Below are 144179 nucleotides of genomic sequence, written 5' to 3'. Positions count from 1 at the left end.
CGTCGGCAGGCAGGGAGGGGTCCTGCGTTGTTGGCGTCGAGGATGGGCGTCCATGACGCGGTCGGACGCGGCGTCTTGCGCGGGCCCCAGTCCGTCCACGCATCCTCGTCGTAATGCAGCGCGACCACCATGAGCCGCGAGGACGTGCCACCACTTGCGCATCGCATACTTTCTCGACGGCACGGGCGGCGTGGTCGTGGGACTAACGCCGAGCGGGCATAGCGCTGGCGTAGGTGCATCTGACTGACAGATAAGCAACGCAACAGGCGACTGAGGCCCCATTCGCATGTCCTTAAACCCAGTTTGATCCGCTTCTTTTTTTATCCGGAACAGCGTTTTTCTCTCACAAATTCCTCCAGATTCATCCAAAACCATCCAGATTCCTCCAAACTCCTCCGAACGAACGGGTCTGAAAAGAAGTATTTCTGTTATTTTTATTATCCACCCGGTACCCGGAGACTGAAGCTGAGGTCAATCCGCCCGTATTTTACTCACTGCCGAGATCATGTCAACGCCCCGCCCGCGCTTTATGTGCTTCTCCTCATCTCATCACACCTTATAAATACGCTCACGTCGCTCCTGTCGTCGTGTGCTCCATCGCAAACGGCCAAAAACCACCAGCATAACCAAACCGCCTCAGCCGACCGAGATCGACGGCCGCCCAGCCCAGCAGCTCCTATCCGGACGGACGGTCGGTCGGTCGGTCGACGACGATGAGCCGCGCGGCGAGCGGCGCTGGGACCGGGAGAGGTGCGGAGCGGCACTGGTGCCGGTACAGGGGCGTGCGGCGGCGGGCGTGGGGCAAGTGGGTGTCGGAGATCCGGGTGCCCGGCACGCGGGAGCGCCTGTGGCTGGGCTCCTACGCCGCGCCGGAGGCCGCCGCCGTCGCGCACGACGCCGCCGCGTGCCTCCTCCGCGGCGGCCGGCCGGGGCAAGGCCGCCTCAACTTCCCCGACCGCGCCGCCTGCTACTACGCCGCCTACGGCGGGCAGGCGCGCGCGCCGCCGCTGTCGCCGCGCTCCGTGCAGCGCGTCGCGTCCGACGCAGGCATGGCCGCCGACGCGCAGATCGTCGACGCGCGGGCGGCGGCTCTCGCCGCGCAGCCGACGCCCGTCCAGCCGGCCGCGTTCGCTTTTGGCATTGGCGGCGTCGCGCAGGGGGGCGGTGGCGCGACGGTGCAAGGCGCAGCAGCGTGCGCGCCGCTGCCGCCGCCGCCGCCGTATAGCGACGGTGCTAGCAGCAGCACCAGTAGTGCGTATCGGTCCACGCCGAGCAGTCAGCAGCCTATTGTTTATGGGGATATTAGCGTTGACGACAGAGAGATCTTGATTTGATTATTAGGCAGTATATATAAATCAAGATTACTACAACATGTACCATTTTCGGTGGGATTTTATAAAAACAAATGGAAGCAAGATTCCTGTTATACTATTTAAAAGTTGCAAACACCAAATACAAACAAAGGCTACTGTAACAGAAGGTTCTGGATAGATGACGTCTTGCATGTTGACTCCTTGACTTGAAGAGGAAGAGGGACGTGGTCTCTGGCGCTTGGAGTTGGAGGCTGATGACTGCTTACGTTTCGGTGCGCCGTCCATGCGCACGTGCGGGACTAGGTGGGGTCCACTCCACAGCGCCTGGATCACTCACTTCTGTAGTGTGTAGTAGCAGGCGTCAAACTTGATCGGCGGCGCCGGCGTGCGTGCCGCCTCCGCTCACCTCGGTCGCTCTTACCATGTTCAGATGGCTATGGCTCGGTCGATGCTGAGTCATCTCATCTCATCTGTAATGCCCGAGTTCGTTCATGAATCAGAAGGCAGAAGGAGGCTTTCTTTGAGTAGTAGTAGTGGGCTCTCTCGGACCGTCCAAAAAGGCTGCGCAATGGTTCTGAGCTCGGTGGAGTGGAATGTTCGATTCGACAGGCAGAACCCATGGGTCCGGTCCGCGTGCTCCAGGAGAAACCGGCTACCACACACAGACACAGGACTCAGGAGACGCAACAGCATCCAACATCCCAACACTGCCTTGGACAAATGGACAATACAGCTCTGGATTTCGGAGACGCATTCCTTGACGCACGAATTATGGAATGCAGGGAACGCGCTGTTTAATTTAATCCATCTATCTATCTGAAAGTGCTCAGGTGGAAATGCTAGCATTTCACATTCGGCAATTGCTGACATCCACAAGCAGCCAACCATTGCATAACAGTTGCCACGTCAAACTGGAGTAACATGCGAATCAGCCTATTCCAATTACGAGTATGTACCGACGGACGTGAATCTTGTTCGCCGTCGCCGGCGGTCAGCCGCTCAGCTCGACAATTTTGGTTGTCGCTCCTATACTTTGTTATTTTTTATTCTGATGGCTCGGTCGCCGCTCGTCGTCAGGAATGGGCCAGTGGCAAGTCCGTGAATCAGATGCGGAAGGTTTTTGGGACGACTAGGTTCGGATCATCACTTCAGTTGTGCCAAAAGGTAGCGCAATGCCTTTTGAGCTCGGTGGAATCTCTGGTCCTGCACTCATCTCCTGTTCTACTACTAGTAATAGCTAGCCGCCAGAAGACGCCTCTTCTTCCGTTTGACGGAGTAGAAGAATCAAGAATGTTCCAGAATCCATGGGTTCGGCGGCCTTGACCTGTTTCACTTTCGTCTTTGTTTAGTTCCATCAACTTTACACCTCCAAATTTTGCACAGTGCAAGATCCTTCATCACATCACATCAAATCTTTGAACACATACACAGAGTATTAAATATAGGTAAAAAAAATTAATTACATAATTTGGTTGTACTTTGGGAGACGAACGTTTGAAGCCTAATTAGTCAACGGTTGGATAATTATTACCAAATACAAACGAAATGCTACAGTGCCGCTACAGTGCTGCGTGCTTTTTGGATGTCAAAGTTCTGGCAACTAAACACACCCGGAGGCAGGACCGCAGGAGCTAGCAACTTTCAAGTTTCAGCGGGTGGGTACCGCCAGTCGGCAGTCGCAGTAGATTCATCATTCAACAGCATCCAAGATTGCTTTCGAGTTTGGAGGCACCTATGCCTACCCACGCGCGCTCGATCGTTTCTATGGTTTATAAACCGGTTGATGCTGTTTTATTATGAGAAAAAACACTGTAACATAGCCGATAGTTGTACGCTCCTCAACTCTGCAGATTCCGTTCAAAACTTCATGCAAAAAAGAAAAGAGTGAATTCGCATGCTGCATGAACATACCCAACGAGTAATGATAAGTTTAGTGAGAAATGGATACATGCTATAACACGTATAGTATTATTGAAAAGACTAATATGTTCACGCCAGTAAAGCCGGGGAACATATTATATAGAGAAGAATAGTATAGAATACATGTTTACTAATATGGCCTTGATGCAAAGTATTATGAAATGCAGCGAATGCACTTTGCATAGTTCAATAGAGAAACCCTTGTCATGTGTGATTCATCAAAAGCGCTATCTTCATATTCAGCAATTGCTGAAATCCATAGGCAGGCAGGCAGCCATTATATAGAGCCTACTACTCAACGCATAACAGTTGCTACATGAAGCTAGGGGTAACAAGCGAGTCACCCTATTCCAATTATGTACAGACCTGACTCGACCACAACAAATTATTACATCTCAAATGAGCAAATACCTACGAGCTGTCCTGCTTCGGTTTCTCGCGGAGCTCAGAGTACTGGCCTCCCATCAGCTGCAGTATCTCGGTCCAGAGGCAAGAAGGATCGCCTGTCAAGGCGTCGCTGATAAGCTCCGTGCTGCAAGACGCGACATCCCAGTATCCCGCCCTGATCTCACCCAACAGCTGCTCATAGTCCCAGGCAGCGTGCCCAACGTAGAACCTCAGGTCCTGGGTCCTGATCACGCCGTTTTTCATCAGAACGGCGGCCTTCTCAAGGTCAGTACGGAAGCCGTAGCAGATGCCTGGTACGACTTCTTCAAACCCCTTGAGATGTGAGCTGTCGTCGGTCCTCACCAGGAACATGCTCATGTCAACAGGGCCTCCGAAGAAGAGGGGGGAATCACCGAAAGGGGTTGCCTGGTCTTGGAACGTTGGATTGACGTGCTTCATCTTTGTGTAAAGTGGACGATTCAGGATAACTCCGAACGGGCCATCAAATGTACCCCTTGAACCAAGTCTAAGGATGAAGATGACGGTTCTTTCAAAGATGCTATCATCATCAAGCGCCTCGGTAGCAACTAAAACACATCCTGCCTCTGGCATTGTAATAGCATGAGCCCACTTGTGAGGGAGCTGTAATGGATCTCCTGAGGATGCCTTTGACTCTGTGGGAGTACTTGGATCCACTAATAGCTCCTGATTCAGAGACAGAAGCAGATATGAAAACCCAGAAGGTATAGGGCTGTCTGACCAGTTGTGATAATTGGCTTGCTGCAAAGAATGGAAATTCTCTACAACAACAATTTTATTAGACAATGAAAACTAACCAACAACAACTTACAAATAAATGTAATGAGATGCAAAACAATGGCTTATGTGATACAGCCTTGATATAATGATATAGCAGCAATTTTTTTCAAGAATGGGAAATCCACTGTTAGTGTTCCATTTTTCCCCACAGAGATTATTCAGAATAAATGGCGGGCCTGGTGCAAGCGGTAGAGTCTTACCGCCTGTGACCGGAAGGTCCCGGGTTCGAGTCGCGGTCTTCTCGCATTGTACAGGCGAGGGTAAGACTTGCCACTAACACCCTTCCCCAGACCCCGCACAGAGCGGGAGCTCTCTACACTGGGCACGCCCCCTTTTTTTAGAGATTATTTAGAATGTTTCATTTGATCGCCATTCTATGGCGCAGAATTGAAAATCCTAATTCTAGGACACCCTGCCGAATCTTCTTTTTTTTCTTTTCAAAATAAGTTTGTGTTTTGCATTAATAAGAAGAGCAAAAATTGCAAGACCCTTTATATTGCCGGTCTGAGACAGGCCTCAGATGGCATGGGGGCACTAGAGTTTAAGCTTACACAAAAATGATAGCTGCGTCCAACTACCGTTTCCTACTACATGAAAAGCAAATAACCTGTTGAAACTTGAAGTTATATCCCTGTGCAATGTACCAATGCAAGCCATAAAGATGTTATGCACTTATAGCTTAAACAGACAGTGGACCATAGTAGCATAGTAGTTGTGAACCCAAGTAGGAGTAATAAAACAATGGGTTAATTGGATTCATGCCATTATAATTTTCGATGTTTGGAGAAACGCCATTACTATTCGCCTATTTTGAAGCATGTCATTACAATTCTTCGTTTCCCACAAAAATGCCACTGAATACGTATGGACACAGCCTGGACCCAGCTGCAGGCGTATACGAAGACGTATACTTCATCTCCCCTGTCACTGACACGCGGGCCCCACATGTCGTCTTCTTCTTCCTCTCCTCATCTCTCTCTCTGGCTCGCTCTCTCCATCCCGATGCGGCCACGGCGGGCACTACCGGCGGCGGCGGCGGCGGGCTTGCGGGCGAGCCGACGAGCCGCTGTCGTGAGCCCGCACGCCGCGGGCGAGCAGCCGGCGACGGGAGCACCACAACCGAGCAGCAGGACGCAGCCAGTGCGGAGCTCGCCTCCCGGGCGGCGCACCAAGGACGCGGCCAGCGCAGAGCTCACGGCCTAACCGACGTGCTGCTGCTCGCCCGCGGCGTGCTACTGCTGCTCGCGGGCTGTCTTCCTCTCTGTTCTCTCTCGTGCACACTCTGCACATGGCTTGCTCGCCGGCGTGGGTTCGGATTTGAGCTAGGGGCCACGGGATATGCTGGGGAGACATGCAAACGGAGAAGGAGCTCACCACGACGCCGATGGTGGGCTTCTTGTCGTCGAATGCTGACCGGAGAGGGAGGGAGCCGAGGCGAGGCAGACGACAACTCTGGCGAGCTCGCGGCGAAGGTGTTGCTAGCGTGGGTTGATGCGAAGGAGCGGTTTCACAGACTCGTAGTGCCTCTGCGAACTCGACGGAGGAGGAAATGAGGTCAGAGGCGGTCGGAGCGCGGAGAACAGCGAGCTCAAACCGAGCTCGGCAATGGCGGTTGTGCCGGCGGAAATGGGTGCTGGAGAGTGGGGAAGGGCTCAGGTAGTGGTGGAGCGGTGGAGGCGTGTGCTCGCGGTGCCGAGGCCCAGCTTATATAGGGCAGAGAGGGAGCGAAGAGTAGCCGGTCGCGAGCTCAGAGGCATGCCGCCCATGGCAGCTACGATTGGCGCGCCCGAGGTGTGCAGATGGCGCTGCGACTGCTGCGAGGGTAGAGTGTGGGACGCGGAAGGAAGGGAGGGGGCCTGGTCCTCGCGGCGAGCGAGCTTGGTCGCGGCAGGAGCGGGAGGAGATGGGTTGCTGCTCGCGGGCTGTCGGCGTGCTGCTGCTGCTCGCCGTCGCCGTGGCCATGGCCGCGTCGGGATGGAGAGAGGAGGAGAGGAGGAAGAAGAAGATGACATATGAGGCCCGCGTGTCAGTGACAGGGGTGATGAAGTATACGTCTTCGTATACGCTGCAGCTGGGCCCAGGCTGTGTCCATACATATTCAATGGCATTTTTGTGGGAAACGAAGAATTGTAATGACATGCTTCAAAATAGACGAATAGTAATGGCGTTTCTCCAAACATCGAAAATTATAATGGCATGAATCCAATTAACCCTAAAACAATTGGTGGAACTAGTAATGCTCAGAACAGCATGTTGTTACCAGTTTAGGCAGAATTGCAAGAAGTGAAATGGCAAATACCTCGATGAACAAAAAATATTTGCATCTCTTGACATCTATTTAACAATAGGGAAAATCTTCACTACAGATTGTAACTAAGAACAGGCCAGGCTCACCTGTTCCCGGCGCACAAGGTTTGCCCTGACATCTCGCCAGTAGTTGCTGCTAGAAACATTAATCGGCTTGCTTGTTTTCGTCTCGTCACGGGGTTGGTTCAACCCTGCAGAGGTATCCCCTGTTGGGGTAGATGCATCATCATGCCCTGCATGAACAAAAACCATCAATTGAGCAGAACCAAGGCCATGCTCTTCAGTGTAGGTTTGTGGAAGGGTACACCAAAGCACTTCTAATGTGGCCATCACGCTGGATTGATCACATGTTTTGTAGTACATACTTAAATCATATAAGTCTAATGCAGTTTGTATACCAAAATTAACAAAAAGTAAACACACAGTATATCACAATTCACAATCAACCAAATCCTATCAACAAAGCGCGGAGCAAGATCAACATCTGATTATCTGGGTCTCGCCAGTCTCACGAAAAGCACGGCGCCCCAACTCCAAATCGCATCCTATCACGAACTGGATCCACGAAAAGGCTGCGCCCTGGGATACTGCACATGCGATGCGAATCGCCCAAACATCCTACAGCCCACCCTAGGCCCAGCGATTCAAAGGCATCAGATACACGCGAGAAGGGCCTAACCGGAAGACGACGCCTTGCTATCGGCTTCCTCGCCGCTGCTGGCCTCGCCACCGCCGGGGCCGTCCTTCCTAGTGCCCCCCGACGCGCGCACCGCCACCAGGGGCGCCCACCCGGGACTTCGCCTCCAGAACCTCCGCCCGGCCGCCGCCGTCGACGGCGACGCGAGGGAGGGCGGCGCGGGGTGCCGCGGCGTGAGGCAGGGTCCGCCGGCCTTGGCGTTGTTGAGGGCCCACATGTCGGTGAACGAGGCCTCGGCCGCTCCGGGGTGTCGGGTCGCCGGGACGGAGTGGAAAAGGGGAGTGTGCAGTTGGAATTGGAATTGGAACCGCTCGAGGCGAGTCTGTCCGCGAGTGATGGATGGATTGTATGGCTGGGTCGTCGCGAGTTGCGATGAAGGCGGATTCGGCGAGTGTGGAAAGCGCTTTTCTTGTCCTCGAAAATACCTCTAGACAAAATACAACAGTGACGTGGGACAGGTACATCAGCTGTTCTCCGTGAGATTTTTGTTGGAGTTTTATTCTCGTTATATAGTTCAGGTGTCATGAAGGTAAATATGATCGCAAACCTTAATATGGGTCGCGTCATCGAGGAGCGCGCGACCCATCGTCCTCCTCGCGCTCGCCTTCTCCATGCGTGCTTCTCCTTCCTCCGTCGCCTCTCTTCCTCCCGCTTGCGCTCGCCTCAGAGAGGGAGAAGAAGCCGCGCTAGTGTTCCAGTGAGGAGGAGGTCGCCGGAGACGGAGAAGAAGCCAACTCCATCGGACTTAGAAGGAAGGGGCCCCGAGGAGGCAGGGCCGACCAAATGGTGGGGAAGAAATCCAGGCAGTTCAGGGCCCCAGTGGCGGCGAAGGCAGCTGGGCCAGGTAGGGGTGCGGGTGCCATGGGCGGACCTCGGAGCTCGGCATTGCCGGCAAGCATGGCCATGGAGGAGCTCCGCGCGAGAGGGGGGAGGGGAAGAAGGCGGCCACCGTATTAGAGCTCCGGCGAACCCTAGCGCCCGCGACGAGGCGGTGGTCGACCGCGGGGGCGAGGAGGAGCAGAAACGGTGGTGGGGACGGGGTCGAGGACGAGGTCCGGTGGTGGAGGGCGTGGGGACGTGGCGACGGAGGAGGGGCATAACGGGATGTTGAAGATGGGTCACGCGCTAGGACGAGGTCCTGTGGTGGAGGGCGCGAGGAGGTGGCGGCGGAGGTGGGGCGCGGCGGCAGGTCGAGGCCCATCGCACGATAATGGCCTCCAAATAGGATCCTGGTCCATCAGTACTCTTTTCGTTCCAAACTATAAGACGTTTTTTTTCTATGAATTAAAATATACAATATGTCTAACTATTCATGATCACTTGATCCTACCTGTCACTAATCTTCCCCTGCCTACTATTGTCTCTGATCTTTGGCTTCTCGGCTCTCGGTCCTGGAACTTAGATCTTAATAATAATATTTTTGATCATCATGCTGTTCAGGCCATGACAAACATCTATCTTGTCCATAACAACCAGCACGACATTCCGAGATGGACTCCATCAAACAACGGTCTGTGTTCTACCAAAAATGTTTACGGGTACCTCAACAGCCAACAGTTAATTCAACTCCCACGACAAGGATCGCGAAGCATACAGCCCCAAGCTAACCAAATTTTGCAGAGAGCTTGTGAAAGGTCATAATAGCTAGAGAGGAAATGAATAGCCTATTAAAAAATCTACAACAACACTAAGTTAAGCGGTTAGATAAATATGAGACGAAGCAAGTTTTGCGCTAGTCTACTAAAAATACAACCCACCTACCACAATTCTAGTTGCTATACTCTCTAAGCACACAAAAGGGCTAAGTCACAAGCTCTAAATTAGTGAGCTCTTAAAAACTAACTAAAGAGCCTCACTAACCAAACTAAACAAGCAAAAAAGCTAGCTCTCAAAACTAACTACACTAAAGAGTTTAGCTACACTAAGTAAGTAATACAAGGGAGGTAGAGATTATATACCGCCGTGGCAAGTGATCAATCAAGAATACCAATGAGTACCAAGGAGACAATGATGACACAATCAATTTTTTCTTCGAGGTTCACTTGCTTGCCGACAACTTAGTTCCCGTTGTGGCGATTCACTCACTTGAAGATTCATGCGCTAATAGGCATCACACGCCTAACCCGCAATCGAGTGCCCCACAACCAACACAAGATGAGGATCCACAAGCCACGCGCAATCCATTAGAGTTGCCTTTGGCGCTCCGATGGGGAAGATACAAGAACCCCTCACAATCACAACGATTGAAGCCGAAGACAATCACCTTCCTCCGCTCGACGATCCACCAATCATCGAGCCATCTAGGTGTCGGCAAACACCAAGAGTAACAAGATCTCCACCAGACCAAACCGCCCAACTAATGCCACAAGATGCTAGACCACTAAATCATGCACTAGAGGCTCTCCAATCTCACTCAAGATGATGAAATCAAGTGTGCAAGTGCGTGGAGTGGTGTGCTCATATCTCAAAGGGTGTATGCAGGTGTGGAAAGTGCCAAGAGAGTGGCCAAGGCTGGCCACACCATCTATTTATAAGTCCACAAGCAAATAGAGCTGTTACCCCTTTGGAGCTGTCTCTGCGGGGTCACCGGACACGGCGGTGGTGGCACAGCCCTGATCGACACGTCCTGTGTAGCGGCAAAGAGCTAATGCACAAGGCGTTGTCTGCCAAGAAGAAGAAGAGGTCGGCGACACTGCCCCCCATGAAAGCAGGATTAACATCAGAGAGTCCCTGCCCTGCCAGCACCAAAAGTATATCCACAAGTTGGAGAGCGAAGACGACGATCCAGAGGATAGGGAGACATTATCCTCGAGGGCTGCCCGCCAAGGGTTTGCGGCCCCTTTCTACCGGCAGAAGAAGGTCCTAGCTCGGCGATAGACGCCGGGCAGATAGGAAGTCCTAGTCGGAAGGCAGGAAGTCCTGCCACCTAGGCAGGAGTTGAAGTCCTCGAGCCTGAGTGAGAGGTTCAGGACAAAGGCGGCGCAGCCATCGGCGCATCGACTATAGAGGTAAGCCCGGTGCCACAGGGCTTTCAAAGACCAAGCGGGCTACGCAAGATCAAGTGCACCATTCGACGATCTAGCAAGTAAGTTGTTGGCTGCTGTACTTATTGAGCTGTTCTAAAAGATGCCTCAAAATATTGTAACAAACTTTGATTATGGAGCAACAAACCGTCGACCGACCCCTTATAGCTGGTCACGGCTGGAGAAGGATCTCATGGCGTGACGCTGCCTGTCGCCCCCGTGAATGTCGAAAGTACAAGCAGAGTAGGGGCGACCGCGACGTACAGGGCAAACAGAGCTCACACAGGCGACAGTGCTAGGTGTCAGCGGGTGGCAGAGCCGGTTGGTGAACCTAGAGCGGACGCGGGATAGGTGTCGAGCCCCCCCCCCCAACATCTCCGCCGATGATGGAACACAAGGGGCGAGAACCTAGTCCCCGAGCTTCGTCTTTGGGGATGGGTGCGGGCCCTGGAGCCGAGCAGGAGCCGCTTGCTCCAGAGCCCCTCATGGAGATGGCTTTGGGCGCAGCGCGGCACCACCAGGAAAGAGTTGCGAGAGGAGCTGCATGACCATGGTTGGAGCTACTGAGGTTGAAGATATCCCGTGGCAACTGTTGTATCCTTGGGACACCCCCGCACGTGTGTCACAGACCTAGTTGCACCGGGGCAACCGTGTCGATGTGGTGGAGGAGGTGGATGTTGACCCACAGATAGAGTCACTGAAGAAACATCTTGCGGTGGTGAACGGTGAGTTGCAGGTGAGTCGATTTGATGGCGATGTTTCACATATCTTCCCAGTGAAGTTGTGACAATCGTTTGCCAGGAAATACTAAAAATTGTGGAGCATCGGCGACGACGGCTCGAGGAGGTCGAGCCCACTTTCAAAGAAAACAAGCGACTGCTTGTGGAGGTGAAGGCGTGTGAGGATGAAATAATTGGTCTCAACGAAGAGCGAAGCAGGCTGGAAGCACGGGTGTACCAAGTGCAGCTGGAGAAGAAGGATCTAGCCATTGAGTGCGACATAGCCCGAGAGGAGGTTGCCACCACCTAGGTACAGCTCGGCGAGATTGGTACTCAACTTGCCACCGTTGCAATGGAGAAGAATGGTAAGACCATATACCCGTCAGCAAATCTGTGATACGTCTGTTTGTTCGTACCTTCGTTATGATGACATCATTGTTGCTATTGCAGATCTAGCGACGCGGTTGTTCCTAGCTAAGGAGGCCATGTAGCGCATGGAGAAGGAGAGGGATGATGCATGAGAAGCGCACATAAAAACCATTGATGAGCTTGCGCGTAAGTGATCTTTGCAAAAACAGTTGTTTTTGATCGTGTGAGCCTCGTCATCATTGTTGACATTTCTTAGCATCACTCTTTACTAAGTTGTCATCCCTAGCATGATGCCAGAAATGCATGGTTGGTTATTATTAATGACACTTGTAAACTCAGAGAAAATTATATATGTTAAAGTAAAGTATCCACAAGTACACAGATAATATACCATTGTAGCATTTCACCTGGGAGTATATCAAGTATCGTTATTTATATTCTATCCACTAGGAGGAACTATGGGATTGTTGGCATAGAGATATTGACAAATATGTATACTTATGATAAAACCACTCTCATGCTATGGCAGGGGTAAGTCAAATGATAAATAAATGATAAATGTGAAGCATTGATAATAATTCCAGAGATAAAAATAGAGACTCATAAAATGTAGTATGGCTAGGCAGGAGATTCGGTAAGAGCAAAAGATTCCTAAGTCATTCCTTATTTACTAAGTCTTTTGTACACCCAAGTATATACACTCTCATATATAGCATAATTAACTTTGTATCTATGCATAAGGAACATTACTAAGGAAGATCAAGAACATAGCTTGTCTCCCGTCACAACCGTGTTCTACTTGCTCTACAAATGGAGAGTGGACTACAAAAGACTCAATGGGAGTGCCACATCCTCAATCTACCACATGATCCAGAGTGCAGAATGCATCCGTAGGTAAACAATATCTAAGCTCCATGCTTACATAATGTCGACCACTTAACCCATGCGCATCTTGGGCTAAGCGCTTTGCGAACATATGCATAAACTCATCATCAATCACATCTATATCAAGCATATAACTAGAGCAAACTTGGAACATAATAAATAGCAACATAATATTGAAGTAGCATAAAGTCATAAATAAAGAGATACAATGGATATACCAGTCTCCAGACGGTAGATCCGGAGTCCTGAGCAATAGCCCACACTCTACTTGAACCTTGCTAGCTAGCCTATACTAGAACTTTGAAGAATTAGAGCTCTATTCTCTTCTCTCTAGAAACCCTAATTTCTGGCCTAATCTTGACTTATGGCAGCCTGCGCTAGAGGGGGGCAGAGGCTGGTTATATAGGCCGGAGCATCAATCCTGAGTCCTCGGATCAAACTGACTTGAATAAATGACATAGATGCAATCTAGGAGGCAGTGGAGAACCGACGTAGCGACAGGGGCTGACATGTGGGCCCTGAGAGGCCAGGCGGCCTACAGGTGGGGCCAGGCAGCCACTCGGGCTCCGTCTCAGTGTGGAGTCCTCTTGAGTCTTCTAGAACCTTCTGGTGTCTGTTTTGCTGCGGATAAGCGCAATTCATTCCGACATGTAGGTACACCTTGACGGCTTTATGAATAAATCTTGTAGAAAATATAGATTCACCAAAACTCATGAAATTTGTTAATTTAAACCCCTAGACCTTTGTTGGTGATCATATTTATACCCTTATAAATGTTTTATTGATGGTTTATAGTGGTTGTTAACTACTATCAACAAGCTCCACCAAGCTTAACCTTTGCTAGACCCTTAGCAAAACTAAACTCAGCAAATGGATGAGGAGTTGCATCAATGTTTTCACTTCTCAAAAGTACACATGCGCTCAACAAAGAATTCTCCTCTAGATTAAAATGCACTGATCTGACTTTCAAACTTACCCATATTACCTTCAACCATGGGGCTTTCAATCAAGTCAAGCACTATGTCTCAAGTTCTTGTCTCAAGTTCTTTGTTCAACCATTATTCTAGAGTTTTTGCAAGTTTTTAAATAAAACTCAGAGACTCCATTGTATGACACTCTCAAGTCTCTTATATATATGTGGTATTTATGAATCCTTACCAAGGCAAAAGTGATGTTATGCCTTTTGTTCTCCTACAACTAAGGCTTATTTGGAGATCATAGGAGTGGTAATTGTATGAGAGAGCATATTTGCGACACATATATTGTAAAGTCAAACAATGGATCCAAAGAGAATTGAGTCATATAATCAAATTAAGATGTATATGTGTGTGGAATATGGTGGATATAAATATGGTGGCTAGCCTAATTCTACTATGCTCCTTGAAAATATATCTCTCCTTTAAAACTTGGAAACATTTGCTAGAGAGCTGGGGCTATCTTATTCATTTCTTTCTCTCTTTTTCAGATGGGCATCTGAGTACCCATTGTTTTAAATATCTCGAACACTTTTGTGTCCATTTTTTCTCAACTTATTTTTTTCTTTTCTTTTATGAATAACTTTTGCATAGCCTCATGCCTCTTTTCTGCAACAAAACTTTTGAAAGATAGCAACAAAAACTTAGAGTATTATTTGGTGGAAAACTTATCAAGCATGTTTTTAGCGTTTTCTCCTAGTGTAGGAGTAAAACATTTTTAGATGGATCTAGATGAAATGCTTGTTTTTGCGCCTACCCCGGTGTAGGAGTAGTGCATATGTAGGTGGTGTGTACGTGATCTTGATTTTAAGAGCATGACAAAACTCTCATAAGGCATCAACAAAGCTTGACCAAACTCAATGCAATGCAAACAACATATATGAGAGGAAGTTTTCCTAGTCTAAATATCATATTTGGCTCTGGTAGGAAGTCAAGCTTTGTCATACAGGATCTCATCATGTTACATTTTTATGTTTTTCAAAAGATAAATCTTCAAAATTCAAGTGTCACTTGGAACAAGATAAATAGCAGCTCAAACCTTCTCATATCATATCCATCAATTATCTAGACTTAAATCAAGCATATGCTACCCATGAGTTTCAAGTTCATAGCAAATTCTCATGTCAAATCAATTTTATCTAAAACTCGCAAGAATTCAAGGCTGAAAATTAGGTACTTGTAAGGAATTATAACAAAGCAACTATTCATCATTTCCATCATGTGAGATCATCTTCAAGTTTTCTTTCATTTCTTTTTTTAACTCTTAAAAACAAGAAAGGAAACTAAAACACATCTTAAACAAACTTAATTAAACTTAAATTATATACGCACTCTTTTTTTTTCATTTTTTAGATCACACTATAATATATATATATATACACTAAATTTTTATTTTGTTTTTGGTTATGTATTTTTTAACTCGAAAAATAAACTAAAGAAAATAATAAAATGCTAGGAAGATAAAACTTACCTTCGGTAAACGGGGGCCCCTCCCCCAAGCTGGGTGTTGGTACGGTCTCTCAAAAAGACGGGTCGATGTAGAGACCTTGAAACAAGTATCGCCAATTCTCGTTTTTTCCGCTCCTGGTGCTGCTGAATGGCGGCGATGCGTTCTCCTACCTTCGCTTGTCACTGGGTGTGTTGGTGAAGTTGGTTCTGGATGTTATGCTGGTTCTCTTCGATGGTGGTGAGCATGTTGCTGAGGCGGGGGCGCTCCATCTGCTACTCATGATATACCACGGGCTGGTCATGTTAGCCATAGGCAGAGAAGGACATATGTCTTCCCTTATGGCCACTCGAGACTTCTTCATATTGCTGCTGCTGATAGTAGTTGAAGTTGTCATCCTGCCATTGTGCACTTGAGCCCTCCTGCTAAGAGCTCTCAGCGTGCTGAGGAGCGGGTTGCTCCCAACTAGCATGCTCGGGCTAGTGCATGTGGGAAGATTCCCACCTAGCATGCTCGGGCTAGTACATGCGGGAAGAACCTGGCTGGTCCCAGCCTACATAACTGGTGAAGGCAGGTCCTTCGGGAATTGGATCGTCACCACAGTATTGGGGCTACGAGTTGCGCATGAGCCTCATAGAAGCGCTTCGGCGAGGCACTGCTTCCTTTTTCTGTGGCTTGCAGTAGGGCTGGATCGTAAGCGGGAGTGAGGACGAACCTCTGGGTGTTCAGCTTCTTGTAGATGTCCTTCTCCGTATCGTCCCAGAGCTTGAGATGCTTCTCTTGCAAGAGAACGTTTCTTTCCACGAGGCTGAACGGGACGATGCTCCAGTAGTGGGAGATGGAGGATCGACCTCCATGTCGGTGCTTGTCCAGGACGACGAACTTCTTGTTGAGTGGAACGACACTGCACGCTTGAGCTTTCCGACGATCTTACTCATTTTTCCTGCAAAATAGACAAAAGACAACACAACTTGTGGAACAGGATTAGGAAAATAAAAATGTTAGCGGTTAGCCGTCCAAAAGTCAGTCGTCTAGAGGGTTAGTCATCCGAGATTGCCTAAAGAATTTTTCTAATCAATATTCTGGCATGACTTCCCCCCTAATTCTTTTTAATTTTCTCCCTTGATTTGGACAGCACTACCACTCTTAAGCCCTCTCTTTCTTGCTCAAATTTTAGCAGCACCTCTCTCTCTCTCTTACTCAAGATTTTAGGGACACTTTCACTCTCAACTTTCTCACCCTTTTCTCTCACTCCAAAACTACTTCTACCAAGAGAATTTTAAACTACGAGATTTGGAATTGGAAATTCGAACTTGGGAAGCTGTATTGCAGTGTGAGTGAGTGAGTTGAGCAGCCAGGAGGGGGTATTTATGGGGGAGAGCAGCAGGTTGGCCGGCCAAGTGGTGGGACCGGCCGGCCCCACACCATGGCCATTTGTCCTCTCCTTCCTTCTGATGACCTCTTGCTTCGTGGTTAAGCAAAATATCTACTCCTTTGGTGCTCTTTCGGTGGAGATACGACCAGGATGGCTGGTGGAGAGATGATGGAGGTGAAAGTGGTGGTTGAGTGGAGATAGAAGTGATGGGTAGTGGTTATGGAGGTGATGGTGGTGGTTCCCCAAGTGTTTCTGGGTCCTGGTGCCTGTATTTCTACCATATATTCAGATATATATATATGCAATAAAAAATATTTTACGCAGCTATGAAATATAAGAAGATGAATGATGGTATTTTTAAATTTTTATGCCTCCATAGTAAATATTTCTTATGGGGTTTTTACGCTCCGTAAAAAATTATTTACATGGAGCTTGATTTTTTATAATGCCATGATGATTTTTTTTATTTTTATGATGCAGGTGTTGAAAAGTAAATATGCCAAAGTAAAATATAATGCAAAAAATAATATAGATAACTACCAAGTTACCTCCCGGCGAGGGTTTGGCATTTTAAGTCCACCGAACCAAACTTCTCCATTAACGTTTATTCTTTGGGTGCGTCCTTTGGTCCTAGAGATGGAGACCTTGACGGATGAACTTGTTTCTTACACCATTCCAAATTAGAGCATTGTTCTAGTCTTGGCTTGAAGGCGAATCGCTCTTCCTTGCCATTGATATGGAATTTGATTTCTCCAACTCCAACATCAATGTGCACATTTGTAGTACTCAGGAAGGGTCTCCCAAGTATGAGGAGTGTCTTCATGTCCTCCTACATGTCAAGTACTACAAAATCCATAGGAACAAAGAAGTCTCATATCTTTACCGGAATATTCTCGACGATTCCTATAGGGTAGCAGACCGATTGGTCGGCTAGTTGCAAACACATCGACATTGGTGTAAGTGTTGAGTAGTTGAGCTTATCGAAGACCTTCTTAGGCATGACACTAATGCTTGCTCCAAGATCGCATAACGTGTTCTCAAAGTTCTGGCTTCTGATTGAACAATCGATAGTGGGACACCCCGGATCCTTCTTTTTGACAGGTGATGTGTTTAGGATGGCCGCACTACACTCCATCAACTTGATTACTTTAGTGGTGGGCAGTGGTCTTTTGTTATTGAGAATGTCTCGGAGATACTTTGCATAGGTGGGAACCTGTATGGCATCTAGTAGAGGAATATTGATATATAACTTTTGAATTACCTCTACAAACTCACCAAACTGCTCATCCATTTTGGCTTTTCGATTTCTGCGTGGAAACGGTAGGAATGTAGTGTCATAAAAATCTTGTTGTAATTCTCGCTCTTGTGGCATAACTTCTTCAACTTCATTGTTTCTCTTCTCCTCTTCCTGCATTACCACTTGTGTCTTACATGTCCTTGTCAGATACGGTGGATCACGAGTAGACTTGCCACCTCTTGTGGTTATAGCATTGACCTTTTCAAGGTTAGTAGCAAAAGGTAGAGCAACGGCCAACTATGCTAATTGACAATCTATCTTTTTATTATAGCTAAGTTAGCCTTTTATGGTAGAAGAAAAACTATCCATTTTAGTATTTATGTTTTCTAGGATCTTATCATTAAAAGCAAGCTTTTTAGAAATATTCTCATTAATCCTAACTTGTTCTAAGATTAAGTCCCTTAAGGATGGTTGCTTGGGATTAAAAGAACTATAATTGTTATCTGGGTACTTACCTTGGTAAGTTGACCATTGTTGATTCCATCCTTGTCTCTGTTGTTGTGGACCTAAATTGTTGCCAATGATGTTGACATCCTCTTGATATTCAGGGAATTCAACCTCCAAATATTCTCCACATGTGTTTTGAGCATTGAAAGAATCTTGAATGGCCTAACGATCTCTCTTGTAATTGGCTCGCTGTTCAAGCCAATTCAATAGTATGTCCATCTTGGTTAACAATGCACACACCTCTTCTGGTACTTCTTCACTCTTATTGCATGATTGGATGTAGCATGATGACCAGCCTTCATTAGAGGCTATCTTTTCCATAAGAGTTTCAGCTTTTCCAAGGGTGAGTGACATAAATGATCCTCCAGCAGTGGCGTTGAGTTATTCATGAGCTTTCTAAGTTAATCCATGGTAGAAACTTGACAAGAGCAACCAATCTTCCATTCCATGATGAGGACAATCTAAAACATATTTTTGGAAACGTTCCCATGCTTCTAGAATGGTCTCTCCCTTCTGCTATTGGAAGTTGGAAATCTTTCCTCTTAAGGCATTGGTCTTGCCTACTGGGAAAAACTTTTCTAGGAAGGCCTTTGAACACTTTGCCAATGTATTGATGTTATCTTTATTAGTGTAGAACCATTGCTTCGCCTTTCCCACTAGTGAGAATGGAAACAAGCTAAGTAGTATGATGTCTTGAGCAACGTCCTTAATGATGACTGTGCTACTGATCTCTAGAAAATTCTAAAGATGAGCACTAGCATCTTCATGTGACTTTCCACTGAATGGGGTAGCTTGCACCATGTTGATGAGGCTTGGCTTGAGCTCGAACTCAAGGTTGTTGGTTTTAAGTGTTGGTCCTGTGCGAATGTTCTCGGTGCTCGGAGCCGAGAACTCACGCAGAGTTTTGTCAGCCATAGCTTAGAAACTGGTGTTGAGCTTCCTCTTGATTGGGTTGATTCTGATTGGTAGTTGTTGGTGAATCACAACCAATTTGGCAATACCCTATACAAAATACGAACAACAACAAACAAGGGTGAGCCTGCTAAAGCAGAGGTGTTATGATTTTATCAATAAGTATTTATTTGATTAAGTCTCTATAGCCGTGTGCCCCTCCCTGGCAACGTCGCCAGAAATGCTTATTGACATTTCTTAGCATCACTCTTTACTAAGTTGTCATCCCTAGCATGATGCCAGAAATGCGTGGTTGGTAATTATTAATGACACTTGTAAACTCAGAGAAAATTATATATGTTAAAGTAAAGTATCCGCAAGCGCACAAATAATATACTATTGTAGCATTTCACCCGGGAGTATACCGAGTATTGTTATTTATATTCTATCCATCGGGAGGAGCTATGGGATTGTTGACATAGAGATATTGACAAATATGTATACTTATGATAGAACCACTCTCATGCTATGGCATGGGTAAGTCCATTGATAAATAAATGATAAATGTGAAGCATTGATAATAATTCTAGAGATAAAAATAGAGACTCATAAAATGTAGTATGGGTAGGCAGGAGATTCGGTAAGATCAAAAGATTCCTAAGTCATTTCTTATTTACTAAGTCTTTTGTACACCCAAGTATATACACTCTCATCTATAGCATAATTAACTCTGTATCTATGCATGAGGAACATTACTAAGGAAGATCAAGAACAAAGCTTGTCTCCCTTCACAACCATGTTCTACTTGCTCTACAAATGGAGAGTGGACTACAAAGGACTCAACGGGAGTGTCACATCCGTGATCTACCACATGACCAGAGTGCAGAATGCATCCGTAGGTAAATAATATCTAAGCTCCATGCTTACACAATGTCGACCACTTAACCCATGCGCATCTTGGGCTAAGTGCTTTGCGAACATATGCACAAACTCATCATCAATCACAACTATATCAAGCATATAACTAGAGCAAACTTGGAACATAATAAATAACAACATAATATTGAAGTAGCATAAAGTCATAAATAAAGAGATACAATGGCTATACCAGTCTCCAGAAGGCAGATCCAGTATCTTGAGCAATAGCCCACACTCTACTTGAACCTTGCTAGCTAGCCTATACTAGAACTTTGAAGAATTGGAGCTCTATTCTCTTCTCTCTAGAAACCCTAATTTCTGATCTAATCTTGACTTATGGCAGCGTGCTCTGGAGGGGGGGTAGGGGTTGGTTATATAGGATAGAGTGTCAATCCTGAGCTCTTGGATCAAATCGACTTGAGTAAACGGCATAGATGCAATCTAGGAGGCAGTGGAGAACCGACATAGCAAAGGAGGCCAACATGTGGGCCCTAGATGTCCGAGTAGCCTACAGGTGGCAGCCACTCGGGCTCTGTCTCGGTGTGGAGTCCTCTCGAGTCTTCTAGAATCTTCTCGTGTCTGTTTTGCTGTGGATAAGCGCAATTAATTCTGACATGTAGGTCCACCTTGATGGTTTTTAGAATAAACCTTGTAGAAAATATAGATTCACCAAAATTTATGGAATTTATTAGTTTAAACCCCTAGACCTTTGTTGGTGATCATATTTATACCCTTATACATGTTTTATTGACAGTTTATAGTGGTTGTTAACTACCATCAACAGTCATGTTGGTGTTTCACTATGGTCTGTGCGAACTCACAGACATTGTACCGGTCTTACGAGCTAGAACTAAAGGCTATGCGTGCCAAAATGAATGCCATTATCGCAGGGATAGCACTAGTCCTTGGTTTTATTGATGGAAAAATGGTGCCGCCCCTGGATGGAGATCTTGATGAAAATCTGCTCCCGCTAGATCCTTTTGTGGAAAGGTGCAGGGTGGCCTGGGCGAATTTTAGGGTGCGTGTACTGTAGTTGGGCATGCCTTATTAGTTGTTCGGTCCTTGTACCCGGCGGTGGATCTAAAGATCATAAACGGTGGGTTCGCTGAAGGAACAGAGGACAAGGTGGCTGACCAGCTCGCGGAGGAGGCGACAGAGTCGACCTTAAAGCTCATCAAAGACCAGAATATTTTTGGTGACATAGGGCAAGAAAACCAGAACACTTAGGTGATGAATGTATCATAAAAACTTTTAAGTTCTAGCTAGATGGAGTTGCAAGCATAAACATGGTGTTTATTTTGGAGTTTGCTTAGTTCATCCTTATGTATGATTTAATTGATTTCCAGTTAGTTTTGTACCATGCGACCAGCCCTAGCTAGCCCTCAAGCTCTATAGCGTAGAGTGGCTGGCACCCGTGTACGTGTAAGAGAAGAAAGCGTCACCAAGGAGCCGCTGCTGACTATCCATAGCGTAGAGCATGGTTCATGCATGCGTAGGAAGAAGTCAAGATCAGGGCCGCTTCTGGATGACATGGGTAAAAACATGGCTGGTCGGCATGCGGAGTGAAGTGTGTGTTGATGATGATACGCGTGGAGAATTGGCGAATAGCGCATTATGGAGACGTTAAAATATGGAGAGTAGTCAGTGAGTTAAAATTTGGTGTATGCATGGTGACAAAAATTGGAGAAAAATATGGAGAAAACATCCAGAGAAATATTGGAGACAACGTAATGGCAAAAATAATGGAGAACACAATTGGAGAAATCGGCGCAAGCTTTATTGAATCAACAAATATGGAGAAATACATATGTTTATTTTGGGAGCGATTCAGGGATAGAAACGCTTAAGGAGATCGATGTGCCACGAATTGGGGATGTCCACCCCTTTGGAGTCACATAACCGATAGGATCCAGGTCGGGTGACCTCTTTGATGATGAAGGGACCTTCCCAATGCGACAAAAGTTTGTGTAGTCCTTCGATCTTCTACTTCCTTCGGAGTACAAGATCACCAACTGCAAATTCTCGCTCCTAGATGTTACGGTTGTAATACCTCCATAGGCCTTCTAGATACTTGGCTGTGGGCACGCATGTAACTAAGCGTTCTTCCTCAAGGCGATCACCATCGACAAATTCTCAACTCTTGGTGCCCGAAAAGTGATGTCGGTTGGCAAGACGGCCTCCGAGCTGTATACCAGGTAATATGGAGAAACACCTGTGTTGTGACTAGTCTAGGTCCAGAGTCCCTAGACTACCGCTGGCAATTCCTTGAGCCATTTGCCCTAGATGCTTCTCATCTTTCTGATACAATCTCTTTTTAAGGGCATCCAAGATCATGCTGTTTGCCCGTTCAACCTAGCCATTGGCTCTAGGGTGGGCGACTAAAACATACTTCACAGAGATGCACCGATCCTCATAGAAATCCCAAAAATCATTGCTAGTAAAAGTGGAGCCCAGGTTGGTGATGATGCTATTCGGTAGACCAAAACAGTGAACAATCTCCTAGATCAGATCGACTGCCTTTTTCGCAGTTGTTGTGATGAGTGGTTTATACTCAATCCACTTGGAGAATTTGTCGATGGTGACATATACATATCTAAAACCTCTTAGAGCTGGTTTGAAGGGGCTGTTGATGGTTGTTAATGTCAATCATAAACCATTAATATATCCCACATATACACTTAATTCCATCACCAAACATAGGTATAGGATTTTAAACTAATGAATTCCATAAGTTTTGGTGAATATGTGGATGTAGGAAGATTTATCCAGAAAACACCTCCCGAGACCACTGTCATACACTCCAAACAAGCAAACCGACATCAGCAAGTGATTCAACTCACGAAACATGCGAAAGTCGACTCAAGATGGAGCCTAGGACCCACCACCCGAAGGGGAGGCCCACCTGCCATAGTAGTAGGCCGCTCAGCCTAGTGGTGAGGCTGGCCGGCCCATTACGGAGGCCCCTCACCCTCCACCGCCTCGTATGCCTCCCTAAGATCTGGACCCTTGATTTAAGGCGGTTTTAGGTCAGTTTATCCAATGGTGGCCGAGAGAGTTGACGCGGATCGATGACATGGTGGTTCCTTGCCCCCTACTCCACCTCTACCTATATAAGGACGCCTAGACCCCCTCCAGGAGGCACATATCTACACACCCTATGCTCTAGAGCTTCATTATTTCATACCCTAATTGTAGTAGTGTCCCTCTAGATCATTCTCATTTAGTTGAACTATAGAAAATAGGGAGAGGGGAGAGGAGAGAGATCTGAGGAGAAGCCGGATTTGTCAGATTATTCTTGACTTTGTACCTCTACAGATCTGATTCATCCCTGAGTTACATCCACGTTCTTCTATTGGTATTTTTAAGTTCTCTAGTTAATTGAATTCAATCTTTACTATATTTTATTTATGGGAACTCCACTTGCATTGAGTGCTCTAATTATAAATTGTGATTAGAATAGTAAACCCTAGTGTAGACATGGTGTCTAGGCTAGAGTTTACCTGAGTTTGCGCCCAATCCTATGGTTAGTTGTGGTAGCCCTAGAGGTGACAACTCAGTCAGGCCATTGTAATCCATCATGTTAGGATTGGTGGTTCATAAAGCTTTTTGGCAGCCTTCCCCCGACTATGTTTTTCTCACATCCTTCGAGAGTCGGAAAGGTACTTTTGCTCCAAAGTACGTAAAGTATAGTAAGCTTGATCTTTAGTTGTCTAGTTTAAGCCTAGAAAACCCCTCTCTACCTACAAAAACTTTTTTCTATCTTTATCATTAGATGACCTTGATTCTTACTAGAACACTTCGCGTTTCTCGTGGAAATCGATACTCTGTAATACTCCTGGGTGAAAGCTACATCGGTATCCATGCACTTGCGGATTTTTCTATGTGCGTTAACAAATACCAACAAGCTTTCTAGCACCATTGTCTGGGAATGGTAGTTGTGCTAGTTAGAACCAAATTCGTCCATATATCCCTTTACCTTTTTCAACCACCCCTATCACATGGATTCCACACCTATCATTCAACTTTTGGCTCCGAAGGGTGAATTATTGGAGCCTTCACCATCTTTGCACCCCATTCTTACTGATGGCTATGAGCTTTGTCCTACTTTCATAGCCATGGTTCAAGAGAAATCCTTCTCAGGCATAGAAGACAAAAATCCTTACACCCACCTTTGTGAATTTGAGCAATTGTGTTCTTGCTTAACTATTGCTAGCATGACACAAGAGACCATTAAATGGAAATTGTTTCTGTTCTCCCTTATGGGTAGAGCAAAATGATGGTATGCTCATACCGTAGGAGTAGTAAATGGAAATTGGGATGAACTTTGAGACAAATTTTGTCTTGCTTTCTTCCCTTTGTCTCGAACTGCCGCTCTATGAATAGAAGTTCTTACCTTTGAATAGAAGGAGAAGGAAACATTAGGAGCAGCTTGGGCTAGGTTCATAAGTCTTATTAAGTCTGGTCCAAACCTTTCCTTGCCTGACCATGTCCTTTTACATCACTTCCATCTTGGTCTTAGCAAGGAGGCTGCCCTCCACCTCAACATATCTTTAGGAGGTTCGTTCTCACACAAAACCATTAGTGAAGGGAAAGCCATTCTAGAGAAAATCATTGAAAACACCCCCTACACTGGTGTTTTTGATGAGTTTCCCGAAGAAGAAGTCAAGCCAAGCTTCGACCAACAAAACGAGGCACACGCAACCGAATCCGAAATTCCTTTGAATTCTTCTCATGATTTGGTTACCAAAGAACCTCCCATTGAGGGATCACAACACACCTTAGAGGATGATGAACCTCATCCTTCTATGTTCCCCTTTGTAATCGAGGAAGATCTCTTTGAAGATTTTGGAAATGCCTCGAATTTACCAGTTCAAGTGAAGCATCTAGTGCACTCTGCACCATTTAAGGATGACAATGGTCAACACAATGATTCCTTCTTAATGGAACACATCAAAGGACTTTCGGCCATCATGAGCCATGAGTGGTTGGCAGAAATGGAGTTATCCATGGAGGTAGCCTGAATCATTGCCCCCTCAGATGTTCTGACTTGCATCCTAAAGAAAACAACCATATAGGCTCACTATAGTCCTACTGTTGGGATGAATATCATTTCAAAGGCTTTGGCTGAAAAACTTTGCCCCAATGAGTCTTTGATCCCATCTCATAGGCTTTTGAGAATTCCTTTAGGAGTTACTCTTAAAAGTTATGGGGTCATAAGATCTATTCCCTTGCACATAAGAGGCTCTGAGTACCGTCTAGATTTTCACATCTATGACATCTCAAACATGTCCCTCTTGATTGGTGTACCCTTAGGGACACTCTTTCAAGAGAGACCAAAACAGGGTCTCTTGAATTTAAAGCTAGGAAAGTCCCCTATCATCGTCTCGCTTGCGCACTCAAACAATGCCATAGTAGAACCCAAGCCTGAACAAGACCCTATTGAGGACGTCCTAATATCATCTCTAGAAGACATGGCCCAACTAGCTCTCGATGATGAACACTTCATTCAATAAGAGGAAGAGCTGGCAGATCCTGTTGAGCTAGACCAAATGGAGGTGCCATCACAACCTTCAATTGAGTTAAAACCTCTTCCTTCTAGCTTGAAATATGTCTTTCTCAACAACAATCAAGAAACTCCTATCATCACAAGCGACAAACTTTCCCAAGAAGAAACCTGTAAACTTGTCACTGTTCTAGAAAGACATAGATCGGCCATAGGCTACTCACTTCAAGACCTCAAGGGGATTAGTCCCGCTCTCTTCACCCATCGTATCCCTATTAATCCTGATTCTTCACCATTGAGGGAACCACAACAATGGAAGCTTAACAACGCTATGCGAGAAGTTGTTAAGAAAGATGTCCTTAAGGTTTTGCACACTAGGATTATTTATCTCATGCCTCATAGTGAGTGGGTTAGCCCTGTCCAAGTTGTGCCAAAGAAAGGAGGAATGGCGGTTGTCAGGAATGAGAAGAATGAACTCATTCCTCAACGTACTGTCACCGGGTAGCGGATGTGCATTGACTACCAAAAACTTAACAAGGCCACTAAGAAGGATCACTTCCCATTGCCATTCATTGATGAAATGTTAGAATGCCTCACGAACCATTCCTTCTTTTGTTTCCTTGATGGATATTCCAGATATCACCAAATCCCAATCCACCCTGATGACCAAAGTAAGACCACTTTCACATACCCATATGGAACTTATGCATACTGACGAATGTCGTTTGGATTATGCAATGCTCCAGCTTTCTTCCAACAGTGCATGATGTCCATTTTCTCTGATATGATTGATAAAATCATGGAGGTGTTCATGGATGACTTTACCGTCTATGGCAAAACCTTCATTGATTGTCTTAAGAATTTAGACAAAGTCTTACAATAGTGTGAAGAAAAGAACTTGGTCCTAAACTAGGAGAAATGCCATTTTATGGTCCAGGAAGGAATAGTGCTAGGACACAAGGTGTCTGAATGTGGGATAGAAGTGGATAGAGCCAAAATTGAAGTCATTGAACAACTTCCACCTCCCATGAATGTGAAAGGCATTCGTAGCTTTCTAGACCATGCAGGGTTCTATAGACGTTTCATCAAAAACTTTTCTCAAATCGCTAGACCCCTAACTAGCCTCCTAGCTAAAGATGCACCTTTCGATTTCAACAATGAATGCCATGAAGATTTTCAAATCCTCAAGAAGGCACTCATTTAAGCTCCAATCATCCAACCACCTAATTGGAAGCTACCCTTTGAGATCATGTGTGATGCTAGCGACTTTGTTGTAGGAGCCGTTCTTGGCCAAATCAAGGATAAAAAGCACTATGCTATATCCTATGCTAGCAAAACCTTGTCTAGGCCACAACTCGATTATGCTACCAATGAAAAAGAGTTGTTGGTTGTTGTCTTTGCAATAGACAAGTTTAGATCTTACTTAGTGGGGGCAAAGGTAATTATTTATACAGACCATTCTGCTCTTAAATACCTCCTCACTAAGAAAGATGTTAAGCCTCGGTTGATTTGATGGATTCTCCTACTCCAAGAATTTGACATAGAAATAAGAGATAAGAAAGGAGTAGAGAACTAGGTAGCCGATCACTTGTCTAGGCTTCAATATAAGGAAACACATGAGTCACCTATTAATGACTATTTGAGGGACAACACACTCCTCAAGGTAACATACTCTGATCCATGGTATGCAAATATTGTGAACTATATGCTTGCAGGTTATGTTGCACTAGGGGAAGACAAGAGGAAGCTAAAGCATGAAAGCCGTTTCTACTTGTGGGATGATCCATATCTTTTTTGGGTCTATGCTAATGGACTGCTATGGAGATGTGTCCCTATGGCTAAAGCCAGAAAAATCATAGAGAGATGTCATGCATCATCCTATGGAGGACATCAGGGAGCATACCGTACAAATGCTAAGATCTAGCAAAGCGGATTCTTTTGACTGGCGATGTATCAATATCCAAAGGAGTTTGTTAGAAGATGCGCCAAATGCCAAAAACATGGAAACATCAATGCTCAGGATGCAAAGCCACTCATGAACAACCTCCAAGTAGAGTTGTTTGATGTCTGGGGAATCAACTACATGGGACCATTCCCAAAGTCTAGAGATGCCGAATACATCTTGGTGGTAGTGGACTATGTGTCTAAATGGGTAGAAGCATTACCATGTCGAGCTACTGATTCCAAGCATGCCAAGAAGATGTTCCATAAAGTGATATTCCCATGATTTGGAACACCTCGATTGGTCATTAGTGATGGAGGGCCGCATTTCATCGACAAGACCTTTCGACGGTTCCTGTCAGAATATGGAGTCAAACATAACATTGCAACTCCATACCATCCCCAAATGAGCGATCAAGCTGAAACATCAAATAAGCAAATCAAGAACGCTCTACAGAAGACTGTGGATGAGATGGGGAAGAAGTGGAAGTACAAGCTCCATGATGCACTTTGGGCGTATTGAATGACATATAAGACACCCATAGGTATGTCACCTTATCAGCTTGTATATGGAAAAACATGCCATTTGCCTATTGAATTGGAATTTAGGGTCCATTGGGCAATCAAGAAGTGGAACATGGATCTTCATCTAGCTGGCAAGAATCATCAAATGCAAATATCAGAGCTGGCAGAATGGAGAGAGAAGGCTTATCATAGCTCCAAGACTTACAAAGAGAGAACTAAAAGATGGCATGATAAGAGAATCAAGCACAAGGAGTTCAAGCCTGGAGATAAGGTTCTACTATTCAATTCAAGAGTAAAGCTCTTCGGTCATGGAAAACTTTGAAGCAAATGGGAAGGGCCATCCAAGGTTATTAAAGCCTCATCACATGGTGCCGTTACACTCCAAGATGATATAGGTAACACCTTGAAGGTAAATGGTCAACGTTTGAAAGTTTTTCTTGAACCTAAAAAATTAGAAGAAATTGACTTGATTGATTTTTTGTAACTTAATGATCCAATCTAGAAAGTTCAATCTTGTTCTTATTTCCTTCTAGATCTTAGGCTAATTCAATAGTTCAATAAAATTTTGACTCACTGGTGTCTCTCACCAGAATAGTCCCTTGTGTTTTCACCAATTTCTGTCTATGAATAAAAGCCAGGTATAGTTTGAAGAAGTGTGGGGGTATCCAACACTCTCATTTTAACAAAAGTGTCGAAGCACATCATGAACTGGTGAAAGAGCCTGCACACAACTTCTGGAATTTGGTTTGATCCTCTCTCGATTGTTCATATGCTTCATGTTTTTGTGCTTGTTTAAACATGCTAATTAAAAAGAACAAAGTTTCACACTTAAAGTTTAAATTTTGAAAGTAGATATGAATATAGCTCTTTAAGATTGGCATGTATAATGTTTATTCCTTACATATACTTGTTGCTTGTGGGAATCATATCACATAGGAAAATCATATTGACTAAGTTGTTGTGGAGTGTGATATAGTTCTAGCTTAGAAATCCTATCGGTTCTAGTCAAAGTACTTGGAGAATTTGTTTTTGATAAAAATATTATAAAACCATAGTGTCACATACTCCTTAATGATGATAAATTCCTACCAGAGCCATATACATACTTTTAGGATACAAACCTTCCACATAAGCTGCTTGCTTTGTGTTGAGTTTTGTCAAGTCTTGTTGACCTTTGTTGAGAGATTTATCATGCTCCCAAGATCAAGATCACATACACACCACATATATGTGCTGCTTCTACACTAGAAGTATGCAAAAACATGCTTTTCATCCACCAAATAAATGCTCCAAGTTCTTGTGAATATCTCTCTTGAAAAGTTTTGTTGCAGAAAAGAGACATGGGGCTATGCAAAAGAAAAGGTGGAAAAAGAAAGAAAGAAAGAAAAAAGCTAAAAAATGGGCACAAAGATGTCCGGAGTATTGAAAACAATGGGTACAAAGATGAGCGCCATTAAAAAAAAGATAGCCCCTGCTCTTGAAAATATTTCCAAGTTTCAAGAGAGAGATATGTTTTCAAGGAGCAAAGTAGAATTAGGTTAGCTACCAAATATTCCACACACATGCACATCTTGATGTAAGAGTATGACATTTCTCTCCTTGGATCTGGGATTTGACTTTACAATATATGCAAGGTAAGTATGCTACATATTTTATCCCTACCTAAGCTCCACATAAGCTTTTTAGAAGTAGGAAGGAAAAGAAGGCATTGCTGTGATGTGCCTTGGTGAGGAATCATACACCATTTTGCGATTCGAGAGTACCATTTGAGGAGTATAAAGTGAACTATGCTTTTCTTGTGAAAACTTTAAAAACTCCAAGTTACTGAGATGAGAATTTGGGAAGATGACTTTGCTTCGAGAGCTGTTCCACTTTTCAACCGCTCAAGGAGATATGTTAGCCACTCCACAAATCCTGCAGGTACAAGGAATGTTTTGGAATAATCCATATGCTAGTTCTAATCTTGAATAGTTATGTTTATGCTTACTATACTAATCTTTACTCGAGGACGAGCAAATAACAAGTGTGGGGGAACTTGTTGATGGTTGTTAATGTCAATCATAAACCATTAATATATCCCACATATACACTTAATTCCATCACCAAACATAGGTATAGGGTTTTAAACTAATGAATTCCACAAGTTTTGGTGAATATGTGGATGTAGGAAGATTTATCCAGAAAACAACTCCCGGGACCAATGTCATCACTCCAAACAAGCAAACCGACATCAACAAGTGATTCAACTCGTGAAATGTGCAAAAGTTGACTCAAGACAGAGCCTAGGACCCACCACCCAAAGGGAGGCTCACCTACCATAGTAGCAGGCCAACCGGCCCAGTAGTGAGGCCAGTCAGCCCATTATGGAGGCCCCTCACCCTTTACCACCTCGTACGCCTTCCTAAGATCTGGACCCTTGATTTAAGGCAGTTTTAGGTCAGTTTATCTAATGGTGGCCAAGAGAGTTTACGCGGATCGATGATGTGGCAGTTCCTTGCCCCCTACTCCACCTTTATTCCTTGCCCCCTACTCCACCTCGGCCAATATAAGGACACCTAGACCCCCTCTAGGAGGCACACATCTACACACCCTATGCTCTAGAGCTTCATTATTTCATACCCTAATTGTAGTAGTGTCCCTCTTGATGATTCTCATTTAGTTGAATTATAGAAAATAGGGAGAGAGGAGAGGAGAGAGATCTAAGGAGAAGCCAGATTTATCGGATTCTTCTTGACTTTGTACCTCTACAGATCTAATTCATCTCTGAGTTACATCTAGGTTCTTCTATTGGTATTTTAAGTTCTCTAGTTAATTGAATTCAATCTTTACTATATTTTATTTACGGCAACTCCGCTTGCATTGAGTGCTCTAATTATAAATTGTGACTAGAGTGGTAAACCCTAGTGTAGACGTGGTGTCTAGGCTAGAGTATACCTGAGTTTGCATCCAATCCTACGGTTAGTTGTGCTAGTCCCAGAGGTGACAGCTCTGTCAGGCCATTGTAATCCATCATGTTAGGATTGGTGTTTCAAAGAGCTTTTTGGCAGCCTTCCCTCGACTACCTTTTTCTCACCTTCTTCAAGAGTCAAAAAAGTATTGTTGCTCCAAAGTACGTAAAGTATAGTAAGATTGATCTTTAGTTGTTTAGTTTAAGCCTGGAAAACCCCTCTCTATCCACAAAAATACTTTTCTATTCTTATCTTTAGACGACCTTGATTCTTACTAGAACACTTCGTGTTTCTCATGGAAATTGATACTCTGGAATACTCTCGGGTGAAAGCTACATCGGTATCCGTGCACTTGCGGATTTTTCTATGTGCGTTAACAAATACTAACAGGGGCCAATCATATCCAGTCCCCAATTTGCAAAAGGCCAAGATACAGGGATTGTCTAAAGCGCTTGTGCTGGCACATGTATCTGCTTGGCAAAAAAATGGCAGCCCTCACAATGGCAAACGAGTGCCTCAGCATCTGCTATTGCAGATGGGCCAGTAAAATCCAGCTTGGAAAGCTTTGTCGACCAGGTTCCTAGACACGACATGGTTACCACATGAACCGGCATGAATCTCGAGCAGTAATTTTTCTCCTTCCTCTTGGGTAATGCACTTCTACAATAGTTCTTCTCTGGCATTCTTCACATTAACTTGCCATCAACTAGCACATAGTGCTTACTATGATGAATGAGTCATTCCATCTCTGCCTTGTCACTTGGGACCTCAGCTGAGAAGAGATATTTGATGAAAGGCTCTCTCCAATCAGAAGTTGGAGTAGGTATGATCATAACTAATTGCTCAGTGGGTGGTGTCTTAGCGACTGACTGCTCTTCTTGGGTGGATGGGGTCATGAGGTCTTGAACAAATACTCCTGCTAGAACTTTGGCCCTAGATGACCCTAGCTTGGATAGGCGATCGGCTACCTAATTAGCGTCGTGGGGAACGTGATGGTAATCAATGCCATAGAACTTCCCTTCAAGTTTTCTGATCTATGCGTAGTAAGCATCCATCTTCTCATTGGTGTAGGACTAGTCCTTATTGAGCTGGTTGATGACTAGGGAGGAAGCGTCGTATACCATGAGGTGCTTGACGCTGAGCTCCATGGCGATGCGGAGGCCATGGAGACATGCCTCATATTCAGCAGCATTGTTGGAGGCTGGAAAATGAATCCGGAGTACATATTAGAGCTCGTCCTTAGAGGGAGTAATGAACAGTACACCTGCCCTGGCAAATTCAATTTTGAGAGCACCATCGAAGTACATCTTCCAATGCTCAAGGCAAGCAGCTGGGATAGGCTCTTGGATCTCAGTCCATTCAGTGATGAAATCAGCCAAAACTTGCTACTTGACAGTCGGTCGGCTCCTGAACTCAATGGAGTACGTGCCAAGCTCAACCGCCCACTTGATAATGCGGCCGTTGGCTTCATTGTTGTGGAGGATATCACTGAGTGGGAATTCAGAGACCATGGCAATCTTGTAGAACTCAAAGTAATGGCGAAGCTTGTGGGATGTAATCAGGACCACACACAATAGCTTCTAAACCAGAGGATACCGAGTCTTGGACTCGTTCAAGACCTCGCTGATGAAGTAGACTGGTCGCTGGACCTTGTACGCATTCCCAGCCTCCTCTCGCTCAACTACAATAGCCGTGCTAACAACCCGGGGAGTCACGGCGATGTAGATCAATAAAATCTCACCAAATTGCGGTGCAGTCATAATTGGAGGTGAAGTCAAGAACTGTTTGAGCTTGGTGAAAGATTCATCAGCTTCCTCCATCCACTCAAAATGTTCGCTAGCCTTAAGCAGCTTGAAGAAGGGGAGACCTTTCTTCCAAGACATGATATGAGGCAGCTAAGAGCCACCATGCATCACGTAAGCTTCTGGACATCTTTTACACAAGTTGCCCGCTTCATACGGGTGATGGCCAAGACTTTTTTGGTGTTTGCCTCAATGCTTCTAGCACTGATGATGTAGCCCAGGAGGATGCCAGATGGAACACCGAATATACACTTGTTGGGATTCAGCTTCCATCGGAACTCCTTGAGAGCCTTGAATGTTTGCTTGAGGTCGACGATAAGCTTGTTGGTGGTCTTGGACATAACAACCACATCGTTGATGTAGGCCTCGATGTTGTGCCCTATCTGATCTTTAAGGCAACGCTGAATAGCTCTTTGATACGTCGCACTAGCATTTTTTAGTTTGAAGGACATGGTGGGGTAATAGTAGGTGCTGAACGGTGTGATGAAGGACGTTTTGATCTGGTCCTCCTCTTTCAAGGAGATTTGGTGATAACTAGAATAACTATCTAAAAAAGAAAGTAATTCGCAACCGGTAGTAGAATCAATGACCTCATCGATGCAAGGAAGACCAAAGGGGTCTTTAGGGTAGTGTTTGTTGACATTGGTGTAATCAATGCACATTCTCCATTCTTTATTCTTCTTTTGAATGAGCACTGGGTTAGCCAGTCATTCGGGATGATACACTTCTTTAATAAATCTAGCTACTAGAAGCTGGTATAATTCTACCCTAATAGCCTCCTTCTTGTCTAGCATGAATCATCGAAGCTTCTGCTGGATCAGCTTGGCGGTTGGTGAGACATGTAAGGAGTGCTCGATCAGCTCCCTTGGTACCCCAAGCATGTCTGTATGTTTCCATGCAAACACATCTACATTGGTACATAGGAAACTGACAAGCGTACCTTCCTATTTGGGGTCTAGGTGGGGCCTAATCTTCATGGTCTTGGATAGGTCGGCGAGGCCAAGGCTCACCTCCTTGGTTTCCTTGACCTTGGTAGCTTCACAAGGTGCCGCCATCGTTGAGATCTCCTACTCTTCTAGGGACACCTTCTTTGACTTGGCGAGGCAGGCATCCATGTGAAAGGAGAGGTCGACTGCCTCAGTGTGTGTGAGACTCTCCTTCTCATAGGCGTAGGCAATGATGAGGTTAGCCTGCAAGGTAAGGACTCCTCCAGGGGCCAGCATCTTGAGCACCATGTAAGGATAGTGTGGTATGGCCATGAACTTGGTCAATGCCGGACGACCGAGGATGGCATGGTAGGTAGTGTCAAAATTGTCCACCAGAAAGCTGATATACTTGATGCGAAACATCTCAACGGTGTCATACTGAACCACAAAGTGATTTCACCTAGGGGCTAGGACGACCCCCAGAAAGGAGAGTTGACGGGGGTGAGATCTTCCTTGGAGAGGCCTAGTTCAGACAAGGCGTTAGTGAAGAGGATGTTAACGACACTACCACTGTCGATGAGGACCTTCATGAAGCGCACCTTGAAGATGATAGTGTCCAGCACGATGGGGAAGCATCCTGTGTAAGGTATTTCCGCCCACTGGCCGGCCCTGCTGAAACTGATGGGCTGTTCTGACCAGGGGAGGTATCTGGGGTCGACGATGGTGTTGATGCTCCTAACGGATAAGACTTGTCGGGAAGTGAGTTTCTTGTAGCGCTTGTTCTCGAAGGCGGCCAAACCTCTAAAGATCATGTGGATGATCTTGCTAGGATCTTGAAATGTGCCACCTGTGTTGGGGGGTTCATGATCCTTGCCATTGTTATTGTCATCTATATGTCTCTTATTTGCCTGCTCTTGGAAGATATTCGCTAAACCCATGCACTCCCTCATGGTATGCTTTGCGCCCTTATGGATCGGGCATGGGCCAACGAGGAGCTTGTCGAACTGTCTGCTATAGTTGCGCTTAGCACGAGGCTGCTCAATGGAGTCAACAAAGTTCTGTGGTCAGCAGCATCAGAGTTGTCCTACCCTAGAGGTCTCCTGTTTGTCATGATGATCATAGTTGTTGAGGCGACGCTCGTGGTCGTCATAGCGGTGGTCTCAATCATCGCTGTGCCATTCTGTAGGGTCGAGATGCGACTAGAGGGGGGTGAATAGTCATTTCAAAAACTTAATCATGTTGGCTAATCGAAACAAGTGCGGAATTAAAACTATCGGTCTAGCCAAGACTACACCCATCTATCTATGTTCTCTAGCACCTTGCAAAGATCCTAATTAAGCAACAAAGGTGCCGGGCTAGCTAGAGCTCATCTAATCAATTCTAGAAGCAAGGTCACACAAACCTATGCCACTAGTACTTTAACCAACGGGGAGCTCCAACACATGCTAATAAGCAAAAGCACAAAGCTAACTAAGCTCACTAGCAATGCTCAATAATAAGGCAACCAATACCAAATTAGAGAGCACAAATACTTAGCTACATAAACTAAGCAAAGTGACTAACAAGGCTACACAAACCAAATTAGTCATGCAAGGGAGCTACTTCTATGCTACACAAGCAAGAAGGTAACTAGTGAGATATATAAGCAAACTAATTACAAGAGCAAATACACAAGCACAATGTATATGAAAGTAATTACAAGCTTGTGTAATGAGGATGCAAACCAACGGGAAGAATAAAGTGGACACAGTGATTTTTCTTCTAAGGTTCATGTGCTTGCCAACACGCTAGTCCCCGTTGTGTCGACCACTCACTTGGTGGTTCGGTGGCTAATTGGCATTACCCGCCAAGCCCGCATGTTAGGCACCGCAAGAACCTACCCTGAAAGTGAGGGTAGCTCAATGACACGCTTTACTAGAGTTGCTCTTTGTAGCTCCCGTGGGGTGAGCACAGTGCCCCTCACAAAGCTCTTCTTTGGAGCACCGCACAAGCTTCTTGTGGGCTTTGACGGAGACCACCACCAAACCATCTAGGAGGTGGCAACCTCCAAGAGTAACAAGCACCACCGGCTTGCAACTCGATCACCTAGTGCCACTCAATGCAACCTTACGATGCAATCGCACTAGAATCGCTCTCTCACACAATCGGATGATCACTATCAAGTATATGTGAGATGGAAGGCTCCCAAGCACTCACAATCATGGACACAAAGTCCCCCGAGGTGCTCAACCCAAGCCATGGCCAAGAGCCCCTTCTATTTACAGCCCCATGGGCTAAACTAGCCATTACCCCTTCACTGGGCAAAACTCGGGGTGACCGGACGCACCCTGCCAGAGTCTGGTCAACGGATGGCTACCACATCATCCCTACCTTCAAATACTGAGCGCTTGATCTCAATGGTTAAGTTGCGACCGGATGTAGCATAGTGTATGACCGGACACATGACCCCAGTGTCCGGTCACTTCCAGTAAGGTTCCACTCGTGACCGGACGCATCCGGTCACCCCCGACCGGACTCACCCAGTGTTCGATCACTCACTATCTCCTCTATGCGCCGCCACACCGGTGTGACTGGACGCACCCAGCCAGCGTCCGGTCACTTTCAATGCTAGCATCCGGTTGAAGAATGACGCCTACATGTTCTCTGCTGCCACTGACCAGACGCAGGACCCTAGCGCCCGGTCACTGCGTGACCAGTGTCTGGTGCGCTCTATGAAACACTGTCTTTTCTATACAGGACACCGGTGGCACCATCGGACTGTCCACACTCCACAGGTGGACACTCCACCGGTGAAGTTTCAAACCCTTCTCACCTCTGTTTCATCGCCGAGTTGATCCACATCAACTCCAACTTCATCTCCTTTGTAAATGTGCCAACACCACAAGTGTACACCACCATGTGTATGTGTGTTAGCATTTTCACAATCATGTTCCAAAGGATTAGCCACTCAACTTGCCATGCCACTCGATCCTAGCGACGATGCAAAGTTAGATCACTTGAGTGGCACTAGATGACTGATATGCAAACAAGTTTGCCCCTCTTGATAGTACGGCCATCTATCCTAAACCCGGTCATCAACTTCTCTACACACCTATGACTGGTGAAATGAAATTCCCTAGGTTATACCTTTGCCTTGTGCATTCCATTCCATCTCCTCCATTGTTGATGCAACACATGCACCAACACGATCAACAATCATATGATCCACTTCATATCATCACGTGATCATATTGGTTCATCGATCTTGACTTCACTTGCTTTTCACCGTTGCCTTCGTCCATCGGTGCCAAGTCTTGCTCAAGCTTCACCGCCACACGGTCCATCGCTCCAAAGCCTCTGACTTGCCCTTCAGGCTTGCAACCGGTCCATCAAGCCAAGTCATGTCTTGATCTTCTCCACCTTGATCACATGACTCAATGTCATGTCTCATTTGCAATGAGCTCCTTCATTGTCACATGTGTGAGCTTTGCAACATCTCCAAGCCATTTTCACCTTCATGGCATATGTTGCTCACACACATGTACCTGTGGACTAATCACATGTGTATCTCACATAAATACAATTAGTCCACCTAGGTTGTCACTCAATTACCAAAACCACACAAGGACCTTTCACAATCATCACGGCGTTCGTCATTGCGACATGGTGGACGATTAGGCCAGGGAACCCGGGCGATATCCTCATGGTGATGCAAGTTAGCCTCCTCAGTGTCAGCATATTGTTTAGCAGTTGTGAACATCTCACCAAATGACATTGGTGGCTTCCTGTTGAACTTTCTACAAAGCTCATCGTGATGGCAAAGTCCTTGGATAAAGGCGGTGATAACTTCGGACTCTAGGATGTTTGGAATACGATTCCTAACCTTGGAGAAATGCTTGATGTAGCTCCAAAGAAGCTCGCTAGGCTTCTGATAGACTCTGGCCATGTCATGCTTCATCCCCGGCTGCTCACATGTAGCCTTGTAATTCTCAATGAACAACCTCTTGAGGTAATCCCATGAATCGATGATGTCTGATTGGAGGCTCATGAGCCAATTCATCACGGTGAGCTTAAGTGTGATGGGGAAGTAGTTCGCCATGATGTCAGTGTTGCGCCACCGGCCTGCATAGCTATGGCGTAGCTCGTGAGCCATTGCTCAGGGTTGGTGTGACCATTGTACTACTTGACACCAGAGATCTTGAAGTTGGGGGGCCACTGTACAGCCTATAACTTTGCGGTGAATGCTCGTGGACCATCGATATTGCCGGTGATGGCCGCGTCTCCAGTGGCTGGTAGAACAGTGGCACCAGCAACTGGTCAGGCGGTGTTGTTAGTGGCGGGCCAAGCAGCATCTCCAGCAGGCTAGGTGACGTTGGCAGAGTGAGCCAGCTAGATCAGCTCAAACACTGCCTCAGGATTGCCCCAAGATTCATCGTGTTGCTAGCAACGAACAATCTCCTCCGCATGGCGTGAGTTGCACTGATTATCGATACGGCGACGAACGTCATGATGATTATTGAGATGCTATCAGAAGTCACCAGCAGGTTGTTCAACTTCCTAGTTGGTGTTGGGGTTAGCATACTACGGTCGTTCTCTAGGATTGACAATGTAATTGCCTCTTGATCCCCCTTAGAGATAAGGGCCACCTACCTAGAGGTGGCTTCCACCAGGTCACTGGGATTGGGCCCTATGTGGCCCAACAGATCAGTTTGAAGAGGCAGAGTGAGATGGCGCCTGATTTTGGTGATTTTCGTTAACCTGAACTGCGACTGCTTTGAGCATGGCGATGGCTTTGGCAAGCTCTGGTGACGGTGTGAGCCTACCTAGCTCATTCATGGTGATGACGAGGTTGGCGCTTGGTGTCAGTAAGACCTCGTGCCCATCAACTTGGATGAATTCCCCATTGAGGTTGTGGACAACACAGTGCCCTCCTTAGTTATGGGCAGTGCCACCACCGTCGATGACTATTTTTGTGGAGCCTTCTGATTCTGCCCCTAGATCTGCCTCCAAGATCGAGAGCAGAGAGTCATCATCGAGCTAATGAATCTACACCATGTTGATGGCCGGTGCAAACTGGTTAGCACTTGACAGAGTGAGCTTAGTGAGCGAATAAATGTCATCGATCTGGTCAGCGTAGAGATCATGCAGGGCCTCTTGATATGGAGCGGCTGTGTTGGCTAGCCCATAGGGGTGAGCCATCATGGGACCCTGTGTTGGAGCTTACCGACTAGCCCTAGGCTAGTCAAATCTGGAGAGCGGTCGACGCTGCACTATGCGCCCTTGTGGAGTCATCATGATGGTCAGATCTACATCTTGCCACCATGGGCGGCGTCACCGAGTGAAGCGCTTAGGGTGCACCACCTAGAGCAGAGGATACTCATCATCGTAAGGAGACCGATCTCGGATCGACTCTACGAGTGACAAGCATTCGACGAGCTTCTTGTCAACCTGATCTATAGATGTGATCAGGTCATCTTGTTGGACATGCTTCCTTAGCTGGCATGGTGCCGAAGGGCGAGCCATCAGAGAAGAAGACAAACTCGGAAGAGATCTCGAGATCTGATCTGCTAGCGCAGATGTCGAAGCTACTAGCGTGGGGTTGTCCTGCACCTACTAGATGACCTCCCCATTGCCGTTGGTATTGATGACCCAGGTGATGGAACCGACCGTGAAGGTTTGGCTGGCCCTAGGGATGAACGGAGAGCTTGGAAAACATACCATCTGGCCAATCATGGGATCAAGCGCACACCCCTACCTGGCATGCCAACTGTCGACTAAATGTGCTCGGCAGTCCACCGAGGGGTATACCCATGATGGTAGATTTGTCATAGAGGTGAGCGAAATGGTGACAAGACACAAGATTTAGACATGTTTAGGCCATCAGCTTGACGTAATACCCTAAACCTGTGTCCCGTCGGTTTGCATTGGCTATCGTATATGATTGCGTGTGTTTTGAGGGGGTCCCCTACCCGCCTTATATAGCATGGGGGGTAGGGTTACATGCCGATCAGGTCTAAGTCTGATTGGGTAGCAGATATTCTTTACATGGAAACGTACATTTAGTATATCCTAACATTTTCAACATGGTCTTCAGGATGTTGTCGAGGTGCCTTGGGCGTACGCTGAGCTATGCCATGAATCGCAAGCCATCATCTTGTGGGCTAGACCATCCCTTGCAGTATGGCCATGTAGTCCGCCGTGGGTACCTAGGGCCAGACCCCCACATGGTGCCCCCCCCAATGGTCAGCCCAACGGCTAGTTTGACTGGCCAGACGAGCACTGGACAGGCAACGGTGAACCGCCCTATGGGTGCAGTGACCATCTAGCCAGTCCCCCAAGAGACCAAGTCTCTGGAAAAAAGTGGAGGTGCCCAACACTCCTTCCCCTGCTCTCTAGATAAAAGAGGAGGTGCCACCGCCCCACAAGTGGCGGTGACTAGGCGGTGCACCGCCCTCTCCAAGGCGGTGAACACCGGATGCGTCGGTGCCACCCTTCTTTCTGCCTCTTCTCTATCGGGTCCAGGTGGGCACCGTCCTAGGGGTGGCGGTGTCCCCACCAGAACACCTCCCTCTCACCCTCCTTGGTCGGTCACCGCCACAAGGGAGGTGGTGCACCGGACAGGGCATGGTGGTGGCCTTGGGACAGCACCCCAAGCCTGGTTATGCCTCTTTTTCTTCACCTTTTTCACCACCTTTGAAAATGTGCTAACACTCTAAGTGTTCCACCATCACGTGCAAGTGTGTTAGCATTTTCACAATCATTTTTCAAAGGTTAATCACTTTTCACCGATTGTGCACTAGGCCTAAAATGCATATGCAAGTTTTCCAACACTTAGTGGCACTAGATGATCTAGTTGTCCAATAAGAGCTCACCTCTTAATAGTACTACCATCTATACTAAATGTGATCCCACTCTCTATAGTGTCTTGATCACCGAAAATAAAATGGCCTTATAGATATCACCTTTGCCTTGAGCCCATTTTGTTTTTCTCTATCTTCTTTTCCAAAGTCCATAGCTTGATCATCACATGTGTTCACACCATCACCATTGTTGATAGAATATCATCGGCAGTCCTCCGAGGGGTATCCCACGAAGGTACATTGATCAGCAGAGGAGCGCGTGATCAAGAACAAGAAGGCAACAGAGACACACGGGTTATATAGGTTTAGGCCATCAGTATGACATAATACCTTACTCCCATGGTCTGTTGGTTTGTATTAGCTATTGTATGATATGCCATGATTTCGGAGTCGGTCCCTGCCTACCTTATATAGTCTAGGGGGTAGGGTTACAAGTCGGTTAGATCTGAGAGATAACCAGAAAGTAATAACAGATTACAAGAATCATGGGATCATACGTATCCTAACAGATCTCGTAGTATCTTCAGGATATCCTTCCTATATCTTGCGGGAGGCGCCAAGCAGAATCATGTTCCGCAAGGCTTCATCTTGTGGGCTAGGCCACCCCTAGGGGCGCAGCCCATGTGGTTCACCATGGGTATCTAGGGTCGTACCCCCCATAGCTAGTCCCCGAGTGCCTTGTACCCATTGTGCAACGCCATCCTGAGCGTGTTCGAGCAAGTGCAAACCAAAGCCGAGTAGTTCGACTCATGGTCTGACCTCCATGATGAGTCACCGAGCAGTTGTGAGTAGTTGTCGAGTAGCGTGCAATCATTGCCGAGCAGCATGACCCGCGGCCGAGCATCATATCCCCAGTATGGCTTGCCATAAGGGTGTAAGGAGCTCTAGTCCAGAATTGAAAATTTCTTCACAGTGAACCAAGTGTGGCCACTTAGAGTCCGACCACGAGGAAAGGAGATAACCTTCATTAGCTTCAAGAGGCATGGAGTCTTCCAGAAAAAAGAAGCACATTCACCACGAGGTGAAGTGTTCCCACTTAGTCCCCGAGCCTGATAGCAGATGATGTAGTCATGTGGTGTCAGGGTCCAAAGCAGAAAAATAATAGAAAACCAACCGAGCATGCAGCTAGTCCCCAGGCGTAGCCCCCAAAACAAGATAAAGCATAGTCACCGCAAGGTGAAGTGTGCCTACTTAGTCCCTAGGCCTGATAGTAGATGACGTAGTCATGTGGTGCTAGGGTCAGAAATAGAGAAATAATGAAAACCAGCCGAGCAGGCAGTCAGTCCCCGAGCTCCAAGCAAAGATATCAGAGAAATCAAACCGTAGAGAAAAAATCGGAGCAACGGTTGTACAGTAACGATTACTGAGCCTCGATAAATGGTGGAGAAATCGGTGATTATTTGGTGAGTAACAATAGATGGCAGTGATAAATGAGCGATGTGGGCTACGGTTGCGTGAAAGCCCAGGTTGTGGCCCATTAAGCCACGTCGGAGAATTCAGAGCGGCGCAGATCATGGGAACAGTTTCCCAAAAACCCTTGAATTTGGAAAGCTGGGGAAAGTACTGTATAATGGCGCCGCCGCCCCCCACGCTCCCACCTTTGCCACTTCGCCATTTCATCTTCCTCCTCAGCCGTCATACTTCTAGATTCGCACCCACACACTCTGCCGGCGCGAGCCCCCATCTAGATCTGAGTGATGGCGCCGAAGAGGAGAGCTGTGAATCTGAAGAAAGCGAGCCCAAAGAAGACAGCTACCGGAGCTAGTCATGATGAAGAGTGGGCGCCGTCGCGCACAGGGGAAGCAGAGCTCGAGAGATTGGTGACAGCGGGCGTGCTTCCTGACCGTGTCACCGCCGGATGGTGGCCAGCCAGTGGTGAGCCCTTCCCAATGCCTAACACCGATGAAGTTGTAGTCTTTGAGGATTATTTCTGGCATGAGTTGGGGTTCCCTGTTCATCCTTTCCTACGAGATCTACTAGAATTTTGGTCGATTAGTCTGTGCAATCTCCACCCCAACACCATATTTCACATCTCGATCTTTATTCATTTCTGTGAGGGGTTTCTAGGGGTTCTGCCGCACTTCAACCTCTTCAGACACCTGTTCTGGTTGAAGAAGAAAGGCGGCGACAGCTCCAAGGTGGTCGGCGGCGTATATCTGTAGCTTTAGGACGAAATGGCCAGTGAGTATATTAACATACCACTGAACACTTCTCTGAAAGGGTGGAATTCCAAGTGGTTCTACATGAAACAGAGCCACCTGGCAATCCGCTGCGACGTCCACCATATCTCGGAGAACCAGAGTAGCTGGTCGGAGAGACCAAACAGTATTAACATGGAGCAAGTGAAGGAGCTCCTTGACTTGATTCAAGGTGTGGAGTTGAGAGGTGAACTAGTGGCAGCAAGCTTCATAATACGCCGCGTCCAGCCCTACAAAGAGAGGGCCCACCTAGGCTTTGACTATAGGGGTGACGACGACAGGACCTGGGAGAGTACTGAACGACTATCAAGGAAAAAAAGTGATAAGTCGGGCCATAGAGCTATTCACCTCCAATGCCTCATTTAGCTGGCCAAAGGAAACGAAGGCCTTCAACTATACCAACCCACCTCCTCAGGTAACCATCTCAGTTTGCATTGTTCAATTGATAGTTGTCGAGCAGGGGACTGACTTACTTATGCAAAGATCCATCCGTAGGATAGGGCAGTGTACTTTTCGGGCATGCCGAGAGCCGATTGGCCGCCGGTGGTGGACGCCCGACCAATAGTACAACCTGAAGAAAGTTCCGTCGGTATCTCATCGAAATCCAGAGATACGGATGTTGATCGCACGGCGAGTCCCCCCTAGTGTCAAAGAAATCTCAGGGGAAATGGGCAGCGGTAGATGAGCTGGCCCAGAAGAAGAGGAATACGGTGGCTGCCGCTCCTCGCAAACCAGGCGGCATCTCACTTGGTGGTGACTAGACCACTCGAACGCGGAGGGCCACGGTGATCGAGTGGTCTGATGACGATGAAGATCTAGTTGCTCCTCCTCCAAGCGTGCAGACGCCTTCACGTAGCACACACGTGGAGGAGCAATCAAGGGGAAACGAAGAAGTCCCCGAGCAGTAGACGATAGAAATCCCCACAGAGCAGGTGACAGGCGCCCCCGATCAGCAGACGGAGATAAATCCGGAGCGATGGGTGGAGGAAACCTCAGAGCAGCAGGCAGAGCAGAGGCCAACTTTGGAGGAGACGAGACCTCCACCCCGAGCACGGGGATCGAGTCCACAGCCGCGCCTGAGGGCTCAGGCAGGCATCACCAATTCAAAAAAGTGCAACAGCAGACCAAACGGTGAGTATCCTCGTGTTGGAGTTACTTTGCTATCTTATCTGAGTGTTTTTGGCGCTTAACCAAATGATCTGATGCAGCGCAAGGCATACCGAGGGTCCGGGCCTATCCGCCCAGACTAACGAGTAGCCTCGAACTGATCCCGAGGCGGAGGTAACGTCGGCAGCCCCCATGTCGGGGTCCCTGGGTGCTCGACAGCCGGCGGAGAAGTCAATGACTGCTGTGGGTGGACTTGGAGACGGCGAGAGGTCGACGTCGGTGGAGGATGGGTCGGCGACAACACGCGAAGCAACGGCGGGTACTGTCGAGCCCTCGGGAACTAAAACTAGAACTGCCGGCATTGCACCAGAGTATGGGTTGATGGAACCAGAGGCGCGTGAGGAGCTATGGCGCCTCCTAAGGCAACGCAGGGCATGATCAGACCCGCAGCCCGACCAAAGAGTCCCCCGGTGGTGCCGCCAGCTGCTGTGGAAGAGGAGGACGTGGTGGAGGAGATCATTCATGCTGAGCCTCAAACCCAATCCGTCCGAATCTTCCGCAAGCATGGTGATGAGGTGGTAGTTGTCGAGGAGGACACCCCCAAGGAGATGAGGCGGCTGAAATCCGCCCTCGCCGGAGTAGTAAAACAAATCAAGGTTTGTGTTGAATCTTGAGTATTCGTCTTTGACATTTGAGATCGAACTCCATCATTGTCATTGTTAATTTTCAGGGGATAACTCGGACTACCGAGCACCGGCACCAGTTAATAAAGAGGATGGAACCCCTCGCCGAAGAGAACCAGAAACTCAAGGAGGCGATGAACCTCTTAGAGAAAAACACCCAAAGGCCCCAGCGCGAGTGGGACCTCGCTAAATCCAACGCGCTGGACCTAGAGCAACAGAAAGGAATCCTATCTGAGCAGCTAGTGACAGTGAAAGAACAGCTACGAAACAAATCCGAGCAGCTTGCCGCTGCCTCCACACAACTGAAAGATGCTTCTGAGCAGTTGGAAAAGCTACAGAAAGTATCCGAGCAGAAGAAAGGTATGTGCGACCGGCGAAAGTGCTTTGCATAGTTGGATACGCTTACTTTTGGTGATGATTGTTGCACTTGTAGAGCAAGATGTGGAGCTCAGACAGCAGCGCTAGGCCCTTGAGCAACTCTGAGAGGAGAAGGAGAAAGAAACAGGGCGAGCGAACAAACTGGTCAAGGAGTTGAACGGTGAGTACTCCCTGGTCAAGGTTGCTGATGAAGTAACTCTCTTGCTTGATGGAACTTTGTAATGCTTGCAGATTACCGTCGAAGGGTTAAGGCACAGTTCGATGTGCTGGAGCAGGATGCCTAGACCTAGAGGGGTAGATTTGATGCTGTAGTTACTGGAATCAACCCAGTGCTCAATTGCATCAAACAAAAAGTGGCTCCTCAGCCCGACGGCAGGCCGCTACGCCCAGACATCATCATCAAAAGATGCAAGACGGCGTGGGAGAGCTTCAATCGCGACGTCGTTGTTTCTGCCACTACCCACACCCTTGCTGTTGTTCAGTCCCACTATCCAGCCACTGACCTTCAGGCAATAGGAGATAGGTACGCCGAGGGGCTGAGCGAAGTGGAGACCCAGCAGCTGGAGGATGAGGTGGAAGACGCAGCGAAGAAGTTGGCCGGCGATATAGACCTATTCGGTGAGACGGGCGGCAATGGCAGAGCACAATGATCTGCTTGGTGGATATCATTTGTATTTTCTGGACAGTGCAGTTAGAACGCGCGAAATTGTAAAAAAACACTTATATACATGATAAATGTTATAAAGTGCATGTGTATGCAGTCAAATTGTATTTCGGCAAAAAAATCTTCATAGTTATGACCATAAGGTATTTATATGGAGTATAAGTAGAGTTCGAGCAGTTAGTTTGCTACTGACCCCCATGGCCTCAGCTAACCCATAGTCCATGACGTCGAGTGCAGAGCCCGTGCACGTGTAGGAGGAACATACGTGACCAAGGAACCGCAGCCAACCACCCATAATGCAGAGCGTGGAGCCTGTAGCACGTGTAGGGAGAGATCAGAGACTGGGTCTTCTCTATAGAGAAAAGAGCGGAATGTGTGCTGCTCGGCGGTTATCGAAATAACTTGGAAATATAGATAGCATAAGCGGCATCCAGGCAATTAGTTCTATGCTGAGCATTCGGCCTTGGCTAGCTCGTAGTTCATAACATCTAGTGCGAAGCCCATGCACGTGAAGGAGAAAATAGGCGTGACCAAGGAACCACAGCCGACCACCCATAACGCAGAGCACGGAGCCCGTGGCATGTGTAGGGAGAGATTGGAGACTGGATCTTCTCCAAATAGAACAGAAAAGAAAGTAGGCTGCTCGCTGATCGGCAAAATATCTTGGAAATTTATAATAGAGTGTTCAGCGGTTTGGAGAAAACGTGTGGTGAGATACGTTGGTGATTTGGAGGAAACGTGTTTGGTGATTTGGAGAACACTTATTCGGCGATTTTCGGTGAAAATTTGTTGGCGTTTTGGAGAAATCGTTCGGCGATTTTGGAGAAAAATGTTCGACGATTTTGGAGAAAACCGTTTGGCGCTTGCTTTGGAGATTTGGAGAAACTTATTCGGCGAAATCGTGGTCGGTGATTTGGAGAAATCATTCGGTTTCGTCGTTCCGGGGAGGGCTGTCGACGCTGACGTTGAAGATCGCGCCACCCTGGAAAGGCGGGAGAGGGGGTTGCTCGGTGAAGGTTTCGGCGAGGGTCTCCGTGGAGCCCTGGGATTTGGAGTCTGGATTTTCCTCCATGATGGTTTGGAGGGATGCTCCGGGGCCTCGGCTAGCGTGCAGCATGTTGACCGTCGGCGGGAGCTGATCGACGATCTTGTCGGTGAAAAGATGGATATCCCCACCTAGTCGGCGAATTTGCCCCTCAATGCGTCTTGGTATGTAGCGGCGGTGTTGGCGAGCCCGAAGGGCAGGGCCATAACCCCCAGAGTTTGCTGAATAGCTTCCGATAGATGCGGATCGAAGGGTGGTCGGCGTTGAACGAAAGTGTCCAGAGCCGACTCGGCGATGGAGAGGCAATCGACGAGCTTCAGACCGACCCGGTCGATGGATTCGATCAGATCGTCAATGTTGATGTGCCTCCTTTGGTAATGAGGAAGCGAGCGGTGAGTCGTTGATGAAGACGACCTCGGAAGTGGTTCCAAGATCGGATCTGCAGTTGTAGGTGCAAGGGAGGTCGGCGCAGAACGGATTTGTACTGGCTCGAGGAGCTCTCCGACTCCGTCAGCGTTGATGACCCACGAGATGGATCCGACCATGAAGATCTGGCCGGGCTGCGGGAGGGACGAAGAGCCTGTGGAAAAAGCCATCTTATTCGACAAGGAAACAACACGCACACCCCTACCTGGCGCGTCAACTGTCGATAGAATATCGTCGGCAGTCCTCCGAGGAGTATCCCACGAAGGTAGATTGATCGGCAGAGGAGCGCGTGATTAAGAACAAGAAGGCAATAGAGACACACGGGTTATACAGGTTCAGGCCATCAGTATGACGTAATACCTTACTCATGTGGTCTATTGGTTTGTATTAGCTATCGTATGATATGGCGTGATTTCAGAGGGGGGCCCTGCCCGCCTTACATAGCCCGGGGGCAGGGTTACAAGTAGGTTAGATCTGAGAGATAACCGGAAAGTAATAACAGATTACCAGAATCATAGGATCATACGTATCCTAACAGATCTCGTAGTATCTTTAGGATATCCTTCCTATATCTTGTGGGAGGCGCCGAGCAGAATCGTGTCCCGTAAGGCTTCATCTTGTGGGCTGGGCCATCCCTGGGGGCGCAGCCCATGTGGTCCGCCGTGGGTATCCAGGGTCGTACCCCCACAACCATGATCTTCATTTCATGTGGCCATCTCCATCCATGAGTGCCACCTAGCTCCTTTATTTGGATTGGACCATCTTATCTAATCACACACTTAGATGCAAGGATTAATCGAAACAGGTTTCATCAATTAACCAAAACTAAACTAGAGGTTTCAGCTTGGAAGAGCAAAGAATTATCCCCTCTAATCAAAGCTTTCACCTGGAGACTTATACGACGAGCCCTTGCAACCGTAGAATGAGCAGCAAGGTACACTGCCCACATTGACATGCACTGCGCAACTTGTGGTGCAGTGGAGGATGATGCCCACCTATTTTTTCATTGCCACCTATGCCGTGAGGTTTGGTTTTCTACTAATCCTCCGCTTAGAACTGACAATCTTCCTCAGGAGAGTGATGGAGTGCAATTAACCCTACAGGCTCTCATTTCCACCTCAACCTCCAATGCTTTGTTTCATAAGATCCTAATTACTATGTGGTACCTTTGGAAGGCGAGGAATGACGCTCGCTTTCAGCGCAAATTATGGACTCCCTGGCAGGTAGACCATGCTGTTACAGCACACATCGCCACTCAGGTAATGACAGAGGAAACACTCTGTTGTCACAGAGCAAGCATCTCAAGAATCGGTGAACAGGAACTAGGGCCCTCCAGCTGCAACCCCTGCCGGTTGCTCTACAGCAGCACGGATGCCCATCAGGACTTCATCAGTTATCACACTATCAAATGCAGGTACAAATAACCAGGTCGGCAACCACAACCAGCTTTACAACGACACTCGGACAGGTACACTATCCAAATGTTGGCCTCACTTCCTGGAGTTAGATGCTACGTCGATGCATCCACGGCACTGGATCACCCGTCGCAACAGCCAAGACTTGCTGGTCTTGGAATTTTTTTTGTTAACACTCAGGTACAACCAGCGCAGACAATTTACATCAAGGCGCACATGCCAGCCACCCAGTCAGTGATCATGGCCGAGGCGGCTGTAACAACCCGGGTTTTCGGAGAAGCCAGAAATACGAACTTTTTAAAAAAAATTCTACAATATGTGAAGCAGGTAGATGCTAGGTCAAACAAAGAACAATTTATAACTAAATTGTTGCATACATATAGTGTTGCTTGTAGGAGCTTGCCAGAGTTCCTTATTTGGTTTAGGATTTTGTGTTGGAGAGCACAAGTCCGTAGCAAATCCTTATGACTCCTTCTGGAATATCTTATGAATCCCTTTTCCTCTCTCTCAATTCATCTTTTTGCTTTTGAACCTCATTCGAATCCCTTGATCTAATTCATAAAGTCAATCGACCTTCCTTGTAAATCAATGCCCATCGATGCCAACCCTTGGCATTGGATTCCGAGACCCGTAGTGGACCCCACCTGGGTGAGCACGTGATAGGCGACACATGTATACCAACCTAGAGCTTTCGGAAATAAATATAATGGAGCAAGAAATAGAAAAGAAATTAGAAAAGGGAAGGAAAACAGGAAAGCCATTTTGGACCAAGGCGCTAGCAGGCCCAGCCAGCCTCTCCCACCCGAAGCCGTGGCCAAGCCTGCCCCGCCAGCCCGCTCGCCCTCGGCCCAGCTCGCCACACCTCCCTTCTCGCCCGCTCACGCGCACGTGGCCTGCTTGGCCCAACCGGCGCAGCAGCCCGGCCTGCCCTCTCTCCTCCCTTCGGCCCGCCCCGCCAACGCCTTGGCCCAACCAGGCCGCTGCCACTGCACGGCCCAGCCTGGCCAGCAGCCGAAGCCCCCACTCCAACCCTAGGGCGCACGCGACCCCGCTCCCACGCCGCCACCGCTCGCCCGCTGCGAGTTTGCGTGCGCGCAACGCCAGCCCCGCACCCTCGGCTCGCCCCGCGCCCCCTCGCTCGATGCGCGCCACGTGGCCGGGGAGCGCGGACCCCGAGAATCACCGCCGTCCGCGACCCCTGGCTGCCCTAGCCTGCGTGCATAAATAGCGCCGCCCCTCTTCTTCTTCCTCCAAGCCAACGCCGCATGCCACGGTCCCGCCACTGCCGGCCGCACGCTCGCCAAGCCGACGACGGCGCCCGCGCTCACCGTCCTCCACCTCAAGCCCGCGCTGCCGTCGGCGCCTTGCCACGGCGACGTCATCCACAGCCACGCCGAGCACCTTCGCCATGCTGCTCCGAAGCACGCCGAGCCGGGGCCGCTGCCGAAGCCGCGGCACCGCCCGCGACGCCGTGCTCCCCAGCCACCCGACGAGCGCCGTCCTGGACCTGAGGCTGAGCCCGAGGCGCCGTCCTCGCCATGACGCGTCCGTGGGGACCACCGGTGGAGCCGCGACCGCGTCAAGCTTCGCCCCGTCCCCAAGCACCGCGTCCACGACGAACCGCCAAAGCCACATCCATACTTCGTCGCCCTCTGCGCCTCATCCTCGGCCGCGGCCACGCCAAGCCCCGACCCTGTCTCGGCCACGGCGAGCCCCTCCACGCTGATGTCGTCGTGCTTCACCAAGGCCGCACCGGTGCCCTCCACTTCGATCCGCACCGACGTCACCATGGCCGAGAGCAGGAGCTGCATCGCCTGCTGAAGCTGCAGCTAGAATAGCAAGTCATCGCCTTGAAGCACTACCACAGCATGTTCGTCCATGCCCCAGGCACGGTGGCAGCACCTCGACGCGCCCCCGTTCCAAGACCGCAACGACCTACCTGAACAAACAGTGAGCACCCAAAAGCCCAGGACCCCATCTTTCCCCTCCCTACCATTACTCATGCTGAGCCCGGCCTTCGTGCCGCTGTTTCCACTATCGCAGGGAGGAAGCGACCCCGCAACACCACCATGCCAGTGGACGACAGCACCACCTGGCCATGTCCATCATTGTGTCCGGCCTTCGAGCCGTGTGACTCTATGTGCAAGGAAGAAGCCGGCCCCTTGCGGCGCCTTTCGCGAACCATGGCCGAGCCCCGTCCAACAGCCACCACCGAGCCCCTCTTTCCAACCCCAACCTTGCTTACCGGCCATGGCGTTCCAACCATGGGACACGTAGACCGAGGTCACCTCCGGCCTTTGGACACAAGCACACACACACATGACTAACCCAAGCCAAATCGAATCGCCAGAGTTCCAAGAATGCCGGTGTGGTTGTCGACTACCATTGAAGCATTCTCTAAAGCCATGCCACGGCGAAGAGTTACCATGACCTCATCGTGAGCCCTGAAGCCATAATTGGACCACGTGGTATTGATCGCCGCATCATGGACTACAGGATTCCCTTTTTGGTTGCCCTGACGGTTCCGTGGAACCCTGTGCCCGTGTTTCACCACTGTTCCGGCTACCTCGAGTCACGAGAACATGCCATCGAGATCTACCGGACCCGCACTAAAGGCCTTTTGAAGTAGGCACATTGCACAACTCACGGACAAAGCCCTGGTAGGCACCACATGACCTAGCACCGTGCCGTCGTGGTGTTGAGTTCGTTCTCGACATTTCGGCAGCCTCGTTAAGCGAGGGCGAGCCGTTGAGAAACCATGTGATCCCTAGCATCGTACTGATGACAAGTGTGGAGTCTTTTCGACGTTTCGGTCGCCTTACCTTGCAAGTGCGTGTCGTTGAGGAGATATCATGACCCCGTCTACTGCGAGCCGTAACCTCTAGACCATGAACCCTAGTCGTATGTCTTATCGAGACCATGGAGAGTCCCATCTCGCATCTTTCCGAATACGCATACCTACCTTGTTGGACCCTATTCTTACGACATATCTGTCCATGACTGTCTTACAGGAATTCATCTATCACCCAGCTATGGAATGTGCTACTCCGCAGTCGTGTCGAGTTGTTGTGTCTTTCGGTCGTGTTTGGTTCTTATCGCTGATTGTTGGTGTTGTTGCCTGTGTGCCAAGCCTTCGAGCCGGCTGAGGGATCGTACCTCGTTCGGACGTAACGATCGCGGGATCCATCTCGCCATGACTGTGATACCGAGTGTAACTCGACCCCTCGCTTTTTAGTTGACTTCTTAGTACCACGAGAGTTAGCTCCTGTCTTCGGCCCTAGAACATGGTCGTGATGGATTCGATGTCGATACTAACATCGATGCGGATATCACCCGCACGCTTTGAGCCCTCCATGACCAAGTCCTGTGGGAGATGACTGGGATATAACAATCGTAGGACGACGAGTGCCAACGCGTTGGTGTAGTTTGTGGCCGCGAGTTCGCCTCGCCATGACCATGGAGCTACGCCTCTCTTTCACTTTTGTTTGCTTCTTTGTGCACAAGCCCTTGTGTGTTGTACCCCGTTCGACCATCGCGTTTCTTTGATTCTCGTGGTGACAACTGCATCGCTGTGAATCAGAGAGATGACTTAGTGCCAGTGCACCCAGGTCAGGTACCCTATGGGTGGTTTGCGCACTTGCGTTCTTTAGTGAGTCGCTCCTTCCGATGCCCTGTCTTCTATCGTGGCGTGTGTGCCGAAAGGAATAGACCTCCGTTCTTTGCTGTTATTGCCCTATTAGCCCGCTCTGTTCGATTCTGCCTCGTCTAGGGCGATTGGATCAAAGACTGGACTATCTCTTTTTTTTAGCGAAGCTATAGTTTATGTCGTACCTCGGACCCGTGCGTGTCGACCCGATCGGCCATCTAAAAACCATCTTTCCCAAAGACGTGTTTGAGAACATGACATGGATGTGCCTAGCTAACCCCCGCTTCTTTTGTTTTGCTAAGCAACTCTCTTCTAGACTCCCGACGTTATTATGTCATGTGGATCAAGAGGACCTGTTGCTGTCCAATCTCTTTGCGCTACTGCTTTCTACCATAGCGGATGAGCTGAAGTACATTGGAGCCAAGTCACAATAGTGTTATTTGTTCTTGTCTACTTCTTGTACCCAATAGTGACTTACGGGATAAGACTATAAGAGTAGAACCCCGTCATTCTTCCTTCGTTGGGCCCGTCCCCCGATTCCCGTCCTTTCCATGACACCTAGATCAAAGGTCGTGAGCCGTGGTGTTGCTATGGATAAGCTTTGGCTTAAACCATCTATCCTAAAGCCATACTGGCTTGGCCATGACTTAAGCTTGTGCTTAGCAAACCACCACTTGTGATTCTTGGCCCGAGGAAATCAGACAACCGCCGAGAGGGCTAAGCCGTGTATCTCTTATTACCTCACTGGTGTTATTGGATTTTCCTGCGTCTTGTCGTCTTTTCGAGTGTTGAGTGCTTTCTTGCCCTGCGTGTCGCTTTCACGGAGTAGCTGACGATCGGACCAAGAGAATGTGGACGACGACAAGGACTGTGGAATGGAGTCAACGTAGGAGGAGGTGACCCCGCTAATGGAACACCAACGAATGGAGAATTGTACCACTACTACCTCTACATCGCAGGTGTCATGGCAGCACCCTCTTTTAGAGAATCCTATTAGACATTGCATAATATCTAGAACTGCTAGTGCTTTATAATTATTCCTTTGATAGTACTTTGATGCATGCTACTACCTGAGCCATTATTACCCTGATGCAACCCACTCTACCACGTCACCCTACTTTGCGCGTTCGCTCGCTTATATATGCTTACTTGCCTGCTTGCTTGCATATTACACCACTATACTTATTATTAACTCCACTTCGCATTATATCGGGGATGTGATGCTGGTGGTGAACCCCCTGGGAATGGTTTAGCTATGGGTGCCAGACTTTGTGGTGTGTGAGCATGCTGCGTGTGTCTTGGGTGCGTGGAGAGTGAGGGTTGTGTCGACCGAGCTGGAATAACGACGAGCCTGGGGCGAGTCTTGCCATGTGGTGCTGCCTGGGCACTTGGATATGGAATACCTGTGGCGGGTAAATGGTAATTGAAGGTGGCCTTGGGTGTGAACCTCGGAGAGGTGGAGCCTAGGGTAGAGGTGCTGTGGTGGCATATAAAATGGAAACCCTGATGAAGACATTCTGGCTTGGTCAATCCCTAAGGACTTACTAGTACTCAGACTCACCGGAAATCCTTTACATCCCACTCGCCCTACATGGTGCGGGGGTCGGACTACTTGGTAGAGCCAGGGGCGGATTCACACCCCAGGCTAGGGGGGCTGCAGCCTGGGGTGGCACCCAAAAATACAAGGAGCAGCTCTTCAATGAGCAGCCCAAAACAACATGTATTGTACTATTATTAGTATATGGATGCATGATTTTTAGTGGTAGAGATTATTTAGCCCCCCCTGGTGACTCGTCTCTGGATCCGCCCCTGGGTAGAGCGATGCCACTACTGTTAGGCGAACGTGTGCAAGGACGTACGGGGCGTGCGGTTTTTCCTCCACACCCTTCCGAGACTTCAGGAGGCCTTGTGGACCTGGCTCTTGACATCCGGAGGGCCCCGGCTCTGTCTACGACTCACAGTATCAGCCATCCCAGACTAGACTTGGGATGTTCTAGGGCTGAGAGGTAGGGTGGCATCGTTCTAGGCTAGCAAGCGACCGGAATTCTGCCTAGGAGATACATGGCTCCGAGAATGGCTAATCTTGTGGGTATGTAAAACCTCTGCAGAGTGTTTGGTTGATCGATCGATACATATGCCGACTTGTCGGCTATGGACCTTTCCTGGGTTTCACTTAAACTAGATAGGAGATGAGTCCTTCTTTCCTCCCTCCAGGGTTTAGGGTATTTTCCGGTCGTGAGCCTTGGGGGCTGCGGGCCATTGAGACAAGGCCGAGAGGGAGTTGGCCTGTCGACCTGAGTGTGTGAGATGAGATGTGGTGTGGTGGTGTGGAGATGGTTTGGGATGGATGGTTGGTGGATGGATATGGATGGTGTGGTGGTGAATGTGTTAAAAATTGGATATTATTATTATTGTATTACTAATGTTATATACTTCTCATGCGCTAAGGATGCAAACCACAGCCAAATATTAGGATCGCCAGATCCCTTATTTATCTTTTCCACTAAAGCTCATCGGTGCTGACCATGGCCTGCACACATCTGGCGGTGTGCAGATTTCCTGCTTCTCAGAGATGCTGACTTTAGAAGGATTAGAAGGTCTCGTGCCTACGCTCAAGTTTGGTTCGGAGATGGAATCTACGCTGCACTACGCCAATTCTGATGATGCCCGTGAAGAAGGAGTCTTCACTCGATAGTCTTCCGCTAGAGTAACTCTATAATAGGTGTGTTCCCCAGTGATGTAATATCTTGTATTCTTGTAATTTTATGATGTATGACTGTGACATCGACTGAAATATGATAATACGATGGAATCAGTTCTTGGTTTTATCATATTAAAATTTATTATGTGGATTTTCCCTTCAAGAAAAATTGAGGAGCTCTTGCCGCTCTGGTCAACAATCGCCTCGGCTTCAACAACACAGCATTCCTCTCGCCTCTCGGACTGTCAACAACTGGTACACTTTCTCAACTCAGCGGATCAAGCCAATCCTCCAGACTGGAGAATCAAGCCTTTCACTCAGATTTTCACTACCTGCTCCGCTCAATGCCAAGCAAAGATCTACAAGATCAATAGGACTCTCAATACTACTACTGATAGCCTAGCTAGACAGACTATTCTTGAATCCTGTTCAAACTATGAGCTTGTGTGCTCTTATTCTCGTCACAGTCACCAGTGCCCGCTAAGGGATGCACTGATTTCTATAACCTTACAAGGCGTAACTATACTCGTAGCTTCATGCTGCTAATATAATTACGTTTATTGTCAAAATATCTAGAAAAGACAAAACGTCTTATAATTTATAACATATAAGAATCTGTTTAGTTAGAGAATAAGATAAAATACGATGATTCTACTTATTTAGTTGGGGAGATGAGGTAAATATCTATCTCTACGTCTCTATACAACTAAAAAAATACGGAAGTGAGACTCTACCTGGCAGGACGACGTGCGATGCCCCACTTCACTCTGCCCGGCGCTCGCACGCTCACTCCCCCGTACGGTGCCACCCACGCGAGAACAGGAAGGTGCCCACGTAATCACCGTAAGAATAGATGGAAACGGAAGGTAATCATCGTGAGAACAGGAAGGCGCCCACGCAATCACCGGTAATTCAAAGGAAACAACGCACGCGCAGGGTTTAGCCCCTTTCCCCGCATCGGTCAAGCGTCCGGCCGGCAGCTTATCCTGGTCACGATCATGCCTTCCTTTTTCAACCAATATATCTATTGGTCGTGATTATAAACAAGATAAGCAACAAACCATGCATGCATGTAACCCGGTCTTTTGTTAGCATTTATTGTTTTTTTATGGGTTGACAACCCTTGCACCAAATTAAACCCTGTCGCCGATGTGAAAAGCCAGTGTTTGCATCTCGAGAACGCACGACCGGCGAGGAACTAATGCACGAAGTCCTGTATGTTACATGTCGTCCAGCCAGGGAGGGAGTCTACTGCTGGCTACACAGCTCGTCCAGCGAGGGAGTCCTGCTGCTCAGTGCCGGGACTATGCAAGGCAGCCATCCGTCTTCCCCGAGACTCCATCCACTACCTGCCTCCGCGTCGTCGTGACTGAGGAGGCCAGGCAAACAGATGGGGAGAGCATGACGCAGAGGGCGTCCCTGAGGCACGAAGGTACAATATAATACATCGATCTATTTGGCTATTTGCTCGAGTACATCTCCCATTAATTTAATTGAAAATACCGCGTGTTCATGGGCCATGTATGATTGCTATCTGACATAAGATAGTTGATTACATGTTTTTTTTTAAACGGAAGCTTTAGATGGTCATGTAACAAAAGACCATCATAAAGTTGTACATTTTTTTTTTTTGGTTGAGTTGATTCTTGATATAGCGTCACCTGAATATATATATATCAATATTCAACTAACACTATCCAAAGTGGAATTATCGAGCACTGTTGGTGCTTCCGTGGAGGGGACAGAGAATCCTTTGCCGCAGCATGATCTATATGATTTTGGAAGATACTTAAAGTTGCTATGTTATTTAAGCACGTCACAATAACTCTCTTTATCGTTCCTTTTTCTGCAAGAATCTTAAACGCACATCCTCTTTTGGTTGTCTGATTTGCAGTTAACTAGCTATCTCGTTCTTCAATTCATGTCTGTGTCTAAAATGGATAGAATACTGAACTTTGTTGCATAGTCATATGTACATTTGAATTTATTATATTAGAAATTTTTCAGCACTTCTGACAATGCACAGGCATAGACATCAAGGACGTGATTGGCTGGGATACTTGCAGAGTTAGACGCCTGCAGCATGCGTGGTCGCGCCGACCTGATTTCAATGAGCTGTTGATTGGTTGCCCGTCTCCATCTGCTCGAATGTCCACGCCCTGCACCGCTAGAGCCAGGCTGGTGGGAAACAAAAATGAAATCCGTTTTTCACCAAGCCAGGCCAGGAGGCTGCCTTTGCATTATGGATCTATACTTCTATAGGCTAGGCTACACTCCTTAACCAAAGAAACAAATGTTGCATTCTCTGGGTCTGGTTGGGCTGTATGCTCCCAACCAATGCAGCGATGGGGTGTTTGGATGGCTGGGCTTTGTGCTTGGGCTAGGCTCCTAGCATGCAAAACCCACCCTCTGGGCTGACTCTCCAGGAACGAAGGCATGTTCGCTTGAACTTATCAGCCGGCTTATCAGCTAGAATCTACAGTATTTTTCTCTCACAATAAAACAACTTTAGCTGACTTTAATACCGGCCGAACATATGTTTAGAAATTTGTTTATTCGAGCATGGCTCGCTCGCTGTGAGAGAGCGTAGGAAGACTGCCCATCTATGAGTAGCAGTGACACAATCCAATGCAACCAAGGTCTTGTTTAGTTGGCGAAATTTTTGGGGAAATGGTACTGTAGCACTTTCGTTGTTATTTGGCAATTAGTGTCCAATCATAATCTAATTAGGCTTAAAAGATTCATCTCGTGAATTTTATCTAAACTGTGTAATTAGTTTTATTTTTTATTTATATTTAATGCTTCATATATACGTCAAAAATTCGATGTGACGAGAAATCTTAAAAAATTTTGTAAAATTTTGAGAACTAAACAGACACCGAATACTAGACCCGCTATGCCTAGCTCAACGGGAGCGCAACCAAACACACCCATGTGGCTGCATCCGTCCAGGCTTTGGTTGGACCCTCTCTGCGAGTTCAGCCAAGCCTGACTCATACAAGGTACCAATCACACCAGAAATAACTCTAGTAGATCCAAAATCCGCCCCCCAATACTAATTCCAGGCAAAACGAAACATATGTATGTCTTTCAAAAAAAATATTAGTATTATGTTCGAATAATAAAACTCATATTTATTTTAAATGTAGGTATTATTATGTTTGAATATGTATTATATTTTTTTGATTTTTTATTTCACTATGTTTAACTCATTCGGATACGTACTGTGGCAAAAAAAGACCATGAACAGGAAGTATTTTGTACATATAAAGTCAATCTGAAACAGCTACCATCAGTAAATGCGAATGAAATCTTCAGCCACTTCTAACTCTGGCCAAAATAAAACACATTGAAATTGGGAAAAATGCTTTAAAATAAAACATTGAAATGTTAGAGCATGCAAGTATGTTGTTTCTGAAAAAAAAACATATAAAGTCAATCTGAAACCGAGACCATCAGTAAATGCGAATGAAATATTCAGTCACTTCTAATTATGGCCAAAATAAAACACATTGAAATGGGAAAATTGTTTTAAAATAAAACATTGAAATGTTAGAGCAAGTCTGTTGTTTCTGGAAAAAAAACAAAAAGTTCAAAAAAAATGCTCCCGGCGGGGCTCGAACCCGCGACCTTCGGCTCATAAGACCAACGCTCTGACCAACTGAGCTACGGGAGCTGTTGCAAGCCAGCTTTCTAATTGTTTTATATATACGACATAATGCAAAGCACATTCTAAGAACAAAAGCAATCACTTCTGAAAACATGTGAGCAAATATATAAACATACCCAGTAATTTTATCTTGTTTCATGAAGATAGATTTGGTTGAACCGAGTAGCCCATGGTAATCCATTTATATACAAGAATACTATACAACACTCAAGTGTTGGAACACTTGGTTTTTCCCCTTTCTCTTCCTCTCCCTTAGAAGGGGCTCAAGGGAGGCAGACCGTTCAGGCAGTGGGCGGGCGACGGTTAGGGCTCTGGTAGCGTAGAAGGCGGTCGGGCCAAGTCAGGGCGGGGCGCCCATGGCCATGGCGGTGGTGGGAGGGGAAAATGGAGGTTGCCGCGGGTGCGGTAGGGTTTCACTGGAGCTCCACGGCCGCAGCCGCGACCGTGGAGCTCTGGTGAAACCCTACCGCGCCACGGCGGGGCAGGGCGTCGTGATGTGGAAGAAAATGTGAAGAAAAAATATCAAGCGCTCGGAGCGGGTAAATCACCCGAGTGTTGTATAGACAGATCCTTTGAAGTATGTAACAAACTTATGTGTCGTTCAGAAAATATAATAGGAAGGAAAATAACGAACTTCTGTGTCAATCAAAAAATATGATAGGAAGGTACTGCTTTTTATATAATTAATAATTAAACAGGCGAACATGGAGACAACCACACAGGAAAAATAACTCCTCTGATCTCCGTGATGCAGTACAGGAACTAAGCGAACGAACACTGATGGCTGATGGACCAAAAACAACAGAGACACGATTTTGACCACAAACAACAGGACACTGGACGCACACCGTACCATAACTCCGCTCACCTCCCTACTCATGAGTCATGACCATACATCCAGCTTGTACACCACACCCATACACTGCCGCTGCAAAATCACACAGATCGACAGCTTGACAGGAGGCCGTAAAAACGTCTACGGCTGCCATGCTGCGAGCTGCTGGATGTTCATCGGGTAGACAACGTCGTTGCCGCCGCTGAAGGCGGCCCTGCCGAGCAGCACGTTCACCCGCTCCGTCGGGTGGAAGGCGTCCCAGAAGATGTAGGCGTTCCGGTTGAGGCACGGGCGCAGGAAGGGCAGGCAGGTGATCATCCCCCGGTTCCTCCCGATGCCGCAGCAGCCACGGTCGGTCACGCTGAACCCTGCACGCAGCCACGCAGGAGTCAGCAATCAGGAGACGACTCCGGCGGGCATCATCGGCGGTCATGACGACAACGAGTAGCTACATACATACCGTAGGTCCATGGGTTGCGGAGGACCTGTGAGATCATGGCGTAGTTGTCGACGTAGATGAACTTGGCGCCCGAAATGCGGTAAAGCAGTAAATAGGAGTTCCATCTACCATGCACTCGTCCCACACTCCAGTTCAGCATCCATACTCAGCTAGGAGGAAGGTGCCGGGGACACTATGAACACACATGTACTAGGCTGACTTCACGTCCCGTCTCACAACCGGGTAAGATCAAATAAACAAACAGCTTGCTTGCCCAATCCCTATTGAGAGGATTTCTTGAGCTTGAACTTCCTTTGAGGATTTCTTGAGCTTGAACTTCCTTTTGTAGCTCCGCTTATAGGGACTTCTTTTCATCCGCAATGAAGCTTATACCACCGATCAGTGCCGATCCTTTTTATTCTTCTTGCCCCTCTATGTGGACGGGCCCTCGTCTTGGTCCGCGCGTTTGGCCTTGCCTTTGTCCTAGCCCCCGCTGAAGACCGCTCCGACCACCTCCTCGCCAGAGGCGTGGTTAGTAGCGACGTCGAGCAGGTCACGGGTGGTACGGGGTTTCAGGCAGCCAAGCTTGTGGATCAGGGACTCGCAGTTCGTCTTAGAGAGGAATGCGCTGATGATGTCTACGTCGACGACATCAAGGAGGGAGTTGCATCGTTGAGATAACCTATAGATGTAATCCCGCAGGGACTCGCTGGGCTCCTGTTGGCAGCTCTTGAGGTCCAAGGAGTTTACAGGGCGAACATACGTCCCCTGAAAATTTCCGACAAAGACCCTCTTGAGGTCCGCCCAGTCGCGGATGCTGTCGTGCGGGAGGAATTCAAGTCATGCCCGAACATGTTCCCCCACGCAAATGGGAAGATACTGAATGATGAAATAGTCATCATCCACTCCTCCGGCCCGGCAGGCAATCCGAAAGTCTTCGAGCCAAATGCCTGGGTTTGTCTCCCCGGTGTATTTGGTGATGTTGGTGGGTGGTCGGAAACGCTGCGGGAACGGTGCTCTCCGGATACGCCGGGCGAAGGCCCGTGGTCCCGGGCCCTCAGGGCTGGGACTCCGGCCGTCTGGCCGGCGACCGCACTTGGGGTGCGTTTCACCGCTCCCCTCGATGGTCCGCCCGGGATATGTGTTGCCTGCTCCCACCGCCGCCCCGCGAGTGTCCTCATCGTGCCGGACCTGATGCCGGTTGCTGATGATGTCGCGAGCGTCCTGGTGCAGACTGGTCCGTTCGTGCACCGACGGTCGGTGTGGGGCAGGCGCCAGGTCGGACCGTGGCACGGCTGCTACGTCCCGGGCCACACATGATGGCTATAGCGGTGAGCAGATGGAACGATCCATCTGGCGCATCCCCGCTCCCCCGGTGGGGAGAGAGGGCGCGTGTCGAAGTCATGATGCGGAGCTTTCCGCCTGTTGAACGGTGGCGGCTTCTACCAGGACCCGGAGGTTCCGGTAGACCGCCCGCTCCTGGGGTTGATGGGCTCGGGAACGCCGCGCAGAAGCATTGCCACAGCAACGATGTTCTGGCTAGCCCGAGCGAGCTGTGGAAGATCGTTCCTCTCGTTCATGATGTCGTGTTGGACCTAGCGGGCGTGACCCTGGGCGCCGCCCGCTGGGTTATGCGCCTAGGGCGCAGGCGGCGGCTGGTTTTGCCACCGTTGTCGTAATTCTTCAGCGTGCGCTTGCGCAGACACGAGGGCCCCCGCACGCGAGTCCGGAGGGGTGTGAGTCTACGTGGACTCCACAACCGCCGCCGGCTGTCCCGAAGCGTCCGCCATAGTGCACTCCCAGGACGGACGGTGGCGGGGTGCCACGTCGCCGATGCTAGAACCGTCGCTCTCGCCCTTGTCATCCGGGAGTTTGTGGAAAGCGACAGGAGCGTAGCTTGCCATTCCCACGAATTCGAATGCGAGGGGGGATAGCGCCAGCATCCTTCGGAGCCTCTGAGCGTACACATCCATAGAGGCCGCGAGGCCATAGGAGAACCGATCGTACGGTGTTTGTGGCGTGGGTGATACGGTTCCTCCGGATGATCAGTGGGAGATAGTAAATAAAGAATAAATAACAGTACGCATATTACTTACAGCAGGGTTTGAACAGAGAGTTTGCTCGGAATGAAGCGCAGATGCCGCGTCGTCGAAGTCATGCGTCCCAGAGTCGATGGAGGACACCCCTCCGACAGGTGCTAGGACATGAGCCTCCCCACGGAGGTGTAGTACGCCGAGTCGGTCAGCGACGAAGTCCAGGCTTCCGAAGAGGAAGGCCGAGGATGGCTCGAAGACGGGTGGAACCCGCATCCCAAATAGTGGGGGAGCGGGAAACTCAGAGCGAGCCGAGGTGAATCATATCGCCTGAGCCCACCACGGCGAGGGTGGCGGAAAAGTGGGCCATCCGATGACCAAAAAGTGTTGAACGTACAACGTCTTCCCCACGGACGGCGCCAACTATCGGTGCAGAAAGTGACCAACACGTAAATATTTGTAGTTTACCGTACGTTCTGATCGGAGGTGGCCTAGCACTCAATGACACAGGGTTTATACTGGTTCAAGCAATGTGCCCTACGTCCAGTTTGAGTCGGTCGGTGACTTTATTCCTGAGCCTAGGTGCTCAAAGTCTGCAGTGGGGTTATAAACGAGAAGGAGAAAGATGGGGTGCCCGAGAGGTCCGGTCGAAAGAGCCGAGAGCGACAGGAGCTTCGCTACTAGCTAAGTGTTCAAGCGTGTGCTTGAGGTTCGAATCTGGCGGTTCTACGGTTGTGGACTAGTGAACTTGGTTGATCTAATGAATCTAAAAGGACCGAGCTATGTTGGAGGGAGCGCATCCCCTTTTATAGATAAAGGGGATGGCTTTACAAGTGAGAGGGTGCGGGTATGTATGCTACTGAACTTTGTTGCCCATGCCGGCAGGTACAAGATAATGGTAGGCGCCCACAACACTATTGATGACACTGTAGAATGTCAGATGCATGTGGGAGGTTGCGTTGCCTTCTTCAGGTATGATAGATGTTGGTACATGCAAATACCGTTGATGCCCAGAGGCATGCGAGGAGTTTCACCATATTCGCTCGATATGGTAAATCCCGGCGCCCACAACACTATCGATGCCCAGGGACATATGGGGGGCCTTACCATATGGGGGTTTAATCGGCGCCCACAATACTGTAGAGGAAAACGTCAGCGCCTACAACACTGTTTTATGTCAGGGAAGCTGCAGAGTACGGTTTCTGCAGATAGGGTATGGTCCCGGTATCGTGGTTTGACTTGTGCGCCCTGCCTCGCTTTCTCCATTCATTCCCTGGTCCTTTCAGAGCGGGCGTCCCCGATCGGTTAGTTTTAGTCGGCTCTGATTGTGCCAGTTGGAGAAGAAAAGTGAGCAAGGCTTCTGCAAACCCCAGTCAAAGACATGGGGTCAGAGTCGGAAGTAGTGCTTGGGCCAGGCCTTCCGATTGGAGAGGTTGTCCGGAGGCGGCTAGAGTCTAAAGTGAGCGCTCCGGTCGGAGAGATGGGCCGGAGTCGACAAGCGGGCGCTGCTCTTCCTCGGCCAGACCTTCCGGTCGGTGACTTGGACCGCCCTTCTGGCCTGTTGTTTTAGATTCTTGGGCCGACCCATGAGTTGTGTGTTGTCTACTTGGGCCGAGCCTTGGCGTGGAAGCCGGTATCTGAGGGACCCCGGGTTTATGAACCCGACAGCATGCGTCCGGTCGCGTGTGATGTATGGTGACATAGGCGACGCTGGAGTTGGCACGCGGGCACAGAGCTGATCGGACACTGGTCTGTGTCTGATCGTGCAGCACCGGACGCGTCCCGTCGCAAAATAGAGGCTCAGGGAGCTCTCTGGAAACGCTCGAACTCAGGCGTAGCAGCATCCGGTCATCCTCACGGTGCGTTCGGTCATAACTTAACCTTTAAGATCGAGCAATCAGTATTTGAAGCCAGGGATGACGTGGCAGCCATCCATTGACCGGACACTGGCAGGGTGCGTCCGGTCGATCTGACCGGCGCGTCCGATCGCCCCGAGTAGGGCCCAGTGAAGAAGTACAACGGCTCTATTTTCGTGGAGGCTATATATAGAAGTGTGGGTCGGCCTTTGGTTGAGAGCTTAGTAGAGTTGAGCACACTAGAGCCTTGATAGCTTATGTGGTAGTGCTTGGGAGCCGTCCATCTCACATATGCTTGATAGTGATCATCCGATTGTGTGAGAGAGTGATTCTAGTACGATTGCATCATGAGGTTGCATCGAGTGGCACTAGGTGATCGAGTTGTAAGCCGGTGGTGCTTGTTACTCTTGTAGGTTGCCACCTCCTAGACGGCTTGGCGGTGATCTCCATCAAAACCTGCAAGAAGCTTGTGCGGTGCTCTAGAGAAGAGCTTTGCGAGGGGCACTGTGCTTGCCTCGCGGGAGGCACGAAGAGCAACTCTAGTAGAGAGAGACGCAAAGGATGACAAATGGTTCAGCCAAGTCAAGTGCTAGAGCTTGTGGTAAGCACTCCACATGGGAGAGTGTAACTTGTGGGTCACCACTAGCAAGAGGATCGGCGGCAACCTTGGAGCTTGTCTCAACGGAGACGTAGCGTGTTGGCAAGCACGTGAACCTCAGGAGAAAAATCACCATGTCAACATTGTTCTTCCCGTTGGTTTACAATCCTCTTTCACAATCTTGTAATTACTTTCATATACATTGTGATTGTGTAGTTGCTCTTGTAATTGGTTAGCTTGTGTAGCTCACTAGTTACCTTCTTGCTTGTGTAGTATAGAAGTAGCTCCCTTGCATGTCTAATTTGGTTTGTGTAACCTTATTAGTCGCATTGCTTAGTTTGTGTAGCTAAGTATTTACGCTCTCTAATTTGGCATTGGTTGCCTTGTTATTGAGCCTTGCTAGTGAGCTTAGGCCCTGTTTGGTTGAGCTGTGGCTGTGGAAAAAAGCTGCTGTGGGCTGTGAGCTGTGGAAAAGCTGCTGTGGATTGTGAGCTGTAGAAAAGCTGAAAGCTGTTTGGTTAAACAAGTATAAAATATACCTTCTATCTTTATCTCTCTTGAAACAACTATAGAAGAGCTTTTTATTCCACTAATTTTGAAAAGCAGAAAGCCAAAAGCCAAAAGCAAGGTCAAACCAGCTTTCAAAAATGTACTACGGAAAAGCAGCTGCTTCTGAAAAAGCAGCCTCCAAAAGCAGCCCCTTTGGTTGGGCTTTTGGCTTTTGGGGCCAAAAGCCAAAGCCAAAAGCCCAACCAAACAGAGCCTTAGGTGGCTTTGTGCTTTTGCTTGCTAGCATGTGTAGGAACTCCCTTGTTACTTAAAATACTAGTGACATAGGTTTGTGTGACATTACTCCTAGAATTGGATAGGTGAGCTTTAGCTAGCCCGGCACCTTTGTTGCCTAATTATGATCTTTATAAGGTGCTTGTAAACTTTGATAGAGGGGTGTAGTCTTGGCTAGACCGATTATTTTAATTCCACATTTATTTTAGTTAGCATACGCGATTAAGTTTTAGAAAGAACTATTCACCCCTCTAGTCCGCCATCTAGACCCTTCACCCGACAGTGGAGCCGGCGCGACATCCTGACTGTGGAGGCCAAGCGACGTCCCGGCGACGGAGGCCGCAGGACGTTCCTCGCCTCCCCGGTCTCCTCCAGTGCGATGTCGACGCCGCTACTGCGTTACATCGACGTGGACATCAGCACCGCTGTTGCATCCTGATCTACGCCACCAACCATCCATGGCCACGACACCCTGCTAGTCCACCGCCCGGCGCGCCTCCCTGGTAGCAATGGGCCTTCGTAACATGAGATCTCCCTGCGCATTCATCATCTTCGTCACCAGTGCCGTCGCTTAGCACACCCAGCCAGGCAGTGGTAGTCCGTCTAGTACGAAGGTAACCTCCTCATATCTGATTGGTTTCAGATCTCATGAGGAGATCCGAGGTTCATACTAATTTGTCCATGGGCAACCTTCGGCTACAGATCCACTGGTGGTTTGATGGTCGTTGCGAGTAGTGAGATTGTTTGTGCTGCGTGTGGGGAAAGTAGTGACGTTTGTTAACACATCTAATGTTGCAACAGATCTTATTGCTGAATTTGTGTTTAGGCCCACTGTTCATCATCTCAATAAAATTCGAGCAATCCTTGAACCATTTGCACTTGCATCGCATCTTGTAGTAGCTAAGCGATCATAACATTACGGCTGACCCTATTTGCTTTACAGATTTGGAATACATTTTTGTACTGTATTCCCGCATGTTGTTTTGATGTACATTCTCTTTTCATTTCAGAATACAAGTTCTACTCCCACAACAGGATGGGCTTTGTGCGGTGGCATTCATGGATGATCACTATCCTGTACGGACTACATTTTCTCTCCTAAATAAGGTACCAACCATTATTCTTGAGATTTGGATAGACAGTTCTCTTGAAGCCATTAACTTTAACATGGGATGAAATTTTGGATAGACAGTTTGTATCTTTTCAGGGATGATAATATTTTGTAAAATGATTGAAAAGTTACTGTGCCAGAAACTGTATGCGTTCAAAAATTGGCCGATAATGATTGCTGACAAATGAGTTAGTGACTATGTTTGAGAAGTCTGCATGCACCTTTTAGCAATCAATTGCTTCTCCTCTTTGTCGCACTGATCCTAGAGCAGGTCGTGGAGCCAGCGGTGCACAACAGTATAGAAATGGAAGACAAGAAAGTCAGTGGCGTCGGAACCATTGAAGTCGTCCTAGATTTCGATGAACATCCAGCCCCGCTCCTTCGACACCACGATGTAGAAGATCTAGCCCCATGTCCAGTGTTTTGATTTGTCTTTTGTTTTTTCAACTGATGCATATTTCTGAATCTAATAATTCAGAGCTTCAGATCTTATATTGGACCAGCGGCATGAGTCTAATAATTCAGAGCTATATTTGCATCCCTGAGTGGATTCTTGCTTGCACTAGATGGAAGTTATCACATTATCTGGATTAAACTCTCTAAGCTATTGGTTGTTAATGCAATACAGAGTTGGCCCCTGTCTCGTAGTGCCGACTACGACGACGCAACAGTGGTGATGCAGCAGCAACAGGATTAAGGGTCCTAATATTTCTTCATCCGCGACATTGCCACTCCAGGTTAGTCGAACCATCTATACACTTTTTGTCAACTTTACTTTTCTGCTACAGTGAATAAATATTTGTTGTTTACATTTTGATGCATATAAATAGCAGTCATGTCTGGCCAATACTATTATATGTAGTTTGTGCTGACCTCGGTAGACGAGTGGTTAAATTTTGGATACATCTCTCACAACTAAAAAGAGTAAAACAAGGACACTATCTTCATGCGACAAAAAGCATCGCTACGTCGGTCTGCCGCTTTACATGCAAAAAAAACTTCCAACGCGCTCCTTTCTTCCCAGGTACGGAAAAAAAGGAACGTCAATCACACGCTCCTTCCTTCCGGATCCCTAAGCATAGCAGAAAACGCGTCATCCAGTGCCGTCAGGCCGCGCCACCGCCACAAGCCCGCGTCCTCGCACTGTCGTCCAGACTTTGGTATACATTTCTTTGTTGGAGCTTTTGTTGCGACTTGATAGTGAAGACTTTGGTTGGATAGGTCTTTTACCCATTAAAATCATTGTTGGGATAACTACTAGGTGTTCAATATTGTAGGAACCACAGAAGCAAGCTTTCTCCCATGCAAGGAGTGTTTCGTGAGCGCTGGCTGTAAGAGATCAGACTGAGACTTGAAACTGAGACCTGAGGTATAAATCATGTCCCTTGAAAGTTGAAATATTCATCATTTCCTATAATCTAAAACTAAGAATTGAAGTTACTCTGGTGGTTGTATGATGACTTGATAGTGAAGACTTTGGTTGGATAGGTCTTTTACCCATTAAAATCATTGTTGGGATAACTACTAGGTGTTCAATATTGTAGGAACCACAGAAGCAAGCTTTCTCCCATGCAAGGAGTGTTTCGTGAGCACGGGCTGTAAGAGATCAGACTAAGACTTGAAACTGAGACCTGAGGTATACATCCTGTCCCTTGAAAGTTGAAATATTCATCATTTCCTATAATCTAAAACTAAGAATTGAAGTTACTCTGGTGTTGTATGATGATAATAAAGCTGCAACTTGATCATTGCAATGTATTTTTATATTGGCGAATTTATTTACTGATTTCCCAATTTTTGATATTGCAATATGTTCAAAGCTTGTATTCTTTGAAATGGTTTGTGTTTGTGATTAAATCTGCTAATGTACCTACCCATACACCCAAAATTGAAAAAGGACATGATTTTTAAAATATTTGTTTTAGTAAACTATAGAACCAGCTATCAAATTCAACTAACACATGGAATTGTGCTATAATTTGTATATACTTCTTTAGATATATGACAAGAATTGTGATACAAGTATATGATTGAGGTGACACTGGTACTTTGATAGGATAAAAGATTCAAAGGGATGAACAAGGTCATATTTTCTGCAATATTGAAACATGTTGCCTAAATCAGGTACGAACGTATCTATATCATGAAAGACAATTTTCCGGACAGTTCTTTAAATTTAGAATTAAGCATCATGTCAATTATATCAGAGCCAATCTCAACATATATTCATTTTTGCAAAAAAAAAGAGGTTTCATCTATTGATTTGTTGATTCTTGCACGCACATGGGACGAACAACACATATTTACAGCTCACAATTGATCAACCATGTTGCTCGAAACTTGTACCTGTATGTGCTTAGATCTGCTATAAAATCTGGTATTGTGAAGCTAGCATGTAGCAAGGTTGCTGCAAGGAAACAATTCAGCTTATGGAAAAAATATATTTGCTAGACATGGTTTGTTCTAATAGGATTTCAGTTTATTGTGCACGCAAAGGTGCTTATTGTTTTATCTGGGTGAGCACCTTTGGAACCTTCGGAGCTGTTAGTAACAGCTCTTTGTCCGATCCTTGGACATGGGACTGCAGTTTTTTAAGGAGGGTTTGCAGTTTAGAGATTACTAATTTTACTACTAACTTATGATCATAATCCAGCTCATGGACATGTGTGAGCAAGTGCACACGTGCTTTGAGATGAAGAGAAAGGAGTGCAAAGAATTGAACAAGAAAGTCAAATTTTTTGAGCAATCTCTTGATGAGCTCAATACCACTCATGAGAGGCTAATGGAAGCCCATGAGAAGCTTGACAAAGCTCACTCTAAGCTTGAAAAAGCTCACTCCTCTCTCGTCGAGCAAGTCAAGAAGGAGGAGGCCAAGAAGAAGCAAGTGATCGTGTCTTGTGATGTGGGACTAACATGTGATCTTATTGATGAATCCTTTTATAAGCCCATTGTAGTTGCTCCCACTAACACTTCTTGTAGCACTACTACTTCTACTTCACCTTTGAGTGATGGTCTCACTTATGATGCCTCACTAATGGTGGAAAATAATACCCTCAAGAAGGAGGTGAATGAGCTCACTCGTGCTTTAGGCAATGCCTATGGTGGAGATGCCCGCTTGCTAAAGTGCTTGGATAGCCAAAGGTTTTCTCTCAACAAAGAGGGATTAGGCTATACCCCCAAGAAAGGCAAAGTGGCTTTTGTCACTCCCAAAGTTAGCTTTGTGAAAGGCAATGGCCGATTTTGCAATAGATGTAAGCAAGTTGGGCATATAGAGCAATATTACAAGACTAATGAGAACAAGCTACCTAATATATCCTCAATTAAATTTGATTCTTGTTACATGCTTGTTAAGGGTGCCAATGGTGTGAAGGCTAAGTTCATTGGTACACCAATTGTGGGCCCAAAGAAGAAGGCCATTTGGATACCAAAGACCTTGGTAACTAACCTTCAAGGACCCAAGCAAGTTTGTGTACCTAAAAAGAATTGATCTTCTTTTATAGGTCAATTATAAAGCCGGAGGAAGCCATTGTGTGCACACAACACATGACCGGTGATCCAAGAATGTTCAATTCAATCAATGAAAATAAGAGCTGTGGGATTGATAGTATCACATTTGGTGACAATGGCAAAGGCAATGTCAAAGGGCTTGGTAAGATTGCAATATCTAATGATTTAAGCATCTCCAATGTGCTACTAGTAGAGAGCTTGAACTTCAACCTATTGTCGGTAGCTCAATTATGTGATCTTGGTTTTAAGTGCATATTTGGTGTGGATGATGTAGAGATCATAAGTGTAGATGCTCTAACTTGATATTCAAAGGATTTAGATATGAGAATCTATACTTAGTTGATTTCAATGCTAGAGAAACTCAATTATCAACATGTTTGATCACTAAGTCTAGCATGGGTTGGTTATGGCATAGAAGGCTTGGTCATATTAGAATGAAACAATTAAACAAGTTGATCAAGCATGACTTAGTTAGAGGCTTGAAAGATGTCACATTTGAGAAGGATAAGGTATGTAGTGCATGTCAAGCCGGAAAGCAAGTTGATAACACACATCCTAAGAAGAGCATGATGAACACATCTAAGGCATTTGAGTTGATGCACATGGACTTCTTTGGTCCAACTGCATACACTAGCATTGGTGGAAATAAATATAGATTTATGATTGTGGATGATTTCACTAGATACACATGGGTATTCTTTCTTATTGACAAGAGTGATGTGTTTGCAACATTCAAATCATTTGTCAAGGGCATCCATAATGAGTTTGAAACAACTATCAAGAAAGTTAGAAGTGACAATGGTAGTGAATTTAAGAACACTAGAATTGATGAGTTGTGTGATGAATTTAGAATTAGACATCAATTCTTGGCCAAGTACACTCCTCAATCGAATGGCTTCGTTGAAAGGAAGAATAGAACTTTGATTGACATGGCAAGATCAATGTTGAGTGAGTACAATGTGAGTCATTCATTTTGGGCCGAAGCAATCAACATGGCTTGCTATTATAGCAACCGACTCTATTGTCATCCCATGATGGAGAAGACACCTTATGAGCTTTTGAATGGAAGAAAGCCCAACATAGCATACTTTCGGGTTTTTGGTTGTAAATGCTACATATTGAAGAAAGGCACTAGATTGAGCAAGTTTGAAAAGAAATGTGATGAAGGTTTCTTGCTTGGTTACTCCACTACTAGCAAGGCTTTTAGAGTTTGGAATTTGGCTAGTGGTACTGTCGAGGAAGTTCATGATGTGGAGTTTGATGAAACAAATGGTTCCCAAGAGGAAGATGAGAATCTAGATGATATAAGAGGCACTCAATTGGTCAATGCAATGAAGAACATGGACATTGGTGATATAAGGCCTAGAGAGGTGATTGATGTTGGAGATGACAAGAATCAAGTGCTCTCTAACTCAAATGTGCAAGCTAGTGGTTCTCATGATCAAGTTCAAGCAAGAACTAGTGATGACAAAGTGCAAGATCAACAACAAGTGGCTAGTTCATCATCTCAACCAAGTGATCTATCAAATGCAAGCAATCAAGTGCAAGTGCTTCAACTAGCCAATGTTGCAAGAGATCATCCCTTGGACACTATCATTAGTGATATTTTAAGAGGAGTGCAAACTAGATCAAGATTGGCTTCATTTTGTGAACATTTCTCATTTGTGTCATCCATTGAACCTAAGAAGATAGATGAAGCTTTGAAGAATGTTGATTGGGTCAATGCTATGCATGAAGAGCTAAACAACTTTACAAGAAACCAAGTATGGGAGTTGGTTGAGAGGCCTAAAGATCATAATGTGATTGGAACCAAGTGGGTCTTTCGGAACAAGCAAGATCAAGATGGGATAGTAATAAGGAACAAAGCAAGATTAGTGGCTCAAGGTTACACTCAAGTTGAAGGTCTTGACTTTGGAGAAATATATGCCCCGGTTGCAAGATTGGAAGCAATTAGGATCTTGTTAGCCTATGCTTGTGCCCACAACATCAAGTTGTACCAAATGGATATGAAGAGTGCATTTCTCAATGGGTACATCAATGAGCTTGTGTATGTTGAGCAACCTCCCGGTTTTGAAGATGGAAAGAAACCCAACCATGTTTATAAGTTGAGAAATGCTTTGTATATATTAAAACAAGCACCTAGAGCATGGTATGAGAGATTGAGAGATTTCCTACTCTCTAAGGGATTCAAGATGGGAAAGGTTGACACCACTCTCTTCACCAAGAAGCTTGGAAATGATTTATTTGTAATGCAAATCTATGTTGATGATATCATTTTTGGGTCAACAAATCAAGATTTTTGTGAGGAGTTTGACAAGATGATGGCAAGTGAGTTTGAGATGTCCATGATTGGAGAGCTTAGCTACTTTCTTAGTCTTCAAATCAAGCAAATGAAGAATGGCACATTTGTGAGTCAAGGCAAGTATATCAAGGACATGCTCAAGAAGTTTGAAATGGATGATAGTAAAGCTATTAGTACACCAATGGGAACAAGTGGAAGCTTGGATAGTGATGTTAGTGGCAACATGGTGGATCAAAAGATGTATCGGTCTATGATTGGAAGCCTACTCTATGTGACCGCCTCAAGGCCGGATGTGATGTTTAGTATATGTACGTGTGCTAGATTTCAAGCCTCACCAAGAGAAAGTCATTTGAAGGCAACAAAGAGAATATTGAGGTACTTAAAGCATACACAAAATATTAGATTGTAGTATCCCAAAGGAGCAAGATTTGAGTTGATTGGATATTCGAACTCCGATTATGCGTGTTGGAGTATGAGTGTATTAGGCCCATGAGGCCCATGTATGACTAATATACATTACTACCCTTCTAGGGTTAGCCCAAGCCCAATGTGAATTCCAGCATGGTATCAGGCTAGCTTTCCTCCCTCCCCTTCCCCAACCAGCCGCCAGGCGCCGCCGGCCGCCGGCCGGCCTCTTGCCGCCGCCATGGCTGGCCGCCCTCCCCCTCCCCCTCCCTCCCCAACCTACTTCCACGTTTTCCCCTCCCTTCCCTACCCGTCGTGGGCCCAGTGCGCGGGCGCCGGCCCCCTTGCTGCGGACACGGATGGCCCGGCCGCCGCCGCTGTCGCTGCGGGCGTGGGCGTGGGTGCCGGCGTGGGCGCGGGCGCGGGCGCGGGCGTGGGTGGCCCAGCCGCCGCTGCGGGCGCGGTGCAGGCGGCCCCGCCGCTGCGGGCGCGGGCGCAGGCGGCCCCGCCGCCGCTGGCGCGGATGCCGCCGCTGCTGCAGGGGCGGGCGCGGCGCAGACAGCCACGCCGCTGCCGCTGGGGGCGCGGGGGAGACCCTGGAGCCTTTCTTCTTCCCCGCTCCCCCTCCTCTGCCGCCCCCTGCCCCTCTCCAGACGGCAGGGGCCAACTCCGCTCTCGCCGCCGCTCTCGTGGCTGCACGGGCTGCTGCTGCGGACAGCCAGGCCCGGGTGCGGGTGGCCGCCCTCGCTTTGGAGCGCGAGCGTGACGCGGCTGATGCCCTGGCCCGCCAGATCGCTGAGGCGGAGCAGCTCCTCGTCCTCCCTACATCCTACGACACCGCGGCCACCTCCTCAGGCTCGACGGGTCACCGCACATCTCGCACCACGGTCATCTGGCACGACCCGGCCGACCTGCACGTGGCTCAGCTCCACTACCAGGCCGGGGGTGTCCAGAACATCCGACTCCTCGTCCCGGTCGTCCTCGAGCCTGAGTCGCCCTCTTACGCCCGCTGGAGGGACCTGGTTCTCCTCACCCTCCGCCACTACGCCCTCGACGACCACATCCTAGTCGACGCCTCGGTCGTGGTCCAGACCCCATCGTGGCTGCGCCTTGACAGCGTCGTCCTCTCCTGGATCATCGGGACGATCTCCCTGGACCTCCACGACCTCGTCCGCAACTCTGCTGACGCTCGCCGGGCCTGGCTTGCGCTCGAGGGCCAGTTTCTGGGCAATGCCGAAGCCCGGGCCCTGCGTCTCGATGCGAGCTTCCGCACCTTCATTCAGGGTGACCTCTCCGTTGGCGATTTCTACCGGCGCATGAAGAGCATGGCGGACTCCCTCGGCGACCTTGGCTGGCCTGTGGAGGACCGCATTCTGGTCCTCAATGTCCTCTGCGGGCTCAGTGACCGCTACGCCCACCTCCGGACGTGGATCACCCGGCAGAGGCCCTTTCCCTCCTTCCTGCAGGTCCGTGACGACCTTGTCATGGAGGAGCTCACTCAGGGCGTCCAGCCAGGGTCCACCTCCACGCCAGGGTCCTCGTCTTCCTCGACTGCCCTGGCCGCTACTCCTCCGACGCATTCGTTCGCTCCACCGCCGTCGTCGCTTCTTGGTTCTCCTCCCCCCGGGCCGGGCGGGGGTGGGGGGCCATGGCGGCCGCCGTCGCCGCGGAGGGGGGCGTGGGGGCCACGGGGGCCAACACACACTGGCTCCTCCAGGGAGCCACCAGTCGCCCACGACTCCACGGGGTGCAGCCTGGCCCTCTTTCCACAACCCGTGGTTGGGGCGCATCTCCATGTGGCCCTTCCCGGCTCCAGGTGGAGAGCCTCGCCCACCAGTGGCCTTGCTCACTGGAGCTCCTCCGGGGTTTTACTCCCCGTCTGCGTGGGCTACTCCTCCCGGCGCATCTTCGTGGGTGCCACCTCCCGACACCTTGCCCGGGCCTGTCGGTTGGAACCCGGCGGCCTTGGCCAGATCCTTCAGCACCATGGCCCTGACACCGCCTGCCGGTACCGACTGGATTGCCGACTCGGGTGCCACTTACCACACTACTCCAGACCCTGGTATACTCTCCTCTTTTCACCCTCCTTCTCCCTCTCATCCTTCGTCCATCATGGTCGCGAATGGTTCGTGTATTCCAGTCACGTCCGTGGGTGCCGCCGGCACTCATGGTTCCTTTCTTCTTCCTGACATTCTTGTTGCACCCTCTATGGTTCACAACCTTCTTTCTATTTGTCGTTTTACAGCTGACAATTCCTGTTCTGTTGAATTTGACTCTTCTGGTCTTACTGTAAAGGATTTGGCTTCCCGGCGTCCTCTTCTCTGATGTGATAGCACGGGACCCCTTTACACCCTTCGGCTTCCGACGTCTGCTTCCTCTTCGTCACCGTCTACTTTGTCAGCTGCCTTCGCCGCCACTCCTTCTTCCACCACTTGGCACCGTCGCCTCGGCCATCCTGGATGTGATGCTCTGACGCAGCTTAGTCGTAGTTCCGACATTGGTTGTACTCGAGCTCACGATGAGCACTTGTGTCATGCGTGCTAGCTGGGCCGTCATGTTCATCTCCCTTTTTGTTCTTCTTCTTCACATGCTACGCATGTGTTTGATCTTGTACACTGCGACCTATGGACATCTCCTGTCATCAGCATTTCTGGGTATAAATACTATCTTGTGGTGGTTGACGATTTCTCGCATTACTCGTGGACTTTCCCCTTGTGTGCAAAGTCGGATACCTTCACCACTCTTCTCCACTTTTTCACCTGGGTGTCTACTCAGTTCGGCCTTACCATCAAGGCCGTCCAGTGTGACAATGGCCGTGAGTTCGATAACGGCACCTCCCGTGCCTTCTTCCTCTCTCACGGTGTCCAGTTGCGCATGTCTTGCCCGTATACCTCCTCCCAGAACGGCAAGGCCGAGCGCATGATTCGCACCACGAACGACACCATGCGCACCCTTCTGCTCCAGGCGTCGCTTCCTACTCGCTTCTGGGCCGAGAGTCTGCACACCTCCACCTATCTCCTTAACCGCCTTCCTTCCGCTGCTTGCCCGGCTCCCACACCACACCACGCTCTCTTCGGTACCCCTCCTCGGTATGACCACCTTCGTGTCTTCGGGTGTGCGTGTTACCCTAACACCACTGCCACCACTCCCCACAAGCTGGCTCCCCGTTCCGCTCTGTGTGTCTTCCTTGGGTACTCCCCGGATCACAAGGGGTACCGGTGCTTTGACCTCACCTCCCGTCGGGTCCTCATCTCTCGCCATGTGGTGTTTGATGAGTCTGTCTTCCCCTTCTCCACCACCACCACACCATCTCCCACCCCCGATCCCGACCCCTTCTCTCTGTTTCCCACTGACACGGTGGTCCAGCCGCTTTTACCGCCTGTCGCACCTCCTGCGCGTTTTGCCCAGCCGGTGCACGTCTACCAGCACCGTGTGCCGGCGGCAACGCTGCCTCCGGCACCACCGGGGTCCACCTCTCCACTGGTGACGCCTACACCACCGGTGGCTCCTTCTCCGCCGGCGACCCCTACACCGCCGCCGCCGCCTCAGGCTGCCCGTGTCGCGTCGCCGGTGTACCACCCGCAACTCCTTCACCGACACCCGCGGCATGTTCACCCTATGGTGACGCGTCACGTGGCTGGTACCCTGCGGCCCCGGGCTCTCGCGACGATGCCCGATGACCCGCAGATCTCTCCTGTACCCTCTTCCGTTCATGACGCCTTGTCGGACCCTCATTGGCGCCGCGCGATGGAAGAGGAGTACGCGGCTCTCCTCGTCAACCAGACATGGGATCTGGTGCCCCGTCCACCCGGATCCAACGTCGTCACCGGCAAGTGGATTTGGACACACAAGCGGCGGGCTGATGGTACCCTTGAGAGGTACAAGGCTCGCTGGGTTCTTTGGGGTTTCACTCAGCACCCTGGAGTCGATTATGATGAGACTTTCAGCCTCGTGGTGAAGCCGGCCACCGTACGCACAGTGCTCTCCCTGGCTCTCAGTCGCTGTTGGCCTGTGCATCAGCTGGACGTCAAGAATGCTTTTCTCCATGGGACTCTCACCGAGATAGTCTACTGCAGCCAGCCAGCGGGGTTTGTTGACTCTTCTCGTCCGGACATGGTCTGCCGGCTCAACAAGTCTCTCTACGGCCTCAAGTAGGCCCCCCAGGCGTGGTACTCTCAGTTTGCTGCTTTCCTGCTGACACTGGGGTTTGTGGAGGCCAAGTCGGATACGTCCCTATTTATCTATCACCATGGACCTGAGACTGCCTATCTGCTGCTCTACGTTGATGATATTGTCCTCACAGCCTCCAGCCTGTCCTTACTCAGCCGTGTCATCGCCTCTCTTCAGCAGGAGTTTGCTATGAAGGATCTTGGTGTGCTCCACCACTTCCTCGGGGTCACTGTTGAGCCTCGCCCCACCGGCCTTCTCCTTCACCAGCGGCAGTACACTCTTGATATCCTAGAGCGTGCTGGGATGACTAACTGCAAGCCCTGCTCTACTCCAGTTGACACACAGGGCAAGCTGTCAGAGGCCGTGGGCACCACCGTGGCAGACCCCACTGCTTACCGGAGTCTTGCAGGTGCCCTTCAGTACCTCACCTTCACTAGGCCAGACATCACCTATGCAGTGCAGCAGATATGCCTTCACATGCATGATCCCCGAGAGCCTCACCTCACTGCGCTCAAGCGCCTCCTCCGTTACCTCCGCGGCACTGTCGACTACGGCTTACTCCTTCAGCGGTCTTCCTCCACCGAGCTCGTCGTCTACACTGACGCCGACTGGGCCAGGTGTCCGGACACTCGGCGCTCTACCTCCGGCTACGCTGTCTTTCTGGGCGGCAACCTGGTGTCCTGGTCGTCCAAGCGCCAGCCGGTGGTCTCCCGATCCAGTGCCGAGGCGGAGTACCGAGCTGTCGCTAATGGCGTGGCTGAGGCCTCCTGGCTCCGACAGCTCCTTGCCGAGCTCCACAGCCCTCTCTCTCGGAGCACGCTGGTCTACTGCGACAACGTCAGTGCGGTGTACCTCTCCACCAACCCCGTGCAGCACCAACGGACCAAGCATGTGGAGATCGACCTACACTTTGTCCGTGATCGGGTTGCCATCAGCGATGTTTGGGTCCTACACGTCCTGACCACCTCCCAGTTTGCCGACATCTTCACCAAGGGCCTCCCGTCATCGACCTTCACCGAGTTTCGCTCCAGCCTCAACATCATTGGTGGCTAGTTGCGTCTGTGGGGGGGCTCGTGTGTGTGCTTCTTTTCATGTCCAGTCTGTAACTCCGCTGCGACGGTAGTTCAGACTGCGGGGGGGTGTTGGAGTATGAGTGTATTAGGCCCATGAGGCCCATGTATGACTAATATACATTACTACCCTTCTAGGGTTAGCCCAAGCCCAATGTGAATTCCAGCAATGCGGGATGCAAAGTTGAGAGAAAGAGCACATTGGGCACATGTCAACTATTGGGAAGATCACTTGTGTCTTGGTCATCAAAGAAGCAAAATAGTATAGCACTTTCAACCGCCGAAGCGGAGTACATTTCGGACGGTAGTTGTTGTGCTCAATTACTTTGGATGAGGGCTACCTTGAGTGATTTTGGAATCAAATTCAAGAAAGTGCCATTGCTATGTGACAATGAGAGTGCTATAAAGCTCACCAACAACCCGGTTCAACATTCAAGAACAAAGCATATTGATGTCCGTCATCATTTCATTAGAGATCACCAATAAAAAGGAGACATTTGCATTGAGAGTGTGGGCACCGAAGATCAACTTACCGATATCTTCACCAAGCCACTAGATGAGAAGAGGTTTTGCAAGCTAAGGAATGAATTGAACATACTTGACTTCTCCAATATGTGTTGATGTACCCCCAAATTTATATGACATGCCTCTTCTTCAAGCAATTCAAGGTAAAAGTTGATTGGCATGGCATACATCCTTGCTAAGGACATGTTTAGTGCATCTAGACACATTTCACATTTGAATAGGCTCATTCATGAAAACAAATGAATTTAATGCTTATATGGTACCACTATTGCTTGTATGCTTGAAATGATCTAGTGGTAGCATATGACATGTTTGTGGGCTTGTAAACCTAGTGTTTGATCTAGAAAATAAGCTATAAGTGTTTAACTCAATATGGTACAAGATAACCCTTATTTGGAGGTGTGAAGAAGCTTGTCCTTAGATCAAACCGAGTTAAATATCTTTTGCAAGTGATCTAGATTGAACCAAATTGGGAAAATGATCCTCATTTTACATGGTTTCACCCCAACCTATCTATAATTTGAGGTCACCTTTTGTGCTAATTGTTGACAAAGGGGGAGAGAAATTCACAAAGATAGTAAGATAGGAGAAGCAAACAAATGAAATGACATTGTAAGGGGAAAAATAAAAAATGCACACAAGTAGGGGGAGTAAGCTCATAAACTTGTATGTTGCATTTTGATGTGCATTTCATATATTTGCTTGCATATCACAAGTTCTAAATTTCAATATCCATGCTTGTGTGGTGTATGCTAGTTATATGCTTGAATGGTGAAATAAAAAACTAGCATGCATAGGCTAAAGTAACTAGACTTATGTTCATTTTATAGAAACTAGACCCTTGCTTGTAATGTTGATCTCATGGGGTATTCTAGTTTTTGTGTATATATAGTTACTAATGGTGCTAAGGATGGTATATTGGTGCACTCCGATTGGTATCACGCTTCAAAGGTCCATCTCTTATACCTTAGCATCATACGGTAGAAATTGTCCCCTATATTTCCTATCTAAGCATATGTGCAAGCTACAATCCAAACTCTTAGCACATATGTAGGGGAAGCAATTGCTACCATTTGGGATTCATGAAACTTGTCCATATCCTTTACACATGGTAAATATGCTTGGGCAAGCAACATGGATTCAATTAAATTTCAACTCATATCTTTGTGAAAGAGTTGTCATCAATTACCAAAAAGGGGAGATTGAAAGCTCTAGTTTGGTTTTGGTTAATTGATGAAACCCTAAGTGATAATCTAGTTTATCAAAGTAATTATGAGATAGGTAGCACATTTCAAATGGTGAAGCAAATGAAGATCATGACATGATGATGGCGATGCCATGGTGATGATCAAGCGCTTGGACTTGAAAAGAAGAAAGAGAAAAACAAAAGGCTCAAGGCAAAGGTATAAATGGTATGAGCTATTTTGTTTTGGTGATCAAGACGCTTAGAGAGTGTGATCACATTTAGGTTCGGTAGCCGTACTATTAAGAGGGGTGAAACTCGTATCGAAATGCGGTTATCAAAGTGCCACTAGATGCTCTAACTCATTGCATATGCATTTAGGATCTAGTGGAGTGCTAACACCCTTGAAAGTATTTATGAAAATATGCTAACACATGTGCACAAGGTGATACACTTGGTGGTTGGCACATTTGAGCAAGGGTTGGAAACTTCACTGGTGGAGTGTCCGCCCGTAGAGTGAGGACAGTCCGACGGTGCCACCGGCGCCCTATATAGAAAAGACAGGGGTTCACAAAGTGACCGGACACTGGTGGTGTAGTGACCGGACGCTGGGGTCCTGCGTCCGGTCAGTAGCAGCAGTAAGCACGTGTCTCGGTCTTATGATCGGACGCTGGCGTGAAGAGTGACCAGACGCTGGCAGGGTGCGTCCGGTCAATGCTGACGTACGCTGACGTGGTGGCGTAGAGAGGAGACATTGAGTGATCGGACGCTGGGTGAGTCCGGTCGAGCACCGATCATGATTTTGCGCGAATGGAACCTTACTAGAAATGACCAGACGCTGAGGTCCAGCGTCTGGTCACTTCGCAGCAGTGCGTCCGGTCATCACTTGACCGTTGAGATCGGGCGATCGGCGTTTGAAGCCGATGTCACGTGGCAAGCATCGGGCGACCGAACGCTGGGGTCCTGCATCCGGTCGAACTGACCGGAGCGTCCGGGTCATCCCGTGTTGTGCCCAGTGAAGGGGTACAACGGCTCTATTTCGTGGGGGCTTCTATTTAAGCCCCATGGTCGGCTCAAGCTCACTCTCTTGGCCATTTTTATTGACATAGCAACCTTGTGAGCTTAGCCAAAGCCCTCCCACTCATCTCCATCATTGATTCATCATCTTTGTGAGATTGGAAGAGAATCCTAGTGCATTGATTGAGAGATTGCATCTAGAGGCACTTGGTATTCGTGTTTCGCTATGGGGTTCGCTTGTTGCTCTTGGTGGTTGCCACCACCTAGATGGCTTGGTGTAGCGGAGGACGATTGGCATGAGTTGGTGATTGTTCGTGGCCATCTCCGGTGATTATGAGGGGTCTTGTGCCTTCCCCGGCGGAGCGCCGAAAGGTAACTCTAGTGGATTGCTCGTGTCATTGAGTTACCTCACTTGTGGGTAGTTTCTTGCGGTGTCCGATTGTGTGGACGAGGTTCGTGCAACACCTCTTAGACGCCGAACCACCAAGTGTTGGTCGACACAACGGGGACGTAGCGTGTTGGCAAGCACGTGAATCTCAGGAGAAAATTGGTTGTCCCTTGCCCTTTGGTATTATCCCGGTGATTGATTTATTATTCATCTTGTGATTGGTTCACTCCTCTACACGGCGGTATAATCACCCTACTCACTCATTTATATTCTTGCAAACTAGTTGTGGCAAGCTCTTTAGTGTAATTAGAATTGAGAGCTTGCTTTGTTGTTTTAAGTTCATCTAGTGGAGCTCTTTAGTGTAGCAAGTGTGAGAGCTCTTAGTGAGTAGTAACATAGTAAATTGTGTGCCTATTGATCATAGCAACTAGAATTGTTGGATAGGTGGCTTGCAACCCTTGTAGAACTAGAACAAGTTTGCATTTCGCTATTTGTCATACTAATCAAATTGCTCTAGTTGTAGATTTTTAAATAGGCTATTCACCCCCCCCCCCCCCTCTAGCCATATTAGGACCTTTCATCAGGGTAAGGAGAGAAACAAGGGGTACATGGAGGCAATTATGGTTTTGTGTCATTGTTTGAGTGGTGTCCTATAATCTGAGAGGGTGTCAAATAATAGTATTAGAGAGATAGCATGGAGAGGAGCCAACGTTGGAGAGGAAGGTGGAAAAAAATTATGTATTCAAGATGATCCCAAATAACAAATAACATGGGATAGTAATAGGACTCGGTTACGCTGTGTGCATTAGATTCTTCGGAGAATGTTGTGACTTAGATTCTTCAGAGAAAGATGTAGATCCATTATGTATTGTTGTCTTTGGTGGTTGAACCGTCGATTTGTTTCGTTTTGTGTTGTTTTTTTTGTTAGACCTAATTGTTTAGATAACCTCATATCTCGGGATGCGTATCTTCGCATATGGTAGCCGTTTGCGTTCTCCAGTAGTGAGATGTTGCCACCTAGGCTTTTTCTGTAGTTCGTCATAATTGTATAAGGACATGTCATATATTACTAGGTGAATGCCCGTGCGTTGCTACGGGAGCTACAAAATTTTAATGAGATATTTATCCCTTTTTGGATACTCTAATTATAATAATGAATTGATTATATGATGGACTATTATAATAAAAACATCTTATTATCATAATCTAGGTGAGACTAGATTTCAGGCGATCATGGATGTTGAAAGTCTAACTTTCCTCCAACTTGCTAAGCTTAAGGATAAGATGAGAATTTCTCGCTTTAACCAACCATAATCTAGGGACTCCTTTGATTATTATATTCCATAAATCCTAATCATAATAATCCTATGCATAATCTAGATTATAGTAATTTAGATGCTATCCAAACAGGCCCTTATTCTTGTTCGTGGAGTCAAGCTGAAATCAAGGTACAAGGAAAGAGTTCCATGGAAGTAGAGATTACAACAGGGTGGCAACAAGAGAGAGAAGAAACTGAATTTTTTAGCTCCTGCCCCCGTTTATATTGTATTGCATTGCATGTACAAACATGTGTGGTTGTGTCATTATATTATATGCATGTTTGGGCCAGGAGGTGGTTTGATGAGTCTCAACCATGCACTTCTACAGGAAGAAGAAAGCAAGAACGTGGGTAAATAATAGCTTAACATGTGTTTAGTTGTAAACTGCGTGCAAAAGGAAGTAAATTGCACGTTCATAAAAAAGGAAGTAAATTGCAGATGAGTATGCCAGCTCACTGATAAAAACAAACACAAACATAGGGCTAATTGGACGGCAAAATGACCAGGTCTGACATAAAAAAATAGACGTTCATTTTCATACAATAAATCAATGCATAATTCATATGAAAGCATTGTCCATTGCAACTTATGTTAAAATTTACCAACATACTAAACTGTTAGTACAATGAAGGCCCAAATACCACAATCAAAATTCCATACCATGAACCAAAACCAGAATTTCTAAGCCAAAAAGTGATGTGCAAAGATGCCACCTCAGGAGCATAACTTAGAGATTTCTGCATGCAATAAGTAAATTATTATTTACTGTGGCATCATTATTATACTGAAATGGAAGGCCAATGGATCAATCAATGAGGAAGGAACATAGACATACTAACAAGAACATGCAGGGCTCTGCCGAGGACAATTGATAAACAAAGAGAGCACAACCTAGAGCCCTAGAAATATAGCTTCAAATAATGTAAATAAAGAATTGCCCAATGCCCCTGCATAACATTGGTATAACAAAAAAAAGCTAATTCATTTGGCAAGGATGGAGATAGAAACCAGATGTTAAAAACTGCAAAATCTGTGACAAACAACTCCTGAAGAAATCAGAACTCATTTTTTAGTATTCCAATTGATATTAGGCAGAATGATCAGGTAGAACAGGATATGGATATTCTAATATTAATATAATATAAATATAACTTGTTTGTATAGTGTATATGGCTATGCTGCCACTTCAGGACAAGAACTCTTTAGAGCAGTTGAAACAGAATGTCTTTTGACCGCGTCATGTAAAATATTGCTTGTCAAGACCGACAAAAGCTTCCTCCAGATATTTGTATGGTTGGTTATTATACTTTATGAATCAATGATATTGGAGACTTCATATGATTGCACTATGAAACTTCATAATGAAACAGTAACATGACAATGGTAAGTTTATAACAATGGTCACCATATTATTGACATATATATGTTACAACTACGTACATTGTCCTATCGTTTTCAATCTATGTTGCTTATTGATAATCCCTTTTACATGTCTTCTTGTGTAAGTACAATAGGTTTATCTCTATCTAGCCTGGGGGCTCAGAAGAATTTTTTCTCTAGACCCAAGATTAGCATAAGCTCTTGAAGCTTTCAACTATACGCGTACCTTTTCCCTTTCCCGCAAGCGCATCCAAGATTTAGAATAGCATTGACCTACCAACTTGAGGATACATATATGAGATTAGAATTCTTTTGGTAACACATCTGGATTTGCCTGTGCATAGCAGAGAAAGTGGTTGAGGAGCACACCTGTTCGAAGAAGTGGACACTAGTGCTTTCTGGAAGGTATGTCTTTACATGCTTTGAGCTTCTTATTTATTTCATCAAATATGTAGGATGAGAGTGTGGCAGAACCGGCCAAAATAACACATCTTTGGAGGCATTCGTCTTCCACCAGACACTAAGCACCCCGAAAACAAAGCTACATCGGACGGATTCCGTCGAGCACACCCCAAGGGAGAACTCGAATAATCCACATTTTTTCTCCAGGATCCAATAATGAGAACGAGTTTACAATACTTAGTCCATTTCATACAACCAGAGTTCTTAGAAATACACTATTACAGTACCAAATTTAGAGTACGAAATTTAAACAGCGGAATTACAATAAACATCTAATGGTAGAATACAAGGATCCGTCTGTGCCCACCAGAAGAATCCTCCACACAACAGCTATCCGTCATGTTGCACCTGCAATAGGGTAAATAAACCCTGAGTACACAATGTACTCGTAAGACTTACCTGACTAGTGGGAATAATTTCTTGATTCCAAAGGATATGATAAACTTTATGGTTTGCTGGATTTCCTTTTTGTGGAAAGCAATACTAGTAGTGAATCCTTATGTATGTTTCTTATTAGCAGTCATGATTAGTTCATTATCTAACTATTTTAGCTAAGCACCTGTTCTACTTTCAAGCAAGAGTTGAGCAAACAGATCCATTTCACCATCTTTTATCTTCTAGTTCTTACTACGGTGCTAGATCGTAGACAAGTTGTACTGGATTACTCGGTGATTCGCGAATCAATGTGCCCAGCTGGGTACCCCGAAACACACGCCCCGTTTGTACCCCAGACACAAGCAGGACCTACCCATCACTCTCCTATCAAGGGGTCTAGGTCTCCGTCTAAACTTGAACTCCAAGCCCCCACACTTGAGTCCCGGACTCAGTGTGGTGCTTAGACCTTCACCATCCCCGCTTCCCAATTAGTCAGTCCAGAAAGAGCCAGAACCCATGACAAGAGAGCAATGAGCCTTCCCTGCTACCATAAACAAATATGTGCTCAGGATAATAAGTCTGTGACCTGACTATAATCCAATATAACGGTTGGTCCTTAACTGATATGGATAGGGAAAACAGTATAACCAAGCTATGCCCCATTGGCTGCGGGACACAACCCTATACATCCATCAATACCCGTACCATATCCCTACCCGATCTCCATTTCCTTTCACCATTTTATCATAAGTGATAATAATAATCACATATTATGAGTAACGGCAGGTTACTCACGCTACCGATAGACTAAGCATAGCAGCTACTTGACCTATGCTAGTAGGACTCGTAGGTAGGTTATCTATGCATGTTGTTTTCATAAAATGCCTGTAACGTAAATGCGCATCACACACACACACACACACACACACACACACACACACACACACACACACACACATATATATATATATATATATATATATATATATATCCAGTGATAATTTAAAATAAGGGTTATGCACCGAGGTTTGTCTTGGGCATGCGCGGTGTCAGCTCAGTCAGTCTATGACAGCTTCGGGACCTCCTGCACGAGGACCTCCTCCTCGTACTCTTCAATCACCTCTTCATACTCCTGCTCGTCCTCGGTCATGAACTCCAACTTGCTTTCTACATGCATGCAATGACGATGCAACGCTCAATATTAAGGCAACAACAGTTCTTCAAATAAGAATACATCTACTAAGCTACTAAGCTAGCTCTAATAACTAAGATACCAAGCTAATCATCATTCCCATCAAACCAGTAGGGTTTTACCTACAAGTGATACTTAGCAACTAAAATATATTCTTACTCTTATTAACGATTTCCTATATACTACAACAAGGAGTACTTAGCTATTATATTTCTCAACCGATTCTAAGGCTACAAAAATTGTAGTAAGCATATAATAATACAATGAATCTATTGTAAAAATTTCATAGTCAAAGCTATTACCAATTTACCACAAAAAATCCTACAAATACTAACCTAAATAATACTAAACACTCACAAATGATTTAATAGCCGCTGGTATCAACAAATATATATATATATATGAACTAAATACACTAACAGATAGAGCATAATTTTAGGAACCTAACAAAATTGGTTTCACAATATTTGGATACCTACATGATTTTATATGATTTACCAAAGTTCAACTCAGAATTACAAATGAAAAACTATTTATATTTTTCACGAAAAAATAAACTCAATTCGGCCCACGCGCGCGCGAACGCGTGGCGGCCCATAGGCGAGGTGCGGCCCACGTGCGGAGGCGGCCCACGGCGGGGAGCCCATGCGCGCTGGCACATATGCAAAAATACCCTTGAGCTACCGATAATTCAACCCGAGGTCCGTAACACTATTCCTACAGACTGCTCCTATGCAAATAAGCTCTTCCCCTTACTCTCCTTTACAACGGTCCGGTCCTTCGACCACCCGCGCGAGCGCTGACGCGGCGGCAATGGCATTGGACGGCCACGCCGGCCAGCTAGGACCCGTGCTGGCTCCACTAACGGGCCAACCCCCGTCTAAAATCCTAGTGCCTACATTAGCCTAGGTTACAGGAGCGACGGAGCTTGCAGAAGTGGTGACCACGGCGTGCGGCCCTACGTGATAGCGGCACGGCCATGCCGGTCACCCTAAGCCACCGCCGGGTGAACTAGCTAGCGCTATAGCATCACTATCATACCCTGGTTGCGGCTGCGGTGGTGGTTTGGCTGGAGGTTCCTTGAACAGGGCTAGTCACGTGCAGGTGGTGGGATGCGGCGGCACTCCAAGATGGCGCGGCCACGTTAGTGGCCACGGCGAGGTGGTAGAGGTGCAAGTGAGGTGCGCAAGGTGATGTGGAGGTGGAGGCTAAACTAGAGGCGTAGCTGGATTGGCCTAGAAAGGTGAGCTGGAGGCTGCCCCTGGCCGAGGCCTTACGCGGCCTAAAATGGCACGAAGGAGAGGAAGCTCCCAAATTGGGGCTCGTCGTGATGCAATTCAAAGTGGTGAGGTGGCGATTGAGACGCTGGCGACCGGGCGCACCCACGAGCGCAAAGAATTGATGGCTGGTGCCCGCGCTTGGGCCATTGGTGGCCGCGATGTGACTGCGGCGGGCAGGGGTGCACCAAGGAAAATACGGCGGTGGCAGTGGCACGGCTGTGCACCCTGGCGGGACGCGTATGTCGTGATCGAGTGCTTCCGTCCAAGGCGTAAACGACAAGCGTGCCCTCCACAACAGGCCATGTGCTCGCGCGAGACGGCAGGCGTGGCCTGGCTCGCGAGGCCGTAGTGCCATTAAGACAAGGCGACGACTCGAGCGCAACGGGAGCACCCCATGTGCATGCCGGCAACACGCGGGAGTGGCGCAGCGAGTAGCGATGAGGTAGCCCTTAGCACGACACAATGAGCGACAGCGAGGCAGAGCGGCAGCAACACAGCAGCACGGCATGGCCGCGCGCGGCAGCAACGGTGGCCTCACAAGGCAGCGCCAAAGGCTAATCCCACGGCACACGGCTAGCCCTGTGTAGCAACACGCTGGCACACGCGGGGCGCACCGACGTGGTGACGACGACCACTGACGCGCGGTGACCGCGCCCACACGAGGGAAACAAACCGGAAGCTTCTACCGCGACCAACCTGTTACTCCTAAACATAAGCGGTCTTCACTACATTAGCACTACATCGCTCTTTAACCGAATTCCTCAGAATAGTTTGCTAAACATAGCAATGTCTAACCGCCAACAAACTTCAAATTTTTTCTAAGTTTTGAGTTGAACTCTATTTCAAATTGTATTTCTAAGCTATTGGAAATCTTAGCTAGTAATATCATTTTTTGACCGCAGGTATTTCATTGTCATCTACAAAGTTTGTACTTCAAACTTTATTTAAGTATCTCATATATGTTCTATAGCATTTTTGCTTAATAAAAATTAGTTTTAAACCCTAAGTGATATAACATGACTATTGAATTAACTTTCATTTCGCATTTCCGTTGATCGTTTTGAGTTACGGAAATTGATCTACACTCTTTATTACATGCATTAGCACATAAACATGATGCTCATGACATGTTTTAGTAAATGATTTACAGTGTAACACCGAGGGTGTTACAGAGAGGTATAATATCAGATACATCATGGCTGACTAATTTCATTTACCTCCCTGCAAAGATAGACTCTAATAAAAGATTGTTGTAACACTTTTTTTAATTTTCATCTCAATACTGGAGTAAGGCATATTTGTTTATGTACTTATTCGATGTGTTCAGCTGAGCTTGTTGCTGACCTATGGGGCACCAGCTAGCCATAAATGAAACATTAGAGCAATTGAAGCAGAACCATAGTAGTCATTGCAGAAGCCAGACGGATGTTGCCTTGTATTTTGTTGTACATAAGTCTCAGTTTCATATGTATCAAGCAAATTAAATGCTTGATGTTACTTTTAGTTAATCATGAATTTAAGATGTCTTGCGATGACCATAAACAAGCTGGTGATCATGGATGCTGCTATATGGGGCCTAGACGAATGGATCAAATACCGAATCATAGAGGATGCTTGACATACCTTGCTATTAGATTGCCATTTTCTAGACCTGGACACAATTTTCAGAAGTTCAGTGTTTTCCCCTCTTTTGGCAGAGGATCAGAAGTTCATACTTAATGCAACATATGCTTTGAGCACGCATGGGGAGTGGGCACTATTCTTGGCATCCATTGTTTGTGCTTCGCATGGATCGACAACTGGTATGGCATGAAAATAGATCAAATTTGAGAGATAGAGCGACATATGGACATGCTACTCAAAGTCAGCATCTCTAGGCCTGTTCTACTACACTATGCTGATGTCCCACATGATCTAATATCACTCAAGCGATGCCATGATACAACACTTCGCCCGAACATTGTTGCTTCTGACTAAACCTCTGATGTGTGGATTCCATGACTTGATAACCGGATGATTGGAGGCCAGTCAATGATGTAAAGCTTGATGACCTAATGAGCGATCCCAACGTGACTTAAGTTCTCGTGGCATGTAGATGTATAGTAAATTTTTGTTACAATAGCATGTATATAAGAACATTGTTTTGCCTGGCAATTTCATCTTTGAGGTCTAAAATTATAGAGACTTAACATGTTTTATCACTGATTATGGTCTGGAATTACAAAGATAAGTAGGCTACACTTGCTTTGACTAAAATGAAATTGCAAAATCGTTCAAACTTGAAATATCATTTAAAGTATCAGGTCGAGTGTTGATGGATGGACGGGGGACGAGGAGTGAGGGGAGTAACCCAGGCATGCTCATGGTACCCTCCATTGTCGTCCCACCGAGGCTTTGTCATCTCAACGATCGCGAAGATGGCGGCAACGTGGCGTGGTGGATCCAATTTTCCCTTTGAACTAAATTATAAAACACGCTATATTTTTCCACAACATGAACATAGTCACATACGCTAACACTGTGTATAACTTGTAAGTCTAATAACATTAGAGTTCTCTATCCTTTTAAATTTTGACTCGACTAGAAATGGAATAAAAAATAATACCTTAGTAATCTATTTTTATATACCTACACTATATAATGATAACAAATGTAATTTGCAATTTTTATAATTATGTCTAACTCCAATAATGACTAATTTACACTTCAAAATAAAATAACGTCGCAAAAAATCTTTTAACAACTTTATTAGCTACTACATAAGACTCATGCACATGTGGTGACTTGGAATTCACTCGTGGTGGCTTGGTATGTATGATGGTATAGCATGAACACTCAAATTTATAGTTGTTTATGGGGTTTTATGGTGGTAACCTTCTGCACTTTTCTTAGATTTGTAGAATCACCCTCATGCTTATCTGCTTTCTAGATAATTATTATCGTCATGCATAATATCTATATCTAGAGTATTCCCTACATTCTCATCAACCATGGTAACTATGAATCATGCATGCTGACCATTTATCTAGAAAGTTCCATGAATGTTACCTATAGCATATAGAATCGAAGGCAACCCAGTCAACCCTCCTACCAACCCTCATTTGTCAAAAGTGGGCTAGGTCATGCTCGGATGCTCACTCCAACGGCTCGCTCTTTTATCTAGGCTATTCTGGACGTTGAGACCAACTAAGGTTCTAAACTATTTTGTTTCTAACCGGACGTTTCTTCTAGTATGTTTTTCTGTTTGTTTGAGCCATAGTTTTAAAGCTTTTGGCTCAAAAAAGCTACCTTTTTTGTTGTTAACTTTTTATTAAATGATTTTTTAGTTTCTTAGCATACCAAAGCCAGAACAGTTTCTTAGAATTTAGTTTTTATTTAAGTTCATTTCCTCTAAGCCTTCATATTTTTAAAAACCAACTCAATATTTAGTCTATTTGTTTCTACTTTTGACCGGCAAAGCTTACAAAAAGCTCAAACAAACAACCCCTAGGACTAGGCGCGCTAGGGGTGGGGGAAACATCAATGTTTCTTGGCAACATTTTTAGAGGAGCCTAACATTCGGTTTTTTTTTCTGGCCAACTTATGGTTAAGGTTAGAGTTTAGAATATTTTCAACAAGTTAAGGAGAAACCCACGATAACTAGCCCTTTTACGATAGTAACTCCTTACGGGTGTAGGGACAAAGCTTATAGCAACACAACGGGGAAGTTGCTGGCACTGCAAAGCGAATGGTTATTCCTTGGGCTGGGTCATAGTGGCCAAGGTTATGTTAGCTTAGGGCATATTTCGTGTCTAGAAGCTATCAAATACAAGATGTGAGGAGATGACAGGGTAAGGAGAAAACAAGGGGTACAAGTGGAGGCGATTATGGTTTTGTGTCATTGTTTTAGTGGCGTCCTATAGTCAGAGAACGTGTCGAATAATAGTATTAGAGAGATATTAGCAAGGAGAGGAGCCAGAGCCAACGTTAGAGAGGAAGGCAGAAAAAAAACATGTATTCAAGACGATCCCAAATAACAAATAACAGGATAGTACTACGATGCAGTTAGAGTGCATCTTTTTTTTTTGTAGGCATTCGATTTTTTTTCTTAAATAAGAGAACATGTTTTCTTTTGGTGGAATCTTTTTTATTTGAACATCACGTTCCACCTAAAAAGTTTCATCATAAGCACTTTTGTTGCTTTGATTATCACATGCGGTTGTTACTGTCAATGGCTTAGCAAGTATTTTTCGCAACGATTTGCATGGATATTTACCGGACTCGTTTTATAGACTCATGGGTCATATGGTATAGTAATATGTAACTCCATATAGCGCCTATAGGTTCCGCGTGATGAGAGCCCTCTGGTTACTGTTTAGTTACCGCTGGCCAATCTCGTGTTGCCGCGTGCGTGTGTTAGCGTAGGTTTGGTGCTCTGCGATTAATTGGGACCGCTCTTGCTTCTCGAAAAAGAAAAGAAAAGAAAGAAAACGCCTCGCCACCTCCTCTCTACTCCTCGCGCAGATGCCGTGCCCGGGCGCCTCGCCGTCGTCGCCTCCGCTTTGTCCCCTCTCCACCGGCTGCAGCGTGCCTAGATGCTGCCGCCGGCAGATCTTTGTCGCCTCTTCCTCTTATCATCAGTTCGTCATAAACAGATTGACGACCTCGAGCGCCGCCATTCGTCGCTCCCTCCGTCGCCTCGCCCTAGATCCGCGCCGGTGTGGCCCGACGCCATAGCTCTTCCCCACCGGCGCGGGACCGTCGTCCCCTTCCTCGCTGATTTGACGCTCGGCCCTGCCATCGGCCGTGCGCGTGGGTCGCTGGGTCACCTCTTCCTCTCGCCCCACGCCAGCGCCCGCGGATGTGGCGGCCGGCCCTGCTGGCGGCTGTGTGCGTCGATGCGGCGGCTGGCCTTCCTCGCGGATCCAGCGCGGACAGGCAGCGATGGTGGCGTCGCTGCGCCTTCTCCACGTCTCTTGCCTCCTGCCCCTCGCGCTGCACCAGATGCTCGGAGGAGCAATAGCGTCCATGCGAGATGACAAACTACTGAAGGCACTCACATCCTGACGCGCCACACAGACATACGTGCTCGATCGATCTCCTCCGTGAGGGCATGGTGGTGGACTTAAGGCCTGATGCTGCCGACCTTCCTCGGCATGGGGGCCATCGAAATGTGGTGAGTTCATCCATCAAATCGTTAGGCTCCCTTTCCCCCACCAATCCTCTTATATTTGTTGGACTACGCAGGTGCACGACCTTCATCAGAGAAAGGAGAAATTTTGGGGAAGAAGAAGAAGGCTGATGTGTTTGCTTGCTTGCAAAAATCAGAGGCAGGAGTGCAGGTGCTGTGTATTATACTTCTCTGATTTGGGAGAGTTAGAGGAGGAGATGGCTTGGGAAATCAGGAGCAGGTGCTTCAAATAGAAGGAGAATGCAAATGTTTTGCGGTGCTTGAGGATGAAGGCGCTGCTTCCTGTTGACGCTGTGCTTGGTGGGAAAGAACAGCAATCCAACAAGGTGTCCATGGTGTGCTGCTACTTCTAGGTAACACTCCATGCTAATCTACAGCTACACCCACCCCATCATTTGAAATATCCTTCCATAAGTAAAATTATGCACTTCTCTACTCACTAATTTACATGTTTCATTTCTTTATGTTGTTTGGTCCTCATAGGCTGATAGCCATAACTGTCACAAAAAATAAATTTATTCATGCTCTGTATTAGTCTAGGCAAAGGAGCATGTTACAAAATAAATAAATAAATAAAAGGAAGAAACAAAGACAATTTGATAGTTTTTTAGACCTAAAGTAACTAATTTGTTAGCAGATATAGCATAATATGACTAATAAGATTTGATAGTTTATTGTTAGACCAAAAATACAGATTGCTGATATACATATATTGCCCTTGGTATCTTGGTCTTCCATCCCTATGCCACTCTTCAAACTGGTTTCAGCCATGTGTATATTCATGTTACTCTCTGACTCCTAATGTTGCCCATGCCATGTAGAGATGACTTTGAAGACAAGCGAAAGCAAATATTCGTATCTATTATATGGCTTAAGATAAAACACACCAGATCACAAGGCACAGCTTATAATATTATGTCCCTCCTCTCCTCACCTAGCACTGCTTATGTTATTTGTTTGATGATCTGCAGTTCTGAAGCATGTTATTTCCTGACAGCTTATGCATTTATGCTGCTTCGCGTTCTTCCATGAATACATTTTCTGAGTGATAAAATGGCTTTTATGATCTGCATGTGTGTGGTGCTCTGTTTATGTCTCATCTTTCTTACCAACTACCATTCCTATGTGAAAACATATATTGGAACGATCTTTCTCATGTATGTGCAAAGACCAAAAATAGGAACAGAGGAGTGAAGACAATGGAGTGATCATGGCTTTCCAATGTTAGACAACAGAGTGATCATGGCTTTCCAATGTTGTCGGGTTATTATGACAACTTTTATTGCATCCTAGGTTAACACAAAATATATCAAACCATCTTTCTCGTGTGTTTTTAGTTCATAACTTAATAATAAGAGATTAGGACGAAAGAGTGATGGGTTAATATTAAGAGCAGAGGACTAAAGACGTTACACTGATGGGTTTTGATATGTTATCTGAATATTATGGGAGCTACTCCATGGTTCTGCAGATTTTATATAGATAAGTTAACTCAAGAATCTAATTTTGGTCTCGATGTTGCTTCAAATAGTTTTTGCATGTTCCTATTTTGCCGCCTCAGTTTTTCAAGATGCCCATACTGCAAGTGCTACATCCCCATATTCAAATTTCCCTTTTCGCATACAATAATGTCCCGTGTTATATCTGTAGGGTACTTCCTATCAATAATACACATGTTTTTATTATGCAACATTTATTTATGCTATAGTTTATATCTGTAGGGAGCCATCATCTAGGGAGCTGAGGCACTTCCTATTCTGCTGACCAATGATATCGCAGTGTGAAAGCCCTAGTTTGGTTTTGAATAATTGATGAAACCTAGCACTAACCTTTGTCATGAGTTGTGATATAAGTTAGGTTGGTGCAATCCAAGTGAGGAGCATGGTGGCACTCAAATGGTGATGTTGATCACATGAAATGATGAGATGGCCACATGTGATGATGATAAGTGCTCAACTTGGAAAAGAAGAAAGAGAAAAACAAAACCCTATGGAGATCAAGGCAAATGTATAAATAAGGGTTTTGTTTCGGTGATCAAGACACTAAAGAGTGTGATCACATTTAGAGTAGATGGCCGTACTATTAAGAGGGGTTCTTAACTAGACAATTCGGTCATCTAGTGCCACTAGGTGTTGGACTTCATACATTGCATTTAGGCCTAGTGCACATCGGAGAGCAAGCGAAAATATTTATCAAAAATGTTTTGAGTAATGCTAACTTGGCTCTAACATGTTTTGAGAAAATACTTTGAGAGTTAGCATCGCTTGCAAAGTAGTGTTAGACTGCTTGTGGATCGAATCGAGAATCGAAAACGCAGCTAACGGAGGTTTTTGCCTCGGGGTGGTCACCGCCATGGGTGAGGCGGTGCACCGCCCAGGCCTGTTCGGTGTCCGCCTGGACATGGCCGAGAGCAGTAGCTTTGAGGTGGTCACCGGACACGGCGGTGTGCACCGCCATGTGCGTGACGGTGCACCATCGGTGGCTGCCCGGTGCCACCGCCGCTTTTTAACTGAGGCCGGGACTTGCTGGAGTTAGGGCCGAAAGGGCACCGCCTTGGTCACCGCCGTGGGGTGCCGGTGCACCGCCCTAATTATCCAGAGAGCAGGGTTTTCTAGGGCTCGGCCAGGGTGGCACTGCCACACCCTGTCCGGTGCCACCGTCACCCTGTCCGGTGATCAACTAGCCGTTGGTCGACTGTTGGAATTCGACCGTTGGGGGCACCGTCAGCCCCTGTCCGGTGCCCTCGCAGAAACAACTTCAAAGGGGTAACGGCTCTATTTGCTTGTGTGGCTATAAATAGAGGATGTGGCCGGCCTTGGCCACTCTCTTGGCACCTCATACACTTGTGCACACCCTTTGGAAGCTGAGCAACACACTCCACTCACTTGTTCACTTGATTTCATCATCTTGAGTGAGATTGGAGAGTCTCTAGTGCATTGCATTGAGTTGCATCATCTTGTGGCACTAGTTGGGTGATTTGGGCTGGTTGTGAGCTTGTTACTGTTGGTGTTTGCTGACACCTAGACGGCCCGGTGATTGGAGAATCGTTGAGCGGAGCTAGTGATTGTCACCGGCCTCGATCAGTTGCTTATGAGGGGTCTTGTGCCTTCCTCGGTGGAGCGCCAAAGGTAACTCTTGTAAATTGCTCGTGTCATTGAGCTACCTCACTTGTGGGTAGGTTCTTGCGGTGTCCAATTATGTGGACGAGGTTTGTGCAACATCTCTTAGCCGTCGAACCACCAAGTGTTGGTCAACACAACGGGGACTAGCGTGCCGGCAAGCACGTGAACCTCGGGAGAAAAATCTTGTGTCTCGTGTGATTGGATTTTTTTCGGTGATTGGATTGTCTTCATCTTGTGATTGGTTCATTTCTCGACGCGGCGATATAATCATCATACTCACTCTTTTACATTCCTTGTAAATTAGTTGTCAAGCTCTTTAGTATAATTAGTTTTGAGAGTGTCTTGCTTGCTAGCTTAATATCACCTAGTGAAGCTCTTTAGTGTAGACTTGTTGAGAGCTCTTAGTGAGTAGTGACATAGCTATTGTTTGTGCTTAGTGATAATAGCAACTAGAATTATTGAATAGGTGGCTTGCAACCCTCGTAGAGTTAGAGCAAAATTGTATTTCGCTATTTAGTATACTAACCTCTTGTCATAGTGTATTTGTAGAAATTTTTATAGGCTATTCATCTCCCTCTAACCATTTAGGACCTTTCACAGTACCTCTGTGTGCCCTCGCTCCCTGCCCATCCAAGTATGTGGCTATGCTTAGCTCCTATCTTTTTAATAATAACAATGGTTTGTTCCTTGCAGCCTCATTTGCCATAGGCCACTCATATGAGCTTGCATATTGCGCTCTGATCAAGAGATAAGGTTAGTTTACTAATGTAAAGGTCAATTTATAGTGTGTTTTTTCACCTTTGATAACTTTATTCTCTGCTGCTCACATTTCCAATTTCGCAACTAATATATGTGCACGTTTTCCACAAACTGATTTGCATGCGGTCCTTTCTGTGCTTAATATCTAAATATTTCACCTTTGCATTTATTATTCCATTACAGATGGAGATTTGCTTGAACCACCAATTGGATAAGCAACCTACACTACTGTCGACAAACTGCAAGGCTACCATTCTCATGCATGGTCAAACCACACCAATCAATTCTTAGTCTATTAGCTTCTAGGTTAGCTAATGTTTGGTCCGCTTACATTATTCAGGCCTGTCATATTAGTTGCCACTGACTGGAGCCACAATGTCGTACTATGCATAGGTGTTGGTCAGTTATGAATCCATGTGCACCTGCTTTGAGCCTTCGACGAGCAGCATCGCATAATGAGTTTAGGTCTGCTTATGTTTATCATGTGAAATTGCTTTTGCCACATGTCTAATGTTCTTGGATTGATTTGCTTTGATGCCAATTATTGCCATCCCCTTAATGGGATCGTTATGTTTGAAAATCACATGAATTGAGTGTATTACATATGTCCCAATCCCAACATTTGTAGTTGTTCTTTACACAGAACTTCTTTTTTTTGTTCTCCAATACGTTAAGATGAACTTCTTTTCTGTTCTCAAATACGCTAACATGACGTTCTTCAACTACAAATGGTACGTAGCCATATTTTTTCCTTGGACACACAACAAAGCATTTCTGTCACACGCTGCCAAGTGTGGCTGGCCTACGGGCGCGGCAAAGCGCGCCTACCTCCCTAACAATGCGTTCTTTTGCGTGCACTGTTGTTTTTTTGACGACAAGCTGGGCTGGGACAAGTCACCAGTGGATTTAGGCTGTTTCGCGCAACGAAACTTCAGATGCGGCATCGGTCGCACCGAATCTCCACCGCGGCCCACCAGCAGCGACACAACGCCGCCGAAAAGGACCATCCACCAGCATCCAAGCGAAGCCTTCGATGCGAACCAAACCCGGCCGGGTCCGACCCGTCGCCACGGCCTACTACTACAAACGCCAAGGCCAAACCGGCACGGCAACCGCACCAGCAGCGCCAGGCCGCCAAGCGCCAGCACGACCGCGCCCAAGCAGGCAAGCGCACCACCCACCACCACCACCCCACCGCAGCGAGCCGAGGGAGGGGCGCGCTCCGGCCGGACGTGACGGGCGGAGATGAGGGGCGGATCCAGACCGGCCCCGGTCGCCCTGTTTCTCCTCGCTGCCTCCGGGATCTGCGCCCAGTTCACCGCAGGTTCGCTCTCTCGATCTGCTTGTTGGCCGTGGGATTCGGGGCCGTTGCGGGAGAGGGTTACAGGCAGCGAGATCTAGTTCAAGGAGGGGTGGGGGATTGGGGAATCGCTACCGCGATTATTTGCCTTGAATATATTCGGATTCCCTGCTGTGTTTTGCGAGTCTAATTGGATTGTAGACGGCACTTTCGTTCACAATTATTGGGTGGTTAGGGAGGGATGAATTTGCCGTCTCCGGTGGGAGTTTGTGAAGTTATTATTATGTATGACGAGCACCTGTACCCGCTAATATCTTTATTTACAATAGTTTATTCGAATCATTGTACTGTTTTTGCTGCAAGAATGACATCTCTTCATTGGAAAATTGAAATTCTCTGGGGATTCAAAATGTAGAAGGAATAATACTTTACCCTAAAACCTCCCCCTCCTTAGATTCAAGTTTGTCTTCGCTGCTGCATGTTTCTGACCCTGAGCAAAATTGCAGCGCTTCTGTACATTACTGAGTAAAGCTATTGCCTGTAGTTCAGACAGTTTTGTGGCATGGTAGCCTAGTAGGAGTAGAAAATGTATTATATCTGCTAAAAGGCTAACTAAGTCCATGCTTTATAGGATGGATTGAAAGATCACCCAATCACCATTTGTACTATAGCGTGCGGTAAGGAACTGGTCATTCTTTTGCCTTAGGATTAGGAGCTACATCATCGGCTACGTGTTACCTTTATTTGAACATTGCTTTAGGCCCTGTTCGTTTATTTCGGAACGGGCCGTTCCGGGGGTCGTTCCGGATGGAACAGAGCAGTCTATTGAAAACTGGAGTATTGTGGCCAGGATTGAAACCTGGTCCGGCCGCAGCCGAACGAGCCCTTAGGCATATGCCATTGTCATATTTCATCCATGATAGATCTCACACATGTCAACTACTCAGCTTGCAGGTATTCTAATCTAGAGTGGTAAAGCCACATGGTTGGTCCTTCTGTGAGATAAAGTTATGAAAGTTAAATATAGAGATAAAAAAAAAATCATTTTGTCCTAGAAAAAAGGAGGTGAAAATGCAAGTGGCGTATCTTAAATATTTTTGTTTTTGGATTGGCATCTTAACAACACAAACCTCCGATCATATTACTTCCTAGAACCTTGAATCTGGAAAAAAGAACAAAGACAACACAGCTCTTGCTATAATTTCGGTTCTTCTAACTTCGAAGTGATGAGATTTGGGTTTGCTCGTTACGGAAAAAAGAACTTGATGGGGGTCTCTGGGAGTTTTGCAATCCTATCTACTGACCCCTGATTTTTGTTCCTTCAGCCAATTGAAATACCAAAGTCTTTCTTTGGTTAGATTAAACTTCAGAAGGTTAAGATAAAATTAACTAGGGTTAACTGGCCAGGGCTGTGGTTATTTATACTACAAAAGCCCAATAAACAATTTACAATTGAATGAATGTGGTGAGTATGAAAGTTCTTGCTGTTTTGCATGACACTTTATAATCAATCAATCTGTTATTTGAAGTAACAAAGTATTCATAGTATTCCTTTTAAGCACATGATAATTGGGTTTGGTTCTGTCAACTTTCTGAGAATTTATTCAAGCTGTCCATGGCTGGCCTGGTGATACTAGGATTTCTACCTAGCCAGCTAGTGTTTTATGTATGGCCTCTGGGTACCATCTAAAATTGGTTTTGCTGCCAGAACTCTGTAAGTTCTGCACATGACTGGGTAATGAGACGTGGTTGGTGCAGTTGGAAACTGCAATGCTAGGTCCATTGATCATGAAGCAATAGTTCTTCATTTAAGATCTGATAATGATACATTTGCCTTTTAACTACTGACAAATGTTTATGTTTCTGGTATGCTATACCATTTTTGGATTCTTGAAGATAGTAATTTACATAATTGTGATGTGATATCCCTTTTTTGTTCTCGTATGTTGCTTCATTTCCCTTCTTTTAAAATCAGTGCAAGTGCAGACTAACAAAATATAGGTGTCTATTCCACAGACTTTCAATTTCTGACAACAAACTGCCTACAATGTTTTGCAGTGCTAGCTGGTGATCCTCAAACATCCAACGATGATAAGAAAGCTGAAGCTCAGCCGAAGGGCCATACTGGCAAAACAGTTTTGTTTGTCCTCCTAGGAGTGGGGTCTGTCATTCTGTTGTCATTTTTCATTTTCAAGTATTGGCAGAAGAAGAAGAGGGAGGAACAACATGCACGTCTGCTAAAGCTATTTGAAGAGGATGATGACATTGAGGTTGAGCTTGGTCTTAGAGATTGATAATCTTCAATGTACAGCAAGAGTATCTTCGCTGACAAGGTGATTTCTGTGGTACCATATTTACAGTATGAAAGCATTTTTACCCTATGCACATTTTTTTTAAATGTTTTTTTTAATTGTCAACAGGTTTTGCTGGCTTGCCTTCAAAGCATTTTCATTTTAATGTAAAGAATTTGTTGTACTTCCACAAGAAAGGTCTATTGTACTTTAGCTTTATATATGATGAACATCTCTGCGTGCAGGATGCTTGAGAATAGCTTTAAGGAGGAAGTATCAAGGTTTGGAGAACATTCTTTGATTTTTAAAGTTTTCTGAATATATATATATATATATATATATATATATATATATAGTAAAGAAATTCATAGACTGATAATTAAATCCTCTGGTGTGATGACCCCCACTGTATTCCTTTTCGGGTTCAAGAGACTCTAACTGGAATTAGTTTGCCCGTCTTGTTCTTGTAAGTAGATGTCCTATTTTCTGGTGTTCCATATTCTAATTCCTGAATCCTGATGCAACCAATTATACCTAAACTTCTTGATTCACAAGTATTGGATGTTGATAAGAACCTACACCATAATCTTCTGATAATGTTTGGCGTTGTTAGTCTAGTTCAGTTTACATTTAATTAGTTAGGCCCATTGGCCGATTAGCGTTGGACCATTCTTTGTTTAGGCCAAAGTCCTCGTAGATCTTATTTTCTTGCCGAGCCATGGCTCTAGAAACCTATATAGTGTTTCTATCAACGTCCTGTTTGTTTAGACTTGTTTGGTTTACTTTTTCAGTCAATAAATAATATTTTTTTTTACACCAAATTAGCCAACAGTACTTTCAGTCATGGCTTATCAGCCAAACAAGACCAAACGAACAGGGTGCAAGTTATTCGTGCTGAAGAATATTAATTCAGATCCCTAAGTGGATCTGTGTCGGTATATGTGATCAGAAATCTATCTTTCTGAGCACACATTAGTTTCCATCGGACTCTTTGGATCAATCATGCTCTAATTGTGTAAGAGTTGAACTCTGCTACTTGATTTGCATCTATCGTAGTTGTATGTCGAGAACCCCTTATTTTCTACTGACACTTCTTGGATGGGCGTGGCTAACGTTCGGATGTCTGGACGGACGGTCGTGTCCAGACACCCGTGCAGCTTGCCCTTGTCTGTCTTTGCCTTGTCCCACGCGCGAACTTCACCCTGTGTCTGCGCCCACCAGTCGCTCTGTCCCACTCCTCTCTTCACGCGGGCAGCACTCGGGAGCAAATCTGAGCAGCTAAGGACTAGCACGCTCCGATCGCAGCACCACCGTCACCGGGGCCCCATGCGCCGCGCGCCCAGTCCGCTCGTCCCCGGCTGTACAGCATAAAACACTTGCAATAGGAAAACATTTGAATGCAACATATGTCTAAAAGTAGATGAAACATTTAGAGAACACACTTGCGACATGTATGTGAAACACACGAAACATCCATATTTGAAACTTGCAACATGGAGCCACTTGTTGCAACATAAGGCCAAAACAACTAAAACATTTGAAACATACTATTGCAAAATATGTGACATATATGCAACCTCCAGATAAAAAAAGATTGCAATAGACGTCTGGAAACAGATGAAATATTTTGAACAAACGTTTGCAACATGTCTCTCAAACACTTGAAACATATGCAACATGTGTAACATCCTTCGATCTACTTTTGCAATATCAAGATAAAATAATTGTTGCATACATCTAAAACGTCTGAAATACTTGAAACGTAGATATGCAACATAGAGGAGGGAAGGTTGGGCCAGTTGATTCCGGCCGTCGGGGTGGGAGCCGGCGGCAAGCCGCGGCGCACGAGCACCGCTAGCACCACCCACGCTTGTGGGTGCCCTTGGCTCGGCCGGAGAAGACCTGAGGCGCCACAGCACGTGTCCCTCAGCGGCCATGGCAGGGTCAGTGGCGCGCCCAACAGTGATGGGCGATGGACGAACGGCGAGGGAGCGAGCGACGCAAGTGACTGCCACGCAGGTGAACGGCGTATGGAACGAGGGTGCGCGGCGCGGCCGACGATAGGGGGAAGGGAACGGCGCGACAGCTCAACAAGCGCGCTGTGGAAGGGGATGGACGGATGAGCAACCACACTGAGCGACGCGGGTGGCTACCACGCAGGTGAGAGACGTAGGGAGCGAGGGCGCATGGAGCGGCCGACAACAGGGAAAGGAAACGGCGCGGCAGCCTGACGAGCACGCGTTAGAGAAGGGGCAGACGGATGAGCAGCCACGCTACTTTGAGGCCGGGTGAATATGCACGAATGAGTGGGGTGTGAGCTCGGGAGAGACGAGGAATAAGCACAAGAAAATGATGATTTGCTTTTTGTTTGGGGCCTGCTTGTGGGGAGCGTGTCCGGACGCAAGTCACGGACTACGTCCTGCATGAAGTATCTCTGATCCTGGATTGGTTGGCTATTTAGTTTTCCATGAATTCGCTATATAATAAAATCATCGGCAAAACACGGATGTATGCTCATAGACAACTAAATCGAATAGATATCTGAACGTGATTCTGAATTTGAGCTATTCCTTTTGCATTCGTATTCAAGAATATTCAAATGTGTATTCGGATGTAATAAAATAATATGGTAAACAGTGACATTTGTATCCGATTTCATGCGGATTTGTTTCCACTGCTGCCCATGATGGCAGCCTCACTATGGCGGTACCTTCAACACGGGTGGTGAGCCTAAAATCTAGGGCTTAAAAGTCTGTCATGCCCTAACAACCGCACCGGTCGAAAACATAACGCAGAGGCAGCGTACCGCTTCGCTCCTTCCTCTCGGGGGTTGCCCGACTCGGCTGACTCCTTGTCCTAAGCGCCGCCGATTCCCCTCACTTCTCCTATAGCATTTTGACGAAGGAGACGAAGGACAGAGGGAGTGACAATTCATCGTTTTTAATAAGTTTTAATTGAGTCCTTAGTTAGGATCTTTCTATACCAAATTTTTTAATATTAGGGATTTATCTCCTCCTCCTCACCGGCGACGGCGGAGAGGCGTGATTGAATCGTTTTCTCCACGACGGCTCTAGAAGATGAGGCGACAACTACGGAGTCACCAACTTCACCGGTATGCCGACATGGAGATTTTTATTTCCGGACGGCGTCATCAAGGCGGAGATGATGTCCGTAAAATAATTTTCTCCAGTATCTTCTTATTTTTATTGTGGTTAGATCTAGCCACGATGAAGGACTAGGGAGAACAAGTTTTAGATCAGTCTTCCTCAGTCTTCGATGACAGAAAGAAGGAAGACACTAGGAAGAAGAAGTTTCTCAACACCGTCTGCAGGAATGTTGGCCGTCGTTCGTTGGACATCTGTTCTCAGGCCTTTTGCCAAATGTTTGCATGTGCGGTCATCCATATGAAACGTCATACATGTTTGTTTTTGAGAGTTGGAATTTATCACCCTAGCTTATCAGCTATAGTACAATGTTTTTTCTCTCACAACAAAACAACATCAACCGGTTTATCAGCCGAACAATTTAGATGAAAATCAGTTTCTGGATATATGCAGTGTATTCCAGAGTGATTATAGCATGTTGATGTACTCAGTTGTTAGCTAATATAATTCTTCTTTCGTCGAAAAAAACAACCACACCGGTCGTCCCCACCACCCTCCAACAACCCGCCCAAGAAACTGCCTGTCACCATGAGCACATAGTCCTTGATGACATTCTCTGCTTCCTAGATACACTCCATTGTGCGAAGAAGTCAGCCAGACAGCCACCACCATCCCAACTACTGCTCGACCACCTTCAACCCCTCATCCCCCATCACCCATCCAAGAAGGCACTGACTCTCACCACCAGATCCTCATCCTACACTATTTGCATCGCTTCTACCTATGCCTGCCAGCATGTTTCTCTACCACACCCTCATCAGAGTAGGCGGGCAAGAGCTTGCGAATCTAGGCCCAGTTTAGATCCAAAATATTTGGCAAAATGAGCACGGTAGCGTTTTCGTTGTTATTTGGCAATTAGTGTCCAATCATAGTCTAATTAGGCTTAAAAGATTCGTCTCGTGGATTTCGTCTAAACTGTGTAATTAGTTTTATTTTTTATTTATATTTAATACTTTATATATGCGTCCAAAGATTTGATGTGACGGAAAATCTTGAAAATTTTGGCATTTTAGGTGGTAAGAGGCCCTAGTGCCGGTGGTAGAGCTATTCGGAGAGGGGATATGAGAGAGAATTGGTTAGAGTGTTCAGACGCAGGATGGCCCCACATATTAGAGAGATGTGTTAGACAACGTGCGGAAGAATCCTTCTTATTTGTAATATTAGATATAAGAAAAATTCGGGGTTTTTTTAAAAAAAAAAACTATTAACAAATAATTGCATATTATCGCCGACTGAGAGATGAACTAATGGGCCGTTTTCAAGCGTCCCAACTCCATATTCTACTTTAAAATCGTCAAGTGGGTAAAATACAAGTAGAATTTGATGAGAATCTTGCAAGAATTGCTTCTCTATTTACGCTGCAAACTAAGAGCTAAAAAAACACTACTTGTTCAATCCCCATCAAAGTAACTTTCACTACTACAGAATGGACTTGTTGTCCCGGGCGGTAACGGCCTTTAGTCCCGGTTACCGCGCCGGGACAACGATTCTGGGACTAAAGGTGCCACCTTTAGTCCCGGGTCATCGAGCCGGGACTGTTACCAACCGGGACTAAAGGCCCTCTAGCCGAGCAAACGTTACCGCTCTCCCTCGTAGAATCAAAGCTCCTCCTTGACGTCCGTTACCGCTCGGCAGAGAACATGCTAGCCGACCTGAACACGGTCCGCAAGTTCAACTAGTACGGATTTTCTACAATTTTCTAACTATTTTCTAAGTTTTTCATTTCATGGAAAATTTAATTCTAAAAAATAAAAGGCATGATTTCTAAGTATTTCATTTCATTTGATGAACTAATTTAACTTTTGTTTATCCAAACATATATGCAAATCATCATGTCATTTTGAGCTAAAAATGACATATAAAATCATAATAAAGTCCAACATATAAAGTTACACATGCATCTACATCGCAAAATGAGATAAGCTACTGATAAAACATAAGAGGATTAAGTTTGTTACCTCCAAAATCGAAGAGCAACACCAATGGAGAGGGAGAGAGCAAGAACAACAGCAAGCTGAAGAACAGAGGCAGTGAGTTTGAATGGAATGGCTCGGGCTCGGGGAGAAAGAATGAGCTGGATTATAGGCCAGGATAATTAGTCCCGGTTAGGAGGCCAAACCGAGACTAAAGATTAATCTTTATTTCCGGGGCATAACCCAAACCGAGACTAAAAGCTTTAGTCTCGGCTGGTATTATCAACCGGGACTAAAGATAAACCTTTAGTCCCGGTTGGTAATACCAGCCGGGACTAAAGATCCCTGACCCGCGAACGACCGTTGGGTAGGGACCTTTAGTCCCGGTTGGTATTACCAACCGGGACTAAAGGGTACTTTAGTCCCGGGGCAAAAAATGCCGAGACTAATGCCAAATTGGGACATCGTTCTAAAGTCTATTCTCTAGTAGTGTTTTCATTTGCTCTCCATCAAAGAATCATGAAATTAGAGCTAAAAATCAGGGAGTGAATCTCTACTAATTAAACAGCCCTTAAGATATCGCCAAGGAACCGACCGAATTTTTCTTACTGCCAATTGAATCGACATAATTTTCTTTTTCAGGGTAGTGTACCTTAAAAAATCACAACTCCCATAAATAAAAAAAAATTATATAAATTTGACGAGATCTACAACTTACAGTTTACAACTTTGGTATTTCAAACTATCTTGATGCTGAAATAACCACAATGCTCCGATCTACAAATACAGATCTGAAACATGTATCAATTATTTCAAGTTTTCATCACAAATATGGATTCATAAAAAAGATCTGTGAACTACAAAGTTGTACGCTTCATCGAGATCTATATTTTTTATATAAACTTTTTCTTTATTTGGGGTCATCAGAAAAATATAATTTTTAGAGATATGCTACAAACGATTGGTGTCGGTGTTTTCGGACCGCCGACGAGTAAATTTGTATTTGTGCGTCTGGCTCGGAGGACACAAGGGTTTATACTGGTTCGGGCGGAACGTCCCTACGTCCAGTTCATTGCTGCTCGTGTTACCGGCACTTGGTTTGCAGTAGGGGTTACAAACAGGCGAGAGAGGAAAAGGATCCCAAGTCTCTGGTGGAAGGAGTGAACGGGTGCTGAGAGCTCGATTGCCGCTCAGCTATGTGCTCGTGTCGTGCTCTGGTGGCGGACGTCGTGGTGAACTGACGCGCCTGTCAACGTCCGTATGAGGGTTAGGCAGAACAGTACCGGCACACCCGACACTGTTCTTGATGTGAATCGCCAGGTATGACCCGTCATGGCCACGGGTTACATAGAGGCGTGACAGCCCCTTTCCTGGTGTTAGAGTTTTGACCTAGGCCCATACGTTTGGACCTGGAGTGATTGGCGACGGTATAGGTCCCCGTCGGACGAGACGGAACCCGCGTCCTTGGGGTCGGACGAGACGGAGCACGAACCCAAGAGGTCGGGCGTGTCGAAGCCCGCGACCTTGGGGCGCGGGCGAGGCGGAGCCTGCACCCAAGAGATCGGGCGAGACGGAGCCCACGTCCTTGGGGTCGGACGAGACGGAGCCCGCACCCGATGGGTCGGACGAGACGGAACCCACGACCTTGGGCGAGACGGAGTCCGCGACCTTGGGGTCGCTCGAGACCTTTTAATACGTCTCGAGCCATCCAAAGGAGTCAGCATGGGCGCTAACCTTCTTGCTTTGGGTATCCTTAATAACGATACCCGATAATTGGATACATCGGGAACTCTTTATTCAGTTCTATACATAGCAATATCTCTAAAATAATTATTACCTTTTTATATCCCCACATATAAAAATAAAATTTAAATAAAAATCATAGTTTGTTATGAGATCTACAACCTTTTTCATTTGAAGCCCTATTAGTGTTGAAATAATCGATAAAAGTTTCGTACCTATATTTGTAGATCTGAACATCGTATCAATTATTTCGGTACCAAGATAGTTTTTAAAGTGAAAAGATATAAATTCCAAAGTTATAGATTCGTCGAGCTATATATCTTTTGAGCTCATATAAAAAGTTTTTATTCTTTTATGTGCACTGTCTAGGAAACGAAATTCAACCATTCACTTAGCGAAATCTCCAACTTTTGCAAATAAATAAATTAATTTAATTGAAAATGTAAATAAAAAATATAAAAAACGAATGGCCATCGGTGACCATCTATAGTCGTCGCGTCTAATGGTGCATGGCAGGATGGGCGGCGCGTGCCGGGCCGTGGCCGCTCGCACGTAGACCCTGTTCAGTTTACCTTATATTTAGTTTATTCGATTTTTTTTAATTAAAATAGTATTTTTTTTCTCATAACAATTTAGCTAGAACAGTATTTTTTAATCAGTTTCAGTCAAATTTCTACCGGCCGAACCGAACCCAGTACGGCGCTCGTAGGTGCACCCTGTTGTCCGTGGACGTTTCGCGCTCGGTTCGAACGGGCAGGTGGGTGGTGGGTCTTCGAGCGTGACGTGTTGGTCGGCGGGCCCACCTGTGAAGACTCAAGAGCCGGCATGATCCAGGTGGACCGTGCTGACGTGTACACATCTGGAAAATTGTGTCTATCTTTAAGCATATGCCAGATGCCGCAACTTCCTTGGCACATTCTCGACCGACCGTGAAAGCGTTCAGCAGGATAGGGGTCCTCACTGCAGGTTGCATAATGATGAAGTTGATTAAAAGATGACCTATTGAAATTACAAGCTGATTTGATTGATGTAAATTATCCCCACCTTTTTTTTGCATGCTACCATCACAAAATACCTCGAAATTGATTTCAACAGAGGTATTATTGTGTGCATGATCGACAATAAAATGGTCATCAAACGTGTCTTCTTTGTTTTTTTCTAATAGCAAATAAATTTTAAAATGTTGAATAGGTTCGGGTACAGAAAGCCTTAAGGCACCGTTTAGATCCATTTATTTTGTAGGAAATGAAGTCTGCTTATTAGATTAGGCTATTTTGCTTAAAATTTAATATTTCATAACTTTTCTAAGCTCACAAATAAGCATATTTCAAATTCATAGGGTGGGATATGAAAATGTATTCTATAGATCATCATGCTATATTTCTACTCTCCAACTTATAGCATACTCTTCAACTCGCTTCCTACGATAGAAATACAACATATAAAGTATGTCTCTTGTATGGCTAACAATAATATACAAATATATTCCATATACAACCATATGAGCTTAATTAATCTATAACTAAATTATAATTATTAAAATAAATTTAATTTCAAGGATCAAGAGGGCCAATAGATAAGTCAGTGTAAGTGGTCAGCAATAGAGCCGCATGATGTTTTAAAATTTGGTCCGACCAACTGGTCCACAAATGCACACGGCATTTGATTCTTCTCCCGCAACGTGGGACAACGTTGATGGCTCACTCGCCATACTTAAATCACAAGTTCATACGCTCTCCATTTATTTTTCTTCATTTTTATTAGAGAAATAAAGAGGATATACTGTATATACGATCTGCTGCCGTAATGGAACGTCCCTTTCTGTGTACATCAATCATCATCCTATCGAAATCAATGGCAACCACATTAATAATTTTGAGAATATTTAGATGTGAAGGCTGAGCTGTTAGTTCCCCATTTAACTACTCCCGTCGTCCCAAATTATAAGTCATTCTAAGGATCTTGGAGAGTCAAAACATCTTAAATTTGACCAAAATTATAGAAAGAATCATAAAGATTTATGACATCAAATAGATATATTATAAAAATATAATTAATGAAGAACCTAAAAATACGTATTTGGTATAATAAATATTATTATATTATCATATAAATTTGGTCAAACTTGAGATGTTTTGACTTTCCAACATTCTTACAATGACTTATAATTTGGGGTGGAGGGAATATCTTCCACCGTACGCTAATGAGGTGGTTCACATATGTCATTGTTCTGTACGTGCATTTGTTTTTGAAGTAAACATATATGAAAGTGAGAGGTTTGCCGTGATCTAGTTAGAAATTCGATTCGAGGTACGCCACCATCTGAAGCATGCACAGTACACTGGACATCATTGCTGTGGACATTTAGCCAAAAATGGATGGAGAAGCAATAAGAGATGTTGTTTATGATTTTATCCTTTTGCTTAAGTTCATTTTATCCTATTTATATGATCAGCTATTTAGCAAAATATGTTGGTTTGAAAAGTTATGATGTGTTTGGGTGAACCAACCCTTGTGATTTGAAAACTATCATATTACTGAAGTCTTCTTTAGAGTTTTTAAAACCCCATTCATGATCATGTTTTTTTCCTAAAAGAAGGTTTTGCATGCTCCTTTCAACCTTGTTTGGATCTCCTAAGAAAAAATGAGAACGAGAAAAATGAGAGTAAAAAACAAACATTTGGATTCTAAAATGAGATTATAGAATTCAACTATATACCAAAAACCCTACTATTTGAAGATTATCACTATTTAAAGAAAATAATCTAGGATTCAAACACCTAACATTTTTCTATCTAAAATGTAAATTCTACATCACTATCTCAATTTCACTCATAAGTACTTGAGAAAGTCGAAAGTCGATTTGGGCTCTGTCAAGATTCTCTAGTGTAATGGTTCATGTTGACGGTGATGGTTTAATTTTCACACACACTACAGCTGCTATTAGATTGTCATTGTTCTAGAGTTGTGGTGATATAGTTGTTTCGAGTGGATCACAGGGAACCCATAGTTCTATGACTTCTAGGCTCATTTTATCTCATTAACTAGTTGTGAAAAGAGAACAATAAACCATTGTTTCTCTTTCATGACAAGGCATTTTGGGAGGGCTCCTCCTAGCTCTGGCTTCCTGCTACCGTGCATGGAAGAACCAATCCATTAAAGCCATTTGTTCTATTTGCCAACTTTCAGTTCATTTTAGGAAGAGAGAAAAACTGCTTCATCATATTATAGGGCATAAAATTTCTTAGAAACAATAGCCATTTTAAGAGCAGAAGTCCTCCTAGCCTAAATTTACATAAGCACACTTATGGCACCACCATAATCTTAGAGGCAACATTTTCAGAAAAAACTTGTGTTTTTAGTTGAAATGTATTGAGTATTTAAGTGAGAGTGTGGTTTTATACGCTTCTTTCCAACAAGAAAAAGTCTGCATTTTTATTTCTAGAACTATAGTCAACAAAAGGTGGAGTTCTTTGAAAGGGGAATTCTTCATTCAATTTCGATTATGTGCCACTGATAATGTAGTTTGGACCCACACATCATTGAGACAACTTGTGGAGCATAAATGTTTACGGAATTTCCAAGTAGCCAGTAAGAAAAAAGAGGAGCAGGCACAAAAAAAATGTACAGTTCTGCACTCATGAACATAACATTGATGAAATAATATTAAAAAAACATCGTTCCTTGAAACTAGCTATTTTTTTTTTTGCGAGGACCTTGAAACTAGCTATCGATAGTTCAATACTATAGAACATGTGTGATTACGCCAGTTTTTCTTAACCTTATAACAACTAATGAAATGCAATGCGTTTCTTGATACTATGGGGCCGTTCGGCTGGTGTGAATTTCAGTCGGAATTCACTGATTACGACTGAAAATCATTGTTCACTTTCTTACAAATTCCTTCAAGCGAATATGGCCAATAAGGTAAAATACGCTGTAGCCTTTTTATGCACAGGCACAGGAGCTTTGAATATGGAGTTTTTCCTATCTCCAGGCACTTTTGTGTCAGTTAATTAGTTGTTGATAAGTTCACAACTACAGCTATTTTTCCTTTGCAAATTTATCAAAATAAGGAGATTATAATAAAAAACTGAAAAAGGCGAAAAAGCGGTGATGATCTTAGAAAATTATAATAATAAAAAACTAAAAGGTGAAAAAAAAATAGGCAGGCGGAGGCGGAGCTCAATCGTGTGAGCTGGATGGTATTTGTAAAAAAGGGACATCCAGCCTGTTCTTTTGTTGGTTTCAGCCAGAGTTTATCAGTTATGATACAGTATTTTTTTTTTACAGCGAACCAATCCCGAACTTATCGACCAGAAACTAACCGGCCAACGGGCTGATCAACTGAGCTGGACCAACCGGTGGATACATTCACACGTCAGCGAGCGAGAGGGCATCCAAGGCTGGCTGTCGCCTCTCCTGGGTTTGTCTCCTCCTGCCTCCATCTCTTCCCGTGGAGTTATGACTGTCTCGCTTCCTCCCACTCACCCCATCCCCCTCTTTTCCTGCTGTTGCTTCTACTGCAAAGCAGGAAGAGCGAAGGAGCAAGAACAACAGCAGGCGGCGACCACAGCGGAGCTCTGCTCTGCCAACCCCTGAACAGCCTGGGTTCTCCGCCTCTGATCATTGATTGACAAAAAAACCCCACTAATTACCTTCCCTTTTCTTCTTTTTTTTTTATTTATGCACACACATATATATAATCCCACCCATCCCTATACTTGCTCCTTGGTTATTGGCACCTTTCTGTCCTTTTAGATTTCCTTGGATTCCGTATAGGAGGCCGCAGACATCCACCCCCATTCATTTGCTCTGATAGCTACAAGCTGTATCCTCTTCTTGGTTTCTTGATTCTTTTTTGGGCGGCTCTTGGCACCCTGTGTTCAGTTCAATCTTGGCCCCTAGTTAGGCCTGAAGATTCAATCTTGCAGTTTTCTTTTGAATTCTTGGTGTCCTTGTTGGGGGACATGGATGAGAGGATCCCACCGCCCCCTTTCTTCCAGTACTCACCATCTGGTGTCCATTCCTTCCCTCATCACCACAATTCCATGAGGTATTCTTCCTCGGACAGGGAGAGGCATGTGCAGTGCCTCATGTTCTTGGTTTTTTTGCATCCCATCTGACATCTCTGCCAGGTTTTGGTTTTCGTGTTCTCGCCGATCCCTTTTGCTAAACCATTCAAATGCGAGTTTCTGTTACTGCCGTGCGAGATATGCGCGAGCTTGATCACGACCGCCTTGGTGTGATTTCGGCGTCGATCAATGCTGTCCTACTGCCATAGTTATCTGCCAAGTCGAAGATTTTTGGGGTCGCGTGTTAATGACGGATTTTGTGCATGTGTTGCTGGCTGTTAGACGGCTTGTAGGAATAAATCGTCATTGTGTCTTCCATTGGGCGACGAAAGACATCCAGCTCATTCTTAGAGTGTTTTTTTTAAGCTCGATCGATAATTCCTACTGTTCTGCGGCTTGTTGTACTGATCATTCGGCACTCCTGTTTTCTGACTTTTCTATTTTAAATGCATGGGGTGATCATCGTTGTTATTTTAGTACAATCATATCTACAAGATTGATCGGGCTAATGAAATTGATTTGCTTGGAACTTTGGCAGATATCTTGCTGAATTACTTGCCGAGAGGCAGAAATTAGCCCCATTCATGCAAGTTCTTCCTTGTTGTAACAGACTTCTGAACCAAGGTTGGCGTTCTTTGCCTTTTGGTTTCTGTGTATGTGCTATTGTTACTCTTAGATGCACTTCTTAATAGTTTTGCATACAAGTTGCTATAAGAGCATGATTTAGCCAGTGGCTATTTTTTAGCTATCCTTGCTGTCGACATAATCCTCTAATCTTCTTGTACAATCCTGTCCATCCTTCGTTAGTTCGTGTTGTGGACTCGTTTGTGCTAACTTTGTTACTGATTTAATTCACACCAAGGATGTACAACATTTACTTGTCCTTTCACATTATGGTTTTTAGCCAACCGTAAATTAATTGCAAATCCCTAATGGATACCATTTATGTAAATTTATGAATATTTCACCAGCGTTTTAAATTACAGAAGCTTATACAAAAGAAATTGATAATTATAAAATTCTTCATCAATGATATAGTTTAGTTAGACCACTTCAATCGTTACCTATTTTGTGAAACGGACCGTTGTTACTTTAGAATCTTTATTATGTAAGCCATTATATTGTTGACTGCTGAGTGTGGTGATTTCTGTATTCTAGCTTCTTGCAGTAGTTTCAGTTCCTGCTTTAGACATGTCTGAAAATCTTCCCTGGATGGTCTCCCTTTCTCTCTGTTTTTTTTTTCGCGATCGTGCCAGGGCACATATTTTATTAAGAAGAATAGAGTTTGTTACAAGAGGGGGCGCGCGACGGTAATTCGGGGTTACCGAGGGCTGACCGAAAGCGAGCACGAAGGCACACGAGGTTGTAATTACGTCATACAAATTTCGCGACCGTTGTTGCAGGGCTCAAATTGACGCCATCAGTGCACCGAGGTGCTTGTAGCCCGCCATGCACCAAGCGTCAGCTTCTTCCTGGATGGAGACCTCAAGACGCGCCGCCGAGGTTGACACTCCATTGAAGGTTCTCGCATTGCGTTCTTTCCAAATGGACCAACCGATGAGGAAGAAGAGGGAGTCAAACCCACGACGGAGCTGTTTTGGTAGCGCCTTCCTGCATCGCTGTCACCATGGGATAGCTGGTTCATCTTGAACAACGACGGTGTACTGCAGGTGTAGCTTCCTGAACCAGGCTTCCCAGACCTCGCGACTGAAGGGGCATCCAAGAAGGATGTGGTTCATCATTTCGGCGCCCTGGTAGCAGAAGATGCATGCATTCGAATCTTGCAGACCATGGCGGAACCGTCTATCCGCCGTCCAGCATCTGCCGTGCATGACCAGCCAAAAGAAGAATTTAACCTTCGGTGGCGCCGATGTTTTCCATATGTGCTTAGCTCCAAGAGGCGATGATGATCCGATAAACATAGCACCATGTGCAGATGCTGCAGAGTAGCACTGATCGGCGGTGAACCTCCAAGCGAAGGTGTCCGGCTGCGTCGATAACTGCACCCCCTCCAATAGGTCGTACAGGCGGTCGAACTGGAGCAGGACCTACATGGTTAGCGGCCCGGTGATGTGTCGGATCCCTACGTTGTTATGTAGGGCCTCGGCAATAGTGGCCCTCCGCTTTCTCACTTTCACCGCGGCGAAAACAGCGGGAGCAGCATCCTTAATTATGCGGCCGTCAAGCCATCTGTCTATCCAGAAGAATGTGGACTCTCCATTCCCAAGCATGAATACAGTGGCCGCCTGGAACACAGCAATAACTGCCCATTCCTTTGAAGCAAGGGTGTGTCGACGCTCCACTCGCGCCTGCCACTCCCAGCGTACTCGTAGGGCGATCCCGGCACGTCGCAGGTCAGAGACGCCAAGGCCACCGAGGTCCCTGGGGCGACACACAGTCTCCCATGCCACCTTGCACTTTCCTCCGGAGACTTTGTCTGAGCCACACCAGATGAAGGCGCGACGCAGCTTGTCAATCGACTCGATCGCCCAAGGCGACAAGCAGAGGACGATGGACATATGTGTCGGGATGGCAGACATAGTTGCTTTCACCAGAGCCGTTCGTCCAACAACGTTGAGCATATTGCCCTTCCATTTCGGTATTCTTGTAGCGACTTTATCGATGAGAGGTTGCTTGTCCGATCTCTTGAGTCTCCGGACTAAAAGCGGCGCCCCCAGATAGCGACACGGGAGGTCCTCGATCCGGCAGGAGAGGATATCCCTAACTCTAGCAATGTCGTTCTCCGAGCAGTGGAGCGGGGACGCTACACTCTTGTCGAGGATGGAGAACAGGCCCGACGCTAAACCAAAAATGGTGAGCACTGCCTTGATGACTTGTAGGTCCCTCACATTAGGAACCACGAACAGAACTAGGTCGTCAGCGTACAAACTCGTCCTGTTGCCGACACTGTCATGCAGAGGTGTTAGAAGTTGCTGCTGCTCTACCCATTTTAGGAAACGGTTAAGGACCTCCATGGTGAGCACAAATAACATCGGCGAGAGTGGGTCTCCTTGGCGAAGGCCGCGAGCATGGCAAATTCGCCTCCCCGGGCGGCCGTTGAGCATAATCTTCGTGCTTGCAGTGGCCAAGATTATTGAAATCCAATCTCTCCATCGCTGGCCGAAACCATGTGTTGGAGGACTTCTAGGAGGAACGTCCATAAAACCGTGTCGAAAGCCTTTGCTATATCAATCTTGAGAAAGATGGTCGGCGACTTCTTTTCATGGATGGCTTTGCAAGCGATCTGCACATTCCTGAGGTTATCATGGATGCGATGTCCTTTGATGAAAGCGCTCTGGTTGCGCAGGACGAGAGCATCCAGAACGCCTGCTAGCCTGTTGGCCAAGCACTTGGTGATGAGCTTGCTAAAACTGTGTATGAGGCTGATAGGGCGATAGTCACGGATCTCCGCCGGATGTTCCTTTTTTTAGTAGTATCATGTAAGCATCATTCAGGTGATTGAAGCTACGGCGGTCCAGCGACCAGAAAACATTGAAGGCATTCATGACGTCCATCTTGATTGTCCCCCAGGCCTTCTTGTAGAATAGGCCGGTGAAACCGTCCGGTCCCGGAGCCTTGTCATTCGGCAGATTAGAAATGACTGACCGAACTTCCTCCTCGGTGAACAGGTGCTCGAGCTCTGGCCTTGCTATTTGTGGCACCCCCAAGGTCTGCAGATCGAATCTTCTTGAACGCTCAAAGTTTGCTCCAAGGATGCTGATGTAATAATCGTAGAGAGCATCGGCCATCGCTGCGTCACTAACAACATCCGTCCCCTGAACGCGCAGCGCGTCAATTTAGTTCTTTTGGTTCCGGTGACAGGCTTGTAAGTGATAAAACTTCGTGCTAGCATCTCCTTCCGCCAAGAAGAGCAGACGCGAACGTTGCCTTGCAATCGTGCGCGCCAAGGATGCCCGGCCTAGGACCCGCAGTTTGAGGGCTTTTCGAAGCTCAGCCTCCCAAGGTAACAGAGTTATGGACTCCTGCTCCTCATCAAACCTCTTAATGACTTCACGGGCCATGGCGAGCTGTAGGTGCACACTGCCGATCTTGGTGTTGCTCCACCGACGCAGTGCTTTGGCAACATTCCGGAGCTTGTGGTCCAGCACGCGAAAGGGGTCCGCGTTTGTCACACTTGGTTCCCATGCCGTGGCAAAAAAAAAACTTGACCGGGGTGGTTAAGACTACCCGCAGCATTACAAATAAGGACCTTCTCAGCCGGCCGAGAAAACCCCCAAACCCCCGTCCCCACCCTTACACGATGGTTTTCCGTCGTCCAAGTGAGAATTGGGCCGGTGCCCGATTTTTTTAACCTTAGCCTGAAATTCGCTCCCACAGGGAGTCGAACCCAGGACTTGAGGAGTGTCGCTCACCTAACCGTTTGAGCTAGGCGCCTTTGGGCGCCGTGGCAACAACATCGTCGAAGCCCGGCAATTTCATCCACAAGGACTCAAATCGGAACCTACGCTTTAGATCGGTGTTGACCTTAAGCTGTAGTAGCAACGGACAGTGGTCTGAGCAGTCGGAGGATAAAGGCTTGAGCATGTGGTTCAGGAAGGCCGCAAACCAATCCATCGATGCAAACATGCGGTCAAGCAGTTCTAGTGTTGGTCTTTCCCTTTCGCTGGACCACGTGAACCTTCTACCGACCAAGTTCAACTCTTTGAGGTTCACCCTGTTGAGGAACGCACGGAAGCGTCTCATGCAGCGGCGATCTAGCCTGCCGTTGTTCTTGTCTTGCGCGCGGTCATGTTGAAGTCCCCGCAAACCGCAAAGGAACCAGGGCCCCGGGTGAGAGTCCCGAAAGTGCAACAGCTCGTCGAGGAACTCCACCTTCTCGTGATCAAGCTGCGGCCCGACAGTGATCCACCATTGATCTGTCGACGCGCCTGGCACGGACAGCTTCGCCGAAATGGTGTACCGGCCCTTGTGGACATCAGACGCCGTCCAGCAGTCGTTGTTCCAACCGAGGAGGATACCGCCGGACACATTCATCGCCGGGAGGAAGTCGTAAGCGAACGTGGTTCCTAGGATTTCATTAGCCAGTGCATTACAAATGACGGAGAGCTTGGTCTCCAGAATACACACAAGCTGATTTTGAAATAGATATTACTAGCATCTTCCATTATATGGTAGTGTTTCAGATAAGATATATTTAATTCCACCCCATATCGATTAACGGTTTGTTTTCATCCCAACTTCTATTATTTTGGAGGCCGGAACTCTTTGATTCCTTAATCTAAAAAAACGGTTAACGGTTTGTTTTAATCAATGCAGAAATTTTGCGAGCATCTTCTTTGCCACCTAACCCAAATTTTGTTGAACCTGAGAGAATCAATTATGGTAGCCCAAGCCCATTAAGACTAGCTGGTCACCCAATGAATGGTCAACCAATGGATCTAGACGGTTGGTCAGGAATGCAAACAGAGGTTGTCTGAATTCATACTTGTTTTGCCTATTCATTTTACATGCCTGAACTGCCTCATTTTACATGCTTAAATTGAAGTGCCATTTTTTCTCAGTGTCATGGTGTACTCCAATCGCCATCCACGAACTGGAATGGGACTCCTGAAGCTGTTGGGAGCCCTACTGTGAAAATGGTTGTTAGGATGGATGTTCCTGTTGACAAGTATCCCAACGTATGTGCAACTTACTTTTAGCTATTTGGAACCTTCATATCTTCCATTATTATGTGCTACCACAAATCCAAGTTATTCATAATATCTTGCTATTATTAGTACAACTTTGTTGGTCGTTTGTTGGGGCCACGAGGGAACTCCTTGAAAAGAGTTGAAGCTACAACCCAATGTAGAGTTTATATTCGTGGACGGGGTTCAGTGAAAGACTCTGTTAAGGTAAATAAACACAGATTAGAACTGCCATGTTGTAGTTGCCTATACTTATTGAAAGGATTGGAACCTTTTAGGAGCACTTGTATTTCGCCATAGTACTTAACATTTGCTCTTAAATATGCCCACCAGAATCTGACTTGTAAATGGTAATCTAAATTGCCTGTATTCCATTACTAATAAACTAAGGATGGTTTTGATTGAATTGTATTTACAGTGGAGAATCAATTATTTCAAGTAAAACAACAGAAAACTGTTAAACAGATAATAGACACTATTTGATGTTAATTTGGTGTATAAAGTTTCGATCTCCACTGTTTTTGCTATTGAAGTGTCGTACGCTGCAATCCATGATTGGTCAAGATGTATAATTTTGAACTTTGCAGTACATTAGCCAGGAAGCAGAGTGGAAGATCCAAACCTTCTAGCATATTTCTATTATGATTCCTGAGTTTTATGCACTAGTGGTATAATGTTTTGTTTATTAGGTACATTCCATGTATATTCTTGTGTTATACACTGTATAGTGGATACTCGCCATAATGGCACTATCGTTTTAAATTGTGAATTTGAAAGTTTCAACATATTGATATTCCTAGGACATCTTTGTAATGCTCTGTTTAGTTGCGATCATCACAGAAATCAATTCATATTTACAGTGATGAAGCCTCCTAACTGAATTTTATCCTGATTTCAGTTTGTCCGGTGTTACTTTTGTGTCTGCTCAGCCCTGTGCTTAGATCTCTTACCAAAATAATAATTTGAATCAGAAATAGTTTGGTATGGGGCAGTTGTTTGTTTGTATAAAAGTAGTTATTGTGGTTACGACTGTAAATCATTTTATGTGAGCATTATTGTGTTTAGCAATATTTTTAAACCTTACCATAAAATTATAACGGACAGGTTCTAAAAAATAAAAACCTTTTTTTTCTAAAATAGGAAGACAAACTCAGAGACAAGCCTGGCTATGAGCACTTAAATGATCCATTGCATGTTCTTGTGGAAGCTGAGTTCCCAGCAGATATCGTTGATGCCCGACTAAACCAAGCAGTGGCCATATTGGAGGATCTTCTGAAACCAGTGGTCTGTTATTTTACTTCTTGTCTGTTCCTACTCGCTTTGAATATTTGTTTTGCTTCTAACCTGGCATTACATGTTTCCTTGACTGCTGTCCTCATCAGGATGAGTCCATGGACTACTACAAGAAACAACAGCTAAGAGAATTGGCTATACTTAATGGCACTCTAAGGGAGGAAAGCCCAAGCTCCCATCTTAGTCCCAGTGTGTCCCCCTTCAATTCCACGGGGATGAAGCGTGCAAAGACAGGGCGGTGATCTTATTTCTGAAAATGCAGTGCTAGAGGTGATCAATGGTACGAATGTAACAAATATGTTCCATCGCTGGAGATTATTGCTGGTACATAGGAGGGATCAGCAGAACTGGAGCCGGACGTGTCATGATGGGCGGCTATGCGCTTTAGTGGACGTCGTTGGAATGGACAGTCGATGTGAAGATATTAATCTCTTCAAGGGCTTGTTGTTTAGTCTTATTATTCTCTGAGTATCTGACTTGACACTATTGGTTTCGGTGGTTCTAGGTTTTGGGATTGTAATGTTCAAAATAATAATCAGTTTTTTTAATGTACTAGCAATAGTTCTGATTTGTTGATGGTTTCTGCGGCTGATAAACCGGCTGCTGTGCTATGTCTAATAAGCCGGGCTGATAAGTTAAAGCGAACAATGCAGAACCTCTTATAGAGGCTGGAATACAAATTCCTTTTTCTAAAAAAAAGTACTAGCCGACCGAATTTGATTAAACCTCATTTAGAACACATGAATCTCTTTTTCGCTTTGTCTTTCCATGAATTCTGCTGATCATTTTTTTTTTGCAAGATGTTGCTCTAGTTCATTTTTTGCCAAATTGTCGACCTGATCTCGCCCTTCACTAATGATGCAAAATTTGGCAATCAACCAATATACAGTAGGGTCTAGTCCCATTTATGTCCAGGTATCTTAGTAACCAAATTGTAAGTCGTTTGCTCATTTTGGCTTTTCGATATACGCAGATTTTCTATACACCTAGAATCCTAGATATACATTATGTCTAAATAAATAATAAAACTATGTATTTAGAAAATACCAAAATGACTTACAATTTGGAACAAAGTGAATATTTATTTAGATAACTTATGCTAAGCTGACAACATGTTTACGCGGTCAGATTAGACCAAATAACCAAACCAAAGTGTGCGCATCTACCAATGGAGATCACTTCCTTGCCTTGCAATAAACCTGTCTCTTTGCGTGGTAATCATGGTCATTCTTGCCGTTATGCTGCAAGGTCGCCCATCATTTCATAGTACATGCCTTTTTGGCATGTCCCATGAACTCCCAAAGAGGCTTGGGGGGCGCGGTCATCATAGTACGTGCTCCACGAATCCATGAGCAGCTGATCGTGGCGAGCGAGGTAATCATTGGTGCCATTGCGTTACGACCATGTCTGGAACGATGCCACCAATCATTTTGCCTGTACATTTTTGTAGTGCTTCAGCTTTGCCAGGCACGATCCATGATATGCATCAGTCGGTGTTCTTATGACACGGCCATCTTAGCGCCCTGGTTAGAGACGTTTTCAGTTTGTGAGAGTTGAGTAGGAATCACGCGTGAACTGCATTGTTTTCAATTTGGTTGTAATTGAAATCTATACTCTCTTTGTTCTAAAATAACTGCACGTTTCGCTTTTTTGAGTAGCCAAACTTTTTAAATTTTGACCAAATATAAAAAATACTAATAGTGATGATGTATACATTAGATTAATAATAGAATATATTTTATAAAATATATTCCAATTGCATTGTTCAGGCCACAACACTTTCTACAATTCTATTCTACTACAGTCGACACAGCAGCAGCAGCAAAGATAGTACCCCTCTCTCATATAGTAGCTCCCTTTCTTAATCATCAAAGCTACATGACTTGTCTCTCAAGGACTGTTGAATGGAGTTTAATGCCCTGTTCGCTTGGCTGATAAGCCATAGTTGAAAGTACTGTTGGCTGATTTATTGTGAGAGAAAAATATTGTTCGTTGGCTAAAAAGTACGGCTTATAAGCCAAGCGAATAGGACATAAATCATTTATCATTGAGAATCTTTTCGGTACAAAAGTGGGAGAGATTTGACAGAAAACTTAATAAGCTCCCACTTCACTTGACCCAGAATTACGTTGAATAATAATCACTGAGTCTTGTTAAACAAGAATACATAAAGATTAAGCCATTAAGGTTACACTTTAGTACTTTATACGATAGCTGGGAGTCTGGGACCGGAGTGAGTGGCATACTGGAGTAAGCTACGGAGTGTAGAGTCCGTGACCAATTCAGGTCAACAGTTACACGATTACAAAATAGCCCATGGGCATGCTAAACAACTCAAGGATCTGAAACAGCGATCCTGCATATTGTTGAGAATGTAATGGTCAACTCTGTGATCACATTCAATCATATCCTAGCACACGCTGGGCAAACCTAGCATTTGCTACAAGTAAAATATGGACAACATTTCTCACGAGTTACAGACTCCTACAAAGAATTAACTCAAATCACACACAAGCAATAGTGTGTTTCAATGAGGTTTATGCACCTAGCACAATGTCCTGAGCATATAAACATCAGCAGATCCTGGTGCCAATTAGATTATGCTCGCCTCCACTTATCGATCTCCTTTGATGTTGCTTTGATTAGTTTCTTTGCATTCTCGATCAGTTCATCAACCAGGATATCCATCTGGTCTCCGAAAAAAAAAGGGTTAAGTCCAATTTACATCCTCCAACTTGCAGCAAAGTTCGGATTTCAACCTCGAACTTCAAAACCGGACAACTCAACTTTCGAAAAAGTTCAACTTTCAACCGGCGGTTTCGCGGGTGAACAGTAACTTTTGATATTTTCGGGAGCGACGAAATTTTATATTATTTTTTCGAGCATCTTAACGTCCTCAAATGAAAAAACTCAAAACTACAAAGATGTAGATCTCATCGAGGTATACAATTTACATATAAAAATTATCTTCATCTGACATCGTATTGAAGGGTTTTCTATTTTTTGAAATTTAAGTCTCATCACGCGATAAAATATGGTGCTGAAATTTTATATTATTTTTTCGAGCATCTTACTGTCCTCAAATGAAAAAACTTAAAACTACAAAGTTGTAGATCTCATCGAGGTCTACAATTTATATATAAAAATTATCTTCATCCGACATCGTATTGAAGGGTTTTCTATTTTTTGAAATTTGAGTCTCATCACGCGACAAAATTGTTTCACGCGTGATGAGACTCAAATTTTAAAAAATAGAAAACTCTTCAATACGATGTCGGATAAAGATAATTTTTATATGTAAATTGTAGACCTCGATGAGATCTACAACTTTGTAGTTTTGAGTTTTTTCATTTTAGGACAGTAAGATGCTCGAAAAAATAATATAAAATTTCAGCACCATATTTTATCGCGTGATGAGACTCAAATTTCAAAAAATAAAAAACCCTTCAATACGATGTCGGATGAAGATAATTTTTATATGTAAATTGTAGACCTTGATGAGATCTACAACTTTGTAGTTTTGAGTTTTTTCATTTGAGGACGTTAAGATGCTCGAAAAAATAATATAAAATTTCGGCGCTCCCAAAAATATCAAAAGTTACTGTTCACCCGCAAAACCGCCCAGAAGGTTGAAAGTTGAACTTTTTCGAGAGTTGAAGGGCCAAAGTTGTCTGGTTTTGAAGTTCGAGGTTGAAATCCGAACTTTGCTGCAACTTGGAGGGTGTAAATTGGACTTGACCCAAAAAAAAATCACAAGTCTCTATTAAATATTTTTGCTTGCAATAGTGCAAAGATATATGGGAACCCTAGTCGCCATGGCACTAATCAACCCGACTAATCGCAACTAATAGTAGTGCATAACCGATCACCATGCACCAATAAGCCAGACTAATCGTTGGAAGAAAAATGTACTTCAGTAGGACAAGAGGCCATTGACCTGGTGGTAGGGATGAAAACGGATCGGATACGGACGGATATCACCGATATTACATTTGTTTTCATATTTTTGTCCGGATTCGGATTCGAATACGGATAGTGTCAACTATGTCGGATAGGATACGATTGGATATCGACATCATAAATATGCGATTTGAATATTCGGATACGAATACGGTATCGGATGTTGGATATTCGAACTCGGATACGGACAAATCTCAACCCCTCTAAACGGATTCGGTTTCAAATACGATCGGAAAATATCGGTACCGTTTTCATCCCTACCTGGTGGTGGCCATTAACCATCAGTATTAATGCGATAATTTTTCAATAAAACAAGGGTCGTTTTGAGTGACTTATTAGTCTTACCAAGTTTGCAAGGGTACATTGCATTCACATAAGTTGCATGCAGGGTTTCTAGACATGACTGTTTTGGATCTATAATCTAAATAGTTAGCGCTTTTAAGGTCTGAATAATTCTTCTTCTTTTTTTGAAATGAAAGGCACGAGCTCTGCCTCTCAATTAAGGTAGAATAAAAGGGAGTTTATGTACAGATTTTAGTCCGAACGAAAGCGAAAGCAAAGGAAAAAAGAAGTGGCAAACACACAGAACCACAGCCCGGGTGCAGCTCCAGCACTGGTCTGAATAATTCTGAAATAGGCATAATGAAAATGTACGCAAGGTATGGAAACAGTTAATTAATTTCCTATATGCTGGTGATGCCTTATGTCATCAGAGTAATTGGAGAAATTACAAAAATATTTACTCAGCTCAAAGAACCTGATTTTCACAGATACAACAGGGAATGAGGTGAAATCATCTTGCAACAGGCATTTTGCATGAAGTTATATCTTACTCAGATGGAGTGCCCTTAGATCTCTGATTTGATCTCCCAATGTTTGAATATCTCCCATTCTCATCATAAGCGACTCCTTTTCCGAAACCATAACCAAAGCCAATCCCTATACCACAGCCTGCACCAACTCCAAAGCCCAAGCTTAATCCAGGGAAACCAGAACCAACTCCCGCACCTGTTCAGCCACATTGGTAATACGAGAAATAGGAGTTAACTGAAAGTTCAGAGTCTTGTATCATCATTGTACGCATCAAGCAATGAAATACATATAGTGAAGAATTCACCATCAATTAAGAAAGGGGCAACACCATACAAGAAAATCCTGAATCTAAACATAAAGTTGAAGGTAAATCCACTGACTGCACTGCGGAAGTTACTTTACCTTACCAAGAATCCATTCACGACAATTAGGTGCAGAATATATCAGATTTATTTTTTTTCCTTTTAAACACCGAGTAATAGTCATTGGAAGTACCATTTATCTTGGCATTGGTGCCATTTCCATTTCATTAACGTATCACTGTTTCGATAGATTGCATCCATATGAAGTTCAGAAAATGATGAGCTATCCCCAATTCGAGCCCTCTCCAACCAGGATTGGTCATCACTCATCAATCGATCGGCCTTTTTTCCACAACGAACAATCGATCGGCCTAAACCGCAAAGGAGTTGAGTGCCACGAATCCTAGATGGAGATACTCCAGATCACAAAGACTGATTCTGGACGGTTCCATAGCAGCAAGAACGAGTCTAGGGTTCAAGGCAGAGGTACTACCGCCGATGAGTCCGACGCCAACACCGAAGCCGCAGCCGGCGCCGAAGCCGAAGGAGGGTCCTAGCTTCCCCAGCACCCTCGACCTCGCCGGCGGCTGGCCCCGCGGACCCCTCCGCCCTCCACCGAGATGCTTCTGGAAGCTACGCTTCTTCACTGGTTGCGAGTGGAGCCAGCGCGGGCAACGTTATGAACGCTTGATCCTGCGCGGAGATTGGCGCTTTCAATAGAGAAAGAAAAGGAGAAATCGTTCTTGCACGGGTGCTGGGCTTTTCCTTGGGCTCAAAGAGCCCAGTAAGGCTGAAGGTGGGCCAAAATGGCTTCGAGTTGTCTGGCAAGGGTGCTTTCTTTTTGCTTCTTCTCTCGTATTTCTTCTTTTTTTCTCTCATTTATTTGTGGTGAAACGCCTTGTTTACTAGATTATTTCATTTAGAAAATAGTTCTCAGTTTCTGCATATTGAATTAAATGCCAAAAAATTAGAGTAAAATAAAATCATAGGCGCGTTATCATTTCGTGTCTCATTGCCTTGCTCACACGTCACAATACAACGGATAAACTTTGGAAAAATGACAACATTTGGAGATCAGGCAAAAATTCTGAATTACTCCGACGAAATGCTCTCTGGGAATCCTTCTCCAACATATAGAAAGGACAGTTGTTGTACCACCCGTTCCGTCCCTATATGATCACATGTGTGGTCTCATGCACTAATGCACATTGCACAGTTTGATGCGCTTGTTGGAAATCTTTCAAAAAGAAAAGTTGCGGTTGGAATTCTTGTCCATCGCATCATAATTCGCTTGAACTTCTGTGTGAAGTACCGTGCTGTTCTACTTCTTTACCAGCAGCGACCAAATTTTCATACCCTGTAACCTCCATCTCTTTACTAAAATTTAAAAGAAAACTTAACCCTCCAGCTGCACTTCAATCATGTTCACAAGAAAAGGCCTTCTAAAAGCGCGCTCTCTCTCTCACACACACACACGGGTCGCTTATCCTGAGATATCCGACGCTTGAGAGCAGGGAATTGTACACTCGCACAGCATTGGTCAGCAGCATGGGTCCCATCTCATCCTCTGCCAGGTCAGCATCATCCCTAGCCGACCGACCATTCTGGTGTTGCTGGGGGAAAGGAGGGGAGGGGGCAGCCGGTAGCTCAACCAACAATGCCTGGCTCTTAAATGGCCGCCAAATAATCGAGTAGAAAAAACTGAAAAAAAAGATGCCAAGAATGCGGTTCGTTTTCGTGCAGTTTCCATGATTATGGCTCTCCATAAAATTTACTTCATATCTCATCGAATGTTTGACATATACATGGAGTATTAAATATAGACTAAAAAATAACTAATTGCACAGTTTACGACTAATTTACGAGATGAATCTTTTAAGCCTAATTAGTGCATGATTTGACAATGTGGTGCTACAGTAACACATGTGCTGAATTAATTAGACTTAATAAATTTGTCTCACGGATTACTGACTGATTCTGTAATTTATTTTTTTATTAGTATCCGAACACTTTATGCGACACCCGATATTACACCCCAAAACTATACATCCGAGATTTAAACCAGGCCTATGACGTATATGAATAGTGGGCGGTGCCCGAAAACTAGGCCATTGAATTACATTTTGTCAATAGTATTTGAGTGCATTGTACTTATGTGACTATGTGAGGCATCGACAGCATCACGTATTGAGATTTCATCTCACGAGGCAGGGTGTTTGTCATCGCATGAGTAACATTTTTCCTCTTTTTTTTTTCTCAAGTTGCACCGCGGCTGTGTGGTGACATTGTTGCCTCACTGTAATTCATCGGAAAAGGTACGTGCCCTTTTGTTACTTGCGATCTTTTGGATGGGAAACTAGGGAAAATATTTCCATTTCACACATCCTACTGTATTATTTGACAAAACATTTTCATTTCACATCCTACTGTATTATTATTTAACAGTGATATGATTGGCTACGGCCACATGTGCTCCTGGTGGTTTTATTTTCGGTGAAGGCTGATTTGCCTCCCTAAATTTATCGTTAATTTAAAAAAACAAAACACTCAAACTCGAATATCGGATAATTACCCCCCTTAACTTTTGAAACCCGAAAAGATACCCCCTGAAATAGTTCATAGTTTCGATTGTGGTTTTGGCTAATGTGGCATGTGGACGTGTCTTCGTTTTTTTAGTCATGCTATTTTTATTGAACATTTGGGCTCTTAAATGATTTTAAATCAAAAAATAGAAAACAATATTGTGGCGTGACGAGACTCAAATTTTAAAAAAATAGAAAACCCTTCAATACGATGTCGGATGAAGATAATTTTTATATGTAAATTGTAGACCTCGATGAGATCTACAACTTTATAGTTTTAATTTTTTCATTTGAGGACAGTAAGATGCTCAAAAAAATAATATAAAATTTCAGCACCATAATAATCGCCTACTAGCGCTTGCCGCATTAGAGCATTAATATATTATTTGTATGGAGTTAAATGAAAATACTTTTTATACCAAAGTTGTAGCTCTCAACGAGATCTACAACTTTGTAGTTTTGAGTTTTTTTTCATTTGAGGACGTTAAGATGCTCAAAAAAATAATATAAAATTTCGGCACCTCTCGAAAATATCAAAAGTTACTGTTCATACACAAAACCGTCCAGAAACCAGCCCAGGGTTGAAAATTGAACGGTTTCAAGAGTTTGAGGATCAAAGTTATCCGGTTTTGGAGTTCGAGGTTGAAATCTAGACTTTGACGAGAGTTAAGGTTGTAAATTGGACTTTACCCTTATTTTAAAAAAATCAAAGACTTTTAGTTTAGAACGGAGGGAACAACTAACTTTGCACAGAAACAAGAAACTAGGAAAAGTTTATGAACTCAAACACATGTCCAAGACTCTGACTAGGAGAACATGTCTACATATCCATTATTTAAGTCATTCAGTCAAATAACATACTCGTATCGTATCTATAATCAACGTTCGCAGGCATCTAACATTCAACAAGGAACAACACAATAGGTTTCAATGGTTCACTACATCATTTACTTAGTAAAGAACACATCGACAAACTATAGGTTGTAGTCATCTAGAGTAAAGAATGAATATTTTCCTTCTCGTCGGGGTTAGCGGCACTAAGAGAATTTCAACATTAGGTAGGATGGCAACGTGCAAAGATGGTGACATGGCCCTTATTAGCGGGGAAAATTGAGTTCATGTGTCCCTTTCTACAGTCATAGTCCACTCAATACGCACGAATGTGATTTGTCCGATTTGTTCGGTGCATGAATGAAGACAATAATGCGTGTGCTGTGCGCACCGTCGCCATAGAGAAATGTTTGGCATCGCGAGTAGTCAGACAGACCATCGTTAATCTCACACAGAGAAAACCGACCGGCGACTATCATCCTAGTCAAGTGAGGCATGGGAGAAAAAACAAAGGCTCGTTCAAGTCACGCCGAACGCACCGCGCCGCGCCGGTCCGGTGACCGGACACCAACATGGACGCTGGCAGCGTAGAGCACGGCGGCCTTCCTCATCGAATCGAAGCAAAAAAAAAAAAAAAAAAAAAAAAAGAATCCATCGTGGATTGCCGTGGGTTACCCGGACCGGACGACAACCGCTGCTCCTGTCAGCAAACGAGGCTCTGGGAACGACGAACGCCACCTAATCGCCGCCGGCGGCGGGCGAGGTGGCCTGAACCCACCACCACGTTCAGCGCGCTCATCCTGAAGGATCCGCGCGCCCGGACACCGACAGCGACAGGTGCAGAACGTGCCCGTCTCGTGCTAGTGTGCCGGTACAGGGATCGATTTCCTTTCACGTGGATCGGCACGAGGTCCTTAGCCGACTGATTTAGCGCCGGTTGAACTTAGCAGCCGGCTTATGAGCCAGAATCTATAGTGTTTTTCTCTTATAATAAAAACAACTTCAGCCGGTTTATCCAGTCGAACATATCCTTTAACGGTAAGATCACGCTAAAAAAGAATCGTTTACTGATTGCGGCACAGATGACAAAAGGACTCGCGAGTCTCGCCGTCGGCGTCGCCGATGATGGCGATGGGCACCGGGGCGCGCGTCCTCGTGGCCGGTGGTGGACGTCCCGTGGTCCGTGGACGGCGAGCCGACGACGGGGCGTCGGGCCCGGGGGCAAAAAATCAGCGTCCACACGAAAACAAAGGCGTGATTCGTTGGATTCCCCCGGGGGGCCGGCCAAGGCCGGCCAGAAAAATCGAGCGCCGCGCCGCGTTAATCCCGGGCGCGGCCGGCCGTGCGAAGCAAGCGGCGCGCCTGGCTGCTGGCAGGACGTCCGCACATGTGGCGGGTGGTCGCGACCGCGGCGGTGGCGCCCACCCGTCCGTTATCAGATCGATCCGCTGCTGGCTGCTGCTCGGCTGCTCGCTGTCATGACCCGTGAATGATCGCGCGGAATCTGCACGAAAGGGAGGGGGCCATCGCTGGGGAATTCCGATTTTTCTTGGTGCCGCGAGTCTTTCCACCTCTCGCGTCATTTTTTTGGTCCGAACAAGAAAGCGTGCGTCTTTTATTTGTCCATAACATACGCACTTCGTTTATAACAAACAAATTATATAAATGTCGCTTTATTTACTTTTGTCAAGCAATCGAGCAAGATTTCGATCTTCGGCTCGATTGCTCATGCTCCATGGCAGGATTCCGCGGGTTCTCGCCTATGAAGGTGCGAGGGTGATGGATTCGGTCTACGGCGGCGCCGGCGCCGGCGGGCTCTAGGCCTGGTCGCGTAGACGGTTCTTGATGGCAGCTGCAGGGTCTCGGCTACCTACTTGTACATGCACATCCTGAACAATTCTGCTTTTGTTCAGTTCTTCAGCACTGGCAAACTTATGTTCGAACCTGTGTTCGCTCTGTTTGATACGTTTGCAGGTCCAAGGGCACTCATGCCGCTTGAGGTGTGTACTTAAATAGTGACCGTCCTTTTTGGTTGTTCTCTTCGTATACAGTGGCTGCCCAGGATCTTTCCACCAACTGTATATTATAGAGGTTATAAAAAATTATATTGTGGTGTATTTTTTTCTTATTTAGTACGCCTTCCGTTCTAAATTATAAGACCTTTTGTCCGTTTTTAGATACATAGCTTTTATTATGCACTTAGATATATACCATATCTAGATACATAACAGAAATAATGTATCTAGAAAAACGCCTTACAATTTAGAACGGAGGGAGTATAAGAATATTGCTTGTTAAAGGGCTCTAAATTTAAGATTGTTTTTTTATTGGCATAAGCTGATGATGCGGATCAGTACGATATCTATTATCGAGGAACCATTGTCTATGAAAATTAGCATATACTCCATCAGTTCCAAATTATAAGACTTACATTACTTTTATTATGTATCGAGACATAATGTATATATAAGTGTATAGCAAAAATTATGTATCTGAAAACCCATAAATGTTTTATAATTTGGAATAGAGGTAATAACATGGAACTGGAATAGAGCAAAACAATCAATAAATAAACCAGCTAAATAAAATCAAAAGGGAGCAATAGTTCTAAAAAAATAAAGAGCCTTGTGCAAGTTTTGTTGAATCCGAAGAAGTTTTTGAAAATCTTAGCATTGAAGAGACTCTCTTCGGGAGGCCGTAAACGATCGTGGATTATTTACTGCTGGCTGGTTTGATGTGAGAGAAAAACACTGTTTCTGATTGAAAATTTACGATCGTTTACGAGCAAGCGAACAGGCTGTATAACTAAGGAAGGAAATCCATGTCTAAAAACAAAACAAGAAGTGCAAGATAACACACCTTAAACAAGGCCAGAGAAGATGAATGAAACAAAGTCAAGATAACATAGCATGGCGCTCAAAAAGTCAAACTTATTATTCATTTGCTTTTGAGATCACTATCCAACCAATATCAAAATCCACGAAATGGGAATACAAGTTTTAGGAAATTTTGTGGGATTAAAGGGAAAAAACAAGGGAGGGTAAATGAACGAGTTCTTAATGAATCTGTGGGTTAAAAATAAAAGGATCAAGGTGGAGTTTCAATAGGATTGGCACGTTTTTAATGTAATGGTAGGATAAAGGGAATAAAATCAAATATTTTAGTTCTATTCACAGAACTTGCATATAAATGTAAATGTTGGATGTGTTCGCTTTCGCTTGAGCTGAATTTAAGCCACAACGACGGTTTTCACAGTGGATCACTGAGAAGGACTACTAAAAAGCTACGGCCACAACACTTACTTTATTGCTACAGAACACAACCAATGTGTTTCAAAAATACAACAATTGCTTTCAATAAAGACGTTCATTTCTACTATTCAATTAAATACATTATCAAAGCATATTTCATGGTATCTAAATCAATCTAGTTTGATGTTGTACATATTTATGCATTTTTTTAAACTTGGTTGAAGTGTAAAAGTTTGTCTTAGACAAAAAGAGTAACTACAATTTATCTTTTAACTTAAAAACATAAATACCTCTTAGGTAATGTACTAGACCCACAAGTTCGTGCAAAAAGGAGTCAAACATGACAAGCTCCACTCCAAATGCTCTCTCCCATTTCTCTTTATTGTTAGTAGTCTAGAAAGTGAAAACTATGGTGAGGACAAGTACATTGCTACAAGTCAGTGAAAACTACTAGTGGTATGATTTTTACTTATGTGGAGGAAAGAGAGAAGTGAGAGAGAAAGAGATCGTTGTTTCGCGAAACAACCACCACATGAACTAAGATTTAGGATTATGAGACAATTATTGTACCATTGTACGAATTGTTGTTGCCATGCAACTCACAAGTTTACTTTTATTCTTTGCATAAATGAATGAATTATGAGTTACTAAAAGACAACTTAAAATACAACCATTGTATTTATTGTCTATTAAGCCGTCTTAAAATTATGTAGCACTACATGAGACCACGTATGAGACAACACCAATGTATTTGCCCTGATAGGCAAGAGTTATTAAAATAAAAAGGGAATTTTGGCCCCAAAGAACTGGAGTGTTGAATAAAAATGTCAGCCAAATAAACCTTTTCCCCATTCAAATCAATACCCTGTGAAATTTTTATATCAAAGAAAAAAAAAACCTGTGAAACGTGGGCCCCAAATCCCACCTGGTCCCACCTGGCGGTCAGAGCGGGAGCCCGCTGCAGTGCACGCGTTCGCGGCCCTTCCTCCAGCTGGCAGTCTGGCTCCAGCAGCCGCCCACACGTCCGTCAACCTGTCAAGCCGGAGCCTTGGAGGTGAGCCGCGTATATAAGCCTCGTCCATCTCTCCAAGCGGCGGCGCTGCTTCGCTGTCTTTCGGCAACGCCCTTTACCACATCTGAATCTCACCCACCCACCCCCGCGCCCCAGCCCTCCGCATGGCGCCGGCGATGGGGCTGAAGCGGTCTGCGGCGGCGGCCGGAGCGGGGGCGGCGGCGGCGGCGCAGACCGTCACGCTGTCCGCGCCGGCCGTGCGGGACGCGGTGCGCGCCGCCGTGCGGGAGGCCGAGGCCACCGCGGCGAAGGCTACCGCCCCGCCGGCCGCCAGGGTCCCGGCGACGGCGACGGCGGAGATCGCCAGGGACGGGGTGCTGTGCCTGGAGGAGGTCGACGGGAGGCGGTGGAGCTACGTGGTCGACGCCGCCGGCGCTGCGGTCAAGGCCAAGGGAAGGGCGTCCGTCGGCGGCGCCTTCAAGGCCGTCCCGCTCCAGTCCCCGCTGCCGCCCGTCGAGGTGAGCCCACCTCCTCCTACCGCCCTGGACCCCAGGCGTTTCGATACTGTTGGTGATGGTTTGCTCTTTTTTTTTTTTCTGTCGAATTGCTCTGTTTGTTTATACGGGTGAGATGGTGTGGTTTGACAAGGAGGTGAGATGGTGTGATTTGACGAGGTGGAAGGATGATGTGGATTTATTGGTGTTTTGGTGGTGTTGTGCTGCTGTTTCCTTTGTCGAGAATTTGAGGTTTCGGCAGCAGCAACGGATCAGAATTTACACTTGGATGTTGGATCCGATAGGATGTGGATGGACATGCTTGAAATAATGATTTGGTCAGAATTTGGCTCAAGTTAATTGCACTTGCGTCTGGTTGTTTGAGGCGAAGTGTCGAAATTGAATTATTTCTGTCCAGATTGGATCCGCAACTGCAGGCCTCGTTTTTTATTTCTCGAAACGGAAAGTTGGGTCTTTTATTTGTTTTGTTGGTTGTCTCCGAGCAATTAATTCATTTTTTTTAGTAAATGTGGTTTGGTATTGAGTCTCTGGTTGGCTTTGAATTCGATTTCCTCAGGTAAATCACATGCATGGCCTAGTATGTGATTCAGGGTCAACTTGTTCTGACCTCAGGTTATCTATTTAGGGACTTTGCTGCCTTGCTGGTGGAGCAAAGTTGCAATCTTTAGGCACAGTGCCCCTGGTGTCTCGTTGAAGCTAATTGTTTGTTTGATGCTGCTCAATAGCACACTGTTCCTTGTGATTGTGATCTTTTGGTGTTAATTACCTCCTTTGTTTTCCAATATAGAAATACTAGATAAAATGAATGGTCATGATTTAGGATGATGAACTAATATAGTGATTCCAATTTCCACATATTTTTATTGCTGCAGGAAATAATGTCCTTTATAAGGTCATATGTTGTGCCCGAAGGCTTTCCAGAAAGTGTCACACCTTCATATGTTCCATACATGACATGGAGAGCAATGAAGGTATATTTTCATTACATTAGATTTGGATTCCATGATCTCCTGGATAGATGTATTTTATTTAATTTTGCCTTTCTTTTTCTCTTGTCAGCATTTCTTTGGTGGAGCAATGGGTGTGTTTACAACAAGAACCTTGCTCAACTCTGTTGGAGTCTCCCAAAGCAGGGCTGCATCTGGTGCTGTGGCTATCAACTGGATACTCAAGGTAAAAATACTTTCTTTTTCTTTCTTTATTGAAAAAACTGATCAATAGAATTTTCTTTTTTTGATATTTGTCGAAGTCAGAACAAAGCTTGCAATATAGTATCCAAAATAAAGAACACAATGTCTTCAATATCTATCCAACTATATCTCTAGTACTGTTAATGCCATTCTTACAGAAATAGCACTTGTCAATGGTGACTTGTTTTAACTAGATTCACCATGTGCAGTTAGCAAAAAGTACTAGTCTGATATCTTTATTGTTTTGCTACTACAGGATGGGGCTGGGCGTGTTGGAAAGATGCTTTTTGCCCGCCAAGGGAAGAAATTTGATTATGACCTGAAGCAGGTGCATATATTAGGTTCAATGTGTGCCCTTCTGCAGTACTTAATTTTCTTTCATGCTAATGACTAATTGAAATGGAAATTTCCTATAGCTTCGCTTTTCTGGTGATCTCTTGATGGAGTTAGGAGCTGGGATAGAATTAGCTACTGCAGCTTTCCCACAACTTTTCCTACCAATGGCATGCATAGCAAATGTTGTTAAGGTTTGTCCTACTGATTTGTTGCAACAGGTTCTTGCTATAGTATGTTACTAATATTTTTAACTTGCCTTTACTTGCAAAATGAGTGATGAAATGTATTCTACTTGTTTGATGCATTTGCTCCAATCAGAATGTTGCTGCTGTCACTTCCACCTCTACTCGAACACCAATCTACAAGGCATATGCAAAAGGAGAAAATATCGGTGATGTCACTGCTAAAGGAGAAAGTGTTGGAAACATTGCTGATCTGGTAAGTGTTCATGTTTTTCATTGAGCTTGCAGCTTTCTTTGCTGCTGCCATTATGCTTTCTCAATCGCTCTCATTTTTTCCTTATCCGATTTAGTTTTTAAGATTTCTTTTGTTTGTTATTTTTTGTTTGTGAAGTTGGGAACTGGAATGAGCATTCTAATCTCTAAAAGCAATCCATCACTGGTAACTTCATTTGCCGTCTTGTCATGCGGATATCTTCTCAGTTCATATCATGAGGTACACTTGTAAATCCCTTTAGTGTGTTGCTCTTGTATTTTTTTTCTGATAAACTTCCAGTTAACAGCACTAATATTAGTTTGTAACCAGGTGAGATCTGTTGTATTGAATACCCTGAATAGGGCAAGGTTCACTGTGGCTGTGGATTCTTTCATCAGGACTGGTATGTCAACATATCTTTTTTAGTCTGCGCAAATCAAAATTTTGTACAAGTTCTGCAAAGAGAGATTTTTTTTGTGTGCAAATACTAGTGTGTTTCAAAGCCAACATACAACAACAACAACATAGCATTTTAGTCCCAAGCAAGTTGGGGTAGGCAGTAGGCTAAAGTTGAAACCCATCAAGAGCCCTAAGTCACGGTTCAGGCACTTCAATAGCTGCTTTCAATACTAGTGTGTTTCAAAGCCAACATACAACAACAACAACATAGCATTTTAGTCCCAAGCAAGTTGGGGTAGGCAGTAGGCTAAAGTTGAAACCCATCAAGAGCCCTAAGTCATGGTTCAGGCACTTCAATAGCTGCTTTCTAAGCACTCCTATTCAAACATAGATCTCTAGGTATATCCTAAGCTTTCAATTTTTTTTTGCCCCCCATGTCAATTTTGGTCTTCCTCTACCTCTTCTCATATTATTAGCTTGGCTTAGGACTCCACAATGCACTGGTGCCTCTGGAGGTCTCCTTTGGATATGGCCAAACCACCTCAACCAATGTTGGACAAGCTTTTTTTCAATTGGTGCTATCTCTAGGCGATCACGTATTTCATCGTTCCGAACTCGGTCCATTCTTGTGTGACCACAAATCCATCGCAACATACGCATTTCTGCAACACTCAGTTGTTGAACATGTCGAATCTTTGTAGGCTAACATTCTGCTCCATACAACATAGCCGGTCTAATCGTTGTTCTATAAAACTTGTCTTTTAGGTTTTGTGGTACCCTCTTGTCACAGAGAATGCCAGAAGCTTGTCGCCACTTGATCCACTCTGCTTTGATTCTATGGCTAACGCCTGCATCAATATCTTCATCCCTATGTAGCATCGATCCCAGATACCGAAAGGTATTCTTCTTAGGCACTAGTTGACATTCCAAACTCACATCTCCCTCCTCCTGTGCAGCTCCGCCAAAGACGCATCTCATGTATTCGGTTTTAGTTCTGCTCAATCTAAAACCTTTAGACTAAAGGGTCTGCCGCCATAACTCTAGTTTCCTATTTACTCCCGCCAGGCTTTCGTCCACTAAACACTACATTATCTGCGAACAACATACACCAAGGGATATCCCCTTGTATGTTCCTGGTAACATCATCCATTACCAAGGCGAAGAGATACGGGCTTAAGGTTGACCCTTGATGAAGTCCAATTTTAATCGGGAAGTAATTTGTGTTACCATCGTTTGTTCGAACACTAGTCACAACATTGTTGTACATGTCCTTGATGAGGGTCACGTATTTTGATGGGACTTTATGTTTGTCCAAAGTCCACCACATAACATTTCTTGGTATCTTGTCATAAACCTTCTCCAAGTCAATGAAAACCATATGGAGGTTCTTCTTTTGCTCTCTAAACCGCTCCATAACTTGTCTTATTAAGAAGATTACTTGTGTGGTTGACCTTCCGGGATGAAACCAAATTGGTTTGTTAATATCTGCGTCGTTCCTCGCAGGCGTTGCTTAATGACTCTCTCCCATAACTTCATAGTGTGACTCATCAACTTAATTCCTCGATAATTAGTATAACTTTGGATATCTTCCTTGTTCTTATAGATTGGTACCAATATGTTTTTTCTCAACTCCTCAGGCATCTTGTTCGATTGAAAGATATTGTTGAACATCTTGGTTAGCCATAGTATAGCTATATCCCCGAGACATCTCCACACCTTGATTAGGATACCATCAGGGCCCATCGCTTTGCCCCCTTTCATCCTTTTCAAGGCTTCTCTGACCTCCAATTCTTGAATTCTCCGCACAAAGCGTCTGTTAGTGTCATCAAACGAGTCGTCCAGCTGAACGGTGGTGTTCTCGTTCTCACCATTGAATAATTTATCAAAATACTCTTGCCATCTATGTCTGATCTCGTCCTCCTTCACCAAGAGCTGCCCTCTCTCATCCTTTATGTACTTGACTTGGTTGAAGTCCCTTGTCTTCCTATCGCGAACCATAGCCATTCTATAAATGTCATTCTCTCCTTTCTTCGTACTCAAACGTTGGTAAAGGTCCTCATAGGCCCGCCCCTTTGCCTCAATCACTGCTCGTTTTGCAGTCTTCTTTGTCACCTTATACTTCTCTATGTTGTCTGCACATCTGTCATGATACAAGTGTTTATAGCACTCCTTTTCCTTAATAGCCTTTTACACATCTTCATTCCACCACAAGTGTCTTTCGAGTCGCATCCGCTCTCTTTGGTTACTCCAAGCACCTCTGAAGCAACCTTCCGAACGCATGTTGCCATCTTCTCCCACATGCTGTTTGTATCGCCTTCATCCTTCCTAGGGTCCTCTTCAATGACCTTTTTCTTAAAGACCTTTGATGCCTCCCCTTCTAATTTCCACCACTTTGTTTTAGCAACCCTAGCTTATTTGTTTCCACGAGCTTGCACCAGAAAGCGGAAGTCAGCCACCACCATCTTGTGTTGAGCGACCACACGTTCTCCAGGTATCACCTTACAGTCCACGCATGTTCGTTTATCTCTCCTTATAAGGACAAAGTCGATTTGACTAGAATACTGGTCGCTACTAAAGGTCACTAAATGGGACTCTCTTACTAAAGAAAGTGTTAGCTATCATCAGATCAAAAGCTATGGCGAAGTCTATGACTTCCTCTCCTTCCTGGTTCCTACTACCATATCCGAAACCCCTATGAACCGCCTCGAAACCTGCACTTGATGTACCTACATGGCCATTAAGATCACCTCCTATAAAGAGCTTCTCGCTACTAGGGACAGCTCTAACCAAGCGATCTAAGTCTTTCCAGAAAAGCCGCTTAGAACTCTCATCATGGCCTACTTGGAGGGCATGCGCACTAATTACGTTTAAGACCATATCACTAATGACAAGTTTAACTAAGATGATTCTATCCCCATGCCTTCTCACCTCCACAACACCATCCTTGAGGCTCTTATCAATCAAAACTCATACTCCATTTTTATTTGAAGTTGTCCCTGTGTACCAGAGCTTGAAGCCGGTATTGTCCACCTCCTTCGCCTTCTGCCCCTTCCATTTAGTCTCTTTGACGCATAAGATATTTACACGCCTTCTAACCGCTGTGTCCACTAACTCTCTTAACTTACCTGTAAGGAACCCTACATTTCAGCTACCTAAACGGATCCTAGTTGGCTCGACTAGCTTCCATACCCTTCGCACCCGTCGAGGTAGGTGTGAAGACCCTTGCTCATTTTGCACTACACCCGGGCGCCGATGTGGCGCGCCACTAAGGATGCGACGACCCGATCCTTGCTCACTTACACCGTGTCCAGATCACGACACGGCGCGTCACTGGTGTGACAACCCGGCCCTTGCTCATTTAACATCATACCCGGGTTACAATATGGCACGTCGCTAAGAGGGTTACACCCTAATGGGATTCTTTTGGGTTTCATCTTCATAAAAGTGGCTAAGTTTTTACATTGGCTCGCCGCGCCTAACACAACCCTCCTCCTTTACCAGGGCTTGGGACCTGCTATGCTGGGACACCAAAGGGGCCCCACCATAGGCGGAGTTTTTCAAAGCCAACATAGTAACTAATAAATCTTTAGCGACATTATTCTAAATACACCAGATGTGTTTATGAGAAGGAACTGAAATTGTATCCGTAAATAGTTTGTTAGTTCATGCAATTAAATTTAGAAGATTAGAATTTAATAGTGAAATTAGCTGAATAATAACAAAGCCTAAAGACTGGTATCTGAAGTATGGAGTTTAAATGAAAGCTTTCAGGCTTCAGTCGCCAGTTATTTGCATGTCACCCTGTGTGATATTTATATCTCCTGTTTTACTGATGCAGGGTATGTACCCTCACTGAAGGATGGAAACTCACAAGAGACAATATTTAGTCCACCTTGGCGACATGAGCCAGTCGCAATAGGTTTGCACTCTTAATAATCTTATATATTCCTGTATGCAGGTACAATGTAGAACCTCTACTAATCAGTTTTGTTCCCTTACAGGATCAAGATTTGGGGAGGCGTTTCAAGAACCTGCTTCGTTTATTGCTATAAAACCTTTGTTCGAGGTACCATCTTATTTGCTCCATTCAGTATGTTTTCCTTGCTTTGGTGTAAACAAAGATCGGTCAGTAAAGTTGCAATGTGGTTTGGTTTCAGGATGAGAGGTATATTGTTACATATAACCCGACAAAGGACAAGGTATATGCTTTGCTCAAGGACCAAGCAAAGCCAGATGACATTCTCAAAGCTGCTTTTCATGTAAGTTTTGATTGTATTCTATTCTTTTGTAGGATTCCACTGCTAAAGTTCTTTGCATTTTCTTATCCTCTTCAATTATGTTTTGATTAACAGGCACACGTGTTACTGCATTTTATCAATGCTTCACATGCTAACCTGAATGCACGGAAGCGCATGAACTCCAATCGGTCATACCAGTATAACCCACTGAACATGGACTTCATACCACACATCGAAGAGTCGTGCAAGATCGTCATGTCATCTTATGGAGTTTTCAAGAAGAAAGCAAGAGAACAGGTAAATATCACTTTGTATGATTACAACTCTCCCCTGCACTCTGGCTGCACAATGGCAAACAAAATAACAAATAACATGACAAGACACATGATTTATTCTTTTGTTGCTGTTTTTTTAACCCTTTTTTTCCTCACAGGGATGGATAATGTCTGAATCACTTCTTAACCCGGGACGAGCAAGATTGTGTGGAGTAGTACCACAATGATCCAAGTCTTTTTCGTTTTTCATGATGAAGAGGATGAGTTCTTTTTCATACAATTGGAGTCCAGCCCTATGTGAGTCAGCGAAACTAACTTAAATCAACAATCAGCTCAAGTACATAAAATGCACCAAATCGTCATGAGCTCAGAAGGAAACTTGAACCTGGTTAGTTCTCCCACTAGAACATAACGTTTCTACTATTTTACTAAATGTGCAGTCACTCTTACCCGCATGATTTTCCATATGCAGGAGCATTAGAATTACTAGACACCATGATAAACATGCACTGGGAGGGGGGCGCTGACTCATGAAGGACCAGTGTAGGGGCTCCAAACTAATTGCGGAAGACTAACAAACTTTTTGTATATTCTTGCGGAAGACCAACTAACAAACTTTTTGTATATTCTTTCGGTATTGTATAATGGAGATGGCTACCCTTCCTAATGTGACCGGACTAAGTGGTCATTGGTTCCCTAGCGCTAGTCGTGTCCTGGACGCGGCTGCCTACTGGTAGAGAACCGAGCTTTATTTTCGGTGGGGAACCCTCTCTAGTCCCGGTTCCCCACCCGGAAGCAAGCATCCAGGACTAAAGGGGGTCCTTTAGTCCCGGGTCAGGAACCGGGACTAAAGGAGAACCTTTAGTTCCGGTGGGTAACATCAACTGGGACTAAAGGTGCCTCCTGACATGCCACGATGGTCGGCACCTTTAGTCCCGGTTGGTAATACGAACTGGGACTAAAGGTTTTTTTCTTTTTTCTTTTCTTTTCATTTTTTTGTTTTCTTTTCAAAATAGGTTTTCGAAGTCGTATTGTACACTGCTAATTATACATTTATACGCGCGTATAGTATGTTTCGGTTCAAGCACAATGAACGTATTAAATCACACAATTCAAGCATAGAAATATATATATATATATATATATATATATATATATATATATATATGCATGCATGCATCATATATATATTTACATGCATGCATGCATATGTGTATTTTACATTATATTATTTCATGTGCATATATTACAAAAGATTGCATTACAGTTGTTGTGACATAACAAGTTTCCTCTTATCTTCTAGCTTGGCTTCAATGGCAGTGTTGGGTCGAAGTAGAACTTGCCTTTGGAATCGATGACCTGCTCATTAAAAAATTCGGCTATAAACTCTTGAATTGCTTTGATTTAGTCTTGCCGTATGACCTTTTCCTCCAACCATCGAGTCTACAGGTTTGAATTAAAGAAAAATAAATTAATATATGTACATATATATATATATATATATATATATATATATATATATATATATATATATAAAGATATAGTAACATAATTAATAATAATAATTAAATGAATATATAGTGTATTTTTAACGTACTTTGAGTCTCTCTGTAGAAGTTTTTTGGGAGAGCACCTTGATAAACTTGCAAACATAGTAACCACAGTAGTTGTTCCCCTGTTCCTGCCTCAGACACCACTTTATGAGAAAAAGATTTGTTATCCAATCTGGTGATCCGGTGAAAGCTATATGTTTAATTAATAAAGATGATGCGATTCAGGAGACTTACTTTCAAAGGGATTACATTCAGTGGCGCTTTGCATTTTTCCATGTGTTGCTTCTCAATAAAGGTTTTCCAAACACTGTCCAATAAAAAATTTACCACGTCATCAGATATAGTTAATCATCATGTTTGTGTGTATATATAGTTGCTAGAGATCCCAAAATTACCTCTGGATAATATCTATCATATCTTGGTAGTCTTGTTGTAGTTTTCTCATTGAGTCATAGATTATCAAGTGACTTTTCACCAGATCGATGTCCATCAATATCCAGTGATTGCTGCATGTGTTTATAGGATATAACGCATAACACTCATTAATTAACTAGAATCAACATATGAGCCATTAAGGATGATCGACATGATTAACACTCACTTGAAGTTATAGGAAAAGAGTATATCCTTCTTGTGGCGTTGGTTCACTAAGAAGTTCATGAGGTTACTCTCTGACTCATTCTTCTAATTAGTCTTTGGAGTAATTGGGTCTTTGAATACTATATGGGGATCAACAAAACCAATTTCATTGTAGCCTTTCTTTCTGAGCTCTGTCATTGTAAATCTACATATATATAGTACTTGTTAGGATAATTTATATGCATATACACACATATGATGAGTTTAATAATAGATCGAAAGAATTATTACTTACAGGCAATAGCAACTAATGATAACTTTGTCCAGAGAGGTCAGGTGGCATAGTTGATGAAATTCTACAAAGTCAACATACATAACATCATCGCCACGGAACCAATGTTCGTCTCTAATTCTGACACCAACGCAGAAGTCTCCACTGGTAGACGCCTGCATGTACCACTTGTTTAGCAGGTACATTTGCGTCCCCAGATCAGATAAGGCTTGAGGGTTGTATAGACTCTGGCCTAGTACAAATTTTTTCTTCCAAATATCAACCTCCGCCGCACTCTCAATGTTTCCATCACCAAACATCTGGTAAAGGTCGAGACCAGTCTCATCAAGAAATTCACCAAGGTGATCCAAATCGACATCCGGAGGTATGTTTGCCTGATGCATTAATCCTAAATTCGAACCATATTCATTACCAACAACTAGCGGGGGGATTGATTGGTGCGCTTGTTGTCCGAGTTGGGCAACTTCTTTCCCTGCCCGCTTCTTTTTCTGTGCCGCCTCAATTGACTTGGTGAGAGTGCAGTCATAGTCCGATAACGTTGATTTGGACGGCTTACGAGATTCCCGCTGTTGTTGCTGGTAAGAAGTCACCTTTTTTCTTAGAATATCTGGAGCTACGAAGAAGTACGGTTTCTCTGGGTTTCTCCTTGCTTCTTGATTCATTTTAAGTTTGTCATAGAATCTAGACATGTCTTTTTTATATGCATCAGTTCCTTCTTCCTTCTCTTCAGATATTATTTTGGGAATAACCCTTGGTTTCACGGTGGCTTTCTTTGCAGGCGGGGACTGGTTCTTCATTTGAGGGGCTGGCCTCTTGCTAGGCTTCTTGGTAGGTGGGGGCGGGGGAGGCATTGGAGACCTCCTTGGAGGTGGCAGTTGCGGCGTTGGAGACCTCCTTGGAGATGGTGTGGATGCAGCCTCGTCTTCCAACACAATGTCATCATACAGAGCACTATGATGATCTGGTGATTGAACAATTGGATTTAGGTTGGGGGAGGATCTGCTACAAAAAAAGGAATGACATATTATTATGAGTAGATTGTTAATTATTTAAGCCAATACAAATTAATGATGTAGTGTTTTCATCTGCACGTACCTATGGTGAGGTAGTTCAGGAGGAGATGGAGCCGACATCCCTGGAATGATGATGTAGCGCTTGCACCATAGAATGAATGTCTTCTCCGCTTCTCCTAGATTCTTCTCGCCATCACCTCCAGGAATGTCAAGAGGCAAATCACTAAAACCTTTTTCAGCTTTATCTACCGAGATGTTAGCATATCCTTCTTGGATTATATTCCCATGAATCCTTGGTGTCTTGGTTCGATCGATAGGATTAACAAGACCGATAGCCACCTTGATTGTGGAATTCTCCTTCGGAATGTATAGCTCACACGTTGTACAAGGTTTAGTGACGTCATCCATAGGGAAGCGCAGTCCTGTGTCCCCTTGATTTGGTATCTCCGTAGAAGCGCAGCTGCTTTTCAACTGAACAGATTGGCTAATGTTGATTCCTGGCTCTGATGCCTGCTTGCTTGCACTCACTGCTATTTGCACTTGCCTTCTGATTTCCTCCTGCATTCTCGCTTCAAGGTTTTTTTTCCTGCTCCTATGCTTCACGCACCGCTTCCTCCAACCTCTGGAGCCACTGTGCCTCTTCTTCCTTCTTTCTCTGGTGACTTCTGTAGGAAGGTCTGTCCTGAGGGAATCCATGCTCCTACGAGACACTTCCTTTGCCTCTAGTTCGGCCACCATGTTCAATAGTCCCGATGGCGTATGTCAGCTCATCCTTCTCTCTGTTGGGCCTGAACGCACCACTAGCAGTAGCTCTCTGAGCATAAAACAATCTTTCTGCTGCTTCTTGTAGTCTTGCACCATAAACGCACTTCCGTGTCTCCTGGTCTAGTGTTCCCCCATGAGCGAAAAACCAATTATTTGTACGTTCTCCCCACTCGAGTGATTCTGGTCTGATACCCTTGGCAAGAAGGTCTACTTCCATTTTGTTCCACTTCTTAATGGCAGTCGGGTAGCCACCTGATCCCAAGGTATGGTGGTATGTCTTCTGTTGGGCATTACGTTAGTTCTTTATCACCCGACTCACACCCTCTTTCGAAGTCTTGTACTATACAAACTCATCCCAATAGGGCCTCTGCTTTGAGATCGGGCCTAGGACAGTAAAATCTAGTGCTATGTTCTTCTTGACATACGTCGTGTATAGGTGTTTCTTCCAAGTCTGAAACTGGGTGGCCATCTTCTTCATTGCCCAATCCCTAACGCGCTCCTTCAATTCATCATCATCTATTATATCATCATAACCATCTGTTTGGAGCATGAAATGTACCAAGACATCTTTCCAAATTAACGCCTTGTCATGATCGGAGACAAAACTGATATGAGGAGCATTGGTCTTCTTCTTCCATTCACGGGTACTAATCGGGAGCCGGTCCCGTACAAGGTAACCACAGTGGTGCACAAATTTCATTTTATTCGCCCCCCCCCCCGGTTCTTCTGTATCCACATTGAACTCCAAGATGATGAAGCGGCCCTCCAATGGCTTTTTGGGACCTCGAACATTTTTACTCTTCGTTGTAGTTGTTGATGTCGATCCAGAGGGCTACAAAACATAAACATTATTTTTAATGTCATGAGCACACATAAGACATATGATAATATATATAGCTAATAATAAAAAATATATACTTGGCCAATATGTTGTTGCTCATTTTGTTCAAGAGCTAAGTACTGACTCCCGTCATCTGCATCCTCTTGCACGTTATTTTTAGCACCATCATCGCCGGCAACTTGAGTGCCAGTGTTGATCAAATTCATCATCAACTCCTCCTCATCCATGTTTCTCGGGTCAGCCATCTAGCTTTAAAAAACAAAACCAATATATAGTACGTCAAATCTTTGCTTACATGCATAAAATCTATGAACAATATGCATTATTAAATCTTGCCCCTCGGTCACGGACGCAATTCGCCACACTAGGGCGAACTACGTCGGTACTAGGGCGAATTAGGGCTATACATAAACGGCCGAGGGCAAATTGCGTCGGTGACTAGGGCGAACCACGTCGGTGACATCAACAGCGCGGTTCGCCCTAGTGTGATTGTTTAGCATTAACGATAACGATAATACGAATGTTGATCAACTAGGCCACAAGAAAGGGCGGTGTGACAAGAGTGGTGGTGCTCCACTCCGCCGTATATATGTCTGTACACATGGGTGAACGAGGGCAGTGGTGCTCCGCCGTATACATAGAAACGCATGGGCGAACGAGGGCGGTGGTGCTCCGCGACGTATATATACATGCATATGAATACAAATGACGTATATATACGTATCGGCGCGGTGGCCGGTGTGCTGACGACGATGACGTGAGGTGGGCCGGCGTGCTGACGACGACGACGTGAGGCGGGCCAGGGCGATGTCGGTGCGTGATGTTGTGATCCTATGTACCATGTGAACCATGTAGTCATTCATCATATGAGAAAATTCTAGGTTGATAATGTAAGTATAAGTCATTATGAAATGTAAGTATATGTGTCTTATTGATAATATAACCATTACTATTTTTGAAATGATAAGAATTTATTTTCTTCTTCTATAGACGATCTCTGATGCTATGATATAAAGTTTGAAGATAGTCTTCTCGGAAAAAATATGTAATGCTCATATTACTTTAGCAACATTAATATATTATA

General features: G+C 45.6%; 4 protein-coding genes, 2 non-coding genes and 1 pseudogene across 8 annotated transcripts; 5 read left to right on the top strand and 2 right to left on the bottom strand.

The window, feature by feature from the left end:
• Positions 1–617: 617 nt before the first annotated feature.
• LOC136510121 (ethylene-responsive transcription factor RAP2-1-like) lies at positions 618–1334 on the top strand. The gene has a single exon (XM_066504689.1). The coding sequence runs from the start codon at positions 714–716 to the stop codon at positions 1332–1334; it is 621 nt and encodes a 206-aa protein (XP_066360786.1). The 5' UTR covers positions 618–713.
• Positions 1335–3343: 2009 nt separating this feature from the next.
• On the bottom strand, positions 3344–7804 carry LOC136512291 (uncharacterized). Its single transcript, XM_066506258.1, has 3 exons — positions 7426–7804; positions 6834–6979; positions 3344–4325 (listed from the first exon to the last, which is right to left on the bottom strand). The coding sequence occupies exons 1-3, from the start codon at positions 7658–7660 to the stop codon at positions 3645–3647; spliced, it is 1062 nt and encodes a 353-aa protein (XP_066362355.1). The 5' UTR covers positions 7661–7804; the 3' UTR covers positions 3344–3644.
• A 10618-nt stretch (positions 7805–18422) lies between these two features.
• On the top strand, positions 18423–18529 carry LOC136514698 (small nucleolar RNA R71). The gene has a single exon (XR_010773837.1). It is a non-coding gene; the product is annotated as a small nucleolar RNA R71 (small nucleolar RNA).
• Positions 18530–58137: 39608 nt separating this feature from the next.
• TRNAI-UAU (transfer RNA isoleucine (anticodon UAU)) lies at positions 58138–58211 on the bottom strand. The gene has a single exon. It is a non-coding gene; the product is annotated as a tRNA-Ile (tRNA).
• Positions 58212–90905: 32694 nt separating this feature from the next.
• Positions 90906–99580, top strand: LOC136509951 (uncharacterized; annotated as a pseudogene).
• Positions 99581–110318: 10738 nt separating this feature from the next.
• On the top strand, positions 110319–118483 carry LOC136511616 (KH domain-containing protein SPIN1-like). 3 transcript variants are annotated; one of them, XM_066505657.1, is made up of 7 exons: positions 110322–110953; positions 111511–111596; positions 116250–116401; positions 116495–116611; positions 116711–116827; positions 117761–117904; positions 118003–118483. In XM_066505657.1, the coding sequence occupies exons 1-7, from the start codon at positions 110868–110870 to the stop codon at positions 118153–118155; spliced, it is 855 nt and encodes a 284-aa protein (XP_066361754.1). In that variant the 5' UTR covers positions 110322–110867; the 3' UTR covers positions 118156–118483. The 3 variants fall into 3 exon arrangements, with proteins under 3 accessions (XP_066361755.1, XP_066361754.1, XP_066361756.1); XM_066505659.1 differs by having other exon boundaries at positions 110324–110508; XM_066505658.1 differs by lacking the exon at positions 116711–116827 and having other exon boundaries at positions 110319–110953.
• A 12256-nt stretch (positions 118484–130739) lies between these two features.
• LOC136511412 (protein root UVB sensitive 6-like) lies at positions 130740–138719 on the top strand. Its single transcript, XM_066505478.1, has 14 exons — positions 130740–131182; positions 132052–132150; positions 132239–132352; positions 132626–132697; positions 132786–132896; positions 133024–133143; positions 133279–133380; positions 133471–133543; positions 137378–137458; positions 137541–137605; positions 137697–137798; positions 137892–138074; positions 138211–138440; positions 138525–138719. The coding sequence occupies exons 1-13, from the start codon at positions 130829–130831 to the stop codon at positions 138277–138279; spliced, it is 1545 nt and encodes a 514-aa protein (XP_066361575.1). The 5' UTR covers positions 130740–130828; the 3' UTR covers positions 138280–138440; positions 138525–138719.
• Positions 138720–144179: the final 5460 nt, after the last annotated feature.

Source organism: Miscanthus floridulus, chromosome 16 (assembly GCF_019320115.1).
Source record: "Miscanthus floridulus cultivar M001 chromosome 16, ASM1932011v1, whole genome shotgun sequence".
Taxonomy (NCBI): Eukaryota; Viridiplantae; Streptophyta; class Magnoliopsida; order Poales; family Poaceae; genus Miscanthus; species Miscanthus floridulus.
The sequence above is the reverse complement of the archived record's forward strand: the minus strand, read 5'-3'. Positions and strand labels throughout refer to the sequence as shown.

Excerpts from the sequence above, each read along its gene's own strand:
- LOC136511616 (XM_066505657.1), top strand. The coding sequence starts at position 110,868 with ATGGATGAGAGGATCCCACCGCCCCCTTTCTTCCAGTACTCACCATCT. Across the intron at positions 116,612-116,710 it reads CTGTTGACAAGTATCCCAAC|TACAACTTTGTTGGTCGTTT; the intron begins GTATGTGCAACT and ends TGCTATTATTAG. Across the intron at positions 116,828-117,760 it reads CAGTGAAAGACTCTGTTAAG|GAAGACAAACTCAGAGACAA; the intron begins GTAAATAAACAC and ends TTTCTAAAATAG.
- LOC136511412 (XM_066505478.1), top strand. The coding sequence starts at position 130,829 with ATGGCGCCGGCGATGGGGCTGAAGCGGTCTGCGGCGGCGGCCGGAGCG. Across the intron at positions 133,144-133,278 it reads TTGGAAACATTGCTGATCTG|TTGGGAACTGGAATGAGCAT; the intron begins GTAAGTGTTCAT and ends TTGTTTGTGAAG. Across the intron at positions 137,799-137,891 it reads TTCTCAAAGCTGCTTTTCAT|GCACACGTGTTACTGCATTT; the intron begins GTAAGTTTTGAT and ends TTTGATTAACAG.
- LOC136510121 (XM_066504689.1), top strand. The coding sequence starts at position 714 with ATGAGCCGCGCGGCGAGCGGCGCTGGGACCGGGAGAGGTGCGGAGCGG.
- LOC136512291 (XM_066506258.1), bottom strand. The coding sequence starts at position 7,660 with ATGTGGGCCCTCAACAACGCCAAGGCCGGCGGACCCTGCCTCACGCCG. Across the intron at positions 6,980-7,425 it reads TAGCAAGGCGTCGTCTTCCG|GGCATGATGATGCATCTACC; the intron begins GTTAGGCCCTTC and ends TTGTTCATGCAG. Across the intron at positions 4,326-6,833 it reads ACCTTGTGCGCCGGGAACAG|GAGCTATTAGTGGATCCAAG; the intron begins GTGAGCCTGGCC and ends TCTCTGAATCAG.